This window comes from Panthera leo, chromosome A2, assembly GCF_018350215.1.
Source record: "Panthera leo isolate Ple1 chromosome A2, P.leo_Ple1_pat1.1, whole genome shotgun sequence".
In the NCBI taxonomy this organism is placed as follows: Eukaryota; Metazoa; Chordata; class Mammalia; order Carnivora; family Felidae; genus Panthera; species Panthera leo.
Genome location: NC_056680.1, coordinates 36,760,834 through 36,905,012, shown reverse-complemented (window position 1 = coordinate 36,905,012; position 144,179 = coordinate 36,760,834). Strand labels below are relative to the sequence as shown.

Sequence of the window (144,179 nt, the reverse complement as noted above, 5' to 3'; positions counted from 1 at the left end):
AGACCACAGGACATGGAATAAATGCAAGTGCACCAATTTTCTGTTTTTTTTTTTTTTTTTTAGTATAAAAAAGCTAACAGACATGTTTGAAAATAGAAACATATTATTCAAAGTTCCAAAACTAATCAGTAGAAAAAAAGCTGAAAAAGTACTAAACAAAAATCAGTAGTAACAAGGAGCAAGAAGCAATTAATAACATTAATTGTCTGCATTCAGAATTAATGGCATAAATATATTATTTAAAGTTATAATGTTAACTGCTGGGAGAAAAACCCTCATATACATTATTGGCAAATCTTTCTAAGTAGTAGGAGTAGGAAAGACATAATTTTAAAACTATACCATTATACCCTATTGAATAAAAATTTTCACTGTTTAAATATTATGCTGGTATAGTTTCACATAGAATTACTTTTTTAATTGTGGAAGAATACATACAGACTCTCACATTGGTTGACATAGGAGAAGAGGTTTTATCTTGTCTTTGTTTCACATTATATAGCTTGGGGTTGTTGTAATAGTTACATTGATCATGTGTGACATTTACAAATAAACTCTTTGGGGAGGGAAACTGATATATCAATACACACAATGCCTGGCATGGAGCACACGGTCAGTGACTTCTTGCCCTCATTGAACCAGTCAATCACAGTAGTTATGCATTAAAGGATGTATATATAAAGCACTGAGTACACTGCTTGGCATTTCTCAATGAACACTGATTATTACTATCATTTTGATATTGATGACCTTCAAGTCTCTAGCCTTGAATTCAGTACTCGTATCCCACATGAAACAAGTGGATTTCACACACCAATCTAGAAAGTTTCCTTCTTCCAATCAACTCAGGGTTTAAAGATTTTCCACAGACTTTATGGCAAATCCTGGTTTCCACCTTCACTTGAGTGAGATTCCGAGCATCAGCATCGTCATCTGAGAAATAAGGACAATAACAAGATCTAGCTCAGAGATTATAAATGCAATACATCAAGTGCATGGCACAGAGCAAAGTCCCAATACGTGAAAGCTCTGTTACTGTTGCCCTTGTTACAAACAGCAGTGAACCCAAAGGCAACTAACACCTTGGATAAGAGACGGGAGAAATGCCTCAACAAGCACTCGGGCTTAAGACAGATTCCTTGAGACCCTCTGCAATTGGGAAGCACAAGGCATTCATTGGCCTGGTCATCACTAGGATCTGCTGCCTCCCTGTGGAATTTCACAGACACAGTCATGAGACAGGCAAATCTTCCAGGCCAGAATTTCATTGTGAAGCCAATCTTAGAAAGATATCCAGGGCTTCCTAAATGATTTGCTCATGAATCATTACTATGCAAGTCTTTATGCAATTGTCACCTTCTCAGTGAGTCCTGTGCAGTCTACTCCATTTAACAGAGCAACTCATAGCTCACCCCCTCTGAGTCTCACACTGCTCTGGTGTTTCCCTTTTTTGTTGCGTTTATCACCTTCTAATATACTGTATAACTTATTTATTCTCGTTCTCACTCTCACCATTGATTTTCTATCTTTTCCCTTTACTTCACAAGGACAGAGGTTTTTTGTTTGATTTTGGTTGGTCTCATTTTCTTCCAAGTGCCTAAGACAGTGTCTGATGCATAGAAGGAACACAGTATTTTTGAATGAATGAATGAATGAATGAATGCCTTCTCCTGTAACATGACATGAAATGCTTGGGAAGCTTGAAGGTATTGTGATTTTTGTTGCTCTTGGTGTTTCTGAACTGCGTATATGCATCGACGGCCACAGTCCAGGCTGCCAGATGTTGCTATCCTAATTCAGTTCCGATTCTGTAACAGGAATCACTTCGGCAACATGGTCTTTGATTGCTGTACATAGGATGCAAGCAAATATGCCCAGTACTGGATCAGCAATAGAAATTCAGTGGCACCTACGCGACTTTAATCTGCACTGCCCTCAAAAGACTGTGCTTAGCGTGTGTCTGTGTATGTGTGCATCCACGCACGCATGTAACCCACACAGGATCTTGAACATGCAAAACATGCGAAAGGAAGAACTAATTTCCTTTCTGATGATTAGAGGGTGAAAAGAAGGAAAATGGAATTTGATGAATCTTGAAGACTTTGATCTTACGAGGCGCCTGGGTGGCTCAGTCGTTTAGTCGTCTGACTTTTGATTTAGGCTCAGGTCATGATCCCAGTGTTGTGGGATCAAGCCCTGAATCAGGCTCTGTGCTGAGTGTGGAGCCTGATTGACTCTCTCTCTCTCTCCCCTTCTGCCTCTCTCTCCTGCTTGTGCTCTCTCTCTCTCTCAAATAAATAAATAAAAATTTAAAGACTTTTATCTTATACTTTCAGCCAATGTGAAAAACATTTTAAACCCAAGTTTTCAAAAGCACAGTCCAAAATGGGTTGGGCAAATCTGAGTGAGCTCTAAATCCCTTTCTAGCCTAATATAAGCCAGGTGTACAATGCAAGGCTTCAAAATCAGGGCTGTGTTCAAATACCTGCCCTTGAAACCTCACTTTAACCCCACTGAGCCTCAACATCTTCATCCATCAAATGGGTATCACCATTTGAGAATTAAGCGAGATAGTGAATTTATAGTTCAACTCTTTGGTGTCCCCCAAACCCCCAAATTCAGCTCTTTGAGTCACTTTATAAAAACTTTTAGCTCAAGTCCTTCTTCCCATCTACACCATGAATACAGGAATACCTTGGGTAGTTTTCTGGTGGGCGATTACTTTTCCCTTAGTAGCTTCTTACTCCGATTTCCTCTTTCCTCTGAGTTGTGACTTATCTTTTCCTGATACTTTCTCTGCCCCATGTCAAAGGAAATGTGTAATATTTCATTACCCTCCCACCAAGAGTCTGGTAATACAGGCAATTATGTGGGGCTCATTCCTAATAAAAATTGGGGGCAGCAGAGAAGGCTTATCTCCCAGAACAATACAACAGTCAAGTAAACTTGCCTGTTGTTAAAGTTTTATTAAGCATTCTCTTGCGGACATCTGTCACTGGATGTGTTACGGCAGGACACCTCCCCCTTGCCATACTCCCAGGCCTCACCCACTGTTCCTTTCTCATAGGTGCCTATACTCTCTTCCTACATTTTTGTGTTTTTAGCTCATCAGCCCCCACCCAAAATTAACATTGCAACTACTTCTGCATTTCTAAAAACCCAGGAAGGGACTGTGTCCTAGGAGTAGCCATTGCACAGAGGACTGCCACCCTTCAGCATGGCAAAGCCACAGAATCTATGACATACACCCTTTCTTGAACATGATTTTCAATAATCTCAGGTCTGGCTTATTCTTCCCCTTGCTCTCTGTATGAGGAAGGGGGAGGAAGCAATATTTGTCCCCACGCTGATGTGACTTATGCAAGTACCATTAGGAAAAAGGTTTTTTGCTGTTCTTATATCAGACCTGTTATCCCAATTTTTTTTTCCCTGTGCACACTGTCTGGTACATAGTACATGCTCAGTAAACAGGAGCACTTATTATGGTGCTTTTCTCCAGGTGAGATTTTTGCAGTTCTGAGAGCAGGAGGCAGAAAACAAAGCCATGCAGTGTCTTCACCTGAGACATTAAAAACAGACAGTGTCTTAATTGGGTTTCCTCAAACCAGGACCTTAGATGAGAACTTGGGTGCAGGTAGTTTCTTGGAGAAGCCCAGAAGCTGAGGGAGGGAACAGGAAGAGTGAGATAGAAAAGGGAGAAAAGCTAATAAGGGGTGTGGGGTCCATACCCACAGTATACTACTGAAATCAAAGGGATCCATTATCCTAGGGAACCTCAGAGGAACCGGGACAGGGGTGCTGGGGCCATTTTCCCACTGACTTCTTACCCTCATTGGTTGGGGTTGACTTGTAGGGCATACTAAACCCCCTCCCACCCTGAAGTTCCAGATTTGTCTTGTTGCAAGAGGAGTCATTTCCATGGTGTTGGAGAAAGTCCCAAGGTAGAGAGCAGAGACTTTCCAGCACTTGAATTGTGAGCTGTTGCACACTGGAGACCTTTTATCTCAAGCTGCAGGTGAACACACAGGTGGGCTGCACCGAGGAGGAGCAGGCTGAGAAAAGCATTTTGCTGGAGGGAAACAGAAGCACTGAACCTCAGTCCTGACATGACTACTAAATATTGTTTGACTTCAAGTAAGAACTTAAGTCTTCTGTGCCTTTAACCGTCTCTTCTCTATTACGAGAAAGGGGAAGGAGACTCTTTCATTGTGAGCCCATACTGTGGGCTAGACAAATCCCCTGGGGATTCCCAAGGATGATCTATATCTTCCTAAGGACCAAGAGAAGTCATGTTTTTTAAAATGTTTATTTATTTATTCTGAGAAGGAGATAGAGAGTGAGCAGGGTAGGGGCAGAGAGAGAGAGGGAGACAGAATCCCAAACAGGCTCCACACCGTCAGTGCAGAGCCTGATGTGGGGCTCGAACCCACGAACCACGAGATCATGACCTGAGCCAATATCAAGAGTCAGACACTTAACCAACTGAGCCACCCAGGTGCCCCAAGGGAAGTTGTATTTTTTTTCTCTATCTACAGACAGGAAAGCAAAGACCAAGAAAGCAAAAGGTATATGGCCAAGTTCACTCAGCTACCAGTGAAAACATTGAGCTTTGAGTCCAGGCCTTTAAAATTCCCAAATCTTGACTCCTCCATCACCCAAGATGAAACAGGATTCATCTTGTGAATCCCACCCCAAGGATAAAGGGCAGCACTGCTTGCAGAACCCTCGTGAGCAAAAGTCCTCCCAAATGGTTAAAGGCTTGTTGCTGTGCTGAGAAATCCTGCCCGCCCTTCCTGGGAAATGGGAGTCAACGAAGCTGGGAGTTGAGTAACTCATGTGCTAAGCTTTGGGCAGCTCCACATTGATCTTGCTTGGCTCTACACATGAGTTCACGCGCGCGCGCGCGCACACACACACACACACACACACACACACACCAGCCATCTGCCTCACCTTTCTAATCCAATGGCGTGAGCTGCACTAGAAGCAGACTTTGCAATTTGGTCCTGTGTCTGTGACTTGATAGACCACCAGACACCTCCTGCTGGACCAGACCCCGAACTGGTAGAATTCATTTTATTTGGATGTTTCTTTGTTTTTCTGTTAACTTTTCTTTTAAGGGACATTTTTATGAGTCATGTGCTGGCTTCTCTTCTCCTAAGTCATCTGATTTCCATTTAGCTTCTGCACGAGCTTCAAGATGTGTTCTCTTTTTTAACAGTCATTTTAGTGGGACTTAATCGGTCTGGTACAGGCTCTCTCTGAAATTTTATGTTTCTGCTCGTTTTAGGGGTGGTGGATTTTTAAAATTCATTTGGCTTGGCCAGCTCCATATTTTCTTACATACTTTTTTACTTTTTACTCCTTTCCCTGCTATTGTTTTGCAATCAACTAACTTGAAACCTTCATGGATATTTCACTTGGCTTAGTTCTTCCTAGCTGAGTTTTACTGTTTTCTAAGTGTTTATTTCTCACAAGTTTCTCAATATACTTTGGTTGCTCCTCTCCTACTTTTGGATGCTGCTGAAGAGCGATAGCTTTTAAGCATCCTGGTAAAAGTCCTACAAGTTAAGTGACGCTGTGTCCTCATTTGTCTTGGGCAGCCCCACTTTGTCCTGCTGTTCTGGCACCCAGTCCAAGTATCCTGAAAACGTCCTGCTTCCAGTAGGATGATGAATTTAATGGCCATCCTATCTAAAAGTGTGTTTGCAGGGAGCCTGGGTGGCTCAGCTGGTTAAGCATCTGACTCTTGGTTTTGGCTCAGGTAATGATTTCACAATTTGTAAGATCAAACCCTGTGTCAGGCTCTGTGCTGACAGCACAGAGCCTGCTTGGAATTCTCTTTCTCCCTCTCTCTCTGCCCCACCCCACTCTTTCCCTCCCTCCCTCCCTCCCTCCCCCACCTCTCTCTCTCCCTTCTCCTTCTCTGCTCATGCTCTCTTTCCCTCTCAAAATAAATATATAAATAAACTAAAAAAAAGTATATTTGCCCCACTTCCCTCAACTGACGAGGGTTGAGGATACTTGTGTCCTATGGGTCCAAAGGCAGAAGACACATCCTACCCTATGTTATTCTCTGTGGGATTACCTACAGCTTGGGAAAGCTCCCTTTCTTTTCTATCGGGGAAAAGTTGTTAATTTACCTTGTGTTTAAATTTAAGCCTGTGATTGGACATCTATGCAGAGCATGTCCTTAGGAAAGGATGATAACTGATTGGAGGTGTGAAGGAGGAAAAGGTAGAGGTACAGCATTATACTGATTGATTGATTGATTTAGACTAATGTTATAACATAAAGGCTGCAATGTCCTAAGATCTGTTTCAATATTTTTTCATGAAAATAGGAAATCCTAGGGTCTCTCCTTCTACTCATGTATTGGAAAGGGCTTTGGATGGTTGACATGGTTTTGCAGCCCAGCTTCATTCCGGACCAATGGTCCAGTCTTGGACAGATTACTAAATTGATCTAGGCTTCCTTCTGCCACTGGCACAGATTATGAACATTTGACCTTTCAGAATGTTGCGAGGATTAAATAAGAAAAGGTATACATGGAACTAGATAGACGAGTCAGTTGTACCAAATGTACAATGTACCAAATGCAAATATACTAAGTGCCACTGAATTGTAGACTTTCAAATGGTTAATTTTATGTTAACCATAAATGGTTAATTTATGTCCATTCCAACTGAATAAAAAAAAAATTCAAAACAATGTATGCAAAAAGTTCTCATGCACAGCAAGTGCTCATGGCCCTTTCTCTGTCATTAGCAAAGGGTCAAGGAGCATCTCTGAGAGTTTTCAGTGGGACCCAATTGTTACAGGGCCAGTTTACCTTCCCATGCTGAGCACTGCTCAGCTCCAGCTGCTGCCATTTGCATTGTCGAATAAGTGAATGGGGCCCCCTGTTGTTGTGCTGTGCCCTGGCCCAATTTTGACGGTTTGCATCAGATTCCCTGGGTGGACTCAAGAAAATGACAAATGCACGGGTTCCACTTTTGGAGAAAAATTCAATCATTCTGGAGTGGGGCTGCAGATTTTCACTTTTTCCCTGGGTGAATCTGATACATATGAAAATCATCAACTTAGACTCTCATCACCCTGTAATCTCTTCCTTTGAACCATACGTCAGTGATCACAGAAACACCTGCTGGCTGGTTCTTTGACCAGCCTGCCATATTATTTTATATTTGTATAATTAATCCAAGAGCTTTATACTTGCTTGGTCCTCCTAGGCATTCTCTCTACTTGATTGGGCAAGACTGACCGTCCTCATTCTCCTGATGTGGAAACTGAAGCAGAGCACTTCATCTATGGTCACACAGCTCTACAGGGGCGGAAGCAGAACTGGATGCCTTCCTGACATTCATCTACTGGGCCTTTCCTTCCTCTGGAAATAAAATAATTCTTATCATTGTTCCTGGTGCACCTTTTCTTCTTTGTTTCTTCTTCTTGGAGACTTTTTTTTTTCTTATTCATTCTATCCTTTCTTTTTTTTTCTTTCTTTCTTTCTTTCTTTCTTTCTTTCTTTCTTTCTTGTCCTTGAAGTGTTGACTTCTTCCTCAAATATCACCATTATTCCTCTTTACTTATAATAATTTTTTCCCTCATTTTAACAAAGCATTCAGAGTGGATGGTTATATGAGCAACTGCACAACTTTGCAATGAAAGCAGATCCAGTTATTCAAAGAAGCGGGAAGGGGAGGGGCTTCTTAATACATTGATACATGAGAAAAGCAGGTCACAGAGAAATGACATGCCTATGTCTGCGTGAACAAAGTTTTGAAAGCACATTTTATATATTCAGGCAAGATACAAAGTCAACTATTATTTTTTTTAATATGAAATTTATTATCAAATTGGTTTCTGTACAACACCCAGTGCTCATCCCAACAGGTGCCCTCCTCAATGCCCATCACCCACTTTCCCATCCCTTCCACCCCCATCAACCCTCAGTTTATTCTCAGTTTTTAAGAGTCTCTTATGGTTTGCCTCCCTCCCTCTCTAACCTTTTTATCCCCCTTCCCCTCACCCATGGTCTTCTGTTAAGTTTCTTAGGATCCACATACGGGTAAAAACATATGGTATCTGTCTTTCTCTGTATGACTTATTTCACTTAGCACGACAGCCTCCAGTTCCATCCACGTTGCTGCAACTGGAATGATTTTATTCTTCCTCATTGCCAAGTAGTATTCCATTGTATATATAAACCACAGCTTCTTTATCCATGCATCACTTGATGGACATTTAGGCTCTTTCCATAATTTGGCTATTGTTGAAAGTGCTGCTATAAACATTGGGGTACAAGTGCCCCTATGCATCAGCACCCCTATATCCCTAGGGTAAATTCCTAGCAGTGCTGTTGCTGGGTCATAAGGTAGCTCTATTTTTAATTTTTTGAGGAACCTCCACACTGTTTTCCAGAGCAGCTGCACCAGTTTGCATTCCCACCAACAGCGCAAGAGGGTTCCCATTTCTCCACATCCTCGCCAGCAACTATAGTCTCCTGATTTGTTCATTTTAGCCACTCTGACTGGCATGAGGTGCTACCTGAGTGTAGTTTTGATTTGTATTTCCCTGATGAGGAGTGACGTTGAGCATCTTTTCATGTGCCTGTTGGCCAATTGGATGTCTTCTTTAGAGAAGTGTCTACTCATGTCTTCTGCCCATTTCTTCACTGGATTATTTGTTTTTCGGGTGTGGAGTTTGGTGAGCTCTTTATAGATTTTGGATACTAGCCCTTTGTCCGATATGTCATTTGCAAATATCTTTTCCCATTTCGTCTGTTGCCTTTTAGTTTTGTTGATTGTTTCCTTTGCAATGCAGAAGCTTTTTATCTTCATGAGGTCCCAATAGTTCATTTTTGCTTTTAATTCCTTTGCCTTTGGAGATGTGTCAAGTAAGAAATTGCTGTGGCTGAGGCCAGAGAGGTTTTGTCCTGCTTTCTCCTCTAGGGTTTTGATGGTTTCGTGTGTCACATTCAGGTCCTTCATCCATTTTGAGTTTATTTTTGTGAATGGTGTAAGAAAGTGGCCTAGTTTCCTCCTTCTGCATGTTGCTGTCCAGTTCTCCCAGCACCATTTGTTAATGAGACTGTCTTTGTTCCATTTGATATTCTTTCCTGCTTTGTCAAAGATTAGTTGGCCATACTTTTGTGGGTCTAATTCTGGAGTCTCTACTCTATTCCATTGGTCTATGTGTCTGTTTTTGTGCCAGTACCATGTTGTCTTGATGATGACAGCTTTGTAGTAGAGGCTAAGGTCTGGGATTGTGATGCCTCCTGCTTTGCTTCTTCTTCAAGATTACTTTGGCTATTCGGGGTCTTTTGTGGTTCCATATGAATTTTAGGATTGCTCGTTCTAGCTTCGAGAAGAATGCTGGTGCAATTTTGATTGGGATTGCATTGAATGTGTAGATAGCTTTGAGTAGTATTGACATTTTAACAATATTTATTCTTCCAATCTATGAGCATGGAATGTTTTTCCATTTCTTTATATCTTCTTCAATTTCCTTCATAAGCTTTCTATAGTTTTCAGCATACAGATGTTTTACATCTTTGGTTAGGTTTATTCCTAGGTATTTTATGCTTCTTGGTGCAATTGTGAATGGGATCAGTTTCTTTATTTGTCTTTCTGTTGCTTCATTATTAGTGTATAAGAATGCAACTGATTTCTGTACATTGATTTTGTATCCTGCAACTTTTCTGAATTCATGTATCAGTTCTAGCAGACTTTTGGTGGAGTCTATCGGGTTTTCCATGTATAATATGTCATCTGCAAAAAGTGAAAGCTTGACTTCATCTTTGCCAATTTTGATGCCTTTGATTTCCTTTTGTTGTCTGATTGCTGATGCTAGCACTTCCAACACTATGTTAAACAACAGCGGTGAGAGTGGACATCCCTGTTGTGTTCCTGATCTCAGGGGGAAAGCTCTCAGTTTTTCCCCATTGAGGATGATATTAGCTGTGGGCTTTTCATAAATGGCTTTTATGATGTTTAAGTATGTTCCTTCTATCCCGAATTTCTTGAGGGTTTTTATTAAGAAAGAATGCTGAATTTTGTCAAATGCTTTTTCTGTATCGATAGACAGGATCTTATCTTTTCTTTTATTTAATGTGATGTTCACACTGATTGATTTGGGAATACTGAACCAGCCCTGCAGCCCAGGAATGAATGCCATTTGATCATGGTGAATAATTCTTTTTATATGCTGTTGAATTCGATTTGCTAGTATCTTGTTGAGAATTTTTGCATCCATACTCATCTGTAGTTCTCTTTTTTTGCTGGATCTCTGTCTGGTTTGCGAATCAAAGTAATGCTGGCTTCCTAGAATGAGTCTGGAAGTTTTCCTCCCCTTTCTATTTTTTGGAACAGCTTGAGAAGGATAGATATTATCTCTGCTTTAAATGTCTGGTAGAATTCCCCAGGGAAGCCATCTGGTCCTGGACTCTTATTTGTTGGGAGATTTTTCATAACCGATTCAATTTCTTCACTGGTTATGGGTCTGTTTCCTGTTGGAGTTTTGGAAGTGTGTGGGTGCTTAGGAATTTGTCCATTTCTTCCAGGTTGTCCAGTTTGTTGGCATATAATTTTTCATAATATTCTCTGATAATTGCTTGTATTTCTGAGGAATTGGTTGTAATAATTCTATTTTTCATTCATGATTTTATCTATGTGGGTCATCTCCCTTTTCTTTTTGAGAAGCCTGGCTGGAGGGTTAGGAATTTTGTTTATTTTTTCCAAAAACCAACTCTTGGTTTCATTGATCTGCTTTACAGTTTTTTTAGATTCTATATTGTTTATTTCTGCTCTGATCTTTATTATTTCTCTTCTTCTGCTGGGTGTGGGGTGTCTTTGCTGTTCTGATTCTGTTTCCCTTAGGTGTGCTGTTAGATTTTGTATTTGGGATTTTTCTTGTTTCTTGAGATAGGCCTGGATTGCAATGTATTTTCCTCTCAGGACTGCCTTCGCTGCATCCCAAAGCATTTGGATTGTTGTCTTTTCATTTTCATTTGTTTCTATATATTTTTTAATTTCTTCTCTAATTGCCTGGTTGACCCATTCATTCTTTAGTAGGGTGTTCTTTAACCTCCATGCTTTTGGAGGTTTTCTAGACTTTTCCTGTGGTTGATTTCAAGTTTCATAGCATTGTGGTCTGAAAGTGTGTATGGTATGATTGCAATTCTTTTATACTTATGAAGGGATGTTTTGTGACCCAGTATGTGATCTATCTTGGAGAATGTTCCATGTGCACTTGAGAAGAAAGTATATTCTTTTGCTTTGGGATGCAGAGTTCTAAATATATCTGTCAAGTCCATCTGATCTAATGTATCATTGAGGGCCCTTGTTTCTTTATTGATCATGTGTCTAGATGATCTATCTATTGTTGTAAGTGGAGTATTAAAGTCCCCCTGCAATTACCACATTCTTATAAATAAGGTTGCTTATTTTTGTGATGAATTGTTTTATATATTTGGGGGCTTCTGTATTCAGTGCATAGATATTTATTATTGTTAGCTCTTCCTGATGGATAGACCCTGTAATCATTATTTAATGCCCTTCTTCATCTCTTGTTACAGCCTTTACTTTAAAATCTACTTTGTCTGATATTGGTATGGCTACTCTAGCTTTCTTTTGACTTTCAGTAGCATGATAGATAGTTCTCTATCCCCTCACTTTCAATCTGAAGGTGTCCTCAGGTCTAAAATGAGTCTCTTGTAGACAGAAAATAGATGGGTTTTTTTTTTTATCTATTCTGATACCCTATGTCTTTTGGTTGGAGCATTTAGTCCATTTACATTCAGTGGTATTATAGAAAGATATGGGTTTAGAGTCATTGTGATGTCTGTAGGTTTCATGCTTGTAGTGATGTCTCTAGTACTTTGTGGTCCTTGGAACATTTCAGTCACAGAATCCCCCTTAGGATCTCTTGTAGGGCTGGTTTATTGTTGATGAATTCCCTCAGTTTTTTGTTTGTTTGGGAAAACCTTGATCTCTCCTTCTATTATGAATGACAGACTTGCTGGATAAAGGATTCTTGGCTGCATAATTTTTCTGTTCATCACATTGAAGATTTCCTGCCACTCTTTTCTGGCCTGCCAAGTTTTAGTAGATAGGTCTGCTACTACCCTTATGTGCCTACCTTTGTATGTTAGGGCCTGTTTATCCCTAGCTGCTTTCAGAATTCTCTTTTTATCTTTGCATTTTGCCAGTTGTGCTATGATATGTCATGCAGAAGATTGATTCAAGTTACGTCTGAGAGGAGTTCTATGTGCCTCTTGGATTTCAATGCCTGTTTCCTTCCCCCGATCAGGGAAGTTCTCAGCTATGATTTGTTCAAGTACACCTTCAGCCCCTTTCTCTCTCTTCTTCTTTTCTGGAATTCCTATGATTCAGATGTTGCTTCATTTGATTGCATCACTTAGTTCTCTAATTCTCCCCTCATACTGCAGGATGTTTTTTATCTCTCTTTTTCTCAGCTTCCTCTTTTTCCATAATTTTGTCTTCTAATTCACCTATTTTCTCCTCTGCCTCTTCAATCCGAGCTGTGTTCACCTCCATTTTATTTTGCACCTCATTTATAGCATTTTTTAATTCATCATGACTATTTTTGAGTCCCTTGATCTGTGTAGCAATAGATTCTCTGCTGTCCTCTATGCTTTTTTCAAGCCCAGCAATTAATTTTATGACTATTATTCTAAATTTTTGTTCCGTTATATTGTTTAAATCAGTTTTGATCAATTCATTAGCTGTCACTACTTCCTGGAGTTTATTTTGAGGAGAATTCTTCCATTTTGTCATCTTGGTTAGTCCCTGAAGTAGCTCCAAACTGCAGGGAACTTCCCCCGTGCTGTCCAGGAAAACTTGTGTTGGCAGGTAGGGCTGCAGTCAGACCAGATGTCTGCCCCCACCCCACCACTGGGGTCACAGTCAGACTGGTGTGTACCTTACCTTCCCCTCTCCCAGAGGCAGGACTCACTGTGGAGTGGTGTGGCCCCTGTCTGGGCTGCTTGTACGCTGCCAGGCTTGTGGTGCTGTTTCAATGGGATCTGGCCAAAGGCATATTAGCCAGGGTGGATCTGCAAGGTGCACTGGGCAGGAGGGGCAGGCATAACTCGCTTTGCCATCAGTGGTCCCCTGTGGGAGAGGCCCTGCAGCCCGGGGAGGGATGCAGGCCTGTCTGAGGGATGGATCCACAGAAGCACAGCATTGCGCATTTGAATGATGCAAGCAAGTTCGGTGATGGGAACTTGTTCCCTTTGGAATTTTGGCTGGGGGATGGGAAAGGAAAATGGTACTGGCCAGCGCCTTTGTTCCCCCACTGAGCTCTGTTCTGGGGCTCAACAACTCTCCCTCCTGGCATCCTCTCACCTTCCTTGCTCTCCGAGAGCAGAGCTGTTGACTTTTGACATTCCAAATGTTAAGTCCTGCTGGCTGTCAGAACTCACGCAGTCTGGCCCCTCCGCTTTTGCAAGCCAGACCTCGGGGGCTCTGCCTTGCCCGGTGGACTGCCCGTCCACTGCCCTGGCTCCCTCCCACCAGTCTGTGTAGCACACACCACCTCTCCACCCTTCCTACCCTCTTCCATGGGTCTTCTGTCTACAATTGGCTCCGGAGAGTCTGTTCTGCTTGTCTTCCGGTGTTTTTCTGTGTTATTTAGGCAGATGTGCGTGGAATCTAAGTTATCAGCAGGATGAGGTGAGCCCAGCATCCTCCTACATTGCCCTCAACAATTATTTTTCAAGGGCCCTCTGGGTAGGGTGAATAACTATCCCAGTGTACCAGTTCCTGGGAAACAAGACTTTGGTTTAAAATTTTTTTAATCTTTATTTATTTTTGAGAGAGTGAGAGCAGGGGAGGAACAGAGAGAGAGGGAGACACAAAATCCAAAGCAGGCTCCAGGTTCCAAGCTGTCAGCACAGAGCCCGGCACAAGGCTCGAACCCACAAACTGTGAGATCATGCCCTGAGCCGAAGTCAGACACTTAACTGACTGAGCCACCCAGGCACACCAACAAGACTTTGGTTTTAAAGATTGGGAGAGTTCTAGGCAAAAAGAGACAGGTTGGCCACCTTAACTCTGGGCAGTGATGGGATTGGAGGTGGGATGGGTGAGGAATGATGGGTGTAGAACTGCGGCCTTCTACTTTGTTCCTTAAACAATTTCTACCAACTTTGAATCCAACTACTTAGGTTACAGCAGAGCCTAGATGCTGAGTGGTCTTACCCAAAGCAATTCCCAACTCAGGGCATCCATTGCTCCATGTGCTAAATAACCATTTTAGTAGGGGTGCGTGGGTGAATCAATCCATTGAGCCTCAGACTCTTTTTTTAAAAAAATTTTTTTTAACGTTTATTTATTTTTGAGACAGAGACAGAGCATGAACGGGGGAGGGTCAGAGAGAGGGAGACACAGAATCTGAAACAGGCTCCAGGCTCTGATCTGTCAGCACAGAGCCCGACGCAGGGCTCAAACTCACGGACTGCGAGATCATGACCTGAGCCGAAGTCGGCCGCTTAACCGACTGAGCCACCCAGGGGCCCAGAGCCTCAGACTCTTGATTTCAGCTCATGTCATGATCCCAGGGTCATGAGATCGAGCCCCACATTAGGCTCTGTGCTGACAGCAGAGAGCCTGTTTGGGATTCTTTCTCCCTCCCTCTCTGCCCCTCCCCCACTCATGTTCACGTGCACACTCACTTTCTCAAATGTAAATAAATAAATAAATAAATAAATAAAGGGCTAGTAATAACAACCACCCCCAAAGAAATCAGTGAATTGAAAAAATGAGTATTCTTAGTATGGTTTTTGGTGCACAGCAGGTACTCAAGAGTGCTAGGTGTCACATATCGAAGCTATTTGATTTTCTTCCAAGTGACATGCATGAATTGTGTTATTTAAATCACAAAGTTGTGACTTTTTAATTTCAGGGAAATAAGACTGTAGGAAAAAAAAAGAAAAAGAAAAGCATTCTGATATCCTCGCACCCTTCTTGTGTCTATGCTGTAACTCTATCTATGTGTGTGTGATCCTCTATGTATCATCTTCTAAACATTTTCCACAGCTATTCTTTTTTATTCTGTTATTAAATAAATATGTTTGACTTCAGTCTATCTCAATGCTCAAAATATAATGCAGAGCCTCTCTTTTGTCACACACAGGAATGGGTCCAGTCCTCCACGTTCTCCTTATTTGCTTATTTAAACAGTGGTTGCTTCCTTCATTATCCAGTGGTATGGGACATTTGGCCAGAGCAAGCAAATTTCACTGTATTTAATTGTCAGCTGGGACACTTGCTGTGTCCTAAAAACAGGTTCTCCCTTAGAATGCGTTAACCAAGACCCACAATGGAAGACAACTAACCCATTCATACTTCCGGGTTGTGTTTATCTTTCCATTGTAAGGAAAAAGACCTGTTTGCTTGACCAGAGGTCCTTGAATTAAGCCTGTTAGCAAGAGATGCCAACTTGGAGATCACAAATATATGAGAATTGATAGGTTTCTTCAAAGATTCCCACCTCCAAATCTCTCAGTTTTCAGTGAGAGGAGGGATTTAAATTTAGGGAAGTATAGTTATTTATTCAAGCTAACAAACATTTATTCTTCTTAATAGGAGTGTCAACAGAACCTCATTTCATTGGTTTGCTAGTCCTTCATATGTTAAGGTACAACCTCTTATATATACGGGGGCTCTTAAAAACAAGTCTTTTCTTTCCCTTTCTTTTTTTTTTCTTTCTTTCTTTCCAATACCAATGCCACCTGTGAAAATTTTTTTCTTATGTTTTCATTAACTTATTTGTGACTGCTTTTAAGCAGAAGGCACTAGGGCCAAATGGCTGAAAATTCAGACTGCCTCAAATCATACCTTGACCTGACAACATTAGGCAAGTTCTTCCAAGTTTCTATTATGTAGTTGCCTCATTTGTAACAGGAGCAATAGTTGATCTCACAGGAAATTTGTAAGAACAAATGATGTAATAAACATATATAGCTTAAAACTGGGCCAGGCACATAGTGAACCCAAAAGTGCTAACTTCTGCTGTGTATGTGTATATATTTATACCACAGAGATGGGATTTTGGAGCTCTCTGTGGCAGTGGTAGGCAACTGGGTGGCCGTCATTGTTTAGGGCACCAAACTCCCTTACTCCTTTTTTTCTGGTAAGGAACTCATTCTTTGTGGGGACTGCTTCTGGTGGACCTGCACACTCCAGAATCCTAAGAACAAGGGAGTTCATTGGCCTGTATCTGGCCAATCAAGTCCTTCCCCTGGATTTGGCAAATAGAGGCTTTGATAGTGATGATGAAAGTGATGATCACAAGAGCCAGTCCTAATGAACACTTGTTATGTGCCAGACCTAGTTCTAAGTATTTCACACATATTAACTCATTCGACCCTCATGACAACCCAACGAGGTGGGTACTATAGTTATTCCGATTTTTCAGGTGAGGAATTGAAGTTCAAAGAGATTGAGTAGCTTGCTCAAGATCACACAGCTGATAATGTAGGAGTGCTAGGAGATCTTTCTTTTTACCACTGTCCGAGACTGGCCAGTTTAAGAGATTCCCTCTTTCACCTGAGGTCCCTCACCTGGTGATGGACACCTGGATCTCTGTGAGGCCATGTGCTGCTTTCTCCTCTTTCCACACTGTGGAAAAGCACATGTGTAGCAGGCCAACATTCAGGAGACAGCAAAGGTGAAAGAGAGAGGGAGGGAGGGAAACAGAGAAAGGAGAAGAGAGAAGAGAATATTATTTTTTATTTGTAATTTGTTAATGTTTGTTTATTTTTGAGAGAGAGAGACATACAATGAGTTCTAATGGGAGAGGGGCAGAGAGAGAGGGAGACGCAGAATCTGAAGCAGGCTCCAGCCTGTCAGCCCAGAGCCCAATGGGGGGCTCAAACTCACAAACTGTAAGATCATGACCTGAGCCAAAGTCGGACACATAACTGACTGAGGCAACCAGGTGTCACAAGAGAGAATGTTATCTGGATGACAATGTCTGAGTTCTCTACCTTGGGCTTCTCAGTTTTGTAATATAATGAATTTTCTTCCCCATAATTCCTCTTTTTTTTTTTTTTTTTTTTTTTTTTTTAAATTTTTTTTTTCAACATTTTTTATTTTTTTTTATTTTTTTTGGGACAGAGAGAGACAGAGCATGAACGGGGGAGGGGCAGAGAGAGATGGAGACACAGAATTGGAAACAGGCTCCAGGCTCCGAGCCATCAGCTCAGAGCCTGACGCGGGGCTCGAACTCACAGACCGCGAGATCGTGACCTGGCTGAAGTCGGACGCTTAACCGACTGCGCCACCCAGGCGCCCCCATAATTCCTCTTTTTAAAACCAATTTGATTTGATCCAGTCCCTTTCAAACAAAAGGATCCTGACTTATTAAGGTAACAAAAATGGGTGTTGCTTCATTTTCTATTGTGAAAAAATACACGTAGCATACACTTTTCCATTAGTGACATTTAGTACACTCACAATGTTGTAGAACTATCACATTATCTAGTTCCAGAACATTTCTTAAAATGTTTATTTATTTTTGAAAGGGAGAGCACAAGCACGGGAAGGGCAGAGAGAGAAAGGGAGGCAGAGAATCCAAAGCAGGCTCCAGGTTCTGAGCTGTCAGCAAAAAGCCCAATACAGGGCTTGAACCCATGAATCCCGAGATCATGACCCGAGCTGAAGTCAGAAGCTCAACTGACTGAGCCACCAAGGCACCCCTCCAGAACATTTTTATATAAGGGGCTGAAAAGAAACTCTGTATCTATTAAACAATCCATTTCCATTCCTCCCTCCCTCCAGTTTCTGACAACCACTAATCTACTTTGTGTCTCTAGGGATTTGCCTATTCTGGTTATTTCTTGTAAGTGGAATCATAGAATATGTGGTCTTCTTTCACTTAGCATAGTGTTTTCACTTAGCTTGTACCATTACATCATTCCTTTTTATGCCTGAATAATATTCCATTGTATGGATATACCACATTTTGTTTATCTATGCATCAATTCATACACAACTGGGTTGTTTCCATCTTTTGGCTATCAGGTATAGTGCTATGAACATTTGTGTACAAGTATTTGTCTGAACACCTGCTTTCAATTCTCTTGGGTATGTACCCAGAGGGGGAATGGCTGGGTTATATGGAAATTGTATGTTTAACTTATTGGAGAACTGTCAAACTATTTTCCACACTGGTTGAACCATTTACCTTCCCACAAGCAATGCAGAAACATTGTTACTATTTAAACGTAAAGGAAAATAATAAATATTTTCATATTTATTGGTCTCATGTAAAGGTTTTGGGAGACCTCACAGTGCACACATATATGCACAATGCAGTGTTCAATGTTTAAGCATCTTCTTTCTACAAAGCTCTCACCCGGCTTTGCAGGTGGTACAAACGAGGAATGATACTCACTTTCAGCGCTCAAAAGGCTCATAAGAGAAGTTGTAATTAAATTTCCACCGTTTGGGTCACAATTAGTATAGATAGCCCATTTCATACGATACAACCTAATACATAAGCAGTTACAAAAGGTAACTTGTGATTTCAAGCCTTTAGTGGAATGTTATTTTCATATAGTCTTACAGTCTAATACGTATACTTAATTAAGGACCCAGTCAATCAGCCAGCAAGTATCTCTGGGTAGAGGTGTTCCAGTTATGTGCTAAGTATGTTGCAAAGTGCTGAGAATACAGACCCTAATGAACTTAACCAGTCTAGCCCAGCCCCCAATAATAGTCATTTAGTGACTAAAGGAAAAGAAATATGCTGAAATGTTAAGCACCTCTCTCTAGTTATTGGATTGTGGGTCATTTTTGTCATTCTCTTCTTTTGACTCTCATACGTTTTCTTAATTTTCCTAAAATGAACATGCATTGCTCTACCAGTTAGAACAACACACACACACACACACACACACACACACACACGTCTGTGTGTGTGCATATATATATATGTGTGTGTGTGTGTGTGTGTGTGTGTGTGTATATTCCCTTAGTCAAGCTATAGACAGCAAAAATCCAATTAATTTGTGGTATAGCTAAATAAGAAATTTTAAATATTACGAACATGATATTTCATAAGTAAGGGTGAATGTTTTAAGATATTTTGGTTTCTTTTGGCCAGCCTAAATTGAATTGCTATGGTATTTTTTGTAACATTTAAAGGTCCTTGAAAGTGTCTCCTAGCTATGGCATTAATATGTCTTAGTTTCAAACATTTGTTTTTATTGTCCCCATATATTCATATTTTGGCCTCTTCTGATTCTTGTGAGATTATTGCTCTGAAGAATGTGGTGACTCTAATTAAAACTCTTAGAATAAGTTAAATAGTGTAGACCAAGGTTTTGTTAAAATAAACACCATTAATGAAAAATTTGCTTTGGGAAATGGGTGATTTATGTAGTTTCTCCGATTTCTATTCCTTGAGGGGGGAAAGCAGTTAAAAAGTTGAAGAAGTGCTTTTTGGGCATTGATTGTAGCATCAGTGCATTCGAATATACATGCTTTCTTCACAGAGCCAGCGCTATTTATTGAGGGATTCCTGTGTGCCAGGCAGCATACATTGGTTAATTCATGCAACCCTCATAATAATGTAACAAACCAGGATTTAATTCGCCCACTTCATAGATGAGAAAATGATGTCTTCAGCAATGTGTTAATTCCCTAAGGTTAAATGGCTGGTGCAATAAAGTGAAATTTAAAGTTTGATCTTTTAGATTCCGAAGCTGATGCTTTTTCCACTGTATTATACTTTTTTTCATAGAGTAATGAATAAAAAAAACATAGTTGAGGGGCACGTGGGTGTGTCAGTCAGTTTAGTGTGTGACTCTCGATTTCAGCTTACGTCATGATCTCATAGTTCGTGAGATCAAGCCCCATGTCGGGCTCTGTGCTGACAGCATGGAGCCTGCTTGGGATTCTCTCTCTCTCCCTCTCTCTGCCCCTCTCCCCACCTCTCTCTAAAAATAAATAAATAAATAAATAAATATTCAAGAAAAGAACATTTTATCCTTAAATATATATATATATTATATATATTTATATATATATATATAATATATATATATATACACGTTTAAACTAGATAAGGATTTCTTGATGGGTAGTGTTGACATTTGGGGCCAGATAATTCATTTTTGTGAGGGCTTTCCTGTGCATTTAGGTAACTAGCAGTGTCTCTAGGCTCTACCTACTAGGTGCTGGTACCAGATATTGCTAAACCCACCTGAAGGAGAGAAATCATCCCTGGTGAAGAACCATATACTAGGGGCACCTGGGGGCTCAGTCCGTTTAGTGTTCGACTCTTGGCTTGGGCTTAGGTCACAACCTCACAGTTCATGGGTCTGAACCCTGTGTAGGGCTTCACGCTGACAGCACAGAACCTGCTTGCGATTCTCTCTCTTCCTCTCCCTCTGCCCCTCCCCTGCTTGCATTTTCTATTCCTCTCTCTCTCTCTCTTTCTCTCAAAATAAATAAATAAGCTTAAAAAAAAAAGAATAACCATGTATTAAATCCTGTTCTCATTATTCAGAGGAAACACGATCAGTTTTGAGTTTTCAAAAAGACAGACTGAAAAGGAATTTCCTAAAACAAACTTGCTTGAAGGAGTCCGTAGTTACGTTGACATGAAACAAGTGGAAGCAGATATTGGAGATTTGACAATAATTGGTCTCGTGCAGACCACTCAGCGAGGTAATTTAGGCTCCAGAGCAGCCTCCTGCGAATTTAGCTCTTCACTCACTGCCCTGCCTCTGGGATATCAGCACTAATGGATAAGGGCTATGACATATTTATACAAGGAGAGAAGACTTTTCATTATAACATAAAGGATAGCCCGCTCCTTCAGAAACATTAAATCAAATGAGATAAAAACCCAGAAAGGCAGTCAGGCAGTTAACAACTCTTCAGAAACGCCAACTCCATGATGGTCATTGTTCTAAACCCTGGGGATACCACAGGGAGAAAACACACAACAGCTTCCTTTACAAAGTTTGAAGTCCAGTAGGGAAGACAGACATAGCAAAAAATTACACACGTGATTCATTAAGCGATTATACATATGCATGGGGCTGCGAAGGATAAATCCTTACTATGCTTCTTGATGCCGGGTCAAAAAGCACACGATCACTGTTTATGCTATGAACAAGTTCTTATCTCTGAGCTCCAAATCCATCTGGCTCTAGTATGTCTTCTGGTTCTGCACAAACTACATTTCCCATATGCCTTTAGCCTGGTGGCTTCCTGTGAGATTCTGTTACCAGAAAGCAGAGAGGGAACTTAGTAGCCAGGAGGAAGTAAGGAGAAAGTAGGAGGTCCTGGAGAAAGGACTTCCTTCTCCCCTGTTTGCTCAATGTCTCTGGCAAAGTTGCCCCAGCAGTGCCCTTCAGCCCAGAGCAGCAGCTGGTTGCAGCCTCCAGTTCCTTCTGGCATTGCCAGGACCAGCCCCATGCCCTCTGGAACCGCCAATGGTAGCCCGTCCTGCCCCTCCTCAGAGCCTTGCAGTGCTCCTTCTCCACTTTTGTTCCCGAAACCCTCCAACACCTGTGCGCTAATAACCTATACTAAGTCTCCTCCATTAGAACACTTCGTGTCCTGTTTTCTTGACTAAACCCTGCCTGCCTCATGATTTTGAGTCAAGCTTCATCCACCAAGCAGAAGCACAGGTATTCTTCGGGTCAACGGAGGCGAGGAGAAGATGGTGACTTGGAGTCTTCCCTGTTTAGGAGGGTGACTTCAAAAGACAGAATCACTGGAAAGCAGCAACACATGTCTGAGGACAGAGAAATGAACAAGACAAAGTCCCTGCCCCCATGGAGCTCAGGATCTAGTGGGAAGAGTGAGGCTGCAAATGGGTAAGTCACAAACAAGTTACACAGTTTGGCAGGACACATTAGTTTTCCTAGGGCTATGGCAAAGTACCACAAGCTGGGTGGCTTACAACAGCAGAAATGTATTCTCTCACGATTTTTGGAGGCCAGAAGTCCAAAATCAAGGAATCCAAAATCTACTCATGGGCATGGCCATGCTCCTTATGAAGTCTTTGTGGGAGGACCTTTCCTTGCCTATTCCAGCTTCTGCTGATGCCAGGCATTCTTTGGCTTATGGTCGTGGATTCCAATCTCTGCCCCCATCTTCACCTGGCCTTATCCCCTCTGTGTATGTTTGCAAGAACAGTTGTCATTGGACTTAGAACCCCACCTGGATAATCTAGGATGATTGCATCTCAAATCCTTACCTTAATTATATTTGCAAAACTGCTTTCTCCATAATAAGTCGCATTCACAGATTCCAGGGATTAGAACGCAGACATCTTTTAGGGGGCCACCAGTCCATCGACTATACAAGGTAAGGAAGTAGAGAGGTGGGCAGTTTTAGGTAACACACTCAGGACAAGACCCCGGTGAGCAGAAGGAGCAGCCATGGACAGGTGAGAGAAGAGCTTTCCAGAAAGATGGAAGAACAGGTCTGAAGTGCCAGGTCTACCCCTCCCCTCCTTTCCCTCTGCTCCCTAAACATTTATTTCTGGGTGTCATGATCTTTCAATATTCTCTCTGCTTTGGACTCTTTCCTGACGTTCTCACATGGTGGTCTTTGATCATCATCTTTAAATTTTTCCTCCTGCAGGTGATGACCTCTGACCACTCTCTCTAAAATACCCCTGTTCCCATGTCACAGAAACCTACCATGCTCTGCTTTCCATCCCCCGACCCACATCTGCCTTCAGCCTCAGCTGCAGAGGACCTGTCTGTGAACTCAGATTCTTCTTGTTCTTGGAACATGTTGCCCCAAGCTCCCCGTCTCTCCTTCTTCTGTCTGCATCAGGGCCACCTCTGACTGTGTGGGAGTCCCCTCTGCCAGTGTCTAAGCCCAGACCCAAAGTGTGAGGAGTCCACACCCCTGGAGTCTGGAGCCAACTAATGAATGTTCCATATCTCTCAAGTGGACATTTTGGCAGGTATTTTATACACGTCTGTCCCTTCCCACAGGAGTGTAAGCACTAAGAGAGAAACCCTTTTCTGACTTCACATACCCAATTATCATCCATTGACTGACTCCTGTGTGCATTGGTTATTTCAGTGACTCTTCACCACTCAGGGGTTCAAATCTCCATTTTATGAGAAACCACCTCAATTCAGTTTAACCTTTGCTGTTCTTGAATATATGAAAAGTGCTATCTACTACAGTTCATTCTAGAAAAATAAATAAGAATTTCAAGGTAAGTTGCTAGTAATTATATCTCATCCTAATCTTTAGCAACACAATACAGAGAAAAGTAGAAGACTAATGCTATTTCTACTAAACTGATTTCCTTTAAAAATAAAATCCTAAGATTAATGTAAAAATTTTTCATTTTACAGATGAAAAGTTGGAGTCCTGGGCAGTTTGTTAACTCCTCAACATCATAGCCCAAGATCATCTCCAAGAAGTGAAATTTAAAATCAATTCTTTCAGATTCCCAAATCAATGCCCTTTTCATACTATTACACTTGCTTTCACTGAGTAATGAAACGGAACTTCAGACAACACTGGCCATCCAGTGAAACCACTGATTAATTCAATGGAGGATGAATTCCTTTCATTAAACTCTGTTTGTCCTAGATTATATAGTGAGTGGAAACCAATGTGTATTAAGATTCTACCTCAGCATTATTTGATTTCCTCACTAATCACATAATGGGAGATGTTCTCTATAAACCCTTAGAGAGGAATCTGGAAACCCTTGATTTGACATAGAAGCACTTTTTTTCTCCTGATAATCTAGGAGTGCTGGTAAACAAAAATTAACCTCATCAAAGGTCCCAACTCAGTTGCGTTTGGCCAAACCAGACCTAGTTGTGATAATGGTAATAACATCATCAGGCCAATTACAGGAGGTACACTGTGGCCAGATAAGGAGAATGCCAGTAGTAATTTAGTGATTGAAAATGAGTTCACTAATCCAAATTACATTTCCTCTTTTTTTTTTCTTTTTTAGTAATGGTCTTGATCCCTATTCTGATCTCCTCATCCAAAGTAACATTTACATGCACGAGACGCTCTGCCCGGGATTTTAACCTTTCCTAATCTATCCCCACAACAACCTGGTGAGTAGTATAATTAAAATCACAAATTAATGGCAGGATCATAGAAAGTCTTCACTGTTCAGAGGTGGAGAGAAGTTATAGGCTACTCTGAAAATCTGATGAAAACTTAGGGATGCTTTGGGAACAAAAATACATATAATCACAAGATACACACACACACACACACACACACACACAAACACAAAAACACATATACTTTCCAGGGGTGTTCATATAAGTCCAAATATGAAGTTATATATGAACTTGGGTTAAGAAATTCTGAGTAGGAAACTCAGGCTTAGAAAGCTACCAGCAGCAGTAAGTTGCCTAAAGTACCCTAACAGTTAAGGGGCTAAAGTATGATGGGACTCACAACTGTTTAACCCCAGAGACTGCTTCAAAGCCAACACCATGTAGTTTCCTGAGAAATGGCAGTAAATTCAAACCCAAGCACATTTTGATTAAACTAGAAAGCACACTAGTGTCACGACTGCAGAATATTAACTTCAAGGAAGATCATCATGACCGTTAATAGAACTCCATTAACCTTGGGAAAGTGCACTTGTCTTCCAACTCAGGAAAGATCAGGCACTGGGAGCCCATTTGCCTCGGGCACATCCCAAGGCAGGACAGTCCACTTGGCCATTGAGCACATCCTGGCTTTGCCTGGTGAGACTGTGGACCCCGGCCTGGAACAGCCAACTCCCATTGCCCAGAGTCACTCAATTCCCCATGGCCTGAGCATCAGCTGAGCGCTGAGCTGCTGAAGTAGATGCAGAATAGGACACACTCAAGATGGTAATTACCAATGGACTTTGGATTAGGCTGAGCAAAGATGAGTCTCCTGTGTTAGACGTGTCAGTTTTCATTACCTGCACATGAAATGAAGGAGGCATGCTGTGATGGGCACTTGATTAAGAAAATTAAACTAATTTAGCTGTAATCCTGTAAACACAGAGAGGCAAAGGCCCTGAGCTCTTTAATTTGCTGATTTGGCCCCATGAAAAAGCTTAAATGGTAATGAGGATCTTTTTTTAATGAGAAATGTTTTTTAACATCTGAGATTGGCATTTCTTCGCCATTATGAGGGAAACATTCACTCAGTCGTTTTGATACTTGAAATTGTATTTATATCACATGAAAAATCCCATATAAGTCTAACTTGAATCTCAGGTTTTAAGTGATTTTGATTAACAGAGGAATTTGGAACACAGAATTTAATTTTTGAAGAGAAATATTTCTAAGGTTGCATTTTGTAAATTTACCAGGAGATGGCAGTGTCTGACAAAGGGTTTTGATATTCCCTTCCACATCCCACCTCCACCCGCTCTCTCTGTAAAAGTTTTTTTTTTCTTTTTCAAAAGCCATGGCAAATAATTGCAGAAATATAGGCGATACTCAAACATTACAGCTGCGCACTGCAACTGAAACCAGTTGTTTCAATCCTTTGGAAAAGTAAAATATTTATTTTTAATCCTTCTCTATCCTAAGTAATGGGTTCAATTTATCTCAATAAATCAAACCATATTATGAGATTAATTTATGGTAATGCAAATAAATTTAAATCAATGAGAATTATTTTTGTAAATACTGACTCAATGGGACTGTTCCGTAATTTCTTTTTTACGTTATGACTTTCTAATAACTATATCATCAGATTTTGCTGTTTTTTTCCAATTCAATTTACCATTAATGTGTGCTGGGCACTAAACTACAATCACTCTGTCAGACATATTACCTTCCTGTAGGCGTCAAGAAATAATAAACAGAAAGATAATAGTCAAGGGTCAGGAGGAAGGAATTTGGAATTCAGAGTCTGCCAGTTCTGGTTCAAACCCTTGTTTTAATTACCCTGAAAATGGCATTTTATGATTACTCCTTTTTTTCATACTACTTTCTGTTTGTGTGTATGTCCACTTTCCACTGTATCTCAGGAACTGTGCTCTGAGTTTATATCTTCACACACACACACACACACACACACACACACACACACACACAATATTTTATTCAATAAGTAACCCAAGTACTGTGCTAAGAACTGAGGCTGCAGTGGTAAATAAACTAGACAGTTCTTTCCTCTATGAAGCCTGCTTTCTGGGGAGCAGAGGCAAACAATAAAAATAAATATACAAATAATAGATGAGTTTCAGAAGGGATCATTGGTACAAAGTAAAATTAAGCCAGAAATAAAAAGTCTGCAGGTGTGGTGGAAGAGGACACCAGACGGGTCCTGGACATAGATGCCTGCCTCTCTGGAATGTGCTCCTTTATTAGACTGGCATTACTGCCATCAATCTTCTAGAATAGGATGCCTTGGCTTTCTGCATTTATAAACATGGGCAGTCATGTGTGGCGACCGTAGTCTCTCCTTGTGGCATCTGGTACCTCCAGGCTGTAGGTGGGACTTTGTGGGAGGGTAGAGATTTCCGGCACTGATGCTCTTTTCTCCTAGAACCTGTGAATGAACAAGGGGCCAGGTGCTGACACCTGCATCATTGGGTTTCCGCTCCTGTGGGCATTCTGCTTCTGTCTGTCATACCAACATACCTGTCACTTCTGTTCTGTAGGTCCCTATGGATGCAAGAGGACCTCCTCCTTTACCAAGTCCACCCTGCAGGCCCTTCCCCACAGCTCCCCTTTTATCCCTGTTCATGTGCTCTCTGAGCTGCCTCCAGCTCCTGAGTGTCCTCAGGGACAGGGCCTACCACCTCCTCCTCGATTATTTGTAAGATGATCTGAACAGTATGAGTGGATGTGTTCAGCACGTTCAGCTTCTGTCTTGTTGAGTCTTTGAGAAGACGTAGAGATCGCCTCACAGGCTTTGCAATGCAAGGGTGCTGCTGGCTGAGGACACTGTTAAGCTTCCTCAGGTTTCTCCAAACATACATATGTTGGGCTGTGTCATTTTCCCTTACTGAGCTGGGCTGCAGGTGTCTCTTGTGGAGAAGAAAAGAGTCTTTTTGTAGAAAAGCAGGCACATCATTTCTGCAGATGTGCCTCGTACAGAGCCCATGTTCCTGGCTCTGTGAGAGATGAGGCACACCCCTACCATCAGGGGCTTCAGGTGTCCAAATGGAGAGAGAGTCACATGCATTAAATGACACGGAGCTTCTGCTCTACAATAGTGGAAGCACCAGTAATGGGTCCTCGAGTACAAGAGCGAGAGACATGAATCTCATGGGAATGAATTGGAGGCTGTGGACGAGAAGGAAGAGAGGAGATGGTGCAGAGGGGAGGGTGTTGGACTCCGTGAGACGGAGTTGGAGGCTCTTTCTGGCAGGGCCCACGACCTGGGCAGGGAGAGTGGGCGCAGCGTGAGGTCCACACAGAGCTACGGCATGGGTTCAAGCCCGGTTCACGCAGTTATCATCTCTGAAATGTCACGGTGGCCAAAGTGCACCTAGTTCATTATCTAAATAAAGACTGTTGTTTCCCTTGGTTTTCTGAAGGTTCTGGATCTGTGTGAAAGAATGCCCTGGAGATTGGTAGTTCAACTTGGTTCTTATGGGATGCTTGTCTGCCTAAGTTTGTGTGCCCTGTGAGACTAAATGCAATGAAAGGTTGTAGATCAGCTGTTTGGCTTCCTTGGCCTTCAGCCTGAGTCAGACTGTTAGGGGGAAATTCAGGGTTGACCAAGGAACTGCCCCTGCTGGACTCCTGTCACCACACCCCTGCACTACTGTCACCACCCTGGCTGAAGGTTTGCATCTCTGAAATTTCCCTCATGATTGCTTGAGGCTTTGCCTGTGTTCCTGCCATCTCAGCCCTAATACCACGTCTCAGTGGGGCCATCTCAGGGCCTCAGCTTTGTAATCTGAGAAGCAGGGATAATGTTGGTCTCTGAGGTCAGTGCGATGAAGAGGTGGTTAAGCACATAAGAATCTGTAAAATGCATGGCATGAATGGACACTCACCCTTCTCAGGGTGGAAATGAATGTATCTGCACACAGATCATCAACAGATGTTCACTCAGTTTCCTGAAACTAAGGGTATAATGCCTGAGGCTGGAGATTGGCAATTCCTGTTTCAAAAGATGCAATAAAGATGCCTGTGTGTTTTCTATTAAAATTCAGGTCCTACTTTACAAAGAAGGAAAAGATAACTGTGAGGATGTGTACATTCAGGGATCTACCTCTAAGATCTGAAGATAATCTTCTTCCATTGCAGGTAGACGCACAAATGCAGCCACACAATTAAGTGCTCATCCCAGGCCGCACATATATCATAGAAGACAAAATGCATAGAGGAGAACACAAGATCCCATTGCAATAACCCCAAATCTCTTTGTCTTACAGGACAATTTGAAGTTTGAAGAGGACCCTGAACTGTGACCAATAGGCTGTGGCGATGTGATATATTTAGAAAAGTTGTCTGATATGCATATTTGAATGAATTCTTCCCCTGAACATTCCTATCCCCTCTATTTTGTCTTCCTCATTTCCCCTGACAAACCCATCACCGTTCTGTCTCTGTGTCAGTATCTGCTTCCAGGAGGACCTACGGTCATTCTATGTTGATGTACATAGTGTGACTCCTGTATACACGGTCACAAACAGGTAGAATCTACAGTAATAGGGGCAGAAGATAAGTGACTGTTTGAATTGTATTGACTGCACATGTCCCCCTGGTTCCTTCTGGGCTGGTGGCCACAACCTTCCTCTAGATCTGGTGACGGTGGTGTTCACTCCTCAATAGATCCTCGCAAGCACACGGCACCTGCTAATCACCGTGGTGTGTGGTGATCAGCAGGGCAGCTATCAGTCCCCAGGAAGTGGCTGATTCGTGATTGCAAGACATGGATGAGGGGTCAGCAGTGTCTCTGGTAGAACAGTAAGGAAACCCTGCATTAATGCACATGTTGTGGACTTTTCCCACCTACTCGCTATCTCACAGCACCAATCCAGGTGGGCACTGAAGAAGACTAATGGTGGTAGTTTTGGAGTGAGTCTTATGAGGTCCCATATTCCTCCCAGTGTATTGAGACAGAGCACAAGTGAGGGAGGGGGAGACAGAGAGGGAGACACAGAATCCAAAGCAGGCTTCAGGCTCTGATCTGTCAGCACAGAACCGAATGAGAGGCTCAGACTCACAACCCATGAGATCGTGACCTGAGCCGAAGTCAGACGCTTAACCGACTGAGCCACCTGGGTGCCCCTCCTCCCACTGTTTCCTTAGTGACAGATGGGTAGGACAGAGGTCAGTGACATGATACTGTTCCTCCCTCACCACCATGGAGGATTTGGTTGTAAGCATCTGGCTCTTTCCGGGTCCTCAAAGTCCATGTATTCTGCCACAGAGCCCCTGACGCCTGCAGGGCCCTTCTTCCTCCCAGGTTGCAGAGACAACCATCCCTCCAGCAAAATTAGGGTCATGGCTGGGCCACCAAGGGCTCAAAATCTGGCTGTCCACATGGTTCCCTGCAGTGGCTAGGAACAGTAGTGCTCCAGTAAAGGTCAGCATGAGCAGCTTCTCTAAACAGGATTCTCATCCACTGTGATCAGGGCCTGAGCTAAAACATGACAGGGGAGAGGGGGACACAGGAGATGTGGTGCTGTTTCCTGGACAGGGCTGCACAGAGCAGAAGGCCAAGGGCTGCTAATCTCTGGATTCTGGATGGTAGGTGAGCAGTTTAAAACACCACAACCTTCTCTTACATCAAAAGAGAAACCTATATTTTTACCCAGCCTTCCTCTGATATGAAGAGATGACAATTATTATTTGAAGGCACAATTATCTACCTATGAGTCTGATGGAAATGATTTCATCCATCTTCGTCCATGAAGCACTTTTCATTGAAATTACCCATATAGAGGCAGGAAATTTATACCAGATGTGTAGCTCCCTCTAGATGCGCATTCTGACCTTGTCACATTTGTGTCCTCAAAGACATTATTGACAAGAAAAATAAGCTCTCAACATCAAGATGTTGACGTTAGAGAATGTGGTATAAATGGAATTTCATATGTTCTCAATTAGAAATAATTTTTAATGGTGAAGGAGAAATTAAAAATATTGTCATTTTTAATTGAAATAGTAGACTCACCATGTTGTATTAGTTTCAGGCATATATCATGGTGATTCCGTGTGTATACATTACGCTCTCCAGGTACCTCTACAAGGGTAGCTATATTGCGAAAGCATGCAACGCTTTCTTACAGGATTGACGCTATTCTATGGGCTGTACCTTGGATCCCAATGGCTTATTCATTCCATAGCTGGAAGCCTGTATCTCTTTCTCAGAGGTGTCAACTTTTTTATTTACCCAAGTATTTCGGTGCTAAACACCATGACCTGTAGGTCAGCAGGTGTCAATTTGCAGTCTGTATTTCTGCGAATGCTGCTTAAAGCATTACACATGATATCACTAGGTCAATCAATTCGGTTTCATTCTGCACTCAGTAAAAAGGAGAAGGAAAAGGTTTCTTTGTGTCCCAAGCAAGCCCTTCGCTAAGACCCTTCCGGATCAGGAGAACAGGCTTCACTTGACCAGCTGCACTGTCAGTACTTCCAGCTGAGCAGCCATGGCCTTGAGCATTGCAGGAATTCGCACGGCGGCCGGCAGAGGGCGCGCACGCACCACGCCCAGGGAGGGGCCGGGCCGCTGCGTGGCCAGTGATGGCCCGAGAAGGCGCCCACTAGGCTTTTCTGATCCAGGGCGCCCCGGAGCTGGAAAGGCTTCCTTGCTTCTGAGGACCCAGTGCTTCTGAGTGTGGGCAAAGAGCCAGAGCTGCGTTTCCAGCAGGTTCCGCCCCCGGGCTTTGGGGAGACCTTGGAGGCTTCGCAGCCCCTTGGCGTCTCCTAGGTGATGGGGCTGAGTCCTGAGGCGGGGGAGGCAGGGCCTGGGCGGCTTCCCTGGAAGCGCGGGTGGTCGGTTGGCGGCACAGTCCCTCGCTTTTTCTGGGCTGTTCCGTGGTTTGTTCCTCATTTCCCCTGCCGGTATTTCCCTGGAGGATCCGTGGATTCAGGGGGTCCCGTAACGCCACGTCAGAGAGGCTGGGCTTGGTTTGTTCCAGGTTCAGGCTTGTTTTGGGGGAGAAATCCTGACACAAATTGGGAGGAACAGGAGCCGCATTCAGTTGGGAAGTGAAGCCGCCAAATGTTGACTCTCAGGACCTTCTAGAAGAATGGGCTGGGACCCAGCTCATTTTCATAATTTGAAACTATTAGCCAAGGTGCTTACAGTAAAGTCAAACAGATGTGTAGCTCCCTGGAAGTTGCATGCGACCTTGTCACATATGTGTCCATCAAAGATATTATTAGTGACGTTTCAGAGAAGCTCTCAACATCAAGATGGTGATGTTAGAGAATGTGGGATAAATGGAATTTCACAGAGTCTAAATTAGGCATGATTTTTTTTTAATTTTTAATGTTTACTTTTTTTCTTTTTTTGAGAGACCCCCAACTGGGGAGGGGGGAGAGAGAGGGAGATGCCAAATCTGAGGCAGGCTCCGGGCTGTCAGGCAGAGCCTGACATGGGGCTCAAACTCATGGACTGCAAGATCATGGCCTGAGTCGAGGTCGGACGCTTAACTGACTAAGCCACCCAGGCGCCCCAGGAATGATTTTTTAATGGCAAAGAAGGAGAAATTAAAAATAGTGTAAAGGATGTCGATTATTTATTGAAATATTGTTGACACATTTGTTGTATTAGTTTTAGGCATAAAGTGTAGTCATTCCATATGTCTATAAATTATGTTGTACTTAAACACAAGTGTAGCTATCATGTGAAAGCATGCAACATTATTATTACAGGATTGACTCTATTCTATTGGCTGTACCTTGTAGCCCTAGGACTTATTCATTCCATAGCTGGAAGCTGGTATCTCTCTCTCAAAGGTGTCAGTTCTTTATCTAACCTAAGTATTTTGGTGGTAAACACAATTAGCTCTTGTTCAGCATGTGTAAATAGGTGGGCTATTGTTCTGTGACCCTTGCTGCAAGCGTTACAAATGATGTCATTACATAAATAAATGTGGTTCCATTCTTCACTCACAAGAAAGGAGAAGGAAAAGATTTCTTAGTGTCCCAGGCCCTGTCACTAAGACCCCTCCCAATGTGGAGAACAGGCTTATTTGCCCAGAACACCTTCAGTCCCTCAGCTGAGGGCCATGGCCTTCAACATTGCAGGAATTCCCATGGTGGCCAGCAGAGGGCGTGCGAGCACCACAAACCCTGGGGGCGGGCTCCTCTCTATGCACGGTGATTGCCGGCAGAGGGCGCCCCATCGGCTTTTCTGACCCAGGGCACCTCAGAGCAGGAAGGGCTTCTGTTGCTCCCAGAGCTCTCAGGGCCTCTGCCACTGCCTCAGGACAGAGACCAGACCTGCGTTTGCAGCAGGTTCTGCCGCCCTCCCCAGGGGAGACCTTGGGAGCCTTGCAGCAACTTGGTGTCTCCTGAGTCGCCAGAGAGAAGCTGCCTTGTTGCACTGAGTGTTGAGGAGAGGGCCCTGGGTGGCTTCCCTGGGCACTGGTCAGTCTGTCAGCAGCACAGGCCCTTGCATTTTGTGGGCTGTTCCCGTGTTTCATTCCTCACTTCCCGGACAGTATTTGAACAAGACGTATTTTATTAAAGGACCTGGGATCGCGGGGTCTCACGACATCGCATCATGGATGCCGTGGATGGGTTGTTCCAGATTCAGGCTGGTTTCCAGGGAGAAATCCTGACAGAAATTCAGAAGACCGGGAGCTGCATTCAGTTAGGATGTGAATACATGAAATATTCGTCTCAGGACCTTCTAGAAGAATGAGCTGGGACCCACTTTCCGAGTCCTGCTGGAACCAAAGACCGAGGTAAGGGCACAAACTGTCCCCCACATCATACATGCTTTTAAAATTTTTCATGGTTATTTTTCCAACGTAGTGAAATGATTGAAAACTACAGAAAATCTGGTAGGTAGGTGTCATTAACCTTATGTAATAGTTTAGTTTAAATTCCAGGTGGTAAAAGTAGAGTGTAATATTAGTTTCAGGTGTACATATAGAGCAACACTTCCACACGTCACTGGGTGCTCATCCCAGGTGCACGTCTTAATCCCCATCACCTGTTTCATCCATTCCACGCCCCCCCATCCCACTGTGGAAACCCTCAGTTTGTTTCCTAGTTAAGAGTCTGTCACAGTCTCCTTCCCCCAATCCCCCCATCCCCGCCCCCTTTGTTTTGTTTCATTTCCATGTGTTAGTGAAATCATATGGTATTTGTCTTTGTCTGACAGGCTTATTTCACCCAGCATAACATTCTCTCGCTCCATCCACCTCATGGCAAATGACAAGATATCATGTTTTACAGCTAAATAATATTCCATTCCATATACTACATCTCAATTTCTTCATCAGTTGATGGAAACTTGGGCAGTTTCCTTAATTTGGCTGTTGTAGCAAATGCTGCTGTATCCCTTTGAAGTATTATTTTTGTATTCTCTGTGTAAATATCACATAGTGAAATTGCTGGATTGTAAGGTAGTTCTGTTTTCATTTTTTTGAGGAATCTCCATGATGTTTTGCAGAGTGGCTGCACCAGTTTGCATTCCTACCAACAGTGCAAGAGGTTTCCTCTTTCCCCACATCCTTTGCAACACATGTGGTTTCGTCATTCACTGATTTTAGTCATTCTGAAAGATGTGATGAGTTATCTCATTGTACTTTTGAATTGTATATCCCTGAAGATCAGTATTGTTGAGCATCTTTTCATGTGTCTCTTGGCTATCTGTATGTTATCTTTGGGAAAATACCTATTCGTGTCCTCTGCCCATTTTCAGTTGGATTTCTCATTTTTTGGGTGTGTATAACTTTATATATTTTGGACACTAACCCTTCATCAGATGTCGTTTGCAAATATGATCATGCTGTAGGTTGTGTTTTAGATTTGTTGATTATTTCCTTGGTGACAGAAGCTTTTAATTTTTATGAAGTCCCATTCTTTTTGCTTGTGTTTCCCTTACCTCAGGAGATAAATCAACAAAGGCGTGTGTACAGCCATTGTCAAAGAAGATACTGCCTGTGTTATCCTCTGGGATTTTTATGGTTTCGCGTTTCACACGTAGGTCTTTATCCATGTTGGATTTATTTTTGTGCATGTTGTAAGAAAGTGGTCTGTTGTTTTGTTTTGTTTTGCAAGATGCTGTCTAGTTTTCTAAAAACATATTTTGAGACTTTTATTTAAGTGAATTTATTTATGTTTGAGAGAGAGAGAGAGAGAGAGAGCATGCAGAAGAGGGACAGAGAGAAGTGGAGAGAGAGAATCCCATGCAGGCTCTACACTGTCAGTGCAGAGCCTGACACGCGTTCAAACTGGTGAATGCTGACATCATGACCTGAGCTGAATCCACAATTAGATGCTTCCGTGACTGAGCCACCCCTGTGTCCCAAGACTCTCTTTCGTTCATTGGATATTCTTTCCTGCTTTGTTGAGGATTAATTGACCATATAGATGTGAGTTCATCTCTGGGTTTCCATTCTATTGATCTATGTGTCTGTGTGTGTTTTCTTTTTCTTTCTTTCTTTCTTTCGTTCGTTCGTTTTTTTTTTTGTTTTTTTGTTTTTGTTTTTTTTTTTGTTTGTTTGTTTTGCCAGTACAGTGTTCTCATCACTACAGGTTTGTAATATAACCTAAAGTCTGGAATTGTGAGGTCTCCAGCTTTGCTTTTCTTCTTCAAGTTTGTTTTGGCTGTGTGGGGTCTTTTGTCGTTCCATACAAATTTGGGGATTACTTGTTCTAGTTCTGTGACAAATGTTTCATTAGGGTGATAGGGATTGTATTACATGTGTAGATTGTTTTGAGGAGTGTATACATTTAACAGTGTTTGTTCTTCTCATCCATGAACATGAAATGTATTCTCATTTCTTTGTGTCCTCTTCCATTTCTTTCATCAGTGTTTCATAGCCTTTAGAGTATAGGTCTTTCACCTCTTTGGTTGGGTTTATTCCTGGTATGTTGTGGTACTTGGTGCACCTGTCAATGGGATTGATTCCTTACTTTCTCTTTCTGTTCATCCATGATTCATCTATAGAAACGCAATGGATTTCTGTACATTGATTTCTGTATATTGTGACTTGTGAAACTCATGTATCACTTCCAGCAATTTTTATGGGGGTCTTTCATGTTTTTTATAGAGAGCATCATGTCAGTTACAAATAGCGAGTGTTCCACTTCTTCCTTGCTGATTTGGTGCCTTTTTTGCTTTTTGTTGTCTGATTGCTGTGGCTAGGATTTCCAATACTGTGTGGAGTAACAGTGGTGTGAGGGGTCATCCCTGCCTTGTTGCTGACCTTCGAGGAAAAGCTTTCAGTTTTTCCCCATTGAGGATGAGATTAGCTGTGGGATTTTCACAGGTGGGCTTTACTATGTGCAGGTAGGTTGAGTCTCAATCTACTTTGCTGAGGGTTTTTGTCATGAATGGATGTGACATTTTGTCAACTGCTTTTCCTGCATCTGTGGAAAGCATCATCTTGTTCTTATCCTTTCTACTATTACTGTGGTGCATCATGTTGATTGATCTGTGAATGTGGAACCACCCTTGCAGCCCAGGAGTATATCCTACTTGATTATGGTCAATGATTCTATTAATGTATTGCTGACTTTAGTTTGAATGTATTTTCATGAGAATTTCTGCATACATACTCATCAGGCTATTGGTCTGCAGTTTTATTTAAAACAAATTCTAAATATATTTTTAAATGTTTATTCATTTACTTAGAGTACATAAAAGTGAGGGAGGGCAGAGGGATGGGAGAGAGAGAATCCTGAGCATGCTCCACACTGTCAGCGCAGGGTCCAATGTGGGACTTGAACCCAGGAACTGCAAGATAATGACCTAATCTGAGGTTAAGAGTTGGACAGTCAACCAACCGAGTCACCCAGGGGCCCCTGCAGTTTTCTGCTTTAAGGGAGTCTTTATCTGGCTTTGGTATCAGGGTAATGATGGCCTGATGACATGAATTGGTAAGTTCTCCTTTTTTATTTTTTGTAATAATTCGAGAAGAATAGATATCACCCCTTCTTTAAATGTTTGGTAGAATTCATCAGTGAAGCCAGCTGGCCCTGAACTCTTCTTGTGTTGGGGGAGATATTTTTTTTATTACTGATTCAGTTTCTTTCTGGTTTCAGATTTTATGTATCTTCCTGTTTCAGGTTTGGTAGTTTATGTGTTTCGAGGAATTTATCCATATTTCTCAGAGTGTCCAATTTGTTGCCTATAGTTTTCCCTAATATTATCTTCTAACTGTATTTCTGTGTTGTGGACTGTTATCTCTCCTGTCTTATTTGTGGTTTTATTTATTTGAGTCCTTTCTCTCTTCTTTGTGAAAAGTCTGCCTAGGAGGTTTTCAAGTTGATTCCTGTTTTTAAAGAACCAGCCCCTGGTTTCACTGATTTGGTCTAGTGTTTTTCTAGTTTCTATTATCACTTCTTTCTGCCTTAATCTTTATTATTTCCTTCTTTCTGCCGTCTTTAGGCTTGCATTGTCCTTTTTCTCATTCCTTTGGTTGTTAAGTTTCGATTGTTTGAGATTTTTCTGGCTCTGTCAGGTAGGCTTGTATTGCTATATATACTTCCATCTTAGACTGCTTTTGCCTCATTCCAAAGGTTTTTACCAGTGCATCTTCATTTTCATTTTCATTTGTTTCAGTGTATTTTCTCATTGATTTCCTGGTTGACCCATTCGTTTCATAGCATGTTGTTTAACCACCCTTTATTTGTGGCCTTTATTCACTTTTTCCTTCTTTCTTTCTTTCTTTCTTTCTTTCTTTCTTTCTTTTGTGTGAATGACTTCAAGTTTCCTAGTTTTGTGGTCAGAAAAGATGCTTGGTCTGATCTCTGTCTTTGGGTACCTGTGGAGGCCTGATTTGGGACCTAGAATGTGATCGATTCTGGAGAATGTCCCATGTGCACTTGAAAAAAATGTGCATTCTGCCATTTTAGTATGGGGTGTTCTGAATATATCTGTTAAACCCATCTGGTCCAGTGTGTCATTCAAAGCCATTGTTTCCTTATTGATTTTCTGCTCAGAGGTTCTGTCTGTTGATGTGAGTGATATGTTAAAGTCCTCTACTCTCCTTGCATTATTACAAATGAGTTTCTTTACATTTGTTGTTAATTGTTTTATATATTCAGTGATTGTATGTTGGGTGCATAAAAATTTACAATCGTTGGATCTTCTTGTTTGGTTGTCCCCTTTATTATGAGACAGTGTCCATCTTCATCTCTTGTTACAGCTTTATTTTTTTAAATTTAAGCTTTAGTTGACGTACAGTGCATGATTGGTTTCGGGAGTAGAAATTAGTGATTCATCAGTTACATACAACGCCCAGTGCTCATCACAACAAGTGCCCTCCTTAAAACCCATCCCCCACCCATCTCCCTCCATCAACCCTCAGTTTTTGCTCTATCAGTAAGAGACTCATATGGTTTGTTACCACTCTTCTCTTTTACTGCCCTCTTCCCATGTTGTCATCTGTTTTGTTTCTTAAATTCCACACGAGTGAAATCACATTTTTGTCTTTCTCTGATTGACATATTTCATAGCACAATACATTCTGGCTCTATTCACATCATTGCAATTGGCAACATTTCATTCTTTTTGATGGCTGAGTAATATTCCATTTTATGTATGTCTGCATTATATATACGTGTGTATATACATATATATGTACGTATGTGTATACATATATACACACACACACACACCTACCCCACACCTCCTTTATACCTTCATCGGTTGATGGACATTTGGGCTTTCTCCATAGTTTGGCTATTGTTGGTAATGCTGGTATAAATATTTCGCTATTTCACTATTAGGTATTTACCCAATTTCACTATTAGGTATTTACCCAAAGGGTATGAAAATACAGCTTTGGTTTTAGAGTTTATTTTGCCTGATATAAGTATTGCTACTGGCTTTCTTTTGACATTATTGGCATGAAAAATATTTGTTCATTCCCTCCCTTTCAGTCTGCAGGTGAGTTTAGGTCCAAATAAGGCTTTGTAGGCATCATCTAGATAGGTCTTGTGTCGCGACCGGCGCGACAAACCCCGAGGTCAGGGTCCTGAGGGTAGGGGAATGCAAGAAAAAAAGAGAGAAGAGAAAGTTTGGGAACAGGAGGGTCCCCTGGGCTGATGGCCCAAGTGACGGCTTTATTGTTGCTGTACACAATCTTTTATAATATAAGGCTCTCGTGGATCAGGTCATTCTAAGAATAAACAGGTTTCACATGATCACTGCCAGCCAAGATATTTAGTTCTGTGTACCTTGTGAACTTTCTGAACGGGTCACAAGACCTTGTTGATAGATTGCTAGCAAAACACAGTTCCCATGTTTGTTTCTATCTGACTCGGGGTAGAAAAAGGGAGGTAGCATTACTGCTGACACCTGCAGACCACAGGCTTCAGGAATTAACTTTCTCAGCCTTGACCAGGCTTTCGTATGCCCTTGAAAGTGGGGGAATGGGAAGGGGAACCACCGGGTTGGCTAAGTCAACAGGGAACGTTGCTCGACCTGGTCTCAGCCTGGCGCCGGGGCCTGGCCTCCCACATGAATGGGAGGGGGAACCACCGGGTTGGCTTGAGTCAACAGGGAACATTGCTCGACCCGGTCTCAGCCTGGCACCGGGGCCCGGCCCCCCACAGTCTTGTTGTGTGTTTATTTGTTCACTTGCTTTTTTCCTTTTGTCTTTTCTAACACCCTACCCAATGTCTTTTGATTGGAGCATTTAGTCCATTTACATTCAGAGGAATTATTGATAGATCTATATTTAGTGCCATTTTATTAGTTGTTTTGCCATTGTTTCTTGATGTTTTCTCTGATCCTTTGTTGTCTGTATCACTTTTGGTCTTTCATTTCCACTGAAAGAGTCTGATTTAAATATTCTTTTCTTTTGACTGGTATTACATTTATTTATTTATTTTTAATATTTATTTATTTAGTTTTAAGTTCAAGCCCAAGTTAGTTATCGTATAGTGGAATACAGTTTCAGGAGTAGAATTTAGTGATCCATCAAGTACAAAAAATACCCAGTCCTCATCCCAAGTGCCCCCCCTCATGCCCATCACGCATTTAGCCCATTCCCCAATTCACTAACCCTCCAGGAACCCTGCGTTTGTTCTCTATATTTAAGAGTCTCTTATCGTTTGACTCCCTCTCTGTGTGTATCTTATATCTGCTTTCCTCTCACTATGTTTATCAGTTTTATTTCTTAAATTCCACAGACGACAGAAATCATATGATGTGTGTCTTTCTCTGACATATTATGCTTAGCATAATAGAGTCCGGTTCCATCCATGTTGTTGTGAATAGCAGTTTTCATTCTTTTTGATCGCCGAGTAATATTCCTTTATATCAATATACCACATCTTCTTCATCCATTCATCAGTCAATGGTCATTTGGGCTCTTTGCATGATTTAGCTAATTTTGATAACGCTTCTGTAAACATTGGAATGCATGTGCCACTCCGAGTCAGCGTTTGTGTATCCCTTGGATAAATACCTAGTAGTGCAATTGCTGGGTCATTGTGTAGTTCTATTTTTAGTTTTTGTGATAAATCTCCAAACTGTTGTCCAGAGTAGCTACACCAGTTTGCATTCCCACCAGCATTGCAAAAGGCTTCCCTTTCCCTGCATCCTTGCCAGCACGTGTCGTTTCCTGAGGTGTTAATTTTAGCCATTCTGATAGGTGTGAGGGGATATCTCCTTGTGGTTTTGATTTGTATTTCAGTGATGATGAGTGAGGTTGAGCAACTTTTCGTGTGTGACCAGTCTGGATGTCTTCTTTGTTAAAGTGTCTCTTCATGTCTTTTGCCCATGTCTTCATTGGATTATTTGTTTTTTGGGTGTTGAGTTTGATAATTCTTTATAGATTTTGGATATTAACCCCTTCTGTGACATGTCACTTGTAAATATCTCCTCCCATTCCATTCAGCTGCCTTTTAGATTTGCTGATTGTGTCCTCTGCTGTGCAGAAGCTTTTTATCTTGAGGTCCCAATAGTTCATTTTTGTTTTTGTTTCCCTTGCTTCTGGAGACACAACAAGCAAGAAGTTGCTGTGGCCAGGATCAAAGAGGTAGGTTGCCTGTTTTCTCGTCTAGGATTTGGATGGTTTCCTGTCTTACATTTAGATCTTTCATCCATTTTGAGGTTGTGTGTGTGTATGGTTTCAGAACGTGGTCCAGGTTCATTCTTCTCACTCTCCACTTTTCCCAGTACCATTTGCTGAAGAGACTCTTTTTGTCCATTGGATATTCTTCCCTGCTTTGTCAAAGATGAGTCGGCCATATGTTTGAGGGTCCACTTCTGGGTTCCCTGTTCTGTTCCATTGATCTATGTGTCTGTTTTTGTGCCCATACCATACTGTCTTGATGATTATAGCTTTGTAATACACGATAAAGTCCAGAATTGTGACGTCTCCCGCTTTGGTCTTCTTCTTCAAGATTACTTTGGCTATTCGGGGTCTTTTGTGGTTCCATACAAATTTTAGGATTGCTTGTTCTAGCTTCGAGAAGAATGCTGGTGCAATTTTGATTGGGATTGCATTGAATGTGTAGATACTTTGGGTAGTATTGACATTTTATCAATATTTGTTCTTCTAATCCATGAGCATGGAATGTTTTTCCATTTCTTTCCATTTTCTTTTTCTGTCTTCAATTTCTTTCATAGACGTTCTGTTGTTTTTTCTTTTAATTTTGTTAATGTTTATTTATTTTTGAGAGAGAGAGCAAGGGGGAGAGAGAGAGAGAGCGCGTCCATGAGCAGGGAATGGGCAGAGAGAAGAGGGAGACACAGAATCTGAAACAGGCTCCAGGCTCCAAGCTGCCAGCACAGAGCCCTATGTGGGGCTCGAACCCACAAACTGGGGAATCATGACCTGAGCTGAAGTCGGTGCTTAACCAACTGAGCCACCCAGGCACCCCTCTATTGTTTTCAGTGTACTGGTCTTTTACCTCTTTGGTTAGGTTGATCCCTAGGTATTTTATGGTTTTCAGTGCAATTGTACATGAGATCAATTCCTTGATTTGTCTTTCTGCTGCTTCATTATTGGCGTATAGAGATACAATCAAACTCTGTATATTGATTTTATATCATGAGGCTTTCCTGCATTCCTGTACGAGTCCTAACAATTTTTTGGTGGAGTCTTTGGGATTTTCTACGGAGAATATCATGTCTGCGAAGAGGGAAAGTTTGACTCCTCCTTGCCAGTTTGGACACCTTTATTTATTTTTGTTGTGTGATTGCTGAGGCTAGGACTTCCAACAGTATGTCGAATAACAGTGGCCAGAGTGGACATCCCTGTCATGTTCCTAACCTTAGGAGAAAAACTCTCAGTTTTTCCCCATTGAAGGTGATATTGGTTGTGGGACTTGCGTATCTGGACATTATGATGTTGAGGCACGATCCTTCTATCCCTCCTTTCATGAGGGATTTTTGTTTCCCCATCAAGAGAGGATTCTGGATTTTGTCAAATGCTTTTTCTCCATCTGTTGAGAGGATCATGTGATTCTTATCCTTTCTTTTATCAATGTGATGTACCCATCAGTTGATTAGCAGACATTGAATCCGTTGTGCATCCCAGGAATAAATCCCACCTCATTGTGGGGATTAATTCTTTTTATGTATTGTTGGATCCAGTATGCTAATTTTTGTTGAGAATTTTTGCATCCAGGTTCATCAGGGAAATTGGTCTGTAGTTTTCCTTTTTAGTGGGTTCTGTGTGCAGTTTGGACTCAAGGCCATGCTGGCCTCATAGAATGAGTTTGGAAGTGTTCCTTCCATTTCTCTGGCCATAAGCTTATCTTGTTCCTTCATTTGGGATGCATTCCTCTTGTCTTGGCATTTTGGCTGAGTATTTGCCTTCTCTGTGTTCCAAAAGCTCCTTATGTTACCTGCCTGTGAGATGAATGGCTTTATGAAGAGGATGTCATCTAGTGTCCAGGGCCGGGCACATCAGGGAGTGTCTGTGTTGTGTGTTGCATGCACTGTTTTGTGTTCTGGCTGCACTATCCTTCAGGCCAGTTGTATGGGCAATGTATGGTCCTTGGCCAGAATGTGGTGACTTTTATCTAGGTCTGCTCTGATCTGCTTGTTAAATGAGACTTGGAACGACTGCCACGAGAAGTGAAGCCCTGCACAACTGTCTGGTCAAGAGAGGTGGTGTGGTCAGGGGCTTCTGCTGGTCTTCAGCTCCACTGGGACTGAGGCAAGCTTGACCTAGAAGGCCAGTCTCACCAGAGCACAGGAAGGTGGGGCTTGGTGTAAGCAGGTTAGGCAGTCAGTGTGGGAATTGCCTTGTTTCCAGTAGGTGGCTCTATGTTTATGCTGGGGGGCAGAGGAGGGAAATGGCGCCACCCAGCTCCTCTGTCCCAGCTCCTTTGTCCCCTCTTTGTGACCACTGTGAAAAGAGAAAGGCTCTTTTCCTAGAGGATTTATGGAGTGAATACTAAATTAATAAAATAGCATACTCCCCATAGGAAGACATCTAAGTCCACGGTCACCCTCCACCCTTCATCGCCCTCCGCCACAAAGGCTGCTTATTGTGTTGTGAAGAACTACAGAATGAGAAGGAATGACAGTCCCAGTTTCCACCCATGGAATCATAGCCCTTGTGGCTCAAAGCTCTGCCTCTAAGCCCCGCCTGTGCCCGATCTGCTGCTCTCCTGACAGTAGGGTCTCCTCCTCTCTGGAAGTGCTATCCAGTGGCACAGAGACACATGGGGCGATAGGGATCCTGAGGTCCTGGAGAGAATCTGGAAAGAAAGCATGTTCTTAGAGAAACACTTTGCCTATACATGTTAATTGGGCTCAGCTAATTTATTTTAATTCAGAGGTGCTTCTCAGCTTAAGTAGAGTAAAATTTGCAGGGGACTTGTATCCTCTAAAAAAATGAGCTAAAATTCTAATTAACAAAATTAACACAAATGCACTTTGATTTCTGGTGTAAATTTCCGTGTTTTACCCGTACCTGTGACACAGGACACAAGAGAACCTGCTCATGTGAACCCAAGTGAAGGCCATGGTGGGGACTTGCCACACAGGTAATTTTGGAATTTTTTCTTTTCACAACTTAACTTTCAGTGCATGTTTTCTACAACAAGTATGTCACCTCTTACAGTTCAGAATGTTCATACCCAGGGCACACCTGAAGGGATTCTGGACAGCATGTTTACCACAAAAAGATCGAATGCTGATGGATATGAAAGTTATGCTGTCTAAGACCACTCTAAATGACACATACAAAAATATAAGTTGCAGTGAAGGCAGTTCGCATTTTCAAATTGTAGAGATATCCACAGATTTTCTGAACACATTAAAACCCTTGACAGAAACAGGAGAGGAAGAAACAGCAAGAGCAGTGAAGCCACATTGAGGAGATCCAGAAAGAATGAGGCAAGCCAGGAGACTTCCAAGTGGAGTGTGGGATCATCCACCTTGGCTTATTTCCAGGAACACACTGGAAAAGCCCTAAGGTCCTCACCCCTAAGCACACTTAACTTGTAAACTTAGCACAAAGAGATGCCAGGTGGACAGTAGAGAAGCCCATAGACTATTCGGTAAAGGTTGTGCATTTGGAAAATAAAAACACAAGCAGACATATCATACGACCCAGAAACCAGAGACATTGGCAGGAGAGTGTGCTGTACAGAAAGATGTGGGTGTCAGGAGAGACTTAGAACTGAAAATGGCCAGAGCATTTCCCTCGTACTTCTTGCACTTTTGGTAGAGTCAGTATTGGTATCACGATCACGGGAGTGACACCAGCTTCTGGATCTGCCAAAGGCCCTGGATGGGATGGACATTTATTCTGATTTGAGTAGACTGTTGGGGGATTCAAAACAAAACAAAACAAAACAAAAAAACCCTCCCCACATTCCTCAAACAACTTAAACTCTTTGCTCCAGTCAGATCACAAATCACATGCAGAGGGTGTACCTCATCCCTCAGGTAATCCCCAAGAAGTGGAAGACCCATCCTGTAAACCCTGACAAAGACCTGTAAAAGCCTTGATTCAGATGTTTTCATCACTCATCAAACAATGATGGATGGCTGGGGCTCGAGTAGATGGATATACATGAGGCTGTGCCTCATGCCTCACAGAGCCCAGCACACGGGCAGGGCATTTCTGCTGAACCGCTATGTCTGCTTTTCTGCATACAGCCCCATTCCTTCTCCACGAGAGACACCTGTACCAACACAGAGTGGAGGAAATGACAGAAAGATATGTCGATCATGAAACACGAGGAATGTGGTAATGGCGGCAGACACATTCCTCTTGCATCATAATGGTCTGTGGTACCACCTCTGCACCTTGGCCAAAGACCTAACACCAACAAAAATGAGTGTGCTTTACAAGTCAATTCATACCGCTCAGATCATCTTACCAAGTGTTGCTGGTGGAGGGGTCGGGGTCGCCGAATCTGCAGAATCTTGTCTGCAGAATCTTCCAGTTAATGGAGGAGGTCCCCATGGATCCACACTGTCCTGCAGAACAGAAGTGACAGCTATGTGCATATGCCAGACAAGAGAACCAATACCAAAAGCAGCTGTAACCCAGAGGAGAATGTGTCAGCACCTGCCACCTTCTCTGCCACCAGGATCCAAGAGAGTAGCATCAGTACCTGAAAACTCTGTCCCTGCCACTGGATACCACCTGTAGCTTGGGGTAGTAGATGCAAGAGGTGGAACTGCTGTCACCACACATCACTGCCCATGTCTGCGGAAGTAAAATGGCAAGGGTCCTGTCCTAGAGGGTTAACAGAAGTAATTACATAGTAATGAAGTAGCATTCTCCAGACAGGCAGGCATCTATGTCCCAGTTCACCCTGCATCCCTCCTCTGCAGTGACTCCTGATGCTCTGTTTTTGGTATATTAAGAACACAACAAATTGAGTGCAGATAAATGGCTCATATTCTGCTCGTGGAATCACAGCCTCTCCTGGCGAAAAGTTCTGCAGCCAGACCCTCGCTTTGTCTCCTCTGCTCCTCTCCCTGAAAAGAGTCTTCCCTCTTGAAGTGTTGCCAAAGGCCTCTGAGACCTCTGGGGAGTGGAGGATGCCTGGGATCTTGCAGGGGAATGAGAGTCTTCTGTGAGGAACAAGTGACTGTGGTGAATGTCTCCAAAGCTCAGATGTGTTCATCTTAATTCATAGGGAATTTTGTTTTTAAGCATACTACAGGACACAGAGTAATTAAGTCCTACAGAAAACAAGAGGTCAAAATTCACATGACAGAATTAATTCAAGTGTGCTTTGATTTCTGGTATAAAACTCCTGGGATGTGTCACGAGACTGTATCAGCTCTAACAGGGACTGGGGACACAACCAGAAACTGCTCATATGAACACAATTGAAGGACACAATGTTCAGATTATTTTTACCTAAGGTATAGCTGGAAGGATTCCAGACAACTCATTTACCAACAAAGACGGGAAGGTGATGAGTGATGATAATGACTTTGTCTAAGACCACTCTAACTTGCACAGGGCACAGGGACGCCTGGGTGGCTCAGTCGGTTGATTGACCGACTTCAGCTCAGGTCATGATCTCACGGTTTGTGAGTTCAAGCCCCGTGTCGGGCTCTGTGGTGATAGGTTAGAGCCTGGAGCCTGCTTCTGATTCTGTGTCTCCCAATCTCTCTGCACCTTGCCCACTCGTGCTCTGTCTCTCTCTGTCTCAGACATAAATAAACATTAAAAAAAGTTTTAAATTGCACAGGGCACAAAATAAAAAGTTGGAGTAGTGGTGGGGTTTTGCATTTTTCAATTTTAAACAATATGGTAGACTTTCTAGCAGGTTAATCTCCTAGCCAGAGTCAAGAAAGGAAGACACAGCAGCCACACTGTTCCCACAGAGTTGAGGTCTGGAAGGGGTGACCCAGGCCAGGCGACGTCTGTTTGGAATATGGGGTCATCCTCCTCTCGTTATTTCCAGAAACACATGGTAAAGTCTTAAGGTACTCAGCCTCTAAGCCCTTTGGGCTTCTAAACTTACCACAAAAAGATGACAGGCTGAAGCTTGTAGAGAAGCTTGTAGGCTCCTAGGTTAAGAGTGTGCATTTGGAACACAAATAACAAGCAGGCATATCACACAACACACAAAATGAGACTAGGCCAGGGGAGCGTGCTGTAGAGACAGATGAGGGTTTCCCGAAAGTGTTACGACTGAGAATGGTCCCAGGATTTACCTTGTCCTTGTCTGCATTCTTTGTACAGTCAGAGCGGCTGTAACTCACAGAGGTTGCATCAGTTTCTGGATCTGCTAAGGACCCCAGAAGGGATAGAGGTTTATTCTATTTTAGTGAACCGTGTGAAATTAAAAGAAGCCCTCACCTCATTCCTCCAATATCTTAAACTGTTCCCTACACAGGTCCTTGGCCAGAGGCAGAGGGTATCCCACATGCCTCAGGTAACCCCCAAGGATAAGGGGGACAATCCTATCACCTTGATAAAGACCTCACCGTGCCCTAGTTCATGTTTTTCGCAATTAATCAAATAACTGTGGACAGGTCAGGCTCAACTAGCAATCTCGAAGTCATCACTTAAACAGAGCTTTCTCAGTATACATTATGGGAAATCACCATTTCATTACAGATTCAGAATAAAAATGAGGATGCCTGGGTGGCTCAGTCAGTTAATCATCTGACTCTTGATTTTGGCTCAGGTCATGAATCACAGCTTGTGAGTTCAAGCCCTGCATCAGGCTCCACCCTGACAGTGTTGGGATTCTCTCTCCCCACCTCTCTCTGGTCCTCCCAGATGCGCGCGTGCACACACACACACACACACTCTCTCTCTCTCTCTCTCTCTCTCTCTTTCTCTGTCTCTGTCTCTGTCTCTGTCTCTGTCTCTTTCTCTGTCTCTCAAAATAAATGAGCTTAAAAAAAGGGTAAATGGAGAATACTGATTGGGGTATATCATCAGGGAATGCTTAACCTGGGTATGTTTCTTCAGGCTCCAGGTGGATTGTTCAGTCTTTTTGCTTATCTATAAGCTGCCTTCTACATGGAAAGTTATTATATAACTATACCTGAATGGAAATGTACTTACACTAATATACAAACGAGAAAAGGAATACGATGGGTATTTAGCAGTGAAGCCACAGACTTGCCCTGATAACATCAGAGGACGAAGCTATATGGAGCCTGAATTATGAACGCAGGGCTATGGTTCAAGGAAAAATAAAATAAAAATGACAACATTAAAAATAGTAATGAAATGAACTCCTGAAATAAAATTAAAATCAAGTCTTCACATTGTGTCAAGGTGGGAAGAAAGCTAAGGCCCATGTCCCGTCATCCCCTCCAGGATCCTCTCTTTAGCTAGGGGATGCTGGAGGAGGTGGGAGGGTCCACAGTCAGGGGAGGGGCCTGAGCTCCACCAGTCACAGGGACAGGTGCTCCGCTGCCTGGGGCACCAGAGGAGAATGCCCTCCTGTCACCCCTTCAGACCACCTGCTGTCCTTAGGTAGTAATTGTGGTTCTGTCCAGGACACACGATGATCACCCACAGAAAAAGGCTTTGCCGCAGAAATTAGGCTGCTGCACATCACCACGTGCCCCTTACCTCTCCTCGCAGGGTTCTGCGTCTCTGGACTTCCAGGCATTGGTCTCTGCCTCCTGTATCCCTCAAGCAGCCTCTTTCCTTCCATCCCATCCAGTCTTGGATACAGAAAAAGAATGGACTTCTGTAAGAGTTGCAATGCCACGTCCTCTGACTAGACACTAAACAGCACAGCTGTCATCCCTCAAAACACCCATAAAAACTCATGTCACGTTCCCTGCCACACCTGTGTTTCAAGCGGGCGACCTCCCGGCTCTGCTCTGCCATTTCCCTCTCCCAGATCCGAGGCTTGATCTGGGAGAGAAAAACACATCCACCTTCAGTCGTGCCAGACTGTGCACCAAAGAGGGAAGGGAGGAGAAAGGAAACACTTACCCAGTTGTCCTGAGCATTATTCTCATGAACTGCGACCTGAAAAAGCAACAATGAAAAGTCCGTGTTTAGGAATTCCAAGGACCACTACACTCACCCAAATGAGGTACTAAGGGTTCAATATGTCAGGCAGAGCTCGGGGTCCCTGGTATCTGAAGGTGAGTTCTGTCTGCTGCAGCTGTTCTTGTCTTTGTCCATTTTGTTGCCTGTGAGTTATAGTTGCTTTTGTCAGATAAGGCCCAATATTGGGTATGATTTTCAATAATCTGCCCATGTTGTCATCATCCTCCTATCTGTCCCCTAATACAATTTTACACATGAAACCCTTTCCACATGATTGTAAATGTACAATAGGATCAGAACTATTATTCCATCCTTTCCCAACTCATTCCATGACCGTAGGGTTCAGAGTTCACATAATTCCTTCCCACTGTCAATTGTGCCCTAATTCATCATGTGACAAGTGTCTTTCATCATAAAGCTCTTTCCTCCTTTCACTTAGATCTTCACCACGTTTCCTAGGGTTGCAAAGACCAGGGCCATGAAATGGCACTATCATGTTGATGGTATGATTCATTCTAAGACAGGCTGTTTCCTACAGATTATGATACTTGACACCACCCCCCAGGAACGTTGGCACGGATGAAGTTTCCACACAGTCTGGCCATTGCTTGAAATCTGGAAATGTTGATGAAGTTAATTGTTTTGTTCTTTCTAAATCTTACCTTTTTATCTGTTAATACTCTATGCATATGTCCTCTGAATTTTTGTTTACATTACTATGTTGAGTCTAAACATAGACTTTTAACCTTGTAAAAAGGTTAAAAACGAAAAGATGAAGAGAGGTTTCATGAGCTGCTGGTAATTAGTAGCTGAACTCACTTGTACTTGTTTATTTCTTTCATAGCTATTTTCACATTTTCCCTGCAGCTGCCAGCTGATTCTTCTTTGCCGCCAGTTCATACTGTGTCATTTTCAGCTTCCTAAGATGGGAAAGACATATACACAGTCCAGGAGCCAAGGTCCACAAAGTCTGCCTTTTTACCTCCCAGCACTCTTGAAGGCCTAGATGCAAATATCCCTTCCCCCACCTTGCCCATAAATGCACAGACTGACAACACAGTCAGAGATATGAACTGAACACCCCATTTAAGTTAAAGGAAATTCAACCTCTGTCTGCTGCCATGTCTCTGCTCTCAGACCTGTTTCCTCTCCTTCATCATAAAGTCATCAAATAACATTGCACTTTGTGCCTTCCCAGAGCTGGACTTTGGTTTGAGATGGTGAAGGCGCATTTCAGTTCAGTGTCAAAAACCTTGTGTGACCACCCATACCCATTAGGATGAAGCAAGGGATCATCACTAGTCTCACACCTCCGTGCGGAGCCCTGATTCTCAGTCCAGAAGTTGTACCCTGACACAGACAATCACCCTGAAAGACGACCTTCCAGGATATGGCTTCCCCACCATTGCAGCTCACTCCCAGACATCTCTAGCATCAGGAGTACAACCCCTGCGTCCACCTTCACATATCCTGGTGGAGGAAAAGGCCAATCTTAGAGCAACAACATCACCTGAGGTAGAACCTGATATGAACTGTCACACAGTCTGGGTTTATCTCCAGGAAACAGATTTCAGATGGAAAACTATCAACTTCATGGAGCCAATCTACTTGAACAAGACTCAGTTCATTGACAGTGAAGGCAGCAAAGGGAAATGCTTAGAAAGGCTGGTTTCTGTGTTGCCCTCAGACTATTTTGTTCATGGTGTTGCTTTAAAGGGTTTCAACTTGGCACTGGGTGTATTCAAGAGTCACATGCAAAATTGAAAGACTCCTAGAAACTGACACAAAACCTCTAGACCGAGAAAGGCACATGCATTGCCTTCCGGCATCTCAGGCAGTCCTTCAACAAATGCTTTCTGGAGTGGCTGGAATGTAGTGGTTCTGTTGTAAGGGATTGAAAATAGAAAGGTGGCCAGGGTGCTGTACGTGCTCCCCAAAAGAGCTTAGAAATGATAAAAACAAGATGCCAGTGAGACAGAGCAGGCTCCACCCCAGGTGTGGGAAGGACTAACAGAAGCTGAGTCTCCAGGGAAGAGAAGGAAGTATTTCCTTTTCAATGTGAATGAGGGACTCTAAAGGCCCGATCTCCTCGTGAGAACAAAAGCAAATACTGTACAAAGGAGGAAACATGTGAGCGAATGCACCAAATTTCTAATGACCCCATGAAGACACATGTGACCAAGATGGAGAAGAAGGAAGCCCAGGACAAAGCCAGCCTGGCAGTGGGAACCAATCTCCCCAGGACTCATCAATGAACTTGGGGACAGACAACTGAACTGCAAAATAGCTGAACAACTTTATGGGCACAGACTTAGAAGGAAACGTGTTTAGTTCAGAGGCGGCCAGCAAAGATGAGCCCTAGTGAAGCTGCGGGCTTTGGTCAAGACTCAGAGGAGTTGCACTTAAAAAATCGGGGGACAGGAAATAGCTTCCTTAGGGATTGGCCTGCTGTGAACAATCTCACTAGCAGAACTGATGCAGGGATCCAGTACTACTGGCGCCCCTACCCACTTTCCAGAAATAAATTTCTGTGGTTTCTGCAGCAAGATCATTGATTTTTTCCCTACACATTCTTGACCCATGTGTGGTCCTGAACAAAAATGACCTAATTCGTGGATGAAAGGACAACGTGATGGGACTGAAACCCATGCGCCAATGTAAATGGATCCCAAGCAGATCCAGACATCACTGTTATTATTGCTGATACCTTCCCTCTTCCACCCCAAATACATGACACAATGTGTGACAAGCACTTAGGACAGAAAGGAAAAGGTGGGTGACAGAAAGCAAGGTAAGAAGGACAGGCACAATTCTGAATGCATTTGGCAAAAAATTCGCAAAGAATTTTAATTATCTCTACTGGCCGTCACATTCATTCATACAACAGTACTTGTGATAGTTCTCACATGAACATTTTACTCTTCTATAGCCACTTTTCTTTCTTCATAGAATTCTTCAAGGATGCCTGCTTTGTCCTTCAGCTGTTTGACTTTTGCTTCTTTGGTTGCTTTCACAGACCTCAATGCATTACACTTGTCTTCCAGGGCCTTTTTATTTTCTGTACAAACATGGATTTGCTTTCTAAGTGTGCACATGACCTGAGACTTGTTTTTGGTGAGATAGGAAAAGGGCAAGAACCGTGAAGGCAGGAAGGCACTCTTTCCCTTTCCAATGCAAAGTCCTTGTCGCCAATACGGGGATTTCTCCCCAACAGACAGCATACTTTCCAGTTGACAGTTATTGGACCTCAAGACTCTCAACTCTACATGCTCGAATTCACCATTTTCATCTTGCGTTTTTAAGTAAGACAGATATGAGAAAAACACTTTCCATAAGTAATGATCGCACACAAATTTGAGTGCACCTAACACAACAGGATTGTGCATTGCAATAAACAAAGACCTTGAGGCATAAATATAACTAGGAGAAGATAAAGATGGTGGGAAATAGTTCATGTCACATAGCTTATAAATGGTTTTCTTGTTGGAATATATATATATTTATATACATCTATATATGTGTGTGTGTGCATACACACACACAAACACATACTTTTTCCCCATTCATGTTGAAAATTCAATGTTCAGCATTACAAGAGGAAGAGATTATGAGGCACCTGAGTGGTTCAGTCAGTTGAGTGTCAGACTCTTGATTTCGGGTCAGGTCATGATTCCAGGATCATGGGATCTAGCCCTGTGTTGGGCTCCACACTGAGTGTGGATCCATCTTAAGATTCTCTGTCTTTCCCTCTGCCTCTCTCCCCCACTTGCATGTCCTCTCTCACTAAAATAATAATAATAATAATAATAATAATAATAATAATAATAATAATAAAGAATAATTTAAAAATAACTTTTTTTAAAAAGGAAGGGACTATACACTTTAGATTTTCCCCATTATCTGTCAACTGTCTTTGAGAATTTTCTATATATCTTGGAGGGCAGAGCTGAATGATGTGATAATTAGTTGTGAACATAAAAGATAAACTCTAGTCCTGGAAATGGCAAAAGTCATCATAGTGGTCGTAGTGAAATTCCAGGTCCCTGGGCAGGAGGTTGGACTCCCAGAGGCCCGCTCTCTACTGTGGTAAATGGCAAGCTAATATGTTGTGCTTACCTCACCCAATGCCAATGAACAAAAACTCTCCAAAGCCCAATTACAGTAAAACTCAGCAGCCAAGTCTTAGCACTTCCTGATTCTTCACATTCCTCTCTCTCTCTCAGATAGCAAGGCAGCATGTGCACTTTGAAGGGTGTCTTTTAAAATTTCATTAAAGTGCTCAACTTTCTTGATGTTCTCCTTTAACAAACCATGTTGAATGAGTAATACTAATTCATTATTTTACCTGTGTTTTTAGAATGCAATCTAGGCAAAGAAGGGATTCTTACCTTCCATTTAAGAGCTCCATCAGAGAGAAACTTCCGTTCTCCCTTAGTTTCCTGAAGACGTTTAATTCATTGTTTTATAAAACATGAAAAAGGAATCAGAATTCAAAAAAAAAAAAAAGCATAATGCTAGATAAACCTGTCTTCTAATGTGTGACTCCTTTCACAAATAGAGAGGTAGCTCTTTACACTTGTGAAGCTTGTCTTCATTTGGGACTGTTTATAGAACACATGAAATAAGTCAGTAGGATGCTCTCCCAGAGTGGAAGTAACCAAAATGAAATCACACAAAATATTTGAAAGGGCAATGCTACCTTCTGTTCCCAAGTGGATATTTCTTCATCAAGTTCTTTGTTTTCTTTCTTAAAATTATTGATCTTCGTGGTTGTTTGCTGTAAACTAACTAAAAGGAGATAAAAACAATTTCTGAGGTTGTTACCAAACCAGTTATATCGAATAATCCCAGTGTTTTAGCGGCACAGACACATGATCTGACAGGTGGGTGTACCTAACAGTTTAGCTTTCCCGTGTGTCTGAAGAAATCAAGTTTCAGCAGCATTTTAAACCGAAGAAAGCCTATTTCAATGAGATTCCTATTTAAAATATTGTCCGAAATGGAGAAATGCAATAAAATATCTCCTGCTAATTTCTCTCTCATCTGGAAGCACCCTTCTTGGAAAATTCAGTCCCTTTAAATAGTCCCCACCAGAGATGAAACAGAAAAATCAAATCCTATCAACTTACATTTCTCTCCTCCAATTATTAAGGTACATAGATAGGTCCCAGCAAATAAAGGAACAAACAAAAACAAAAAAACATCATTTAGTCTCGATTTGAGCCTCTCATACCCCCAGGTGCTGGTTGGAATTCCACACAAAGAAAGCTCAAACTGCTGCTGACTGATTGACTGCTCAAAGGCCTTGGATGACTTCCTGCTGCTCACAGATTGCCTTTCGTGAACCCTAGGCCAGGGGCCCTGGAGGACAAGGTCTTTGGAATCAAACATACGGGTACCATCTCAGCTTTACACTTAGTGGCTGGAGGATCTGGATTAATGGCAATTCCTAGAAGACAAACTTTTTTCATCCCGACATGCGAATATTACCCTCCAACCTTAAAGGAATATTATTCAACACACACGAAGCACCCAATAATTACAGGTGGATAGCACACGTAAGCTCTAGAACAGACTCCTCTAACAGGGATTAATTCTCTCATCTGACCACAGAGTGCAAACTTCTATTGGCCGGCCCACTGTGAGAGCTCTCATGCCCTGGGATCACTCTTCTCCCCACCACCACCACTGCATTCAAAGGGATGAACACCAGCCTTTGCGGGCTCGTTAAGTGTCAGGCAGCCACCCTGGCTCTCAACAGACAGCGCCACAGCATCACCACAGTCTATGGAGCCCATGCAGAGTACATTTCCCCCATTTGTGTCACATTCACTTCTCATTCTCCCCTGGCATGGACGGCTCCCTGCACCTCAGACTCAAAACCTTGGTTTAAACCTCTCTTGTGACACACACCCTGCCTGGCAACATCTGGCTTCTTCTCTAAGCTCAGGCTTCTTGATAGACTCAAAAAGGGTTTTCTTATCTTCACATTTCAGCAAGAGCCGGCTCATGGCAAAGTGCTCACTCCACACCTCAGGCTCATGTCATCACTTGTTTCCTAACCATTTCTATGTAAAATTACACTCATTTCATTCCCTCTACTTTGGTGATGTGTTCCTCCTCGTGATCTCGTATCTTAAGGGATGGCAACTCCCCTCCACATTGTCACTTAGGCCCAAACAGGGAAGAGAAAGATTTTCAAGAGTTAACATGCCAATTAGACATCAGAAACCACCATATGTATCCCTAGTTGAATTAAAATGCACATCAAGGAGTGCCTGGGTGGCTCAGTTGGTTGAGTGTCCAGCTCTGGGTCAGGCCATGATCCCATGTTTTGTGGGTTCTACCCTCACATCGGGCTCTGTGGTGACAGCTGGGAGCCTGGAGCCCACCTCGGAGTCTGTGTCTCCCTCTTTCTGTCCCTCCCCCACTCGCACTTTGTCTCTCTTGCTCAAAAAGAAACAAACATTAAAAAAACCCACATCAAACACCAGTACTGAGAAAATATTCCAAAGAAAACTAAAGCTTAAATTCTTACCTTGATATTCTCGAGGTTCTAAGAGAGGAAGAAACAAAATTAAGTTTGCTGTCAAAACATATTGTTAGTAAAAAACCCAGTGTTTAAAAACCCAGTGTTTAAAAAACCCAGTGTTTAAATACTAAAATAATAATCCAATGAAATTACAATAATCATTTAATTTTGCATAAGGAATTCACAGGATTAAAAAATAGGAAAAAATTAGAATTTCCTATTTAAGTCATGATACTTCACAAACATTTCCGTTAAAACGCACAATGTGTATAGCTTATTTTTGACCCCCAAATCGATTTACATATTCCTAAATGAACATTCAACCTATGCAATTTTGAAAATTGATAATGCAGACATTTTTTTTAAATGCACTAAATCGTCATTTCCCTGACTTTTTCATTTTAAACCCAGGTTCCACATTGAAGTTTAGAACTGGGATTATTTTTAAATCCTGAAATAAAGAAAAAAGGAAGGAGGAAGGAAGGAAGGAAGGTAGGAAGGTAGGCAGGCAGGCACATTCTAATATTTTTCAAGTAGTTAACATAACTTAAGAATTTATAAACCAGGTTAAAATAGAAAAATCAATAATATTAGGCATAAGAAGTCAATGACTTCTGTTGTACATTCGTAAAGTATCTAAAGAAACTCCTTTGGAATATCTCCAAAAATATGCCCAAAATTTATGGAAGAATGGGAGAAAGTAACAATAAAAAATGTACTAGAGATACAACTGATAATGTTATATGGATAGATGTTTACAGATAGGGACTTAGAGAGAGGAGTAGTTACTATCATAAACATGGGATTGTTATTCCCCCCAAAATATACTTCTAGTTCACTTTCTAAAAACATTGGGGTTTTCTTTCAAGGTTTACTTTGATTCTGAATCACAGCTCAAAGTGTCAGATTTCTGAAGTAAATAAATATTTGCCTAATCAGGTGTCTTCTCTATGCTGATGACATCTAAGAGATTTTAAGTTCCTTGAATACACAGCTCCAAGTAGCCAATGAAAGGAATTCACATTCCTATTTCACAGTATTGCACCTAAATCAATCAATAAGAACTATGAAAATTATTTCTAAAAGAATGCTAAAGTCCTGGATATGGTCCCCAAAAGAACACATGTCATTTTACAAAAACTAGACTAACCAGCACTGTAGGAGCCAATACACCCACAGTGCAATTCACACGAATTCACATAGGAAGCTTTAATTTTGTGCAAATGAACCTCTCTAGAGAGTAGCCTCCAAAATGTGTAACATTTGTTTCTTCAGCTCTCAGAAGCGAGGTCACTAAAATGCATGCTGGTGGGAAATGTACATGTCTTTGAGTGGCCACTGTCTGAAAGAGAGCAGGGTCTGTCAGCACAATGATCATGGGTATCGGACACACAAAAGACAAGCCATACTGGCATGAGTGTAAACATCCTCCCTCGTGGGTATTCTTGAAACATCTGGCAACTGTCTGGCTGCTGATATTCATAGTTGACTCTTTTTTTTTTTTTTGAAATTATTGTCAAGTTAGCGAACATACAGTGTATATAGTGTGCTCTTTGTTTGGGGGCAGATTCCGTGATTCATCGTTTATATACAACACCCAGTGCTCATCCCAACAAGTGCCCTCCTCGATGCCCATCACTCATTTCCCCCCACCCCTGCATCAACCCTCAGTTCTCTGCATTCAAGAGTCTCTTATACTTTGCCTTCCCTTCTGTTCGAAACTACTTTTTCCCCTTCCCTCCCCCCATGGTCCTCCATTAAGTTTCTCAAGTTGCACATATGAGTGAAAACGTTTGATATCTGTCTTTTTCTGACTGACTTATTTCACTTGGCATAATACACTCCAGTTCCATCCACATTGTGACACATGGCAGGATTTTATTCTTTGTCATTGCCAACTAGTATTCCATTGTATATATATACCACATCTTCTTTATTCATCAGTTGATGGACATTTAGGCTCTTTCCATAATTTGTTGAAATTATTATTGAAAGTGCTGCTCTACAGGTGCCCCTATGAATCAGCACAGGGCGGAGAGCATTTCAAGAGAAATAGTTCATTAGCTTCTCTCCCGGGAGCCCTGGGACAACACCCAGATGGTTGACGGCCCCAGGTGTTCTGGGCAGGGAGGGCCTAGCAGGTGGCCAGGGTCACCCCAGTTATAAGTGGAGCAGAGAGCAGGGAAAGACGCAGCCTTGAACAGAGTTGGGGGCCTTGAAAAGGTGAGATGATTCATGGAGGCGAGGTAGTGTCCCCAAAGCCAGTGTCAGCTTCCCATGTGGGGAGCCCTTTGTGGCTCCTAGGGGCAGGACCAGGAGCCTAGAGTTTGAGATCCAGCTGTGCTGCTTACCAGCTGTGTGACCTAGACTGGTTTGCTTCAGTAAAATGGTGTCCTTCCATGTACATGCCTGTGTCCATAACTGTGGTGAGGACAAGAGAAAGCCATGTACTGAGTACCTGTGGGCATTAACATCACCAACTACGGGGGATGCAGGATCATCAAGCCCAATGGTCAAGAATGAATTCTTGTTACGTTTTATGGTGCGAAGAGGTGTTTTCATTTCAGCATGGGGACAGGACCGGTTGGAAGGAAGAGCTGCACTGGGAAAGTGAGGAGCAATTAACTGTATACTTTTCAGTTTGGGGGTGGAGAGGCTAGAGGTAACCTATCTCTAAAGGGATTTGTGCATGTTAAAGAAGACTCGTGGGATCCTGGAGGTCTGGCTGTTGTGAAGACAGGGTTGCTTTCAGTCTCTAGCAAATCATCAATATTTAGTGCCATTAGTGCCTTGAGCAGGGTCTCACTCCGCATGTCTCAGGGATTTTTCAGTGGGCTGCAGATTGTGAGAGAATTTAATCTTGACTATGATTCTCTTGCCTTTGTGCTCCTCCTCATTTCCCCCATGAATATTTTTTTAAGTTTCTTTACTTTGAGAGAAATATAGAGTGAGCAGGGGAGGGGCAGAGAGGGAGGGAGAGAGAGAATCCCAAGCAGCATCCACTCTCATATTGCTGAGCCCGATGTGGGGTTGAACTCACAAGCCATGAGATCATGACCTCAGCTGAGATCAAGTGTCAGAGTCTTAACTGACTGAGAGACCCAGGCACCTTGCCCCCTGCCGCCCCCTGAACAATTCTGAACCTTAAATCTTTAAGGTTGTTGAAGGCAGGGGGAAGGCCTCATCTTCTGTAACTTCTTCTTGCCGAATAGAGATGTAGAGATGTCCCTACGTCATGGGTCAACATTGATTAGTCAGGAATGTATAGGGGATTTAGGAAAAGTGGAGGCAGCTGAGTCCAATGTGGATCCCAAAGAAGTATGTGTGTGGTGGTAAGGACCATTTGTCAACCTGAAGTTATTATAGTGATGGAGTCTTGGCACCAAGCAGAGAAACTTTGGAAAAGGCAACGTATGAGTATTAATATGGCTATAAGAATGAGAAGTCCAACAAAGAGACCCTTTATAGTTGACCACAGTCGTCCTGAGCAGCAGGGCTTACCCAGTCTTTTAAAGAGAGGGAAGTATTTTTGTATAGCCTTAATTTGAGTACACATGTCAGTTGGTAACCCTGCCATAATCTGGAGTAATATTTCCAGATAACCTGGCGTGCATACATAGCACTCTGCTTTAATGAAACATAGGTGCCTCCTTGGGCTGCAGTTAAGATATCAAGGGCCATTCGGTTTTGGAGGGCCACTTTTTAAACTGAGCTGGGTCTGTTTAAAGATGACTAGTTTATGCTTGGCTAAAGCCTCTATTTGTAATTTTATATCAATAGAGCTGGCCCCTGGGGGAAATATGGCTAAGGGATCAAACCATCAAGAAGTCCTCTTTGTTTGATGTCTAACTTCAACAATATCCTAATTATGAGGAATCACGGGCAAGTGGGAGAAAACTTGTGCGAGCCAGGCCAGAAGCCAAGCCAAATACTTGCCATCAGACATGCCTCCAATACCTGTAGGTGTGGGTGAATTCCTCTTCTCAAGGTTCCCCAAATATCCTGAGGTCCCTGTACCTTCCGGGAAGTGATATTCCTGACTCTCTGGTTAAGGCTGCTGGGAAACCTGTAAGCAAGGTATCAGGCCAACTGTTCCAAAGGGCTTTCCTGGCTTACTTTTCATTTCTTTAAATGTGTGTTTATTTTGGAGAGAGAAAGAGAGAGGGGGATGAGTGGGGGAGGGTCAGAGAGAGGGTGACAAAGGATCTTAGCAGGCTTTGTGCTATCAGTGCAGAGTCTGATATGGGGCTCGAACTCACGAACTATGAGGTCAGGACCTGAGCTGAAGTCAGATGCTTAACTGACTGTGCCTTCCAGGCGTCCCCTGGCTTTATGTTTCATAAAAGAAACCTCAGTTCCTTAAAGCTGTATGGTCATATCTGAGTCTATGTATGTCCCTCTGAAATATGACATTCCAGTCAAAGCTTTGGTAAAATAACCAATACTTTCAATAGTGTCCTGTTACAAGGAGAACAGATTCTTAGTGAACTTAGGAAAACAACTGTAATTACCTTGTAAGAAAGAACTTTTGAATTTCAGAGGGTTGAGGTAGGAAAGTTAGATGCATCAATTTGTACACAAATGAATGTTTTACCATGTTTCTGTAAGTCATAGAGAGTCATGTTAAGAGAGTTTCCTTAATCTGGCAGAGCAAACATCAGAGAACAAGTATCATTTCAAACAAGAGTCATGAAAATTATAATCATTTTCTTTAGTTCATTTACTTCCATGTTACTAATTCTTGCTCAGTTTGAATGTAGCTTTCGTTCTGGAAATGCTTACCCATTGCAGCTTTATGAATTTTTAAGGTTTATTTATTTGTTTGAGAGAGACAGAGGCAGCATGAGTGGGGAAGGGACAAGGAGAAGGAGACTCCCAAGCAGGCTCCACACTGTCAGTGTAGAGCCCGACAAGGGGCTCAGTCTCATAAACCATGAGATGGTGACCTGAGCCAAAATCAAGAGTCTGATGCTTAACTGACTGAGTCACTCAGGTACCCCAGTTTTATGATTTTAAAGATATCAAAAACCTGCATTTGTTTAAAAAGAAGTCCTTTGTATGAATTTGCTTGAAGATGAAACACATTTTGCAAATGACAAAAGACCATAATACAGCTGACAAGAAAATTCAGTTATTTCTGTGACACAGAACACTTCGATAATCAGAATATCAAGGGATATTAAAACTTCAGGGATTTCATATCTATATCTGTCTCTATCTATCTTTCTCCCTATATGAACCGTTATAGCATTGATCCAAGCAATACAAGCTTAAGTTTATCATTATTTGTTTGTGCATTCCAAGCATCTTAACATACCAAATAAACAACCTAGTTGGTCAAAAAAGACTTCATTTACTATTTAAATCTTGGGAAAGTTTTAAAGTTCATGCCTAAATGGGATTATGGATCATAATAAAACTTAAAACTTATTTATTTAACTAAGGTGACAAGAGATTCCAAAGGCCAATAGATAGGGTACTATCCTTGTTAGTAAAACTTAGCTCCTTTAACATTGTGAAGTTTTAACTTTCTTAACATACCAAAGACCTGCTAAAGGCAAAACAGGGAACCTTTGGTTTTCTGGGCAAGCAAAACAAAAGAGAAAACAAGATTTATGTTTTCTTACCAAGTGCAAACTAACAATCCAAGAAAACGTTGTTTTTTTTTAGCAGAGAGAAAGCAGAATTGTAATCTTCTAACAGTGTACCTCTAGAATCCGTTCATTTTGGGGTGCCTGTGGAGTGCAGTTGCTTGAGCATCCCACTCTTGATTTTGGCTCAGGTCATGGGATCAAACCCCGAGTCAGGCTATGCACTAAGTGTGGAGCCTGCTTGAGATTCTCTCTCTCTGCCCCTCCCCCATGTGTGCACATACTGTCTCTCTCAAATACGAAATAAAGAAAGTCCATTCATTTCAATGTTAGTCTGTGCTGATGACATATAAAATTATTGTCCAAAGACTACCCTTCACAAACTTTCTACAACTTTCTTTCGCACTCAGATTTTGTCCCAAGCCATTTCTTTCCAAACAACCAATCTCATTTTAGGAGAAAATTACTTTCTTTTACCTCAACAAAAATGTATTCCCATTCATCACGTCTTCCTTACACATCTCTTCATTTTTTTACATGCAGAGTTACTTTCCTTATTTCCATCAGTCTTATTTACATTTAGCAGAAGAATTTTAACTCTTAGAAACCTTAGTCTCCAGTGAAAACTAAGAAGTAACCAATTGTGAACTCTTATACCAGAATTCTTCTAGATCTAAAATTCATAAAACTACATTTTATAATTAAAAAACATGTTTTTCCATAGTACAGTCTTTTAATACAGCACAAAGCATATTTGCAACAGACCCAAATATCCTCAGCTACTCTGTAATGAGAAGCCAAAAGTACAAATCTACATTCCATAATCAGTGCTACAGCACTCAGTCCTATTTGGAAAAGGCCTAGATGGCCAGTGGATTCAGTTCTATTTATCATTTAACCAAAACTTTCAAGTTAAAGACTTTGAAAGCTATCTTAACAATTATCCAAGAAAACTTTGAGACGGACAAAATTCAGAATCATTTTAAGTCCTCTTTTTGCTAACAAATTGCCACAGAAATAACACAAGCTTATTTGACTTTCTGCACACCTTGGTAGAATAAAAGTTTTATATTTGATGCTGACAACTCCAAAGACACGTCCATTTTCATTAAGCCAACAAATGTAGTTTAAATACCATGTATATTTCACCTGGGGCCACTAAAGTGTCAATCACTTTGTTCCCCATTGTCAATTTTTACCTGGGGCTGTGGCTGGAACTCTGAAGTGGGAGGTGTTAAGTCCAAGGGGGTACTCTTTGCTCCTTGACAGCAAGGGTAGGAGAAGGCGTCAGAGGTACTGAGGATGTATAGGAGTCTTTAGGGGTCTATCGAGTACCACCGCACCCCAGGTGGTACAGAAACAGGTGGAAGGGTCCTGGGGAGGCTCACCTGTCTCCCTCACTTGACCTGACCCCATGTAGCACCCCCACACTAAGTGTATCCTGTCCGTACTCTGTGCTCCTGTCCCCATGGCCACACTACCCTGGCCACTCCCTGGAATCCAGGCCTGGACACAGCCTTCCATAAGCCACTGACGCAGGGTGCCCAGCACCAGGTTGGAACTAGGAAAACACCCCCTTCCATGACAACTTAGATGGGATAGGTCATGCCAGGGTCTGTGTATTCTGTCTGCCTGTGCTGGCCTCCAGTGGAGTGCCAGAGTTATGTGGAGTGTGCTTGTGTGTGCGTGTGTGTGTCTAAATTTACGTTCTGCACCTGTTCGTGTGAGTTCTGTTTCTGTGTCTATTGACTGTGGACATGAGTTTCTTGTTATTTGGTTGTTTTCACGTTTTTCACTTGGGTTTATTTGTATGTATGTGTATCTGTGTCTGTCTCTGAATGAGTATGTATCTGCTGTGCAGACCTCTGTGTCTGTGACTGTATCATCTTTATCTTCCAGGGACACGGGTCCCTGTGGTGGGAGTGTCTGTGTGTATCTGTGTTTCATGTCTGTGCATGTATTGGTTGTGCATGTGATTCTGAGGCCCCTTTGGGTGTTCTTGATCATACGTGTGTGTGTGTGTTTTCTGTGTGTGTGTGTGTTTTCTGTGTGTGTGTGTGTTTGGCGTGTGTAGAATTTGCTTTATGGGGCTGTTACACATGGCCCTGCATGTGTGTGTCTGTGTGGGTGAGTGTGCTCCCCTCAGGGTGTCACTGACTATGTCTGCAGCGTGGGTCTGTGTGTGAGCCTGTCCATGAGTCCCATACCCGAGTACCCAGATGAGGCTGCGGGTGATTCCATGCCTGTGTGTCTTTGCTTATGGTGTCTGTTTCTTTCTGTGAGTGTGTATTGGTGTACCCCTAGGAATGAGCGGCTGCAGAGGAGACCTTCAAGGATGAGTCCTGGGGTGGGTGAGCAGGAGACAATCTGTGCTGCCCTCAACCTCAGGCTCAGCTCCCTCTGTCCATTTTTCTCCTGTCCTCCAGTGTCCCCGCCTTGTGTTGCCATCTCACTCCCCAAGGATGCATGGAGTGAAAGGTCAACTCACAGGACCACAGGCCAGCGGCTGGGAGGGCTCCAGGTGGAAGGAGGGCTTATTAAGTATGGGGAGGGCTCCTAGACCCTGGTGAGGATAAGGGCTTCCTGGGCCCTGGGAGAGGTGAGTGAGCAGGGGGCCCCTAGGGAGGCCTGGGGAAACAGAGCTCTTGGGCCCCATGGAAGGAATGCAGGATTGGGCACCCCAGGAAAGAGCTGGAGGAGTCCTACAGGACTCGTGAGTCCCCAAAGGGCAGATCCCTCACTCACCTGTGCTGGTACAGGCTGGGGCCGGGAAGCAGCAGCAGCAGCATCCAGAGGCAGCAGGGGCAGCAGATTCCTGGGATGGTGGATGGAGCAGTGAGCCATGGTTTTGCAAGCAAGGAGAATCACCACGCTGGGCTGCCCTCGGCCCTTACCCCTGCCCCAGCCACCTCACTGTCTCTTGCCCTGGCATCACCCTCCAGCAGGGCATGGGCAAGCCAGGCAGGGATGGGTACCTGGGGCCACAGGAGTGTCTCCCATGACCTCTGTGTCCTAGCTGTTGAATGGGCATAAGGAGTCACCCTGGGCCCCTGGAACCAGGAGGGAGAACCCAGCCCTGGAATCTTCTCTGATGGGACTTGGGGAGAATTATGGAGGGACAGCATTTAGGGCCAGTTCATTCACAGGATAAAAGCATAACACGAGTTCACCTTGGAGGCCGATGTCAGTGTTTTCTTATGCAGGCCACATTCACAGCGCTCACCCAGGGATTTTGAGGAAGGAGAATAACTGATATTAATTTAAAAGAACAAAAATGCTGGACCGTGGGCACTCCTGTAAGTGGGCTCTTACAACACAAAGCCCAACCTCCGTCCTCATCCTCTCCATAGTGGGGAAACTGAGGCAGTCAGGGATTTGGTCAAGATCACAGAGTGTTTTCTGGGTGTTTGGCTGATTACATGTGACCAAACTCCTTTTTCCAAAGTTCACTACTTTAATCTTGCCAGTGATGTGTTTGGGCAACTCTGGGACAAATTTCACCTGGTTGAGGAAGAACCAAACCCATCCTGAATGAGTCCTGTTGTCATTTCCTACCAGTGACCCGTGCGTCGCCTTTGTCCCTGGCCAGTCCCCCAGACAGGTTGGTAGCATGTGGTGGCCTCACTAGGCTCCACAAAGAATGTCACATTGTCCTGTGACCCGGTAAGCTGGATGCAGCCCTGTGATGTGCTCTGACCAGTGAAACGTGAGCGGGAGCGAAGACTGCCACCTCGAACACAACAGTTGGGAACAACTGTGTCTGGCCACCTCTCTGTCCATCTCTTATGGCACCTGGTAGTTACCTATGGTGGGTGCTCTTTTATCCTGGTCCCAGGAGGACCATGGTGGACATGTGGCTTGAGCAAGGAAGAGACTTCCGTTATTATAAGCCATTATGACTTCGGGGCCATTTGTTACCCACAATAACATCTAGCCCATCCTAACTGGTATGCATCCTCCGTTCTCCTCTCTATGAGGCAGGCAGCACAGCCTAACATTGGAAGCATGATGTCTGTTGTCAGATACACGTGAATTTGAGTTCCAGCTCCATCCTTTTATTAACCCGTACCGCAGGCAATTGCTTGGAGTCTCGGAGCCTCCATTTCTGCTCCGTAAGATGGATGGTTACATGATCTGAGGTTTGAAGGGGATTAAATGAAATAATAAAACATGTAAATCTTTGAGTCCAGGGCCTGGCAATCACAGTGAATGCTCAGATCTTCTTTATCCATTCATCAGTCAGTGGATATTTGGGATCTTTTCATTCTTTGCCTATTGTTGGTAATGCTGCTATGAACATTGAGGTGCTGGTGACCCTTCGAATCACAGTCCTGTAGCCTTTGGATAAATACCTAGGAGTACAATTGCTGTGTCGTAGGGTGGTTCTGTTTTTAATTTATTTATTTTTTTAGGATCCTTCATACTGTTTTCCAGAGTGGGTGTACCAGTTTGCATCTCCACCAGCAATGCAAAAGGGTTCCTTTTCTATGCATGCTCACCAACATCATGTGTTGCCTGAGTTGTTAATTTTAGCCATTCTGACAGGTGTGAGGTGGTATCTCCTTGTGGTTTGGATTTGTATTTCTCTGATGATGAGTAATGTTGAGCATCTTTTTTTCTTTCTGTTAGCCATCTGGATATCTTTTTTACAAAAGCATCTATTCCTGTCTTTTGCCTATTTCTTCATTGCATTGTTTGTTTGTTAGGTGTTGCCCTTTATAAGTTTTTTATAGGTGTTGGATACTCACCTTTTTATCTGATATGTCTTTTGTAAGTATCTTTTACCATTCTGTCAGTTGCCTTTTAGTTTCGCTGATTGTTTCCCTCATAGCTCTTATCTGATACCAAGAGATTGGTCTTCAAGGGGGCATAGTTGGACACAACAAGGTCCACAAGTGGGGCCATAGCCTCCCTGACTACCATGCACTGGGACTTAGATGTGTATGATTGATAGAAAATGTCCTTGACAGTCAGCTGAAGGGTTCCAGGCATAAAGGTGATTCCTGAAAATGGCAAACGAGAAGGCTTCAATCATATCTTTAAAGGAGATACCATTACCGGAACCATCCTGGCAGGCACATGAGATCTCTTTCAATACTAGCCTTCTAGGCTATCACCTCTCCGTTGGGCCAGCAACCAAATAGCAGCTTTGGTGGAAATGGACTCTGAGCCCTCTGAGCATTGTTGCCATTACCTTTTCCTCTCAAGCAGTCAATAATTTACATGGGTAGGTGTCAGATTAATTGCTCTTTGAAAGACAGCCTGATTTTGAAACTGTGTGATGCAAGGGGGTTGTGGAAACTTCTTCTATGTTGGTGCCTCTTGTGTGAAAATAGCCACTGCTGTGGATTCCTGGATTTTCACTGGACACAAACATTCCTTCCTCTTTTCTTCTGGTTGTTCGATAGTGTTTCTTCCATCCATTTATCACATATTTGGGGACTATTATGTGACCGGCACATGCAGGGTACATCTGTCTGCCGCAGGCTGTTCTATGGTTATGTCAAGCAGAGGCTTCCCTTGATTTCACAAGCTTGGAGAATTAGAATATTTCTGGGAGCAACTGATGATGACAATGTCTGTCTTGTACTAAAGCTGACATACCCTATTACAGGCCTATCGGTTTTGGAAAAGCATCTGGTGTACCAGTGTGGGCCTTGGCCACACCTCCCACCTTTGTCTTTTGTGTCTCAGATGGAAATATCTTAAAGACAATAAAAAGAGTCCCTGTTCAAAACTGATGGTTGCCAGAGTACAAGAAACAACGAGTGTTGGCAAGGGTGTAGAAAAAGAAGAACCTCTTGCACTGTTGGTGGAAATGCAAACTGCTGCAGCCATTCTTGAAAACAGTATGGAAGGTCCTCAAAGAGTTAAAATAGGAGCGCCTGGGTGGCTCATTCAGTTAAGCATTCAGCTCTTGATTTCAGCTAAGGTCTTTATCTCATGGTTCATGAGATTGAGCCCTGCCTCAGGTTCCACGCTGACAGCATTGATCCTGCTTGGGATTCTCTTTCCCCCGCCCCTCTCTGCCCCTGCCCCCAATCATACTCACACTCATTCTCAAATGAACATTTTTAAAAAGTTAAAAATAGAACTGCCCTACCATTCAGCAATTGCTGTACTAGGTATTTACCCAAAGAATACAAAAATACCAATTCAAAAGGATACATGCACCCCGATGTTTATAGCAGCATTGCCTCAACAGCCAAAGTATGGAAGGAGCCCAAATGGCCATTGAACAATGAATGGATAATGAAGAATCGGTGTATATGTATATAATGGAATATTACTCAGACTACAGAAAGAATGAAATCTTGCCATTTGCACAGACATGGATGGACCTAGTTTATGAACTAGTTCATAAGTGAAATAAGTAAAATAAGTCAGTCAGAGAAAGGCAAATATATGATTTCACTCACATGTGGAATATAAGAAATGAAACAGATGAACGTAGGGGAAGGGAAGGAAAACTAAGATAAAAACAGCGAGGGAGGCAAACCCTGAGAAACTTCTAACTATAGAGAACAAACTGAGTATTGGTGGATGGGAAGTGGTTGGGGGGATGGGCTAAATGGCTGATGGGCATTAAGGAGCCCACTTGTGATGACCGCTGGGTGTTATGTGTAAGTGATGAATCACTAAATTCTACTCCGGCAACCAGTAGTACACTACATGTTAACTAAGTTGGATTTAAATAAAATCTTGGAAGGAGGGGCGCCTGGTGGCTCAATCGGTTGAGCGTCCGACTTTGGCTCAGGTCACGAACTCGCGGTCTGTGAGTTCGAGCCCTGCGTCAGGCTCTGTGCTGACAGCTCAGAGCCTGGAGCCTGCTTGGGATTCTGTGTCTCCCTCTCTCTCTGCCCCTCCCCCGCTCATGCTCTGTCTCTCTCTTTCTCTCTCTCTCTCTCTCTCTCTCTCTCTCTGTATCAAAAATAAATAAACATTAAACGAATTTTAAATAAAATCTTGGAAGGAAAAAAATCAACGTTGGCAAAGATGTAGAGAAATCAGAACTTTCAAACACTGCTTGTGGAAATGTGAAATGGTACAGCTACTCTGGAAAACAGTTTGGCAATTTCGTAATAAGTTAAAAATGGAGTTGCCATATGGCACAGCAATTTCATTCCAAGGTATAAACCCAAGAGAATTGAAGACATATATTCCCACAAAAACCTGTACATAAATGTTCATAGGAGCACTATTCACAATTCCTGAAATGTGGAAACAACCCAGTTGTTCATCAACTGGTGACCAGATACATCAAAGGTGGTAAAACTGTACAAGGGGATATTGTCTAGTCATCAAAAGGCATGCAGTACTGTCACATGTGTAGATGAACTTCAAGAACATTGTGCTAAGTGAAAGAAGCAAAAGTCCATGTCTTGTATAATTGCATTTATATGAAATCTCCAGAACAGGCAGAACCAAGAGACATAAGTAGACTAGTGGTTGCCAGGGAATTGGCGTGGCAGGAATTGAGATATGGGATTTCTTCTCAGAATGATAATAATATTTTAGACTTAGTGGTAATAGTTGTGCAACATCAGGACTATAGTAAAAGCCACTGGATTGTCCATTTTCAAATGGTCAGAATGACGGCTTTTAAGTGTTGTCAATTTCACCTTTTTTAAATATTTTTTTCATTTTTTAGTATGTTTTAAATATGAAATTTATTGTCAAATTGGTTTCCCTACAACACCCAGTGCTCATCTCAACAGGTGCCCTCCTCAATGCCCACCACCCTCTTTCCCCTCCCTCCCACCCCCCATCGACCCTCAGTTTTTTCTCAGTTTTTAAGAGTCTCTTACGGTTTGGCTCCCTCCTTCTCTAACATTTTTTTAAAAAAATAAAAAATTGAAAGCTTCAAAAAATAAAAATAAAAATAACCAAAAAGGAGCATTTCAAACATAAAGAACAAGAAAAACATGTCCCTGGTTTCCATAAGATTAAAGTCATACAGTCTTGCAGATCCTAAAACATGAGATAAAGTCTATAACTTTCTGGAATGTCATTGGCCATGATGATTTATGATGCTTCGTGTGAAAAAAACATATGTAATCCTGCACTGACTGTTCCTTCCTCAGAGAAGTCTCTTCTTTGTGAAGATTTTGTATCCTGGGTGGCTATCTTAACTTGGGCTTAAATGAAAGTCTTCTCCCTTCTGTCTAAAATTAAAACAAACAAACAAACAAACAACTTTTATTCACTTTGAATCAACATAGTTGTTTTGCAGTGTTGTTCAACTCTCCTATTTCCTTGTTGATCTTTTGTGTAGTTGTTCTATCCATGATTCAAAGTGGAATATTGAAATCTCATTCTGGGAAGTATACTTTTGAATATAAAAGGAAAGTTTAGAGTAATGACGCTGCTTTCCTTGGTGACCCTTTCCCAAAGTATAGTCCTAAACTGTTTTTAAGCAGAAGCAATACAATGAAAACAAAGGTATAGTCCCCCAGAGTGGCTTCTTTGCAGTGGGAATATGCATGTTGTGCTACCTCCTTGCAGCATCCTTTCCTGATTTTCTAGCTGAAGGGAGTTTCTTTTCCTTCTGAACTCCTTGTCAACTTACCTAGGACCTTCCTGATTGCATTAAATTGCTCCTTCATCGATCTCATCTCCCCTAGGAGTGTTTCAGCCCTCTGAGGGTAGAACTTTGTCTCATTTGTCTTTAGCTCCAGCTTCTAGCTCAGTGATTTTCATTCTATAGACTTTTGATAGCATTTCAGAATACACGTTAAGAAGAAACGTCTCATTGCTCTTTGCCCAAAGAGTGGTTTTAAAAATGTATTATTTCACATGTGGGTTAGCGTATGGACTGTGGAGCTGGGGTCAAGATGGCAGCATGGGAGGATCCTGAACTCACCTCCTCCCATGAACACAAGAATTCAACAGCTGCTTATGGAACAATTCCCTCTGAAAAGGATCTGAAAGATAGCTTAACAGTGTCTGTAAAATAACGGATAAAAGGACAAAATATATGGAAACAGGAGAGGCAGAGACACAGTCTCACAAGAAACCCCACTCCAGGTGTGGTGACCCACAGTCAGGAGGATCTCGTAATACAGAAGTTGTCCCAGAGGACTGAGGGGTTTGTGAGCTACCTCAGGCACCCCAACTCTTGGGAACTACATGGCAAAGATGAGCCTCCAAGCGTAGGGCCTTCAAAAAATAGGACTTACTTCCTGAAGTACTCAAGGGCTTCTTTTCAGCCATGGTGTGGCTCACTCCTGTCTTGTCTTCTTTGTGCCTCTCACACCTGGCATTCTCTAGGATATCTGCTCTTTGAATGCTCTTTTGGGTTTTTTGTTTTTTAACTACAAGCCTATTATCAGGCAAAAGCGATAGGCTGAGCCATTTGTGGTAACTTATAATGGCAAACACTTCATGGGAGATCTCCAGGGAACATGTCCTTTGAGTTTCCTAGGAACCTCCTAATTCCAAAAAATATTTATATTTTGGAGCCTCTCAGAGGCTAAGATTTCCTTGAGGTGATAAATGGCCTACAAGGTAGTTAAGTACTCTCTATGGATAATTTGTGTTTCATTCTCACAAAAACACATACGTCTGACTCTATTACTGTGCCCATTTCACAAATAAGGAAACTGAGGCTCAGAGAGGGATGATATTACAAAAGTGGCAGTTCGTGGAGCTGAGATGAAACCTTAGGCCTGTTTATAGACCCCCCACACAATGGGAAGAATTCAGGCATCAGATGGACATCCTTTTACCATCTCTCCATTCTGTGAATGACTCAGACTGGAATCCCATAGGAGCCTCTGTCCCAGGGGCCCCTCTCCCATGTCTTCCCCAATCACACCCAGGCCAGGCAGTTCCAGTAGGTTTCTGGTGCTGGGGGCAGGAATATCATCAGTTGGTCCCCATGGCTGAGGGCCCATGTATCAGAGAGGATGCTAGCCACTTTCTGGGAGAGATTAATCATTCTTCCAGAGCTCCATTTGTCTTCTTCTCCTTTGGCGTCATTGATTATCTCATTTAATCGCTGCAACAACACTAAGAAACGGGTACCATTAACATCTCCATTTGACTGATAAATAACCAAGGTTTTAGCTAAGCAGTTTCCTCAAGGACATTTGGTTTTAGTGACAAGGCCAGGATTTAAACACAAACCTGTTTGGCTGCCAAGCCCGTGTTTTTAGTCACTTGCTAGAACACCTCTCCTGGGAATTTGTACTTTCTAGGGCCAGGCATGGATGGGGTTTGAATCTCATGATCTTTGGTTATGAAACAGACACCTTACCAGGGGGTCTTTGCCAACATTTCAAAGTTGAAAAACTTTTTTGGTTTTACCTTCTCAAGTTGGGACCTTTGGTTTAGCACATCCTTTATCAAATTAAAGTGTGGAGAATTGTTTTGCCTCGGGTCTTGGAGTCAGAAAATTTGAAGGTCCAAGTAGCAGTTTTTCTCCTTGTTCCTCATCAGGCACACCAAGTCACAGAGAAGATTTGAAACCAGCTCCACATTTGTCTCAGGGAACCACCTAGGCAAGTTGGAGAAAAGGCAGTGTGTCGGTACGTGTCTCAGAGAGATCTTTGAGGTCATAGTGCTGCGAATGAATCCATAAGGTCAACAATTTCTTCATGAATACAAACAAGAGTCAGACTACTGGCGAGAAAGAAAATGAACACAAATATCTACCAACTTCAACAACAGACTCTATTAAGGGACTTGAGATATTGGGAGGATGGGGGAGCTGTTGTCTCTGTCTCCTCTGAGAACTGCTTACCTTTTGCAATTTCAATGCCTCTGAGAACTGCTTACCTTTTGCAATTTCGATGCCAGCTCTGGGGCAGGAGGAACTTTCCCAGACTTGGAACAAACCAAGTACTGGATCACTTTCATTGGCTCCTAGGCCTAAAAGGCCATCTCCTTTGCCTGTGGAAGGTGGGGCTTGGGGGCCGTGAGGGAAAATGAAACAATGAATATATCTTGACTTTTAATAGTATGTCAAGAGAAATAGGTCACAGACTATAGTGCCGGGTGTAGTAGATTTTAAGATAACAGACACAGAAGTCGAGTAAGATTTTATCACAAAGTCTTGCACTGATGAAAGGAAAGAGGTTGCCCATCAGTCACAAGTACTCTGAGCCCTGAACACTGAACCCACAAAAATGTCAGGGTTTCTTTTAAAAACTGTCACATTTAAACTCCTCTAGATATTGTCCCATAAGATTGTCTCATAACAAAGTTTGTAGCATTTAGATCGGGAGAGAGGAGACCTTGTGATACTCAGCAGAAGAGGGAAAGGTAGACCTTAGAGTCTCGAGTTCGCAAAATCTAAGAAGGTTATTTAAAAGGAGGTATTTATAGTATACATTTCAAAGCAGTCCCAGTATTTCACAAAATATTGAACATGTATCCTTTGTTGGAATTTTACCTTCATTTTTCTAACTGTGTGATGTGTAAATTTATCTGTTTCAGGTGGTTGGCCTTCTTCCCAATTCCCATCCACGTTTGCAAACATAGAAAAGAGGAAACAATGACTGCTTTGGGTTATTGATAGATTTATTCAAGTTCTAGAAACTCAGGATTAGTGATTTTTATTTGGTGATACTGGCATATCATCAATTTACTCAACATTAGAACAAAAATACTTGTAACAAATCATGAGAGTTCAAATGCTGTTATTAGCTTCCTACTGTCTACAATATGAACCAATCCTTTAGAGTAATGTCTGGTTAGATATAGGTTCGGTTGCTTCAACAAGCACACAGTAATTTATTCCTTCCTTCCTGAATAGTCTGGGCATATGCAGTCCATAGCTGGCTTAGCAGCCCCACCCTCTCAGGGACTCAGGTTCCTTCTGTGAAGGTGCTCCACCACCTCTAGGGTAGAACTGAGACGACTCAGCATCATGTCCACATTCAGGGGAAGTGAACTTGGGAAAGGGGAGGACATGCCGCTAGCCTCAGAGAATAACCAGAAAGTTTTCCATATCACTTCTGCTCACATTTAATTGGTCTGAACTTAGTCGCCTGGCTGTACATAGCTTTGTGAGAGGCTGGGAAATGTGGTCTTTCTTTTTGAGTGGTTATATGTTCAGCCAGAAATAGGGCATTCCATGTCTATGAGAGAACTGAGGGCATGACTATTGAGTGACCACTAACAGTTTCTGTCAGGGTCTACCCCTTTGATTAAACAACTGTCCGCAAATACACACAGAGCATCATCCCCACGCATAGAACATTGTCATATTCAAGAAATAGAACCTCCAGGTCTCATAGAATGACTACATCTGGGTCAAAATTTAGTATCTCTTGTTACTCCTTGGTTCTCTCCATTCAGGAGGGATAGAGTTCCTATCTGACAAACTATAAAGCATGAGTTATGTCTAGTCTCCAAACCAACCAATATATATCCCTGGAGTAGGTATTGCTCTAAAAACTCCAATACTGGAAAGAGAAGAGTGAATAATGAGGTAACATAGGTGCCTAGCAATGATCCAACTCCCCTGGGCATGAATTATGGCAGAACCCTGTCCTGGCACTCTTTGGGGTCTCAGTTCATTCAGTAGGTCCTGATTCTGCTGTCTGGGAGGCGTTGCTTCCTCTACTGTCATCTTTAGCTTTTGTCTTTCCCTCTGGAACATTCTTTCATGTTCATCATCCTCTGTGGACAAATCTGAAGTGGATGTTTGGAAGAATATACCCTTCTTGAGGATAGGATGGCTTTTGCAACCCACTTCCTGTGGCGCAGAAAGGGGATCGTAAGGATTGTATTAGAGGTCAAACTAGTCTATGCCTTGTTGTCAATGGCGTTAAAAGAAAGGATATGCTCTCTCCTCCCCATTTTCCTAGGCTATGGTTTCTTTTGCAAGAAAATTCCCTCAAAAATTTAGGCTTCTGGTCTACTTTTATGTCTGTCAAATTCCATATGTAAATAATCATACTGAAATATTTTGTTCAGGCATAGTTTTGGGGCCTGAAAACTCTGGTCTTCTGTGTAGCTTGTTCTGGGATTTACCAAGTCTCCCTACTAAATCAATGACAGCTATTTTACACTTAGCCAATTTATCTTGAGTCAGCCATATTGGGGAGGTGACTGAGAAAGGCTTGGGTGTCCTGTCCTGCTTAGGCTACCTATTGAAAGCCACTTGTAATTCCTTGAGTTTGGGGTGCAGAAGTTTTTGCCTCTCTCAGGCTTTGGAGGCACTAGTAGTCACTCTCGTTGCCGCCAAGTTGGATTGTCATCTACAGGCAGGAAGAGCTTCCTTAGAAGAGCTGTATACCCTTGAATCAGTGCTGGCAGACTGGCTGACCCTAGCCTGAGATCTGCTTGTGGCAGGTTCCTGGTGAAAGTGGCAAAATGCATCCCACAGACACCAACATTCCAAATATTTCTATTAATTTCTTCTTGAGTTTCAGGTTCTGATGGCATGTGATCCGCCATGAGAATGATCATAGACAACAGCTTAGTGTTTTGTCACAACATAAAAACTGTCACCAGACCTGCAGCCTGTAATACCTGTGCTTTCCCACCTACTGCCTGCCCACCAAACATATGCCACTTATGTTGGGTTCTAAACTATCAGCCACTCTCTTCTTGTATCAAATTCTGTAATAGTTTGGATATAGATCGGGTTGCTCTAACAGGAGCTATAAATAACCATGGCTTCAACAAAATATGTATTTCTCTTTCATGTAACAGTCTAGGTATATGTTCAAACCCAGAATGGTTACCCTATCGTGTCAGATACCCAGGATTCTGTATTGTTGCTCTCTGGTTCCTTACTGACAAGGTCAAAGATGACTCAGCACATCAGATCTGCTTGCAGCCAGCAGGCAAGGAAAATGGGGAGGGGAGAGCATATCCTTTCTTTTAACGCCATTGCCCATAGCACACCTCACTTCCATTTGCATTCTGTTGCCCATAACTTACCACTTCATGGTAATGTAAAGTCTTAGTCTACAAAGCCATGTACCCAACTAAATATCAGGAATTCTCTCAATATGAGAGAAGGTGGGAATGGATGTTAGGTGGCAACAAGCAGTACTGTTGACAAGTCAATAATCTTGACTCCACTCTTCACTTCCCCGCCTCTCCTCAACATATGGTCATCTGGGTTCTGGCCTTCACCTCCCAGTTGTATCATTGCCACCAAGGTCATCCTGTCGTAGCTCAATGCAAGTTGTCTCTTGCCCTTCTCGATCCCACTGTAGCAACTGACCCATTAGACCTCTCCCTCTCTCCCAACCCCAATAGCTAATCATCAAGACCTCTCACTTGTATATCTTGAAACAATTGCCTCATCTTCCCACTACTTCCAGTCTTGCGCAACTAACATAGGCCAGGCCACCATCATCTCATGTGCAGCCTTAAAATTGGCCTGTGTACTTTTCCTGCCACCCACTTCCATTTCACGTCAACCCATTCTCCATCTCCAATCAGAATGACCTTTTAACAATGAAAGCTCAGCAATCAGTCAGTGAACGATTGAAAGTCTTCAATGGCTTCTCAGTACTTTCTGGAAAAGGCACAAAATTCTTTACTGGTTTGCAAGGTCCTGCAGAAAAAGGCTTTGGTTACTTCTCCAGCTTCATCTCTTAAAAGAAGCCTGTATTCTCTCCTCACCTTTTTGCTCCAGGTATACTGAAGTACCGCGTATGTATCTATTTCCCAGGTCCTCTTGTATCTCTGGTGGCTGTTACTGTGTTTCAGGCATTATCCAAAGTCATTTTCACACATTGGAATTTTGTTCATTTATCTCTTTATTTTGGTCTTTATTTACTTACTTATTTATTATTTTTGGTGAATAAAAATTTTATGTATTTGAGACTTACAATGGGATATGTTGATATATGCATACACTGTGAAGTGATAACCACAATGAAACTAGTTAACATATCCATCACCACCCATAGCTACTTTGTTTTTGTGGTGTGGTTATAACGCTTGAGATCTGCTCTCTTAGTAAATTTCAAGTATACGATATGGTATTGTTAACTGTAGTCACCGTACTGTACGTTAGGTCGCTAGAACTTGTGCATCTTACCATGGAAAGTTTGTACGTTTTGATCAGTATCTCCCCCTTTGCCCACCCTCCAGCCTCTGGTAACTACCCTTCAACTCTCTGTCTCTACAAGTTTAACTTTTCTTTAGACGAAGATTTCACATGTGCATGAGATTGTACGATATCTGTCTGTTTGCATCTGACTAATTTCACTTAGAATCACGTCCTCTGGGTTCACCCACGTTGTCAGAAATGGTAGAACTTCCTTCTTTCTTCTGGCCAGATAATATTCCACTGAATGCACAGGCCATTTTTCTTTATTTTGATGGGCACTTAAAGTTGTTTCCATATCTTGGCTACTGAATAATATGGCAATGAACATGGGAGTACAGATGTCTCATTGAGATAGTGATCTACACCCAGAAGTGGGATTGCTGGATCATATGGTATTTCTATTTTTAACTTTTTGAGAACCTCCAAACTGTTTCCCACAATGGCTGTACCAATTTACATTCCTGGAAATAGTGCTTAAGGGTTCACTTTTTGTCCACATCCTTGCCCACGGTTGTTATCTTTTAACTTTTGGAGAATAGCCATCCTAACCAACAGGTGTGAAGTAATAGCTCATTGTGGTTTTGGTTTGCATTTCCCTGACAATTAGTGATGTTGAGCATCTTTTCTTATACCGGTTAGCCTTTTGTATGTCTTCTTTGGAAAAAGTCTATTTGGGTCCTTGCCCACTTTTTCACCCTGTTATATGGTTTCTTTGCTGTTGACTTTGGGAAAATTGTAAGAGGAAACTTTATTTAAAATGGAAGTGTTGAATTACTCTATTGTATACCTGAAACGAATGCAACACTGTATGCTGATGACCTGGAAAGAAAATAAAACCTTAAAGAAAAGGGAGTCAGGGGGCCAGAAGGGGGAAGCTCACAGGCTCTACCACGTGTCATTTCCTGCAGACCCACTGGAAGGAGACATATCTTGTAAGCTGATACCTCTTCAGCTATGCTATACTATCTCAGCAAGAGAAAGAAAGGTCTTTCTTCTTCCCTCATGATGGCACAGCTGATGACGGTCACAACTGAAGCAATGAAAAGCCACTATACTTGGATCTCCCAGTTTACTCTAATGGACTTTTACTATATCATAGCCCTCCCAATTTCTTCCTTTCCTCTATAAAAGTGTTCCTCTCCTTTGTTCTCCAGACTTGCTATAGCTTCCTTCTCCCAAGTGGCAGTTCTCTGCTATTCCGAAATAAGCCATTTTCTTTTTCCTGGTAACATAACTGGTAGTTTTATTTTGAAGGTTAACTATTCATATGAACTCCTTATTTGTTTTGTATATTAACTCTTTCTTGGAGATGGTCTGCAAACGTATTCTCCAATTCTGTAGGTTGCTTTTCCATTTTGTTGATGGTTTCCTTCCCTTTCCTTCCCTGTGCTTTTTAGTTTGATGTGGGCCCAATTGTTTATTTTTACTTTTACTTCGTATGCTTTTGGTGCCAATCCCAAAATCTCATTGCCTAGAACATAGTCAAGGAGCTTTCCTCTTTGATTTTTTCTACAAGTATGATGGTTTCAGGTGTTACATTTAAGTCTTTAAGCCATTTTAAGTAGATGTTTGTGTATCATGTAAGGGAAGGGTTCACTTTCATTCTTTTGCATGTGGATATACACTTTTCCCAACAGAATCTAATGAAGAGATGGATTGTCTCATATTCACCCATCGCTGGGGGTCACCTTTGGGGAGTCCGCTTTGTGGCAGCTCATTTCTGAGGTTCACAGACACCCATACTCACAGAGAAATAAACAGACACCACAAGCACAGAATCACACCCAGCCTCACCTGGGAACACAGGTATGGGGCTTATGGACAGATTCACACACAGACCCACACTGCAGACACGGCCACTGACACCCCGAGGAGAACACACACACACACACAAAGACACACACACACACACAAACACACACACACACCACACACACACACACACACCACACACGGTAAGACCCAAAGGGGCAGCAAATTCACACACATAACCAATATATACACGTACAAAACCCAGACATACATAGACACTCCCATAAGGACACACATGCCCCCAGATATGTACATAATGCAAGGGGCTTTTGAAAAGCCATGGTCACGCGGGGTGTCCTTTGTGAGCTATCAGGGGCGAAGGCAGCTGATTGGTGGAGAGAGAGCATAAAGCGTCTGAACTGCTACGGCATTGCTCAAACAGGTGAAGACTTGGATGAAGAGAGATCTTCGTCTGCTCCGCCTGCTACTGACAGTCTGCTTAACTGGCTACTTGTGGCCTACTCATCTAGTGATTTACTGACCTGCTGAGCTACTAACTTGTCTGAGCCCTCCTCCCTCCCTTCTTGTACTTGATCTGATCCGGGTATTCTCCCTGACCCCCTTCTTCTCCTGCCACACCCCCTCCCCAATCCCATCCCTATTTAAACCCCGCCCCCACACCTCACCCCCTTTCCCACCCCGTCCCTTCCCCTCCCACCCCCACCACTTCCTCACCCCCATCTGCACCTCCTCTCTGGTGCCCAGGCGCCCCCTGAAAGACCAGAATATGAAGGTTCAGAAGCTACTTTTCTATATCCTCTTACTCGGGTATCCCGGTTACCCCAACACAAATGTGAGTACACATCCGACATCAGTGATTTCTTCCTTTTGTATTTATTTATCTTTTTCAGACTGTGGTTAAAAAACAGCTTTTTCATGGAGTCCTTGATGAGAACTCAGTTCTTTTTGAAAACCCATTAACTCAGGGCAAGGTTTCTCAACCAGCATGTAGGGCTTCTGGCCACACCTGTCCACATGAAGTTGTGGATCCTGTCTGGGCCACTTGGTCCAGAAGGAGTAGTGTTGACAGGATGGAAACCTGAGCTTCATAATGTCAAGAAAGAAGGACATGGGAAGATACTAAAAGCCACTGAGATCTTTGTCTTAAATAAGCGGCTTGTATGATGTTTGAATTATACTTCCTTAGGATCATTTTTAAAAATGTCAGAACCTCTATTGAATAAGAGCCATTTAATAGTATTAATAGTATTTTATACTATTAGATGGCTCCTGGAAGGCCTGTCAAGATTCTTCTTCAAGCTTTGCAAGTTTAGAGTCCCTCTTATACGTAGTTAGTTTTCCTATCAGCACGTTGTTCATATTTGTGAAGTTTGGTAGCCCTGGGAACCGTGGTGTCCGAAGTGTTGGTGTTGGAAAGTGAAATGTCGTTTGTGTTCTGTGTTCCTGGTTTGTTCGCTTTTAGGAACTTGTGCATCAGCCCTCTCCCTCTGGTCTTAGAGGCTGCCCCCAAGGACTCTGTGTCCAACCAGCTAGATGACAAGCTCAGCATACATGAAGTGGCCTCAGCCTGCTTGGACATTTATAATAAGAAAATCACTAGGAGTGATGTGATGAGGAAGTGAATGCATTCTTGTCCTTTCTTTAGCCAACTATGTACAGAGTGTTGATTTACCCAAAGCAAAAAGGGTCTTGAATGTCCTTAGGATTGTCCAACTATAAAGAAATACCTGGTTGCCAGTGTGAATGTTTCATTCTATCATTAAAAATCAAAACCTGTACTCCCAAGAGCCTGAGACAGAGACACAGGGGACACCCATAGAGAAAAGTAGATTTCTTGAGATTGGCATGCACCAGATTCTTAGAGAGGGATCTGCAACGTCCCAAGGCAGGAACAACCTAAATTGAGGCAGAATCCTCCCACATGATACCTCCAGGCACAACAGAATCTATTTGTTTCTTTTGAGTCTACGAAGGAGGAAATTTCTTGGTTCTGTTTATTGCAATTTCCGCCTTCTACCTAGGCTGCATCTCATAGATCAGTTCAGCTCTCTCTCCCTCCCTCATTTCTGAATTCTTGCACAAACTAACTTGTCTTGCATTTCCTACCTCCACCTGGTCATGACCATTGTCTGTGGGAACCAAGTGTTACTGGCTCCCTTGGATCTAAACTAGTTAACGGTAACTAATGGTATCAGCATACAGATAGCTGGCAGAGGTATCAAGAGTGCCCAGGACTTAGGATGTTTGCCATTCATGTCAAGATGGCCTCTGTCTTTGCCGCATTTGATCCCCATGATCACTGTGCTGACAGCCCCTGCTCTCTTGCAGACAGTGGCCACTCAAAGACAGTGTACATTTCCCAGCAGGACGCAATTTAGTGACCTCAGTTCTAAGAGCTGAAGATACAAATGGTACACATTTTGGAGGCTAGTGTATTGGCACAAAATTAAAGTTTGGTATGTGAATTAGTATGAATTGCATTGTGAGTGTATTTTCTCCTAAAGGACTGGTAAGTCTAGTTTTAGTAAAATGATATGTGTTCTGTTGTTTTGGTGACCATACCCAGGACTTTTGTGTTATTTAGAAAGTAATTTCCATAGTTGTTATTGATTGATTTAGGTGCAACACTATGAAATAGGAACTTGAATTTATTGTATTGGCTATTTGGAGATGTGTGTTCAAGTAACTTAAAACCTCATAGATTTCATCAAAATACACAAGATCACCTGATTATGCAAACCTGTATTTACTTCAGAAATCTGACAATTTGGGCTGTGATTCATATTCAAAGTAAACCTTGAACGTAAAACCTTCTGGGGAGCCTGGGTGGTTCAGTCAGTTAAGCATCTGACTCTCGATTTTGGCTCAGGTTTGTGAGTTTGAGCCCAGCATCAGGCTGTGTGCTAACAGCGTGGAGCCTGCTTTGGATTCTCTGTCTCCCTCTCTCTCATTCCTCCCCGCTCTCTCTACTTTCAAAAATAAATCAACATTAGAAAAAAGAAAACCTCAGTGTTTTTAGAAACTAAACAATAATGTAGAATTTATTTTTGCTGGAATAAACCCATATTATTATAAGAGCAGCTGCACATCTCTCAGTTATATCCATATCTGTAAACATCTGTCTCTATAACAATCTCATTTGAATCGCTAGTACATTTTTATTGTTCCTTTCTCCCATCCTTCTGTAAATTTTGGTGTATTTTTGGAAATGTTCCAAAGGATTTTATCCAGGTACTTCATGAATGTACAACAGAAGTCATTTACTTCTTGTCTACTGAAAGGGTAAGGAACAATGAAGCCATCACCACAGTAAGATCGTAAACACAGTCATCACTCCTACAGGTTTGCCCCTGCTCCTTTGTAAGCATTGTGTCCTCCCTCTCCTTCAGGAGGAGGCATTTGAGAGGTGTGCTTATAACCTCCTGGAGGCTGGTTGAAGGTTTATAAAAATGATTCTTTGTGACAGATATTATAAATGTCTTTGCTATTCCTCATTATCTCAAATATTATTTCAGCTTGTGCCTATTTTGGCTGACCATTTCCCTCGTGGCTCTCGTGTCTTCGGAACTCTGTGGAAGCTTGCCGTTATTCCTGCCACCGTTGCAATTTGTGCATGTCTTATTTACCTCTGGAGAGTTGTCCTTGCTGTGAGTATACTACAATAACTTACAGATAGGCTTTTAAGCATAAGTAAGCAGAAGTTTTTTGGTAAGCACACATTTTTTACTAGACCATTTGTATGCACTCAGTACTTCAAATATCCCTTTAAGCACGGCATTCATTGCATCCCACAAATGGTAGTAATTCCAACATTCATTATCATTTTGATGGAACTATTTTTGTAATTCTGTGAAATGTCTCTTTGACCCTCTTCTTTTCGAATTTCTCTATTCTATCTCTATTCTCTATCTTCTATTAGAATATCTCTCATATATTTTGTAGTTTTTCAGTTGTCTTTCTATTATTGATGTCTAGCTTACATATGTGTTCTGAGAACGTATTTTCTATGATTTTGTTGACTTCAAGTTAAGGTGTATTTTATGACCCCGAACATGGTCTGTGTCAGTGAATGTTCTATATGAGCTTGAGAAGAATGTGTATTTTTCTATTGTAGAAAGTGTTCTACAGATGGTCATGGATCTAGGTGATTGGTGATGCAGTTCAGTCCAACTGTGTTCTTAAATTTGAATACCTTTATGCTCAATCTGTCAATGACTGATAGAGGGTGTTGAATTCTTTCAGCTATAAAAATTTATATGTCTATTTCTCCTATCAGTTGTATCAGTTTTTGCCTCATGTATTTTGGCACTCTGTTGTTAATGCATGTACATTAAGGATTATGTTTTCTTGGAGAATTAAGCGTTTATTATTGACCTCAGTATCTCCAATAATTTCCCTTACTTTGTACATGTTTTGAAGGACAATTTATGTGCACAGAATTCTAGGTGGATGGGTTCTTTTCTTTTAACAGTATAAACATTTCATTCTTCTTGATTGCATGGTTTCTGAATTCTGAGTATTTTTTGTCCTGGTTCCTCTTGGGTAAGGTGTTATTTCTTCCATCTCCCTGCAACTCCAGCCCCCAACACTACCCCTTAGCTTCTTCCAAAATTGTTTGTTTTCAAGTTTCTCTTGATTGAATAGTATATGTCTAGGGATAGTCTTGTGTTTTTTGTGTTTTTTTGTTTTGTTTTGTTTTGATTTGTTTTTGGTTTGGTTTGGTTTTTTTGGAGGGGGGTATTTATCCTGCTTGAAATTCTTTGAGTTTCCTGAATCTGTGGTTTATGACTATCATTAATTTTGGAAAATTCTCAGTCATATTCACTTCAAACGTATAAGTAGGTATTCCCACTTTGTGTATGTTACACCTTTTGTCATTGTCACACTGGTCTTGGATTTTCTCCGTTGTATTTTTAATTTTTGTGTGTTTCTGTTTTGGGTGTTTCTACTTGACATTTCCTTCTGCTTGTTGAGTCTTTCCTCAGCTGTGTTGTGTGTGTTAGTAAGTCCAACAAAGGCATTCCTTATTTCTGTTATGATGTTTTGGATTTCTAGAAGTCCTTTTGGATCCTAGAGTTATCGTTTCTGTGCTCACATTCACCACCTCTTCTTGCATACTGACTACTTCTTCCATTAGAGTCATTATCCTATTAATCAGAGCGGTTTTACATTGCCAGCCTGATTATCCCACCATCTCTGCCATAGGAAGTGTGATTCTAATGCTTGCATTCTGTGTTCAAAATATGTGGTTTTTCCTTTTAGGGTACCTTGTTAAGTTTTTTGGGAAGCTTGGGGTCACGTCCTTGTTTAGAAAAACTGAGGTGAAGGCTTTTAGTGTAAAGTTTTGTCTTTACCTGGCTAGGTTTTAGGCTGAGTTTACTCCCCTATGAGACAGGAAGGAGGAAGAGCATTGTCGTTGAGTATTACCCTTCATCTGTATTGCTTATCTTCAGGAAAACCCCATTAGGCTTTGGAGAAATAGTTTCTGTGGAGGGCAGGCCTTCTAAACAAGAACAGAACAGCATGAGTTTATTTATAAGTGGCTGTTTTTTCCTCTTTTCCTGCCAATTTAGAAATCTTTCTCTTCAAAAAGAAAATATGCATATTAAGTATTTGTAAGGCCATCTCTCTTTCCATTTCCCCTGCTTAGGAAAGGAAACATGTGACATTAAAGGACTATCCATGGTTTCCTGTTTGCCCTCCGTAGATACACTTTCCTATAACAACATTTTTATGACTCACTTTTTGATACCATGATGATATTCCAATATCCTGGCAAGATGTTGGGGCTCGCTTCAGCATCACATCATCATTTAAAACTTTCAAATAGGGATATACGTCCTACGGATCACGAAAATGTGTCTTCACCTTTTGTTAAAGGAGAGTCTTGCCTAGATTTTATTGAGCTATAATTCATCAGGGGATGACCTGGGTGTGGGTGTTACTGGACCACCAAGACCAGGTTCTCCAGTCTCAGTGTCTTAGTAATGAACACTGATCGAAAGGGAAACAAAGCAGGTGGCGTTTATTAGAGATAGGTTGTATACAGTGGAGCCACCAGGAAAGAGGAATATCGCTCCCCCAAAAGGGTGGTGTGCCAGGCTTATAAAGGCACTTTTCCAAAGGGTGAGGGGCTGGGAGTGGGGAAGCATCCTTCAGTCCCACAGTCATTATCTTATGGTTGTTACTTTTCAGTGGACACAAGACAATCACAGGATGTCTTTTTCCATGGTTGACGTCCTTTTAGAAATACTAGTGCAGTCAGGCTTTAATTGTTATTTCTACTTTTGCCCAGACAACCATTACTCCTTAATAGCTGTTCTCTCTTTTGTTCACTTTTCCAGAAGTTTCCAGTATGGAAACTGTTAACCCTTGCCTTAGACCAGTGCCTTTACAGGAATTAAGTTCCTCTTGCTTTTCTTATACGTTCTCAACGGGAGCCCTTTCTGCTTTGTTTTTGAAATGTTAGTCATCATTTCTTTTGGTGCCTGTGCTTTTTCTCTAGCCATGTTCCACTCTCTTTCTCATTTGATGATATGTTTTTGGAAGACCCTTTGTTTTTAGTGATCTAGGAAAATCATAGCACCTGACATGTTGTAATTGTTTATTGATTCGGAAAGCAGCCAACCCTGTGTAACATTTCAGAAAGCTTTCTAGAGAATGAAAGAAGCGTATCTTAGTACAAAGGTTTTCCTTTTCTTTCCTTGCCACTTCCTTCCTCCTTCCCATCCCTTCCCTTTCCTTCTCGCCCCCCTACCGTCCCCCTCCATCTCTCTCTCTGTCTCTGTCTATCTCTTTCTTCCTCTCTCCCTTTCTCTCTCTCTCTTTTTTTCTTTTTTTGGCATTTCAAATGATCCTGGGTTCTGGACTTCAGTGTGGATGTTGGGTTTGACTACAAGAGGAAAACAATCAGACAAATATTTTATTTATGTATTTTTAAAACTGTCTGCATTATGCACTGACAGAATTGAATATTTTGATATTTATTTAATATAATGTAAATCTATCTTTTGGTCAAAATAAGCTGTGAATCTTTATGCTTTTATCAGAAACGGTTTATAAAGAATCATGAACTAAATATGAAATTCTACTTTTTTCTTATATTAATGTTGTGAATTCATTATGCTGAAGAAAATGATCATTGTAATTTCATTGGATGACATGTCAGTATTTTATCAGGAAGGAAAAGTTTTTACTATTAACATGTTTTGACCTCAAACTTAATTTTGTTTCTTCCTCTCTCAGACACAGCCTCCAGTACATCAAGGTAAGATTTTAGGTTTTAGTAGTCTTTGTAATTTTTTTTCATTACTCGTGTTTGGTGTGGGTTTAAATTTTTTAACTAGGGATAAATATGGTGACTTCTGATGTCTAATTGACTTGTGAACTCTTGAAAACCTTTCTCTTCCCTGTTAGAGGCTAAGTGACAATGTGGAGGGATTTTCCTCTCTTAAGACAAGAGACCAGGGGAGGAAAACATCACAGGAGGAAGGAGAACAGAATGAGTGTGATTTTGCATAGAAATGATTAGGAAAGAAGTGATGATATGAGCCTGAGGTGTGGAGTGAGTACTTTGCCATGACCTGGCTTTTGGTGAAATGTGAAGATGAGAAAACCCTCTTTGAGTCTGTCAAGAAGCCTAAGCATAGAGAAGAAACCAGGTATTGCCAGGCAGGGTGTGTGTCACAGGAGAGGGTTAAACCAAGGTTTTGAGTCTGAGGTGGAGGGAGCCATTCATGCCAGGGGAAAAGTGAACTTGTTGCAAATGGCGGGTAATCTATTCTGCACGGACCCCATGGACTGTGGTGATTCTGTGGTGCTGTCTGTTAAGAGGCAAGGTGGCTACCTGACGCTTAACAAGCCCTCAAAGACCGGTTGGTGTTGATCACTGTAAATGCAGCGGTGGTGGTGATGAGAAGAGTGACCTCAGGGCATGAGAGCTCTCGCATTGGGCCAATGTAAGAGGAGTTTGCAGTTTGTGTCTGTTAGAGGAGTCAGTGTTCTAGAGCTTACACGTATAGGAATGTCAGTGAAATGAGGTTTCTTGGGTTTAAAATGCTGCTGAAACTTGCTTTCTTCAGGCACAATGAGAAAGCTAAAAAGTTAGTTACACCCATGTGTCAGATCATGTGTCTGTGCTGCTAATACAGTGGGATTATTCGATGTCACTGGTTTGGTAACAACCTTAAAAATTGTTTTATCTCCTTTTAGTTAATTTACAGCAAAAAACTGCAAAGATCAACCCGTTGGAGAAAGAAAACCCAGAGCTGGCTGAAGCAATATCCATGTGGGAAGAGAAGGTAGCATTGCCCTTTCAAATATTTCTTGTGACTTCATTTTGATTAATTTTATCTCTTGGAGTTCATCCTACTGACCTATTTCATGTGTTCTATAAATACTTCCCATTCAAGACAAGCTTCACAAATGGAATAAAAAACTACCTTTTTATTTGTGAAAGGAGTCACACATTAGACATAGGCTTATCTACCACGATGCTATTTTTGAATTCTGATTCCTTTTTCATATGTTTTGTATCTACATCAATGAATTAAAGATACATCTTCAAGAAGCTAAGAGAGAAAGTAACATTCACTCTGCTGAAGCTCTTAAGTTGAAAGTAAGAATTCTTTCTTTGCCTGGATTGCGTTCTAAAAACACAAGTAAAATTAATGAATTGTTACGACTCATTCAACATGTTTTGTTGAAGGAGAACATCAGAAAAGTTGAGCACTTCGATAAAATTTTAAATGACACCCTTCAAAGTGCACATGTTACTTTGCAATCAGAGAGAGAGAGAGAGAGAGAGAGAGAGAGAGAGAGAGAGGAATGTCAAGAATCAGGAAGTGCTAAGAGTTGGCTGCTTTTACTGTAATTTGACTTTGGAGACTTTTTGTTCATTGGGTGAGGTGAGCATAGCATATTCGCTTGCTGTTTACCACAGTAGAGAGTGGGCCTCTGGGAGACAAACCTCCATCTGCACAGCTGGAATTTCACTAGGACCACCATGAGGAGTTTGCTGTTTCAAGGACTAGGAAGTATGTTTTATTTTCACAACTAGGTCATTACCACATCATTCAGACCTGCCCTCCAAGATATGGAGAAAATCCCCCAAGATAGTTGAGAGATGAAGGGCAATAGCAAGTTGTATACTGCCTTCTTCTCTTAATGCTCAACAATGTTCAGTGTGAATAGAGGAATATTCTCCTAAGAAAGCCATTTGTGAGCCCTTTGACTTGAACTATTTTCCATGTTCTTTGCCTTCTCCTTGTTGTATTTATGCCCCAGGATCTTTCTTTGTTGCCATGCACAGTCCTGTTGCACTCACATTGTTGTGCGATCATTATTTCTTGAATGTATTTTCTCATATCTGTCCTAAAGTCAGAAGATGCAAACGGTCAATTTGAGGATCCAGAACTGAGAGCCTTGAAGTCCAATAAATGTGAACTGGAAGGTATGTTGTCTGTTGGGGAGAAATCCCCATATGGTGGCAATGACTTTGCATTGGGAAGGGAAAGAATGCCTTCTTGCCTTCACACTAGTTGCCCTTTCCTGTCACCCCCAAACCAAGTCTCAGGTCATATGCACATGCACAAAATAATCCATTTTTTTTTTTTTTTTTACAGAAAGGAAAAAGGCCCTGGAAGACGTTTATAATTCTTTGAGTTCTCTTACAGCAATCAGGGAAGAAAAAGCCAAAAGGCTGAAGGAGAGAGCAGACATCCTTGATAAATCCTCTGAAGAAAGAAAAATGGCTACAGCAAAGTAAGACGTTCATGTGATAATGGTCCAGAGTACTGTTGTATGAATGAATGTGGTGGCCGCTATAGATAAATATATTTCTTCTAGAATTGGATCCAAGAGTATTTTTGCCAAATGCATTCAGGAGAATTGTGCCTGCCCTTCCTACCTGGCTTCCTATAACCTGCATTTTCCTTTCTGTCCTTAGTGCTTGTCACACATTCTTGTGTCATGTACTTGGGGTAGAAGAGGGAAGATACTGGCATTAAGCACACTGATAACAGGATCCCCTCCGGATCCATTTACATTGTCCTATAGGTTTCAATCCCATCCCATGGTCTTATCAGCCAGGAATTAGGTCATCTTTGTTCAGCACCAGACTTGGGTCAAAAATATTTAGGGAAAACATTGAATTATCTTGCTGCAGAAACCATGGGAGTTTCTTTCTAGACTGTGGGTTGGGATGCCATCAGTACTGCATCTCTTCATCCAGTCTGCAAGTGAGACTCGTACGAAGTGTGTCTTCATGGGTTCATTAGAAATTTGGTGCCCCAGGCGCATGTTTCTTCTTTTGTCCAGTATTTCCTTTTGTTCTCAGGAGGGGGGCCTTTAGAGACCTTATTCACATTGAAAAGGAAATGCTTCCTTGTCTTCCCTGGAGACTCAGCTTCTGTTAGTCCTTTCCACACCCGGGGTGGAGCCTGCTCTGTCTCACTGGCATCTTGTTTTTGTTAATGTGTAAGCTCTTTGTGGGAGCAGGTAGAGCACCCTGACCACCTTCTATCTTCACCCCCTTACAACAGAGCCTCTACATTACAGCCACCCCAGAAAACACTTGCTGAAGGACTACCTGAGAGGCCAGAAGGAAATGCATGTACCTTTCTCTGTCTAGTGCTTTTGTGTCCACTACTAACAGTCTTTCAGTTTTGCATGTGATTCTTGACTACATCCAGTGCCAAGGTGAAACCCTTTAAAGCAACACCATGCACAAAATAGTCTGAGGGCAACACAGCAAACCAGCCTTTCTAAGCATTTCCCTTTGCTGCCTTCACTGTCAATGAACTGAGTCTTGTTCAAGTAGACTGACTCCATGAAGTTGATAGTTTTCCATCTGAAATCTGTTTCCTGAAGATAAGAGCCTGACTGTGGGACAGTTCACATCATGTTATATTTCAGCATATATTGCCACTCTAAGATTGGCCTTTCCCTCCACCAGGATCTTTGAAAGAGGGGGCAGGGGTTGCACTCCTGAACCTTAGTGATGTGTGGGAGTGATTTGCAATGCTGGTGAAGCCATATCCTGGAAGGCTGTCTTTCATACTCAGTGTCTGTGTCAGGGTACAACTTTTGGACTGAGATTCAGTGCACTGCCCCGTGGAGGTGCAAGGCAATGATGATCCCCTGCCTCATCCTAATGGGTACAGTTGGTCAGGCACAGGTTTTCACACTGACCTGGAATAGGCCTTCTCCATCTCAAACAAAAGACCAACTCTGGGAAGGTACAAGGTGCAATGTTATTTGATGACTTGACGATGAAGGAGTAGAAGCAGAGAACTAGACAGGCGGCTCTGATTGTAGGCGACTTTGCAGCAGACGGAGGTTGAATGTTCTTTAACATTAAATGGGGTCTTCATTTCTCTGACTGTGTTGTCAGTCTGTGCATCGTTGGGGGAGGGGATAGGGATATTGGAATCTAGGCTTTAAGAGAGCTGAGAAGGAAAAAGGCAGAATTTCTGGACCTTGGCTACTGGACTATGTATATATCTTTCCCATCTTAGGAATCTGGATATGACAAACTGTGAACTAGTGGCAATGAAGAATCAGATGGCAACTGCAGAGGAAGATCTGAAAATAGCTACAAGGGACATACACAAGTGCAAGTGAGTTCAGATACTAATTAGCAGTGGCTCATGAAACCCCTGTTCGTTTCTTAGTTCTAACCTTTGTACAATGGGTAGACTCCATGAATATAGTAATATAAACACAAATTCAGAGGACATATCCGTAGAGAATTAACAGACAGGAAAAGATAAGTATTAGAAAGAATAAAACAATTAAGTTACTAAACATTTCTGGGTCTCCAGCATTGACCTGCCCATGTAGAAACTTCATCCATGCCAACGTTCCTGAGGGGTGGTGTCAGTTGTCATAATCTATAGGAAAGCAGTGTGTCATAGGATGAAATCCTATCCATCAAGAAGGTAGTACCACCTGATGGTCCTGGTCTTTGCAACCCTAGGAAACCTGGTGAGTACACAAGTTAAAGGAGAATAGAGCTTTATGTTGGCTTTATGATGAAAGTCACTTGTCACCTGATGAATTAGGGCAAGATTGAAAATGGAAAAGAATTCTATGACCTCTGAACCCTACGGGCTTGGAATGATGAGTAAGGAGAGGATGGAACAATAGCTTTGGTTCTGTACATTTATAATTGTGTGAAAAGTGTTTCATGTGAAAGGATAAATTGTATTGGGGGAAGATATGAGGATGATGGGAACATGAGCAGATTATTTATAATCCTACCTAATATTAGACCTTATTTGATGAAACCAATTGTATCTCACAGACAGCAAATTGAACAAACACGAGAACAGCTGCAGAAGGCAGAACTCACCTTCACACACCAGGTAACGTGAGTTCTGCCTGACATATTGAACCCTTAGTACCTCATGTGGTTGAGTGTAGTGGCCCTTGGAATTCCTAAACACGGACTTTTCATTGTTGCTTTTTCAGGTCGCAGTTTATGAGCATAATACTCAGGACACCTGGGTAAGTGTTTTCTTTTTTCCTCCTCTCTCTCTTTGGTGCACAGTCTGGCATGACTGAAGGTGGATGTGTTTTTCTCCCCTAGATCAAGGCTCGGATCTGGGAGAGGAAAATGGCGGAACAGAGCCGAGAGGTTGCCCGCTTGAAACACAGGTGTGCGAGCGTGACGTGAGTTTTTATGGGTGTTTTGAGGGATGACAGCTGTGCTGTTTAGTGTCTAGTCAGAGGACGTGGCGTTGCAACTCTTACAGAAGTCCATTCTTTTTCTGTATCTAAGACTGGATGTGATGGAAGGAAAGAGGCTGCTTGAGAGATACAGGAGACAGAGACCAATGCCTGGAAGTCCAGAGACGCAGAACTCTGCGAGGAGAGGTAAGGGGCACGTGGTGATGTGCAGGAGCCTCATTTCTGCGGCAAAGCCTTTTCCTGTGGGTGATCATCGTGTGTCCTGGACAGAACTGCAAACACTAAGGACAGCAGGTGGTCTGAAGGGGTGACAGAAGGGTCTTCTCCGCTGGTACTGCAAGCAGTGAGGCACTTCTCCCTGTGAATGGTGGAGCTCATGCCCCTCCTCTGACTGTGACCCTCCCACCTCCTCTAGCATCCCCCTGTCTGAAGAGCCTGGAAAGGATGACAGGACAGGGGTCTCATCCTTCTTCCCACCCGGACTCAATGTGAAGACTTTAGTTTATTTGAGGAGAAACTCATTTATTTACTATTTTCATTGCTCCTTTATTTTTATTTTTGTGAACTATAGACCTACATTCCTGAATCCAAGCTCCAAATAGCTTCGTCCTCTGATGTTATCAGTGCAACTCTGCAGCTTCACGGCTAAACACCCATAGTTTTCCTTTTCTCATTAATATAATATCAGTCAAGTTCAGTTCCATTCAGAAATAGTTACATAATAACGGCTCCCATGTGGAAGGCAGCTTATAGATGAGCTGAAAGAATGAACAATTTGCCTGGAGTCAGAAGAAACACACCCATGCTCTTCTGTGGAGGGTTTTTTGATGTTATCCACCAACTGACGCTCTCATTTTAATTTTTATCTGAAATGAGATGCTGAGTGATTACCCCTCAAGTGTATTGAGAAATGGCTGTTTTGGTGGCGATTTCCTGATTTCTCTTTGAGCTGCCCTGTTGAAAGTTATTTGACTAATTATGAAGAACATGAGCCAGGACCCTATGGTTTCTTCATTAAGATATGATGGGATGGATCTCCCCCTTATCACTGGGGTCAACTGAGGCTTGTGGGTTACTCTCTGCCTCTCCTCCTTGTCCTGAGTGTGGGCAAGAGTTTAACACGTCACAAAATGTGGTGTTTGTGTGAATTCTGCAGAGTCTACTAAAATCAGAGTAAACCTCTATCCCTTTTAGAGCCTTCAGCCGAAGCTGGTGTCACTCCCATGAGTCACAACAACAAGCAGTCTACCAACAATGCCGAGAAGGACAAGGTAAATGCTGGGGCCATTTTCAGTTGTAAGTCTGTCAGGAAACCCTCCTTTGCGGAACAGCATGCTCTGCGGCCTTATCCCTGTTTTGTGTGTTGTATGATATGTCTGCCTATTTATATTTTCCAAATTCACAGCCTGAACCTAAGACTCTACAGGCTTCTGTCTTTTCAGCCTGTCATCTTTTTTCTGGTCAGTTTAGTAGCCAAAGGAACTTAGAAGTTGAGCACCTTATGGCTTTTCCCTTGTGTTCAAAATAACAACAACAGGAAGATACACTGCACTCTATAGCAAAGTCTCTAAGCTTGTTGACTCCTAACACACTACCTCTCTGTGGGATCAGTGTTGTTGTTATTTTCCTCTTTCTGGTCACACTATTCATGTGTGAAGACTATCTGTTAATTGTAAACGTGAAAAGACTTCCCTCCATCTTTATATTGTGTGCCTTGTACAATTTATGATGGTTTTAGACAAAGTCATTGTCATAACTCACCACCTTCACGTCTTCATGGGTAAATGAACTGTTTGGAATCCTTTCAAGCAGTATCTTAGGTAAAAGTATTCTGAACACAAGGTCCTTCAGTTTTATTCATATGAGCAGGTTCTCTTGTGTCTCCAGTCAGTGTTAGAGCTGATACCATCGCTCATGACACATCCCTGGAAATGTATACCAAAGTCAAAACACATTTACATTAACTGTTTCATGAATGTCTGCCTCTTTTTTCCCATAGGATGTATTACTCTGTGTCTTGTAGTGTACACAAAATCAGAATTCCTTATGAATTCAGGTAAACACTTGTAGGCCTAGTACTCATTGATATGTAATATGTTCCTCACAGCAAACATTTCCTCAGGTCCCCTACAAGACTCCCGGCATCCCCAACTCCCGAGTGGTTTCTTGGCCTTTGACAGCACTTGCAGAAAGTAGGAAGACCTCTTTCTCAGCGAGGGAAGCAGAGGGGGCCAAGTGTGGGGCCGGCAGGCAGAACTTTTTCCCAAGAGTAGCTGTCATTTCATGTGCAAAGAATGAGCTGTGTATTTGCACCCAATGTTTTTATGTTCGGAATAAGCCAAAAACAGAGCTTCTGCCATCACTGTAGTGGAAGGATGCAAGGTGATCCTGGACGTGGATGTCTGCCTGTCTGGAATATGCTGCTTCATTAGTTTGGAATTACTTATTTAATCCTGTAAGAGGGGATCATTTTGTTCTAAATTCTCAGACATGGGCAGGGACATGTGGTGACAGTAGTTTAACCACCTGCGTTTAGTTGCCTAAGCTGTAGGTGGTACCCAGTGGCAGGGACAGAGTTTTCAGGTACTGATGCTACTCTCTTGGATCCTGGTGGCAGAGAAGGGGGCAGGTGCTGACCCGTACTTCTATGGGTTTCAGCTGCTTTGGGGATTGGTTCTCTTGTGTGGCATCTGCACATAGCTGTCACTTCCGTTCTGCAGGGCAGTGTGGATCCGTGGCAACCTCCTCCATTAACTGGAAGATTCTGCACACCCTACTCTAGAGGTCACCCTTTGATCTGGGCACATCCACCTCCTGTACCAGGTTCGGGACCACCCCGAACCCCTCCACCTGCACCACTTGGTAAGATGATCTGGGCAGTATGAGTTGGCTTGCTAAGAACCTTCATCTAATTTTTGTTGTTGTTGAGTCTTTTTTAAAGAAATTTGTTAATGTTTATTTATTTTTGAGACAGACAGAGACAGAGCATGAATGAGGGAGGGTCAGAGAGAGGGAGACACAGAATCTGAAGCAGGTTCCAGGCTCTGAGCTGTCAACACAGAGCCCGATGTGGGGCTTGAACTCACGCACTGTGAGATCATGACCTGAGCCGGGGTGGGATGCTTGACCGACTGAGCCACCCAGGCGCCCCGTTGTTGAGTCTTGTACAAGGTGCAGAGGTGGTACCACAGATCATTGCAATGCAAGGAAAATGCCTGCCATCATCACCACATTCCTTGAGTTTCTCATGATTGACTTATCATCCTTGTGTCATTTCCCCCACCTTGTGTTGGTACAGGTGTCTCTTGTGGAGATGGAATGGGGCTGTATGCAGAAAAGCAGGCCTAGCGCTTCAGCAGATGTGTGCCATACACAGTCCATGTGCTGGGCGGTGGGAGGCATGAGGCTCCGCCTAACGTATATCCATCCAGTTGAGCCCCCAGTCATGCACAGTTGTTTGAGGAGTTATGAAAACACCTGAACCAGGGCTTTTATGGGTCTTCATCAGAGTTTAAAGAATGGTTCTCCCTTTACCTTGGGATCACCTGAAGCATGCGGGATACCCTGTGCATGTGATTTGGGATCTGACTGGGCCAAAGAGTTTCAGTTGCTTGAGGAATGAGGAGAGTGGTTTTGGTTTTGTGGGGTTTTTTTTTTGTTTGTTTTTGTGTTTTTGTTTTGTTTTTGTTTTTTTAATCTCTGCACAATCTACTCAAATCAGAATAAACCTCCATCCCTTCTAGGGCCTATTGCAGATCCAGATGTTGCTCCTGTGAGTAACAACAACACTGACTCTACCAACGGGACCACGAAGGACAAGGTAAATGCTGTGGACATTTTCAGTTGTAACTCTTTGGCAAAACCCTCCTTTTTCTGTTCAGCGCTCTCTCCTGGCTTTGTGTCTGTTTTGTGTGTTGTATGATATGTCTGCTTGTTTTTCTCATTTTCCAAATGCACAGCCTTAACCCAAGAGTCTACAGGCTTCTGTCTTTTCAGCCTGTCATCTTTTTTCTGGTCAGTTTAGTAGCCAAAGGAACTTTGAAGTTGAGCACCTTATGGCTTTTCCCTTGTTGTCTTCAAAATAACAACAACAGGAAGATACACTGCACTCTATAGCAAAGTCTCTAAGCTTGTTGACTCCTAACACACTACCTCTCTGTGGGATCAGTGTTGTTGTTATTTTCCTCTTTCTGGTCACACTATTCATGTGTGAAGACTATCTGTTAATTGTAAACGTGAAAAGACTTCCCTCCATCTTTATATTGTGTGCCTTGTACAATTTATGATGGTTTTAGACAAAGTCATTGTCATAACTCACCACCTTCACGTCTTCATGGGTAAATGAACTGTTTGGAATCCTTTCAAGCAGTATCTTGGGTAAAAGTATTCTGAACACAAGGTCCTTCAGTTTTATTCATATGAGCAGGTTCTCTTGTGTCTCCAGTCAGTGTTAGAGCTGATACCATCGCTCATGACACATCCCTGGAAATGTATACCAAAGTCAAAACACATTTACATTAACTGTTTCACGAATGTCTGCCTCTTTTTTCCCATAGGATGTATTACTCTGTGTCTTGTAGTGTACACAAAATCAGAATTCCTTATGAATTCAGGTAAACACTTGTGGGCCTAGTACTCATTGATGTGTAGTATGTTCCTCACAGCAAACATTTCCTCAGGTCCCCTACAAGACTCCCGGCATCCCCAACTCCCGAGTGGTTTCTTGGCCTTTGACAGCACTTGCAGAAAGTAGGAAGACCTCTTTCTCAGCGAGGGAAGCAGAGGGGGCCAAGTGTGGGGCCGGCAGGCAGAACTTTTTCCCAAGAGTAGCTGTCATTTCATGTGCAAAGAATGAGCTGTGTATTTGCACCCAATGTTTTTATGTTCGGAATAAGCCAAAAACAGAGCTTCTGCCATCACTGTAGTGGAAGGATGCAAGGTGATCCTGGACGTGGATGTCTGCCTGTCTGGAATATGCTGCTTCATTAGTTTGGAATTACTTATTTAATCCTGTAAGAGGGGATCATTTTGTTCTAAATTCTCAGACATGGGCAGGGACATGTGGTGACAGTAGTTTAACCACCTGCGTTTAGTTGCCTAAGCTGTAGGTGGTACCCAGTGGCAGGGACAGAGTTTTCAGGTACTGATGCTACTCTCTTGGATCCTGGTGGCAGAGAAGGGGGCAGGTGCTGACCCGTACTTCTATGGGTTTCAGCTGCTTTGGGGATTGGTTCTCTTGTGTGGCATCTGCACATAGCTGTCACTTCCGTTCTGCAGGGCAGTGTGGATCCGTGGCAACCTCCTCCATTAACTGGAAGATTCTGCACACCCTACTCTAGAGGTCACCCTTTGATCTGGGCACATCCACCTCCTGTACCAGGTTCGGGACCACCCCGAACCCCTCCACCTGCACCACTTGGTAAGATGATCTGGGCAGTATGAGTTGGCTTGCTAAGAACCTTCATCTAATTTTTGTTGTTGTTGAGTCTTTTTTAAAGAAATTTGTTAATGTTTATTTATTTTTGAGACAGACAGAGACAGAGCATGAATGAGGGAGGGTCAGAGAGAGGGAGACACAGAATCTGAAGCAGGTTCCAGGCTCTGAGCTGTCAACACAGAGCCCGATGTGGGGCTTGAACTCACGCACTGTGAGATCATGACCTGAGCCGGGGTGGGATGCTTGACCGACTGAGCCACCCAGGCGCCCCATTGTTGAGTCTTGTACAAGGTGCAGAGGTGGTACCACAGATCATTGCAATGCAAGGAAAATGCCTGCCATCATCACCACATTCCTTGAGTTTCTCATGATTGACTTATCATCCTTGTGTCATTTCCCCCACCTTGTGTTGGTACAGGTGTCTCTTGTGGAGATGGAATGGGGCTGTATGCAGAAAAGCAGGCCTAGCGCTTCAGCAGATGTGTGCCATACACAGTCCATGTGCTGGGCGGTGGGAGGCATGAGGCTCCGCCTAACGTATATCCATCCAGTTGAGCCCCCAGTCATGCACAGTTGTTTGAGGAGTTATGAAAACACCTGAACCAGGGCTTTTATGGGTCTTCATCAGAGTTTAAAGAATGGTTCTCCCTTTACCTTGGGATCACCTGAAGCATGCGGGATACCCTGTGCATGTGATTTGGGATCTGACTGGGCCAAAGAGTTTCAGTTGCTTGAGGAATGAGGAGAGTGGTTTTGGTTTTGTGGGGTTTTTTTTTTGTTTGTTTTTGTGTTTTTGTTTTGTTTTTGTTTTTTTAATCTCTGCACAATCTACTCAAATCAGAATAAACCTCCATCCCTTCTAGGGCCTATTGCAGATCCAGATGTTGCTCCTGTGAGTAACAACAACACTGACTCTACCAACGGGACCACGAAGGACAAGGTAAATGCTGTGGACATTTTCAGTTGTAACTCTTTGGCAAAACCCTCCTTTTTCTGTTCAGCGCTCTCTCCTGGCTTTGTGTCTGTTTTGTGTGTTGTATGATATGTCTGCTTGTTTTTCTCATTTTCCAAATGCACAGCCTTAACCCAAGAGTCTACAGGCTTCTGTCTTTTCAGCCTGTCATCTTTTTTCTGGTCAGTTTAGTAGCCAAAGGAACTTTGAAGTTGAGCACCTTATGGCTTTTCCCTTGTTGTCTTCAAAATAACAACAACAGGAAGATACACTGCACTCTATAGCAAAGTCTCTAAGCTTGTTGACTCCTAACACACTACCTCTCTGTGGGATCAGTGTTGTTGTTATTTTCCTCTTTCTGGTCACACTATTCATGTGTGAAGACTATCTGTTAATTGTAAACGTGAAAAGACTTCCCTCCATCTTTATATTGTGTGCCTTGTACAATTTATGATGGTTTTAGACAAAGTCATTGTCATAACTCACCACCTTCACGTCTTCATGGGTAAATGAACTGTTTGGAATCCTTTCAAGCAGTATCTTGGGTAAAAGTATTCTGAACACAAGGTCCTTCAGTTTTATTCATATGAGCAGGTTCTCTTGTGTCTCCAGTCAGTGTTAGAGCTGATACCATCGCTCATGACACATCCCTGGAAATGTATACCAAAGTCAAAACACATTTACATTAACTGTTTCACGAATGTCTGCCTCTTTTTTCCCATAGGATGTATTACTCTGTGTCTTGTAGTGTACACAAAATCAGAATTCCTTATGAATTCAGGTAAACACTTGTGGGCCTAGTACTCATTGATGTGTAGTATGTTCCTCACAGCAAACATTTCCTCAGGTCCCCTACAAGACTCCCGGCATCCCCAACTCCCGAGTGGTTTCTTGGCCTTTGACAGCACTTGCAGAAAGTAGGAAGACCTCTTTCTCAGCGAGGGAAGCAGAGGGGGCCAAGTGTGGGGCCGGCAGGCAGAACTTTTTCCCAAGAGTAGCTGTCATTTCATGTGCAAAGAATGAGCTGTGTATTTGCACCCAATGTTTTTATGTTCGGAATAAGCCAAAAACAGAGCTTCTGCCATCACTGTAGTGGAAGGATGCAAGGTGATCCTGGACGTGGATGTCTGCCTGTCTGGAATATGCTGCTTCATTAGTTTGGAATTACTTATTTAATCCTGTAAGAGGGGATCATTTTGTTCTAAATTCTCAGACATGGGCAGGGACATGTGGTGACAGTAGTTTAACCACCTGCGTTTAGTTGCCTAAGCTGTAGGTGGTACCCAGTGGCAGGGACAGAGTTTTCAGGTACTGATGCTACTCTCTTGGATCCTGGTGGCAGAGAAGGGGGCAGGTGCTGACCCGTACTTCTATGGGTTTCAGCTGCTTTGGGGATTGGTTCTCTTGTGTGGCATCTGCACATAGCTGTCACTTCCGTTCTGCAGGGCAGTGTGGATCCGTGGCAACCTCCTCCATTAACTGGAAGATTCTGCACACCCTACTCTAGAGGTCACCCTTTGATCTGGGCACATCCACCTCCTGTACCAGGTTCGGGACCACCCCGAACCCCTCCACCTGCACCACTTGGTAAGATGATCTGGGCAGTATGAGTTGGCTTGCTAAGAACCTTCATCTAATTTTTGTTGTTGTTGAGTCTTTTTTAAAGAAATTTGTTAATGTTTATTTATTTTTGAGACAGACAGAGACAGAGCATGAATGAGGGAGGGTCAGAGAGAGGGAGACACAGAATCTGAAGCAGGTTCCAGGCTCTGAGCTGTCAACACAGAGCCCGATGTGGGGCTTGAACTCACGCACTGTGAGATCATGACCTGAGCCGGGGTGGGATGCTTGACCGACTGAGCCACCCAGGCGCCCCATTGTTGAGTCTTGTACAAGGTGCAGAGGTGGTACCACAGATCATTGCAATGCAAGGAAAATGCCTGCCATCATCACCACATTCCTTGAGTTTCTCATGATTGACTTATCATCCTTGTGTCATTTCCCCCACCTTGTGTTGGTACAGGTGTCTCTTGTGGAGATGGAATGGGGCTGTATGCAGAAAAGCAGGCCTAGCGCTTCAGCAGATGTGTGCCATACACAGTCCATGTGCTGGGCGGTGGGAGGCATGAGGCTCCGCCTAACGTATATCCATCCAGTTGAGCCCCCAGTCATGCACAGTTGTTTGAGGAGTTATGAAAACACCTGAACCAGGGCTTTTATGGGTCTTCATCAGAGTTTAAAGAATGGTTCTCCCTTTACCTTGGGATCACCTGAAGCATGCGGGATACCCTGTGCATGTGATTTGGGATCTGACTGGGCCAAAGAGTTTCAGTTGCTTGAGGAATGAGGAGAGTGGTTTTGGTTTTGTGGGGTTTTTTTTTTGTTTGTTTTTGTGTTTTTGTTTTGTTTTTGTTTTTTTAATCTCTGCACAATCTACTCAAATCAGAATAAACCTCCATCCCTTCTAGGGCCTATTGCAGATCCAGATGTTGCTCCTGTGAGTAACAACAACACTGACTCTACCAACGGGACCACGAAGGACAAGGTAAATGCTGTGGACATTTTCAGTTGTAACTCTTTGGCAAAACCCTCCTTTTTCTGTTCAGCGCTCTCTCCTGGCTTTGTGTCTGTTTTGTGTGTTGTATGATATGTCTGCTTGTTTTTCTCATTTTCCAAATGCACAGCCTTAACCCAAGAGTCTACAGGCTTCTGTCTTTTCAGCCTGTCATCTTTTTTCTGGTCAGTTTAGTAGCCAAAGGAACTTTGAAGTTGAGCACCTTATGGCTTTTCCCTTGTTGTCTTCAAAATAACAACAACAGGAAGATACACTGCACTCTATAGCAAAGTCTCTAAGCTTGTTGACTCCTAACACACTACCTCTCTGTGGGATCAGTGTTGTTGTTATTTTCCTCTTTCTGGTCACACTATTCATGTGTGAAGACTATCTGTTAATTGTAAACGTGAAAAGACTTCCCTCCATCTTTATATTGTGTGCCTTGTACAATTTATGATGGTTTTAGACAAAGTCATTGTCATAACTCACCACCTTCACGTCTTCATGGGTAAATGAACTGTTTGGAATCCTTTCAAGCAGTATCTTGGGTAAAAGTATTCTGAACACAAGGTCCTTCAGTTTTATTCATATGAGCAGGTTCTCTTGTGTCTCCAGTCAGTGTTAGAGCTGATACCATCGCTCATGACACATCCCTGGAAATGTATACCAAAGTCAAAACACATTTACATTAACTGTTTCACGAATGTCTGCCTCTTTTTTCCCATAGGATGTATTACTCTGTGTCTTGTAGTGTACACAAAATCAGAATTCCTTATGAATTCAGGTAAACACTTGTGGGCCTAGTACTCATTGATGTGTAGTATGTTCCTCACAGCAAACATTTCCTCAGGTCCCCTACAAGACTCCCGGCATCCCCAACTCCCGAGTGGTTTCTTGGCCTTTGACAGCACTTGCAGAAAGTAGGAAGACCTCTTTCTCAGCGAGGGAAGCAGAGGGGGCCAAGTGTGGGGCCGGCAGGCAGAACTTTTTCCCAAGAGTAGCTGTCATTTCATGTGCAAAGAATGAGCTGTGTATTTGCACCCAATGTTTTTATGTTCGGAATAAGCCAAAAACAGAGCTTCTGCCATCACTGTAGTGGAAGGATGCAAGGTGATCCTGGACGTGGATGTCTGCCTGTCTGGAATATGCTGCTTCATTAGTTTGGAATTACTTATTTAATCCTGTAAGAGGGGATCATTTTGTTCTAAATTCTCAGACATGGGCAGGGACATGTGGTGACAGTAGTTTAACCACCTGCGTTTAGTTGCCTAAGCTGTAGGTGGTACCCAGTGGCAGGGACAGAGTTTTCAGGTACTGATGCTACTCTCTTGGATCCTGGTGGCAGAGAAGGGGGCAGGTGCTGACCCGTACTTCTATGGGTTTCAGCTGCTTTGGGGATTGGTTCTCTTGTGTGGCATCTGCACATAGCTGTCACTTCCGTTCTGCAGGGCAGTGTGGATCCGTGGCAACCTCCTCCATTAACTGGAAGATTCTGCACACCCTACTCTAGAGGTCACCCTTTGATCTGGGCACATCCACCTCCTGTACCAGGTTCGGGACCACCCCGAACCCCTCCACCTGCACCACTTGGTAAGATGATCTGGGCAGTATGAGTTGGCTTGCTAAGAACCTTCATCTAATTTTTGTTGTTGTTGAGTCTTTTTTAAAGAAATTTGTTAATGTTTATTTATTTTTGAGACAGACAGAGACAGAGCATGAATGAGGGAGGGTCAGAGAGAGGGAGACACAGAATCTGAAGCAGGTTCCAGGCTCTGAGCTGTCAACACAGAGCCCGATGTGGGGCTTGAACTCACGCACTGTGAGATCATGACCTGAGCCGGGGTGGGATGCTTGACCGACTGAGCCACCCAGGCGCCCCATTGTTGAGTCTTGTACAAGGTGCAGAGGTGGTACCACAGATCATTGCAATGCAAGGAAAATGCCTGCCATCATCACCACATTCCTTGAGTTTCTCATGATTGACTTATCATCCTTGTGTCATTTCCCCCACCTTGTGTTGGTACAGGTGTCTCTTGTGGAGATGGAATGGGGCTGTATGCAGAAAAGCAGGCCTAGCGCTTCAGCAGATGTGTGCCATACACAGTCCATGTGCTGGGCGGTGGGAGGCATGAGGCTCCGCCTAACGTATATCCATCCAGTTGAGCCCCCAGTCATGCACAGTTGTTTGAGGAGTTATGAAAACACCTGAACCAGGGCTTTTATGGGTCTTCATCAGAGTTTAAAGAATGGTTCTCCCTTTACCTTGGGATCACCTGAAGCATGCGGGATACCCTGTGCATGTGATTTGGGATCTGACTGGGCCAAAGAGTTTCAGTTGCTTGAGGAATGAGGAGAGTGGTTTTGGTTTTGTGGGGTTTTTTTTTTGTTTGTTTTTGTGTTTTTGTTTTGTTTTTGTTTTTTTAATCTCTGCACAATCTACTCAAATCAGAATAAACCTCCATCCCTTCTAGGGCCTATTGCAGATCCAGATGTTGCTCCTGTGAGTAACAACAACACTGACTCTACCAACGGGACCACGAAGGACAAGGTAAATGCTGTGGACATTTTCAGTTGTAACTCTTTGGCAAAACCCTCCTTTTTCTGTTCAGCGCTCTCTCCTGGCTTTGTGTCTGTTTTGTGTGTTGTATGATATGTCTGCTTGTTTTTCTCATTTTCCAAATGCACAGCCTTAACCCAAGAGTCTACAGGCTTCTGTCTTTTCAGCCTGTCATCTTTTTTCTGGTCAGTTTAGTAGCCAAAGGAACTTTGAAGTTGAGCACCTTATGGCTTTTCCCTTGTTGTCTTCAAAATAACAACAACAGGAAGATACACTGCACTCTATAGCAAAGTCTCTAAGCTTGTTGACTCCTAACACACTACCTCTCTGTGGGATCAGTGTTGTTGTTATTTTCCTCTTTCTGGTCACACTATTCATGTGTGAAGACTATCTGTTAATTGTAAACGTGAAAAGACTTCCCTCCATCTTTATATTGTGTGCCTTGTACAATTTATGATGGTTTTAGACAAAGTCATTGTCATAACTCACCACCTTCACGTCTTCATGGGTAAATGAACTGTTTGGAATCCTTTCAAGCAGTATCTTGGGTAAAAGTATTCTGAACACAAGGTCCTTCAGTTTTATTCATATGAGCAGGTTCTCTTGTGTCTCCAGTCAGTGTTAGAGCTGATACCATCGCTCATGACACATCCCTGGAAATGTATACCAAAGTCAAAACACATTTACATTAACTGTTTCACGAATGTCTGCCTCTTTTTTCCCATAGGATGTATTACTCTGTGTCTTGTAGTGTACACAAAATCAGAATTCCTTATGAATTCAGGTAAACACTTGTGGGCCTAGTACTCATTGATGTGTAGTATGTTCCTCACAGCAAACATTTCCTCAGGTCCCCTACAAGACTCCCGGCATCCCCAACTCCCGAGTGGTTTCTTGGCCTTTGACAGCACTTGCAGAAAGTAGGAAGACCTCTTTCTCAGCGAGGGAAGCAGAGGGGGCCAAGTGTGGGGCCGGCAGGCAGAACTTTTTCCCAAGAGTAGCTGTCATTTCATGTGCAAAGAATGAGCTGTGTATTTGCACCCAATGTTTTTATGTTCGGAATAAGCCAAAAACAGAGCTTCTGCCATCACTGTAGTGGAAGGATGCAAGGTGATCCTGGACGTGGATGTCTGCCTGTCTGGAATATGCTGCTTCATTAGTTTGGAATTACTTATTTAATCCTGTAAGAGGGGATCATTTTGTTCTAAATTCTCAGACATGGGCAGGGACATGTGGTGACAGTAGTTTAACCACCTGCGTTTAGTTGCCTAAGCTGTAGGTGGTACCCAGTGGCAGGGACAGAGTTTTCAGGTACTGATGCTACTCTCTTGGATCCTGGTGGCAGAGAAGGGGGCAGGTGCTGACCCGTACTTCTATGGGTTTCAGCTGCTTTGGGGATTGGTTCTCTTGTGTGGCATCTGCACATAGCTGTCACTTCCGTTCTGCAGGGCAGTGTGGATCCGTGGCAACCTCCTCCATTAACTGGAAGATTCTGCACACCCTACTCTAGAGGTCACCCTTTGATCTGGGCACATCCACCTCCTGTACCAGGTTCGGGACCACCCCGAACCCCTCCACCTGCACCACTTGGTAAGATGATCTGGGCAGTATGAGTTGGCTTGCTAAGAACCTTCATCTAATTTTTGTTGTTGTTGAGTCTTTTTTAAAGAAATTTGTTAATGTTTATTTATTTTTGAGACAGACAGAGACAGAGCATGAATGAGGGAGGGTCAGAGAGAGGGAGACACAGAATCTGAAGCAGGTTCCAGGCTCTGAGCTGTCAACACAGAGCCCGATGTGGGGCTTGAACTCACGCACTGTGAGATCATGACCTGAGCCGGGGTGGGATGCTTGACCGACTGAGCCACCCAGGCGCCCCATTGTTGAGTCTTGTACAAGGTGCAGAGGTGGTACCACAGATCATTGCAATGCAAGGAAAATGCCTGCCATCATCACCACATTCCTTGAGTTTCTCATGATTGACTTATCATCCTTGTGTCATTTCCCCCACCTTGTGTTGGTACAGGTGTCTCTTGTGGAGATGGAATGGGGCTGTATGCAGAAAAGCAGGCCTAGCGCTTCAGCAGATGTGTGCCATACACAGTCCATGTGCTGGGCGGTGGGAGGCATGAGGCTCCGCCTAACGTATATCCATCCAGTTGAGCCCCCAGTCATCCACAGTTGTTTGAGGAGTTATGAAAACACCTGAACCAGGGCTTTTATGGGTCTTCATCAGAGTTTAAAGAATGGTTCTCCCTTTACCTTGGGATCACCTGAAGCATACGGGATACCTTGTGCATGTGATTTGGGATCTGACTGGGCCATAGAGTTTCAGTTGCTTGAGGAATGAGGGGAGTGGTTTTGGTTTTTTGGGGTTTTTTTTGTTTGTTTTTGTGTTTTTGTTTTGTTTTGTTTTTTTAATCTCTGCACAATCTACTCAAATCAGAATAAACCTCCATCCCTTCTAGGGCCTATTGCAGATCCAGATGTTGCTCCTGTGAGTAACATCAACACTGACTCTACCAACAGGACCACGAAGGACAAGGTAAATGCTGTGGACATTTTCAGTTGTAACTCTTTGGCAAAACCCTCCTTTTTCTGTTCAGCGCTCTCTCCTGGCTTTGTGTCTGTTTTGTGTGTTGTATATGTCTGCTTGTTTTTCTCATTTTCCAAATGCACAAGCTTAACCCAAGTGTCTATGGGGTTCTCTACTTTCTGCCTGTCAACTCCTTGTGGAAGGTTTAGAACCAATCGTGCCTAGGGCTGAGCACCCAAGGGCTTTTCTGGTGTATACCTGGAAATAACCCAGGGATGAAGAGACCACACTCCACCTAGAAGTCTTTTGGCATGCCTTATTTTTTCTGGACCTCCTCAGTGTGGAATCATTGCTCTTGCTGTTTCTTCCTGTTCTGTTTCTGTCTAGGGGATTAATGTGTTCAGAAAATCGGCAGTTATCCTTGTTTTGAAAATGCAAACTGCCTTCACTCCAAATTATATTTTTGTATGTGTCATTAGAGTGGTCTTAGACAAAGTAAATTTAATACCTGTCAACATTCAGCCTTTCTTTTTTTTTTTTTTTTTTTTTTTTTTTTTGTAAACGTGCTGTCTGGAATCCCTTTAGGTGTGCCCTGGGTATACATATTCTGAACTACAAGAGATGACATATTTGTTGTAGAAAGCACGAATTGCAACATGTGTGGTGAAGAGAGACAATCTGTAATTACCTGCATTGTAATTCTCCACTGTGTCCTTTGTGTTCACATGAGCACGTTCTCTTGTGTCCTGTGTCCTGTGACAGGTGAAACATGGAGATGTACAGCAGAAATGAAAGTGTATTTGTGTTAATTCTGTTATTTAGAATTTCAGCTCATCTTTTAGAGAACAAAAGTACCCTGCGAGTTGTACTGTATTTAACTGAGAAGTACCACTGAATGAAAATAAATTAGCTAAGCCTACCTAACATGTATAGGTAACATGTTTCTCTAAGAACATGCTTTTCGAGGTTCTCTGCATGACCTCACGATCCCCATCCCCCAACATGCCTCTGTGCCCATGGATAGCACTTGCAGAGAGGAGAAGACCTCATTGTTGGGAGAGAAGCAGATCGGGCACAGGCGGGGGCTTAGAGGCAGAGCTTTGAGCCACGATTGCTGTGATTCCATGTGTGGAGCCTGGGATTGTCATTCCTTCTCAATCTGTAGTTCTTCACATACAAATAAGCAGCCTCTGTGGTGGAGGCGGATGCGGGGTGGAAGGTGATTCTGGACTTAAATGCCTTCCTATCAGGAATATGCTATTTTATTAATTTGGTACTCATTCCATAAATCTTTTAGGACAAGAGCTTGCTGTTCTACATTTGCACACATGTGGGAACACTGGTTTGTCCCCATAGCATCCGTTCCCTACCCCCAAAGCATAAGTGGAACCCAAAGTATGGGTAGAGATTTTGGCGCTGATGCTGCCCTCTTGGAACCTGGTGGTGGGGAAGCTGGCAGGAGATGAGCACTGCTTCTTTGGTTTGCCACTTTTTGCTGGTGTTGGTGCTTTGCTCTGTCCTATGAACATAGCTTTCATTTCTGTTCCACAGGCCATTATGAATGCAAGAGGGCCTGGTCCTTCCCCAGGATCGCCTTGCAGGCTGTCCCCCATGGACCGCCCTTCACCACCAGTCACGGGCTATGGGCCACCTCCGTCTCCTCCACCAGCTCCTCCACGTACTAAATTTGGTAAGATGACCTGAACTGGATGAGTGACTGATAAAGCGTATTCGTCTTCTTCGTGAAAGACTTGGTGGGAATGATGTAGGGATGCTTGTGAGGGCTTGGCCATTCAACTGCAAACCTGCCTGAGGACAGTGTCACATATCTCAAGTTTCTCAGGACATAGTTTACAATGGGCTGTGTCATTTCCCTGTAATGAGGTCAGCTGTAGGTGTCTCTTGTCAAAAAGAAAGACGATTTTTACACAAAGGCTGATGTATCAGGAGTACTGGTGCCTGTCTGACAGACACAATGCTTTGAGTTCCGTGAAGGATGAGATGCACCCCTAAGTGCAGGTGCCTCAGGTGTCCCGTCTGAAAGGGGGCACATGCATTATATGACACAGACCTTGTGGTCACCATAGTGGAAGTACTAGTGAAGGATCCAGTGCAAAATAGGGGAAACTGGAATCATGCAGGAATAGAAGGGAAGTTGAGCACAGTAAGCAGAGTTTGAGGAAGTGTAGAGGGGAGGGCATTGGGGTCAGTAGGATGGACTTGGAGGCCATTTCTGGCAGACCCCACAAACTGGGAAGGGAGCATGAGGACAGTGTGAAGTCTGCAAAGGACTGCTGCACGGGTTCAACCACAATGTAGAATGTAGTCATCATCTCTGAAATGTCAATGTTACCACAGTGCACCTACTTCATAATCTAAATAAATTTTGTTGTTTCCCTTGGTTTTCTGAAGGGTCTGGACATGTTTGAAGAATGTTTTGGGAGACTTGGGAAATTAAACTTAGTCTTAGGAAACGCTTGTCTGCCTAAGTTTGTGTGTCTCAGTGAGACTAAATGTGAAGGCAGGTTGTAGATCAGCTGTGCCGCTTCCTTGGCCTTCAGCCTGAGTCAGACTCTTGGTGGGGAATTCAGGGGTGAGGAGGAGCCACCCCTGCTGAACTCTGGTCACCACACCTCTGCGTCTGCTGTCACCACCCTGCCTGCAGGTTTGCGTCTCCGAAACGTCCCTCACAGTCTCCTGAGGCTTTGCCTGTGTTCCTGCTGTTTCAGCTCTAACACCAGCTCTCGGCGGTCATCTCAGAGTCTCAGGTTTGTAATCTGAGAAACAGGGACAATGTTGGTTTCTGAGGTCAGTACGATGAAGAGGTGAGAAGCACTTAAGGAATTTGTAAAATGTATGGGAGGAGTGGACACTCACCCTTCTCAGGGTGGAAATGAATGTATCTCCACACAGAAGGTCATCAACAGATGTTCATCCAATTTCATGAAACTAAGAGTGTAATGCCTGAGGGTGAGAGGTTGGCAATCCCTGTTTCAAAACATACGGCAAAGACCCCTGTGTTTTTTCTTTTAAAATTCAGGTCCTACTTTACGAAAAAGAAAAAGATAACTGTGATACTGTGTACATTCAGGGATCTATACCTAAGATTTGAAGACAGTCATAATCCCTTAGAGGTAGACACACAGATGCAGCCACACAATTAAGTGTTCATCCAAGGCCACAGATATATTGTTGAAGACAAAATACATAGAGGAGAACACAAGATCCCATTGCAATAAGCCTAAATCTCTTTGCCTTACAGGAGAATGTGAAGTTTGAAGAGGACCCTGAACTGTGACCAATAGGCTGTGGTGATGTGATATATTCAGAAAAGTTGTCTGATATGCGTATTTGACTGAATTCTTTCCCTGACCATTCCTGTCCCCTCTATTTTGTTTTTCCTCGTTTCCCCTAATAAACCCATCACAGTTCTGTATCTCTGTCATTATCTGCTTCCAGGAGGATCTATGGTCATTCTGTGTTGATGTACACAGTGTGACCCCTGTATACACGGTCACAAACAGGTAGAATCTACAGTTATAGGGGAAGAAGATAAGTGTTTGAATTGTATTGACTGCCCATGTCCCGCTGGTTCCTTCGGGGTGGTGGCCACAACCTTCCTCCAGATCTGGTGACAGTTGTGTTTACTCGTCAATAGATCCTCGCAGGCACGTGGCACTTCCTACTCACCGTGGTGTGTGGTGATCAGCAGGGCAGCTATCAGCCCCCAGGACATGGCTGATTCGTGATTGCAAGAAATGGATGAGGGGTCAGCAGTGTCTCGGGTAGAACAGTGAGGAAACCCTGCATGAATCCACATGTTGTGGATTTGCCCATGTACCAGCTACCTCACGGTAGCACCAATCCAGGTGGGAGCTGAGGTAGACTCATGGTAGTAGTTGTGGGTGTGAGTCTTATAATGGCCCATAGTCCTCTCGGTGTTTTCTGTTTTTATCTTTTATTTTGATGCAATGTTTATTTTTGAGTGAGAGAGAGACAGAGCACAATTGAGAGAGGGGCAGAGAGAGAGGGAGACACAGAATCCAAAGCAGGCTCCAGGCTCTGAGCTATCAGCACAGAGCCCAATGCGGGGCTCAAACTCACAAATCCTGAGATCATGACCTGAGCCAAAGGTGGACACTTAAGTGACTGAGCCACCAAGTCGCCCCGCCCCCCCCAGTTTCCTTTTCGAGGGCCGGGCAGGGCAGATGTCAATGACATGATACCCATTCCGCACCACCAAGAGGAGTTGGGTGTAAGCATGTGACTCTTTCCGGGTCCTCAAAGCCCATGCATTCTGCCCCAGAGCCCCCGACTCCTGCTGGGCCCTCCTTCCTCCCAGGTTATGGAGGCAACCAGCCTTCCATCCACGTTGGGGTCATGGCTGGGCCACCAAGGGCTCAAAATCTGGCTGTCCACATGCTTCCCTGCGGTGGCTGAGAACAGCAGTGCTCCAGTAAAGGTCAGCATGAGCAGCTTCTCTAAACAGGATTCTCATCCACTGTGATCAGGGCCTGAGCTAAAACATGACAGGGGAGAGGGGGACACAGGAGATGTGGTGCTGTTTCCTGGACAGGGCTGCACAGAGCAGAAGGCCAAGGGCTGCTAATCTCTGGATTCTGGATGGTAGGTGAGCAGTTTAAAACACCACAACCTTCTCTTACATCAAAAGAGAAACCTATATCTTCACCCAGCCTTCCTCTGATATGAAGAGATGACAATTATTTTTTGAAGGCACAATTGTCTACCTATGAGTCTGATGGAAATGATTTCATCCATCTTCGTCCATGAAGCACTTTTCATTGAAATTACCCATATAGAGGCAGGAAATTTATACCAGATGTGTAGCTCCCTCTAGATGCGCATTCTGACCTTGTCACATTTGTGTCCTCAAAGACATTATTGACAACTTGAAAAATAAGCTCTCCACATCAAGGTGGTGACATTAGAGAATGTGGTATAAATGGAATTTCATATGTTCTCAATTAGAAATAATTTTTAATGGTGAAGGAGAAATTAAAAATATTGTCATTTTTAATTGAAATAGTAGACTCACCATGTTGTATTAGTTTCAGGCATATATCATGGTGATTCCGTGTGTATACATTACGCTCTCCAGGTACCTATACAAGGGTAGCTATATTGCGAAAGCTTTCTTACAGGATTGACGCTATTCTATGGGCTGTACCTTGGATCCCAATGGCTTATTCATTCCATAGCTGGGAGCCTGTATCTCTTTCTCAGAGGTGTCAACTTTTTTTATTTAACCCAAGTATTATGGTGCTAAACACCATGACCTGTGGGTCAGCAGGTGTCAATTTGCAGTCTGTATTTCTGCGAATGCTGCTTAAAGCATTACACATGATATCATTACGTCAATAAATTCGGTTTCATTCTGCACTCAGTAAAAGGGAGAAGGAAAAGGTTTCTTTGTGTCCCAAGTCCTTCGCTAAGACCCTTCCTGACCAGAACAGCCTTCACTGGACCAGCTGCACTGTCAGTACTTCCAGCTGAGCAGCCATGGCCTTGAGCATTGCAGGAATTCGCACGGTGGCCGGCAGAGGGCGCGCACGCACCACGCCCAGGGAGGGGCCGGGCCTCTGAGTGGCCAGTGATGGCTTGAGAAGGCGCCCACCGGGCTTTTCTGATCCAGGGCGCCCCCGGGCTGTTAAGGCTTCCTTGCTTCTGAGGACCCAGTGCTTCTGAGTGTGGGCAAAGAGCCAGAGCTGCGTTTCCAGCAGGTTCCCCCCCCATCCCCGGGCCTGGGGGAGTCCCTGGAGGCTTCGCAGCCCCTTGGCGTCTCCTAGGTGATGGGGCTGAGTCCTGAGGCGGGGGAGGCAGGGCCTGGGCGGCTTCCCTGGAAGCGCGGGTGGTCGGTTGGCGGCACAGTCCCTCGCTTTTTCTGGGCTGTTCCGTGGTTTGTTCCTCATTTCTCCTGCTGGTATTTCCCTGGAGGATCCCTGGATTCAGGGGGTCCCGTGACGCCACGTCAGAGAGGCTGGTCTTGGTTTGTTCCAGGTTCAGGCTTGTTTCGGGGGAGAAATCGTGACACAAATTGGGAGGAACAGGAGCCGCATTCAGTTGGGAAGTGAAGCCGCCAAACGTTGACTCTCAGGACCTTCTAGAAGAAGGAGCTGGGACCCACTCTCTGAGTCCTGCCGAAACCAGAGCCAGAGGTGAAAACACAATGTGCCCTCCACATCGCACATGCTTTTATGAACTTTCAGTGGGGATTTTTTCCCAACAATGTTGTAGTCGTTGGAAACAACTGGAAACCTGACAGTATGTTGTGTAGGGAACCGCCCGTTTCTTGAATGTTCAATATTATTCCTGCAACAGAATTTGTTACAGTTATCCTCTCTTGTCTTCATTGGAAGGAATCTCATCAATAAGATCTTAAAAACATCCTCGTTACCTTATCCCCTTTTCAGTTGAGATTTGGCATGTTTTCTGATTTCTCATGAACTCGTGAACATCTGAAATTCTTTTAAATTGATTGCAGGTTTTACTAAAAGCTGATTCACGGCGTCCCTCCCAGACTGCTGATGGTCAAAGAACATACCAAGGCCACTTCTCAGTATGGGTAAGACTGTACGAAACAAACATCGTGAATCAATTTTAGAAGAAAAAGCCTGATGGTATTTTTTCTTTATGAAAATTGATGCTTAGATCCCCTGTTCGATACATTCCCCCCCTTTTTTTTCTTTCTTTCTCATTTTCTCAGTCAGAGATTCACAGACCTGCCTGAGTTTTACATTCACCACACATACTTTCAAGGCTCCTTTCTGTCCCTGTAAGAAAGAAGACAGACCTTCTGATGCGCAGGCAAGTTGCTGTAACTTCACGATTTGTGGTGTAGGTGTCTGTTAACTTCCCCCCCCCCAGTTGAAAATATCACCCCACCTTGAGTAGTGCCATTAAAAATGTAATCTATGTTCACCAGTATGATTTCATTTCGTTATAGTGGATTTCTTCATTTGATATTTTGTGTATATGCATACATTAGATGTTTTAGTCCTGAGAAAACCCCACATGTAGTTGAAAGAAAAATGTATATCCTATATGGAATATTAGGAGATTGCACATTAAATTCATAAATGTAGAATTTTTTAATGCTTTTATTTATTTATTTTTTAAATATGCAATTCATTGTCAAATTGGTTTCCATACAACACCCAGTGCTCATCCCAACAGGTGCCCTCCTCAATACCCATCACCCACCCTCCCCTTGCTCCAACCTCCATCAACCCTCAGTTTGTTCTCAGTTTTTAAGAGTCTCTTATGTTTTGTCTCCCTCCCTCTCTAAGCTCTTTTTTTTTTCTGTTTCCTCCCCCATGGGTTTCTGTTACATTTCTCAGGATCCACATAAGAGTGAAAACATATGGTATCTGTTTTTCACTGTATGCATTATTTCACTTAGCATAGCACTCTCCAGTTCCATCCACGTTGCAACAAAAGGCCATATTTCATTCTTTCTCATTGCCACGTAGTATTCCATTGTGTATATAAACCACAATTTCTTTATCCATTCATCAGTTGATGGACATTTAGGCTCTTTCCATAATTTGGCTCTTGTTGAAAGTGCTGCTATAAACATTGGGGTACAAGTGCCACTATGCATCAGCACTCCTGTATCCCTTGGGTAAATTCCTAGCAGTGCTATTGCTGGGTCATAGGGTAGGTCTATTTTTAATTTTTTGAGGAACCTCCAAACTGTTTTCCAGAGCGGCTACACCAGTTTGCATTCCCACCAACAGTACAAGAGTGTTCTGTTTCTCCACATCCTCGCCAGCATCTATAATCTCCTGATTTATTCATTTTGGCCACTCTGACTGGCGTGAGTTGATATCTGAGTATGGTTTTGATTTGTATTTCCCTGATGAGGAGCGACGTTGAGCATCTTCTCATGTGCCTGTGGGCCATCTGGATGTCTTCTTTAGAAGTGTCTATTCATGTTTCCTGCCTTTCTTCACTGGATTATTTGTTTTTTGGGTGTGGAGCTTGGTGAGCTCTTTATAGATTTTGGATACCAGCCCTTTGTCCGATATGTCATTTGCAAATATCTTTTCCCATTCCGTTGGTTGCCTTTTAGTTTGGTTGATTGATTCCTTTGCAGTGCATAAGCTTTTGATCTTGATGAGGTCCCAATAGTTCATTTTTGCTTTTAATTCCCTTGCCTTTGGGCATGTGTCCAGTAAGAAATTGCTGCAGCTGAGGTCAGAGAGGTTATTTCCTGCTTTCTCCTCTAGGGTTTTGATGGTTTCCTGTCTCACATTCGGGTCCTTCATCCATTTTGAGTTTATTTTTGTGAATGGTGTAAGAAAGTGGTCTAGTTTCAACCTTCTGCATGTTGCTGTCCAGTTCTCCCAGCACCATTTGTTAAAGAGACTGTCTTTTTTCCACTGGATATTCTTTCCTACTTTGTCAAAGATTAGTTTTCCATACTTTTCTGGGTCTAGTTCTGGGGTTTCTAGTCTATTCCATTGGTCTATGTGTCTGTTTTTGTGCCAATACCATGCTGTCTTGATGATGACAGCTTTGTAGTAGAGGCTAAAGTCTGGGATTGTGATGCCTCCTGCTTTGGTCTTCTTCTTCAAAATTACTTTGGCTATTCGGGGTCTTTTGTGGTTCCATATGAATTCTAGGATTGCTCGTTCTAGCTTTGAGAAGAATGCTGGTGCAATTTTGATTGGGATTGCATTGAATGAGTAGATAGCTTTGGGTAGTATTGACATTTTAACAATATTCATTCTTCCAATCCATGAGCACAGAATGTTTTTCCATTTCTTTATGTCTTCTTCAATTTCCTTCATAAGCTTTCTATAGTTTTCAGCATACAGATCTTTTACATCTTTGGTTAGGTTTATCCCTAGGTATTTTATGCTTCTTGGTGCAACTGTGAATGGGATCAGTTTCTTATTTATCTTTCTGTTGCTTCATTATTAGTGTATAGAATGCAACTGATTTCTGTACATTGATTTTGTATCGTGCAACTTTGCTGAATTCATGTATCAGTTCTAGCAGACTTTTGGTGGAGTCCATTGGGTTTTCCAAGTATAGTATCATGTCATCTGCAAACAGTGAAACCTTGACTTCATCTTTGCCAATTTTGGTGCCTTTTATTTCCTTTTGTTGTCTGATTGCTGATGCCAGAACTTCCAACACTATGTTAAACAACAGCGGTGAGAGTGGACATCCCTGTCATGTTCCTGATCTCAGAGAGAAAGCTATCAGTTTTTCCCCATTGAGGATGCTATTAGGTGTGGGCTTTTCATAAATGGCTTTTATGATGTTTAAGTATGTTCCTTCTATCCCGACTTTCTCAAGGGTTTTTATTAAGAAAGGATGTTGAATTTTGTCAAACGCTTTTTTGCATTGATTGACAGGATCATATGGTTCATATCTTTTCTTTTATTAATGTGATGTATCACATTGATTGATTTGCGAATGCTGAACCAGCCCTGCATCCCAGGAATGAATCCCGCTTGATCATGGTGAATAAATCTTTTTATATGCTGTTGAATCTTATTTCTAGTATCTTAATGAGAATTTTTGCATCCATATTCATCAGGGATATTGGCCTGTAGTTGTCTTTTATTCCTGGGTCTCTGTCTGGTTTAGGAATCAAAGTTCTTGGCTTCATAGAATGAGTCTGGAAATTTTCCTTCCCTTTCTATTTTTAGGAATAGCTTGAGAAAGATAGGTATTATCTCTGCTTTAAATGTCTGGTAGAATTCCCCTGGGAAGCCATCTGGTCCTGGACTCTTATTTGTTGGGAGATTTTTGATAACTGATTCAATTTCTTCGCTGGTATGGGTCTGTTCAAGTTTTCTATTTATTCCTGTTTGAGTTTTGGGAGTGTGTGGGTGCTTAGGAATTTGTCCATTTCTTCCGGGTTTTCCAGCTTGCTGGCATATAATTTTTTTTCCAATATATGAAATTTATTGTCAAATAGGTTTCCATACAACACCCAGTGTTCATCCCAAAAGGTGCCCTCCTCAATACCCATCACCCACCCTCCCCTCCCTCCCACCCCCATCAACCCTCAGTTTGTTCTAAGTTTTTAAGAGTCTCTTATGCTTTGGCTCTCTCCCACTCTAATCTCTTTTTTTTTTTTTCCTTCCCCTCCTCCATGGGTTTCTTTTAAGTTTCTCAGGATCCACATAAGAGTGAAAACATATGGTACCTGTCTTTCTCTCTATGGCTTATTTCATTTAGCATCACACTCTCCAGTTCCATCCACGTTGCTACAAAGGGCCATATTTTGTTCTTTCTCATTGCCCTGTAGTACTCCATTGTGTATATGAACCACAATTTCTTTATCCATTCATCAGTTGATGGACATTTAGGCTCTTTCCATAATTTGGAAATTGTTGAGAGTGCTGCTATAAACATTGGGGTACAAGTGCCCCTATGCATCAGTACTCCTGTATCCCTTGGGTAAATTCCTAGCAGTGCTATTGCTGGGTCATAGGGTAGGTCTATTTTTAATTTTTTGAGGAACCTCCACACTGCTTTCCAGAGTGGCTGCACCAATTTGCATTCCCACCAACAGTGCAAGAGGGTTCCCGTTTCTCCACATCCTCTCCAGCATCTATAGTCTCCTGATTGGTTCTTTTTGGCCACTCTGACTGGCGTGAGGTGATATCTGAGTATGGTTTTGATTTGTATTTCCCTAATGAGGAGCGACGCTGAGAATCTTTTCGTGTGCCTGTTGGCCATCCGGATGTCTTCTTTAGAGAAGTGTCTATTCATGTTTTCTGCCCATTTCTTCACTGGGTTATTTGTTTTTCAGGTGTGGAGTTTGGTGAGCTCTTAATAGATTTTGGATACTAGCCCTTTGTCCGATATGTCATTTGTAAATATCTTTTCCCATTCCGTTGGTTGCCTTTTAGTTTTGTTGGTTGTTTCCTTTGCTGTGCAGAAGCTTTTTATCTTCATAAGGTCCCAGTAATTGATTTTTGATTTTAATTCCCTTGCCTTTGGGGATGTGCCGAGTAAGAGATTGCTAGGGCTGAGGTCAGAGAGGTTATTTCCTGCATTCTCCTCTAGGGTTTGGATGGTTTCCTGTCTCACATTCAGGTCCTTTATCCATTTTGAGTTTATTTTTGTGAATGGTGTGAGAAAGTGGTCTAGTTTCATCCTTCTGCATGTTGCTGTCCAGTTCTCCCAGCACCATTTGTTAAAGAGACTGTCTTTTTTCCATTGGATGTTCTTTCCTGCTTTGTCAAAGATTAGTTGGCCATACGTTTGTGGGTCTAGTTCTGGAGTTTCTATTCTATTCCATTGGTCTATGTGTCTGTTTTTGTGCCAATACCATGCTGTCTTGATGATGACAGCTTTGTAGTAGAGGCTAAAGTCTGGGATTGTGATGCCTCCTGCTTTGGTCTTCTTCTTCAAAATTACTTTAGCTATTGGGGGCCTTTGGTGGTTCCATATGAATTTTAGAATTGCTTGTTCTAGTTTCAAGAAGAATGCTGGTGCAATTTTGATTGGGATTGCATTGAATGTGTAGATAACTTTGGGTAGTATTGACATTTTGACAATATTTATTCTTCCAATCCATGAGCACTGAATGTTTTCCCATTGCTTTATATCTTCTTCAATTACCTTCATAAGCTTTCTATAGTTTTCAGCATACAGATCTTTTACATCTCTGGTTAGATTTATTCCTAGGTATTTTATGCTTCTTGGTGCAATTGTGAATGGGATCAGTTTATTTGTCTTTCTGTTGCTTCATTGTTAGTGTATAAGAATGCAACTGATTTCTGTACATTGATTTTGTATCCTGCAACTTTGCTGAATTCATGAGTCAGTTCTAGCAGACTTTTGGTGGAGTCTATCGGATTTTCCATGTATAATATCATGTCATCTGCAAAAAGCGAAAGCTTGACTTCATCTTTGCCAATTTTGATGCCTTTGAGTTCCTTTTGTTGTCTGATTGCTGATGCCAGAACTTCCAGCACTATGTTAAACAACAGCGGTGAGAGTGGACATCCCTGTCGTGTTCCTGATCTCAGGGGGAAAGTTCTCAGTTTTTCCCCATTGAGGATGATGTTAGCTGTGGGCTTTTCATAAATGGCTTTTATGATGTTTAAGTATGTTCCTTCTATCCTTTCTCAAGGGTTTTTATTAAGAAAGGGTGCTGGATTTTGTCAAAGGCCTTTTCTGCATCGATTGACAGGATCATATGGTTCTTCTCTTTTCTTTTATTAATGTGATGTATCACATTGATTGATTTGCGAATGTTGAACCAGCCCTGCATCCCAGGAATGAATCCCACTTGATCATGGTGAATAATTCTTTTTATATGCTGTTGAATTCGATTTGCTAGTATCTTATTGAGAATTTTTGCATCCATATTCATCAGGGATATTGGCCTGTGGTTGTCTTTTTTTGCTGGGCCTCTGTCTGGCTTAGGAATCAAAGTAATACTGGCTTCATAGAATGAGTCTGGAAGTTTTCCTTCCCTTTCTATTTCTTGGAATAGCTTGAGAAGGATAGGTATTATCTCTGCTTTAAACGTCTGGTAGAACTCCCCTGGGAAGCCACCTGGCCCTGGACTCTTATTTGTTGGGAGATTTTTGATAACCGATTCAATTTCTTCGCTGGTTATGGGTCTGTTCAAGCTTTCTGTTTCCTCCTGATTGAGTTTTGGAAGCGTGTGGGTGTTTAGGAATTTGTCCATTTCTTCCAGGTTTTCCAGCTTGTTGGCATATAATTTTTCATAGTATTCCCTGATAATTGCTTGTCTTTCTGAGGGATTGCTCGTAACAATTCCATTTTCATTCATGATTTCATCTATTTGGGTCATCTCCCTTTTCTTTTTGAGAAGCATGGCTAGAGGTTTATCAATTTTGTTTATTTTTTCAAAAAAACAACTCTTGGTTTCATTGATCTGCTCTACAGTTGTTTTAGATTCTGTATTGTTTATTTCTGGTCTGATCTTTATTATTTCTCTTCTTCTGCTGGGTTTGGGGTGTCTTTGCTGCTCTGCTTCTATTTCCTTTAGGTGTGCTGTTAGATTTTGTATTTGGGATTTTTCTTGTTTCTTGAGATAGGCCTGGATTGCAATGTATTTTCCTCTCAGGACTGCCTTCGCTGCATCTCAAATCACTTTAAAATCTTAGAGGTTCAACTGTCTGCTTACATTCACCATCTCTTCTTGCATGTTGTCCACTTTTTTCATTATCTGCATTATCATAGGAATGGAAGTGGTTTTAAGTTCCCAGGATGATAATTCCTACATCTCTGCCATAGGAAGTGTAATTCTAATGCTTGCTATCTGTGTTCAAACTGTGTGGTTTTTACTTTACTATGCCTTGTAAGTTGTGTTGAAAGGCAAACGTTATGTGCTGGTAAAGGAACTGAGGTAAATAGGACATGAGTGTGAGGTTTTTCTATTTATCTGGCTAGGGGTTAGTCTGAATTTACTCCCAGGTGAGACAGGAAGGCGAGAGCCCTGGAGTTGAGTATTTTCCCTCACCTGTATTGCTTACTCTTTGGGAAATCCCCAGTTAGGCTCTTCGTTCCTCTTGAGGGCAGATCTTTTCTGGAAGAACAGAATACTTTGGAATTTATTTCTAAATGAGTATTTGCCCCTCTCCCTGCCACTGTAGAAAACTTGCCTTCACACAGAAACACAAATATTAAGTATTTGGTGTGTTCATATTCCTTTTCACTTCCCCGCCTGTGGGGCTGGGTGACAAGGGACAGGGAAGCTCAGAGGTTCCTAAGTGGCTTTTTGATAGCATGATGATATTCTAATATCCTGGCAAGAGTTTAGGGCTGGCCTCAGCCTCTCATCATCCTTTAAAACTTTAGAATGGGGAAATATGTTAATGGTGTCAAAACCGGGTCATGCCTAGATTTGATTGAGCTAGAATTTATCAGGAGAACTGAGGTCTGCAGAGCTCTTTTTGCTCTTTTTTTAAACATCAACTGTTATTTCTGTTGTTGCTTGTGCTTTAGCTCTAGCCGTGTTTTATTCTTTTTCTCATTTGGTGGCTTTTATTTTGTTTGTAGTAGTCTGGAAAAAATCATGGCACCTGATGTGCTATAACCCTGTATGAATTCAGCAGACAGACAACTCCATGTAATATTTCAGAAGAGCTTTCTAGAGAATAAAAGAGGCATATCTTAGCTCAAAGGTTTTGCCCACCCTTCCTCTGTCCCTCCCTCCCTCCCTTCCTTCCTGTTTCTTTATTTCAGGATTTCAAAATAATCCTAGTTCTAAACTTCAGTGTGGATACTGGATTTAAAAAAAAATAAGTGAGGGAAATGACAATTTAAAGCATTTTTAAAATGTATTATCAATGGTCAAAATTGAATAGGCTGAATGTTCATTTAACATAAACAAATTTTCTGTTAAAAAAAAAAGCTATTTACGTTGTGCTCTTTAACAGAAATTGTGAAGTAACATGACTTAAATAGGAAATTCTATTTTTTCTTATCTTTTAATCCTGTGAATTAATTATGCATAATAAAATTACTGTAATTTCACTGGATTACTATTTTGCTATTTATCAGGAACTATAGGTTTTTACTAATAGTATGTTTTGACACCAAATTTAATTCTGTTTTTTCCCCTCTTAGATAGAGCCTCGAGAATATCACGGTAAGAATTTAAGCTTTAGTTTTCTTTGTAATATTTTCTCAGTACTGGTGTTTGATGTGGGTTGTTTTTTTTTAATGTTTGAGTGAGAGAGAAAGAGTGCAAGTGGGGGAGGGACAAAGAGAGAGACACACACACACACAGAGTCCAAAGTGGGTGCCAGGCTCTTACCTGTCACCACAGAGCCCCATGGGAGAGTAGAACCCATGAACAGTGAGATCATGCATGACCTGAGCCAAAGTCAGACACTCAACCAACTGAGCCACCTAGGCGCCCCTTGATGTGCGTTTTGATTCACCTAAGGATAAATATGGGGACTTCTGATGTCTAATTGACTTTTTAACTCTTGAAATTCATCTTTCTCTTCCCTGTTTGGAGCCTAAGTGACAATATGGAGGGAGTTGCCGTCTCTTAAGACATCGGGAGGAGGAACACATCACCAGAGTAGAGGGAATGAAATTTGTGTAATTTTACATAGAAATGATTAGGAAACAAGTGATGATATGAGCCTGAGGTTTGGAGTGAGTACTTTGCCATGACCTGGCTCTTCGTGAAATGTGAAGATGAGAAAACTGTCTATCTACAAGCCTATCAAGAAGCCTGAGCTTAGAGACGAAGCCAGATATTGCCAGGCAGGGTGTGTGTCACAAGAGAGGTTTAAACCATGGTTCTGAGTCTGAGGTGGAGGAAGCCGTTCATGCCAGGGAAGAATGAGTGGAAATGAGTTTTTTGCAAATGGGGGTAATGTATTCTGCACAGGCTCCATAGACTGTGGTGATCCTGTGGCGCTGTCTGTTGAGAGCCAGGGTGGCTGCCTGACACTTAACGAGCCCGCAAAGGCTGGTGTTCATCCCTTTGAATGCAGTGGTGGTGGTGGTGGGGAGAAGAGTGATCTCAGGGCATGAGAGCTCTCACACTGGGCCAACAAAAGAGAAGTTTGCACTTTCTGGTCAGATGACAGAATCAGTCCCTGTTGGAGGAGTCTGTTCTAGAGCTTACATGTGTTACCTGTAATTGGGTGCTTCGTGTGTGTTGAATAATATTCCTTTAAGGTTGGAGGGTAATATTCGCATGTCGGGATGAAAAAAGTTTGTCTTCTAGGAATTGCCATTAATCCAGATCCTCCAGCCACTAAGTGTAAAGCTGAGATGGTACCCGTATGTTTGATTCCAAAGACCTTGTCCTCCAGGGCCCCCGGCCTAGGGTTCACGAAAGGCAATCTGTGAGCAGCAGGAAGTCATCCAAGGCCTTCGAGTAGTCAATCAGTCAGCAGCAGTTTGAGCTTTCTTTGTGTGGAATTCCAAATAGCACCTGGGGGTGTGAGTGGCTCAAATTGAGACTAAGTGATGGTTTTGTTTGTTCCATTATTTGCAGGGACCTATTTATGTACCTTAATAATTGGAGGAGAGAAATGTAAGTTGATAGGATTTGATTTTTGTTTCATCTCTGGTAGTGACATAAGTATTTGAAGTGATTGGATTTTCTAAGAAGGGTGCTTCCAGATGGGAGAGAAATGAGAAGATATTTTATTGTGTTTCTCCATTTTGGACAATATTTTAAATAGGAATCTCATTGAAATAAGGTTTTCTTAGGTTTAACATGCTGCTAAAACTTGATTTCTTCAGGCACAACGGGAAAGCTAAAATGTTAGTTACACCCACCTGTCGGATCATGTGTGCTGCTAATACACTGGGATTATTTGATGTCACTGGTTTGGTAACAGCCTTAGAACATGTTTTGTCTCCTTTTAGTTAGTTTACAGCAAATAATTGAGAAGGTCAATACTTTTAAGAAAGAAAACAGAGAACTTCACTGCTGAAAAAAATATCCATTTGGGAACAGAAGGTAGCATTGCCCTTTCGAATATTTTTTTGTGATTTCATTTTGGTTACTGCCACTCTGGTAGAGCATCCTACTGACCTATTTCATGTGTTCTATAAACAGTCCCAATTGAAGACAAGCTTCACAAATGTAAAGAGCTACCTCTCTATTTGTGAAAGGAGTCACACATTAGAAGATAGGTTTATCTAGCACTATGCTTTTTTTAAAAAAAAAAATTCTGATTCCTTTTTCGTGTTTTATACAACAGTGAGTTAAGGAAATGTCTTCAGGAAACTATGAGAGAAAGTAAGTTTCTCTCTGATGAAGCTCTTAAACTGAAGGTGAGAATCCCTTCTTTGCCTGGATTGCATTCTAAAAACACAAATAAAAGGAATGAATTATTATTACTCATTCAACATGTTTTGTTGAAGGAGAACATCAAAATAATGGAGCACTTTAAAGAAATTAAAAAAATAGTGTTTATTAATTTTTTGAGAGACAGGGAGAGACAGAGCACAAGCAGGAGCAGGGGAGGAGTAGAGAGAGAGGGAGACACAGAATCCAAAACAGGTTCCAGGCTCTGAACTGTCAGCACAGAGTCTGACACAGGGCTCAAACTCACAAACCACGAGATGACGACCTGAGCTGAAGTGGGATGCTTAACTGACTGAGCCGCCCAGGCACCCACTTTAATGAAATTTTAAATGACACCCTTCAAAGTGCACTTGTTGCCTTGCAAACTCAGAGAGAGAGGAATGTGAAGAATCAGGAAGTGGTAAGAGTTGGCTGCTGAGTTTTACTGTAATTTGGCTTTGGAGGCTTTTATTCATTGGGTGAAGTGAGCACAGCATATTTGCTTGCCATTTACCACAGTAGAGAGTGGGCCTCTGGGAGCCAAACCTCTTTCTGAACAATGAGCTAGAATTTCACTAGGACCACCAAGATGAGTTTTGCTATTTCAAGGACTAGGAGTTATCTTTTATTTTCACAACTAGGTAATTTATCACATCATTCAACTCTGCCCTCCAAGATATGTAGAAAATTCCCAAATATAGTTGAGAGACAAAGGGTGATAGCCACAGTGTATATAATCCTTTCCTTTAAAAAAATATTTTAAAATTATTCTTTATGGATTTTTTGTTTAAATTTTAGTGAGAGAGGGCATGCGAGAGGGGCAGAGGGAAAGAGAGAGAATCTTAAGCAGGATCCACGCTCAGTGTGGAGCCCAACACAGGTCTGGATCGCACGATCCTAGAATCATGACCTGACCCCAAATCAAGAGTCTGATGCTCAACTGAGCGAGCCACCCAGGTGCTCCATAGTCTCTTTCTCTCTTAATGCTGAACAGTGAATTTTCAACGTGAATGGAGGAGGGGGGATACACACACACACACACACACACTCACACATATGTATATAAATATACATACATATGTATACCACTAAGAAAGCCGTTTATGAGTTGTTAGACGTGAACTGTTTTCCACCATCTTTGTCTTCTAGTTGTAATTATGCCTCAAGTTCTTTGTTTCTTGCAATGCACAATCCTGCTGTGTTAGGTACACTCAAATTTTTGTGTGATGAGTGTTCCGTGAAAGTCTTTTCTCATATCCTTTTTAACCACAAGATGCAAATGTTGAATTCGAGAATGTAGAGCTAAGAGCCTTGAGGTCCAACAACTGCCAACTGGAAGGTCTATTTTCTTTTGGGGAGAAATCCCCATATGATGGTAATGACTTTGCATTGGAAAGGGAAAGAATACCTTCATGCCTTCATGCCTTAATTGCCCTTTTTCTTTGTCACCAAAATCAAGACTCAGGTCATGTGCATGTTTATGAAGAAAACACCTTTTTTTTTTTTTTTTTTTTTTTTTACAGCAAATAAGAAGGCCCTGGAAGACAAATGTAATGCATTGAGGTCTGTGAAAGCAACAAAGGAAGCAAAAGTCAAGCTGAAGGTGAGAGCACATAACCTGGAAGAATTCTATGAACAAAGAAACATGGCTACAGAAAAGTAAGACGTTCATGTGAGAACTGTCGCAAGGACTGCATTGTGTGAAAGAATGTGGTGGCCAGTAGACATAATTATATTTCTTTTGGAACTGGGTCCAGAGTACTTTTGCCAAATGCATTCAGTAGAATTGTGCCTGCCCTTCCTACCTTGCTTTCTGTAACGTAACCCACATTTTCCTTTCTGTCCTAAGTGCTTGTCACACATTGTGTCATGTATTTGGGGTGGAAGAGGGAGGGTACCATCATTGATAACTTTGATACCTGGATCGACTCTGGATCCCCCTACCTTGTCCTACAGGTTTCAGTGCCATCACACTGTTTTGTCGTCCTGCAATTAGGTCATTTTTGTTTAGGACCAGACATGGGTCAAAATGTGTGGGGGAAAAAATTATCTTGCTGAAGAAACAACAGAAATTTCTTTCTGGAAAGTGGGTGGGGGTGCCAGCAGTACTTGATTCCTGCATCTATTCTGCCAGTGAGATTGTTCACTGTAGGCCCCATCCCTAAGAAAGTCGAGTTGTTTCCCCTCCCCTGAGTGTTTAAGTGTAACTCTTCTGAGTCTTGACCAAAGCCTGCAGCTTCACTAGGGCTCATCTTTGCTGGCCGCCCCTGAACTACACTTGTTTACTTCTGAGTCTGTGCCCATAAAGTTGTTCAGCTTCTTTGCTGTTCAGATGAATGCCCCCCAAATCAATGATGAGTCCTTGGGAGACTGGGTCCAACTGCCAGTCTGGCTTTGTCCTGGGCTTCCTTCTTCTCCATCTTGGTCTTGTGTGTCTTCATAGGGTTGTTAGATATTTGGTGCATTCACTCACATGCTTCCTTCCTTGTACAGTATTTCCTTTTGTTCTCAGGAGGAGATCTGGGACTTTAGAGTCCCTCATTCATGTTGGAAAGTGAAGTCTTCCTTCTCTTCCCTGGAGACTCAGCTTTATGTTAGTCCTGCCCACACTTGGGGTTAGGGACTGCTCTGTCTCACTGGCATCTTGTTTTTGTTAATTCATAAGCTCTTTCTGTGAGTGGGTACAGCCCTCTGACCACCTCTCTATCTTCACCCCCTTACAACAGAGCCACTACATTAGAGCCATTCCAGAAAGCATTTGCTGAAGGACTTCCTGAGAGGCCAGAAGGAAATGCATGTGCCTTTCTCTGTCTAGTGCTTTTGTGTCAGTTTCTAAGAGATATTCAATTTTGCATGTGATTCTTGTGTCAAGTAGTAAGTTGAAACCCTCTAAATCAACACCACAAACAAAATAGTCTGAGGGCAATACAGCAAACCAGCCTTGCCAAGCATTGCCTTTTGCTGCCTTCACTATCAATGGAATCAGTCTTGTTAAAGTAGATTTGGCTCCATGAAGTTGAGAATTTTCCATCTGAAATCTGTTTCCTGGAAGTAAACCCAGACTGTGTGACAGTTCATTTCAGATTGTACTTCAGGAGATGTTGCCACTCTAAGATTGGCCTTTTCCTCCACCAGAATAGGTGAAGGTGGAGGCAGGGGTTGCAGTCCTTAACTCTAGCGATGTCTGGGAGTGAGCTGCAATGTTGGTGAAGCCATATCCTGGAAGGTTGTCCTTCAGGGTGATTGTGTAATGGTACAACTTTTGGACTGAGAATCAGGGCTCCCCAAGGAGGTGTAAAACTAGTGATGATCCCCTGCTTCATCCTAATGGGTAAAGTTGGTCAGACACAGTTTTTCACACTGATGAAATGAGTCTTCACCATCTCAAACAAAAGACCAACTCTGGGAAGGCACAAAGTGCAATGTTATTTGATGACTTTATGATAAAGGAGAGGAAACAGAGAACTAGAAAGACAGTTCTGATAGAGACATGGCAGCAGACAGAAGTTGAATTTTCTTTGTGTTGTTAGTCTGTGCATTTATGGGAGAGGTGGGGGAAGGGATATTTGCATCTAGGCCTTCAAGAGTGCTGGGAGGTAAAGAAGGAGAATTTCTGGACATTGGCCCTGACTGTATATATCTTTGCTGTCTTAGGAAGCTGAAAATGACACTGTGAAATGGTGGCAAAGAACAATCAGCTGGCAGCTGCAGGTAAAATTTGAAAATAGCTACAGAAGGGGTGCCTGGGTGGCTCAGTCATTTAAGCATCTCACTTCAGCTCAGGTCATAATTTCAGTCCATGAGTTAGAGCCCCACGTCAGGCTCTGTGCTGACAGCTCAGAGCCAGGAGCCTGCTTTGGATTCTGTTACCTCTCTTTCTGTCCCTCCCCCACTCATGCTCGCTTGCTCTCTCTCTCTCAAAAATAAACATTAAAAAAAAATAGCTACAGAAGAAATAAACAAGGACTATGTGGAAACTTCGTCCATGCCAACACTCCTCGGGGGTGGTGTCAGTTGTCATAATCTATAGGAGAGCAGTGTGTTGTACTATGAATCATGTCCATCAACCCTGGGAAACATGGTGAAGATACAAGTTAAAGAAGAATAGAGCTTTATGATGAAAGACACTTGTCACATGATGAATTAGGGAAAGATTGAAAATGGGAAGGAATTCTATTAACTCTGAACCCTACAGGCATGGAATAATGAGTAAGGAAAGGATGTAACAATAGCTTTCATCCTACTGTACATTTATAATCATGTGAAAAGTGTTTCATGTGTAAGAATAAATTGCATCAGGGAACAGATATGAGGTTGATGGGAACATGGGCAGATTATTTTAAAATCATACCCAATATTGGGCCTTATCTGACAAAAGCAATTGTAACTCACAGGCAACAAACTGAACAAATATGAGAATAGCTGCAGCAGACAGAACTCACCTTCAGACACCAGGTAACCTGAGTTCTGCCTGACATACTGAACCCTTAGCATCTCATGCGGGTGAGTGTAGTGGCCCTTGGGATCCCTAAACACGGGGTTTTCATTGTTGGCTTTTTCAGATCGCAGTTCATGAGAAGAATGCTCAGGACAACTAGGTTAAGTGTTTTCTTGTTTCCTCCTCTTTGGTGCACAGTCTGGCACACTGAAGGTGGATGAGTTTTTTTCTCCCCCAGATAAAGACTCAGATCTAGGACAGAGAGATGGTGGAGCAGAGCAGGGAGGTTGCCTACTTGAAATACAAGTGTGGTCATTTGACTTGAGTTTTTATGGGTGTTTCAAGGTCTGATGCCTGCACTGTTTGTTGTCTAGTAGAGGACGTGGTGTTGCAACTCTTGTAGAAGTCCATTATTTTTCTGTATCCAAGACTGGATGGGATGGAAGGAAAGAGGCTGCTTGAGGGATAGAGGAGGCAGAGACCAATGCCTGGAAGTCCAGAGACGCAGAACCCTCCAAGGAGAGAGGTAAGGAGCACGTGGTGATGTGCAGCAGCCTAATTTCTGCTGTGCAGCCTGTCAGAAAACAGGTGGAAAACAGTTCACGTCTAACAATTCATAAACGGCTTTCTTAGTGGTATACATATGTATGTATATTTATATACATATGTGTGAGTGTGTGTGTGTGTGTGTGTGTGTGTGTGTATCCCCCCTCCTCCATTCACGTTGAAAATTCACTGTTCAGCATTAAGAGAGAAAGAGACTATGGAGCACCTGGGTGGCTCGCTCAGTTGAGCATCAGACTCTTGATTTGGGGTCAGGTCATGATTCTAGGATCGTGCGATCCAGACCTGTGTTGGGCTCCACACTGAGCGTGGATCCTGCTTAAGATTCTCTCTCTTTCCCTCTGCCCCTCTCGCATGCCCTCTCTCACTAAAATTTAAACAAAAAATCCATAAAGAATAATTTTAAAATATTTTTTTAAAGGAAAGGATTATATACACTGTGGCTATCACCCTTTGTCTCTCAACTATATTTGGGAATTTTCTACATATCTTGGAGGGCAGAGTTGAATGATGTGATAAATTACCTAGTTGTGAAAATAAAAGATAACTCCTAGTCCTTGAAATAGCAAAACTCATCTTGGTGGTCCTAGTGAAATTCTAGCTCATTGTTCAGAAAGAGGTTTGGCTCCCAGAGGCCCACTCTCTACTGTGGTAAATGGCAAGCAAATATGCTGTGCTCACTTCACCCAATGAATAAAAGCCTCCAAAGCCAAATTACAGTAAAACTCAGCAGCCAACTCTTACCACTTCCTGATTCTTCACATTCCTCTCTCTCTGAGTTTGCAAGGCAACAAGTGCACTTTGAAGGGTGTCATTTAAAATTTCATTAAAGTGGGTGCCTGGGCGGCTCAGTCAGTTAAGCATCCCACTTCAGCTCAGGTCGTCATCTCGTGGTTTGTGAGTTTGAGCCCTGTGTCAGACTCTGTGCTGACAGTTCAGAGCCTGGAACCTGTTTTGGATTCTGTGTCTCCCTCTCTCTCTACTCCTCCCCTGCTCCTGCTTGTGCTCTGTCTCTCCCTGTCTCTCAAAAAATTAATAAACACTATTTTTTTAATTTCTTTAAAGTGCTCCATTATTTTGATGTTCTCCTTCAACAAAACATGTTGAATGAGTAATAATAATTCATTCCTTTTATTTGTGTTTTTAGAATGCAATCCAGGCAAAGAAGGGATTCTCACCTTCAGTTTAAGAGCTTCATCAGAGAGAAACTTACTTTCTCTCATAGTTTCCTGAAGACATTTCCTTAACTCACTGTTGTATAAAACACGAAAAAGGAATCAGAATTTTTTTTTTTAAAAAAAGCATAGTGCTAGATAAACCTATCTTCTAATGTGTGACTCCTTTCACAAATAGAGAGGTAGCTCTTTACATTTGTGAAGCTTGTCTTCAATTGGGACTGTTTATAGAACACATGAAATAGGTCAGTAGGATGCTCTACCAGAGTGGCAGTAACCAAAATGAAATCACAAAAAAATATTCGAAAGGGCAATGCTACCTTCTGTTCCCAAATGGATATTTTTTTCAGCAGTGAAGTTCTCTGTTTTCTTTCTTAAAAGTATTGACCTTCTCAATTATTTGCTGTAAACTAACTAAAAGGAGACAAAACATGTTCTAAGGCTGTTACCAAACCAGTGACATCAAATAATCCCAGTGTATTAGCAGCACACATGATCCGACAGGTGGGTGTAACTAACATTTTAGCTTTCCCGTTGTGCCTGAAGAAATCAAGTTTTAGCAGCATGTTAAACCTAAGAAAACCTTATTTCAATGAGATTCCTATTTAAAATATTGTCCAAAATGGAGAAACACAATAAAATATCTTCTCATTTCTCTCCCATCTGGAAGCACCCTTCTTAGAAAATCCAATCACTTCAAATACTTATGTCACTACCAGAGATGAAACAAAAATCAAATCCTATCAACTTACATTTCTCTCCTCCAATTATTAAGGTACATAAATAGGTCCCTGCAAATAATGGAACAAACAAAACCATCACTTAGTCTCAATTTGAGCCACTCACACCCCCAGGTGCTATTTGGAATTCCACACAAAGAAAGCTCAAACTGCTGCTGACTGATTGACTACTCGAAGGCCTTGGATGACTTCCTGCTGCTCACAGATTGCCTTTCGTGAACCCTAGGCCGGGGGCCCTGGAGGACAAGGTCTTTGGAATCAAACATACGGGTACCATCTCAGCTTTACACTTAGTGGCTGGAGGATCTGGATTAATGGCAATTCCTAGAAGACAAACTTTTTTCATCCCGACATGCGAATATTACCCTCCAACCTTAAAGGAATATTATTCAACACACACGAAGCACCCAATTACAGGTAACACATGTAAGCTCTAGAACAGACTCCTCCAACAGGGACTGATTCTGTCATCTGACCAGAAAGTGCAAACTTCTCTTTTGTTGGCCCAGTGTGAGAGCTCATGCCCTGAGATCACTCTTCTCCCCACCACCACCACCACTGCATTCAAAGGGATGAACACCAGCCTTTGCGGGCTCGTTAAGTGTCAGGCAGCCACCCTGGCTCTCAACAGACAGCGCCACAGGATCACCACAGTCTATGGAGCCTGTGCAGAATACATTACCCCCATTTGCAAAAAACTCATTTCCACTCATTCTTCCCTGGCATGAACGGCTTCCTCCACCTCAGACTCAGAACCATGGTTTAAACCTCTCTTGTGACACACACCCTGCCTGGCAATATCTGGCTTCGTCTCTAAGCTCAGGCTTCTTGATAGGCTTGTAGATAGACAGTTTTCTCATCTTCACATTTCACGAAGAGCCAGGTCATGGCAAAGTACTCACTCCAAACCTCAGGCTCATATCATCACTTGTTTCCTAATCATTTCTATGTAAAATTACACAAATTTCATTCCCTCTACTCTGGTGATGTGTTCCTCCTCCCGATGTCTTAAGAGACGGCAACTCCCTCCATATTGTCACTTAGGCTCCAAACAGGGAAGAGAAAGATGAATTTCAAGAGTTAAAAAGTCAATTAGACATCAGAAGTCCCCATATTTATCCTTAGGTGAATCAAAACGCACATCAAGGGGCGCCTAGGTGGCTCAGTTGGTTGAGTGTCTGACTTTGGCTCAGGTCATGCATGATCTCACTGTTCATGGGTTCTACTCTCCCATGGGGCTCTGTGGTGACAGGTAAGAGCCTGGCACCCACTTTGGACTCTGTGTGTGTGTGTGTCTCTCTCTTTGTCCCTCCCCCACTTGCACTCTTTCTCTCTCACTCAAACATTAAAAAAAAACAACCCACATCAAACACCAGTACTGAGAAAATATTACAAAGAAAACTAAAGCTTAAATTCTTACCGTGATATTCTCGAGGCTCTATCTAAGAGGGGAAAAAACAGAATTAAATTTGGTGTCAAAACATACTATTAGTAAAAACCTATAGTTCCTGATAAATAGCAAAATAGTAATCCAGTGAAATTACAGTAATTTTATTATGCATAATTAATTCACAGGATTAAAAGATAAGAAAAAATAGAATTTCCTATTTAAGTCATGTTACTTCACAATTTCTGTTAAAGAGCACAACGTAAATAGCTTTTTTTTTTAACAGAAAATTTGTTTATGTTAAATGAACATTCAGCCTATTCAATTTTGACCATTGATAATACATTTTAAAAATGCTTTAAATTGTCATTTCCCTCACTTATTTTTTTTTAAATCCAGTATCCACACTGAAGTTTAGAACTAGGATTATTTTGAAATCCTGAAATAAAGAAACAGGAAGGAAGGGAGGGAGGGAGGGACAGAGGAAGGGTGGGCAAAACCTTTGAGCTAAGATATGCCTCTTTTATTCTCTAGAAAGCTCTTCTGAAATATTACATGGAGTTGTCTGTCTGCTGAATTCATACAGGGTTATAGCACATCAGGTGCCATGATTTTTTCCAGACTACTACAAACAAAATAAAAGCCACCAAATGAGAAAAAGAATAAAACACGGCTAGAGCTAAAGCACAAGCAACAACAGAAATAACAGTTGATGTTTAAAAAAAGAGCAAAAAGAGCTCTGCAGACCTCAGTTCTCCTGATAAATTCTAGCTCAATCAAATCTAGGCATGACCCGGTTTTGACACCATTAACATATTTCCCCATTCTAAAGTTTTAAAGGATGATGAGAGGCTGAGGCCAGCCCTAAACTCTTGCCAGGATATTAGAATATCATCATGCTATCAAAAAGCCACTTAGGAACCTCTGAGCTTCCCTGTCCCTTGTCACCCAGCCCCACAGGCGGGGAAGTGAAAAGGAATATGAACACACCAAATACTTAATATTTGTGTTTCTGTGTGAAGGCAAGTTTTCTACAGTGGCAGGGAGAGGGGCAAATACTCATTTAGAAATAAATTCCAAAGTATTCTGTTCTTCCAGAAAAGATCTGCCCTCAAGAGGAACGAAGAGCCTAACTGGGGATTTCCCAAAGAGTAAGCAATACAGGTGAGGGAAAATACTCAACTCCAGGGCTCTCGCCTTCCTGTCTCACCTGGGAGTAAATTCAGACTAACCCCTAGCCAGATAAATAGAAAAACCTCACACTCATGTCCTATTTACCTCAGTTCCTTTACCAGCACATAACGTTTGCCTTTCAACACAACTTACAAGGCATAGTAAAGTAAAAACCACACAGTTTGAACACAGATAGCAAGCATTAGAATTACACTTCCTATGGCAGAGATGTAGGAATTATCATCCTGGGAACTTAAAACCACTTCCATTCCTATGATAATGCAGATAATGAAAAAAGTGGACAACATGCAAGAAGAGATGGTGAATGTAAGCAGACAGTTGAACCTCTAAGATTTTAAAGTGATTTGAGATGCAGCGAAGGCAGTCCTGAGAGGAAAATACATTGCAATCCAGGCCTATCTCAAGAAACAAGAAAAATCCCAAATACAAAATCTAACAGCACACCTAAAGGAAATAGAAGCAGAGCAGCAAAGACACCCCAAACCCAGCAGAAGAAGAGAAATAATAAAGATCAGACCAGAAATAAACAATACAGAATCTAAAACAACTGTAGAGCAGATCAATGAAACCAAGAGTTGTTTTTTTGAAAAAATAAACAAAATTGATAAACCTCTAGCCATGCTTCTCAAAAAAGAAAAGGGAGATGACCCAAATAGATGAAATCATGAATGAAAATGGAATTGTTACGAGCAATCCCTCAGAAAGACAAGCAATTATCAGGGAATACTATGAAAAATTATATGCCAACAAGCTGGAAAACCTGGAAGAAATGGACAAATTCCTAAACACCCACACGCTTCCAAAACTCAATCAGGAGGAAACAGAAAGCTTGAACAGACCCATAACCAGCGAAGAAATTGAATCGGTTATCAAAAATCTCCCAACAAATAAGAGTCCAGGGCCAGGTGGCTTCCCAGGGGAGTTCTACCAGACGTTTAAAGCAGAGATAATACCTATCCTTCTCAAGCTATTCCAAGAAATAGAAAGGGAAGGAAAACTTCCAGACTCATTCTATGAAGCCAGTATTACTTTGATTCCTAAGCCAGACAGAGGCCCAGCAAAAAAAGACAACCACAGGCCAATATCCCTGATGAATATGGATGCAAAAATTCTCAATAAGATACTAGCAAATCGAATTCAACAGCATATAAAAAGAATTATTCACCATGATCAAGTGGGATTCATTCCTGGGATGCAGGGCTGGTTCAACATTCGCAAATCAATCAATGTGATACATCACATTAATAAAAGAAAAGAGAAGAACCATATGATCCTGTCAATCGATGCAGAAAAGGCCTTTGACAAAATCCAGCACCCTTTCTTAATAAAAACCCTTGAGAAAGGATAGAAGGAACATACTTAAACATCATAAAAGCCATTTATGAAAAGCCCACAGCTAACATCATCCTCAATGGGGAAAAACTGAGAACTTTCCCCCTGAGATCAGGAACACGACAGGGATGTCCACTCTCACCGCTGTTGTTTAACATAGTGCTGGAAGTTCTGGCATCAGCAATCAGACAACAAAAGGAACTCAAAGGCATCAAAATTGGCAAAGATGAAGTCAAGCTTTCGCTTTTTGCAGATGACATGATATTATACATGGAAAATCCGATAGACTCCACCAAAAGTCTGCTAGAACTGACTCATGAATTCAGCAAAGTTGCAGGATACAAAATCAATGTACAGAAATCAGTTGCATTCTTATACACTAACAATGAAGCAACAGAAAGACAAATAAACTGATCCCATTCACAATTGCACCAAGAAGCATAAAATACCTAGGAATAAATCTAACCAGAGATGTAAAAGATCTGTATGCTGAAAACTATAGAAAGCTTATGAAGGTAATTGAAGAAGATATAAAGCAATGGGAAAACATTCAGTGCTCATGGATTGGAAGAATAAATATTGTCAAAATGTCAATACTACCCAAAGTTATCTACACATTCAATGCAATCCCAATCAAAATTGCACCAGCATTCTTCTTGAAACTAGAACAAGCAATTCTAAAATTCATATGGAACCACCAAAGGCCCCCAATAGCTAAAGTAATTTTGAAGAAGAAGACCAAAGCAGGAGGCATCACAATCCCAGACTTTAGCCTCTACTACAAAGCTGTCATCATCAAGACAGCATGGTATTGGCACAAAAACAGACACATAGACCAATGGAATAGAATAGAAACTCCAGAACTAGACCCACAAAAGTATGGCCAACTAATCTTTGACAAAGCAGGAAAGAACATCCAATGGAAAAAAGACAGTCTCTTTAACAAATGGTGCTGGGAGAACTGGACAGCAACATGCAGAAGGTTGAAACTAGACCACTTTCTCACACCATTCACAAAAATAAACTCAAAATGGATAAAGGACCTGAATGTGAGACAGGAAACCATCCAAACCCTAGAGGAGAAAGCAGGAAAAGACCTCTCTGACCTCAGTCGTAGCAATTTCTTACTTGACACATCCCCCAAAGGCAAGGTAAGAATTAAAAGCAAAAATGAACTACTGGGACCTTATGAAGATAAAAAGCTTCTGCACAGCAAAGGAAACAACCAACAAAACTAAAAGGCAACCAACGGAATGGGAAAAGATATTTGCAAATGACATATCGGACAAAGGGCTAGTATCCAAAATCTATTAAGAGCTCACCAAGCTCCACACCCGAAAAACAAATAATCCAGTGAAGAAATGGGCAGGAACCATGAACAGACGCTTCTCTAAAGAAGACATCAGATGGCCAACAGGCACACGAAAAGATGCTCAACGTCGCTCCTCATCAGGGAAATAAAAATCAAAACCACACTCAGATATCACCTCACGCCAGTCAGAGTGGCCAAAATGAACAAATCAGGAGACTATAGATGCTGGCGAGGATGTGGAGAAACAGGAACCCTCTTGCACTGTTGGTGGAATGCAAACTAGTGCAGCCTCTCTGGAAAGCAGTGTGGAGGTTCCTCAAAAAATTGAAAATAGACCTACCCTATGACCCAGCAGTAGCACTGCTAGGAATTTACCCAAGGGATACAGGAGTTACTGATGCATAGGGGATCTTGTACCCCAATGTTTATAGCAGCACTCTCAACAATAGCCAAATTGTGGAAAAAGCCTAAATGTCCATCAACCGTTGAATGGATAAAGAAATTGTGGTTTATATACACAATGGAGTACTACGTGGCAATGAGAAAGGATGAAACATGGCCCTTTGTAGCAACGTGGATGCTACGTGAAATAAGCCATACAGAGAAAGACAGATACCATATGTTTTCACTCTCATGTGGATCCTGAGAAATGTAACAGAAACCCATGGGGGAGGGGAAGGAAAAAAAAAAGAGGTTTGAGTGGGAGAGAGCCAAAGCATAAGAGACCTTAAAAACTGAGAACAAACTGAGGTTTGATGGGGGTGGGAGGGAGGGGAGGGGAGGTGATGGGCACTGAAGAGGGCATCTTTTGGGATGAGCACTGGGTGTTGTGTGGAAACCAATTTGACAATAAGTTATATGTATTTAAAAAATAAATAAAGAGATTTGAGATATCCAGAGCACCGTAACAGAAATAAAAAATGCCTTTGATGGGTTAAGAGACTCAACATAGCTGAGGAAAGAATCCTTGAGCCTAAAGAAATGCCAGTAGTACCTTCCAAAAAGGAAACACAAAGAAAATAATTAAAAATATGGCACAGAAAACCCAAGACCAGTGGGATAATTGCAAAATGTGTAACACACACATTTTAGGAATACCAGGACAATGGAGAAGAGATATTTGAAGCAATAATGACTGAGGATTTTCCAAAATAAATAGTAGTCACCAAATCACAGATCCAGGATGCTCAAAAAATCAAAAGTAGGACAAATACCCAAGACAAACATACAAACCACTAACAACAACAAAAACCCCACCAACTACACTTAATATATAAGATTCAACTACGGATAATTAAAACAGCTTTGGAAATCTAGAGCAGGGGTTGGGGGTGTAAGGAGAGAGGGGAGCAACAACACCTTACCCAAGAGGAACAAGGATAAGAAATACCTGAGACTTCTTTTCATAAACCACATAATCAAGAAGAATGGAATATTTCAAGTGTTAAAAGAAACATCAAACTATCTGTAGCCAGTGAAATTATCCTTCAAACACACTACAGAGTAAGGAAAATTGTCAGGGATAATGACTGGCATTACTTCAATGGTAAAAAAAAGTCAGTTCTCCAAAAAGACGCAACAATTTCTAATGTGCATGCATTAACAACCGATGTGTCAAGATACACAAGGCCAACACTGACAGAACTGCTGGTAGAAAGAGCTGAATCCATTACTACAGCTGGAGAATTCAAATACCCTCTATCAGACACCAACAGATCCAGCATACAGACATTTAGTAAGATCACAGATGACCTGAACAGCATCACCAATCAACTTGATCCATTACCATCTGTAGAATACTTCATCCAACAGAAGATTATACGTTCCTGTCAAGCTCACATAGAACATTCACTGAGGTAGGCCATATTTGCGATCATAAGATACATCTGAACAACCACAATAAAAGAAATCATAGGAAGTATGTTCTCAGACCACGGATGAATCAAATTAGACCTCACAAACAGAAAGATTGCTGGAAAATGACAAAAACATTGTAGATTAAATAAGCTTCTAAAGAACGCATGGGTTAGAGGGGAGGTTGGTGGGGGGATGGGCAAAAGAGGTGAAGGAGATCAAGAGTACACTTATGGTGATGAGCACTGAGAAATGTAAAGAATTGCAGAATCATAATGCACACCTGAATCTAATATTACATTGTATGTACATTATACTTGAACTTAAAAAATATATGGATCAAAGAAGACATTCCTACAGAAATTTTTAACTAGTTCAATCTAAATGATAGTGAAAATTGAACAGATTAGAGGGAAATTTGTAATACTGAGTGCATATAAAGGTACAGTGAGCATAAAATTTTCTGCTTATTTATGATTTTAAAAATATAAGGTACTTTAGTATACTCACAGCAAGTACAGTTCTCCAGAGGCGAATTAGAAATGCACAAATTCCCAGGGAGGCTGTAATAATGTCATGTTTCCACAGAATTCCAAACACATCAGAGCCAAGAGAGAAATGGTAGGCTAAAATATAGAGAAGCTGAAATAATACTGGAAACAACAAGGAATCCATCAAAAACATTTACAATATATCTGTCACAAAGAATCATCTTTACAAACCCTCAACCAATCTCCAGGAGGCTTTCAATTGCTTCCTCAAAGGAGGAGGACAGCTTAGAAAGGAGCAGGAGCAAACTTTTGGGAGTGATGGAGTGTGTTCACTCTTTTACCGTGGTGATAGCTTCATTACTCCTTACATATGTCAAATGTCAACAAATCATTTCCTTTAAAAAGATGTTATTGTACATAAATTACACCACACTAAAGCTATAGGAAAACTATAACAGGCAACATTTAGGGATTTTATTTTGCTGACAAAAACATTCCAAACACTTTCTTTTTTTTTTTTTTTAATTTTTTTTACATTTATTTATTTTTGAGAGACAGAGAGACAGAGCGTGAGCAGGGGAGGGGCAGAGAGAGAGGGAGACACAGACTCTGAAGTAGGCTCCAGGATGTGAGCTGTCAGCACAGAGCCCGATGTGGGGCTTGAACCCACGAACCGTGAGATCATGACCTGAGCCGAAGTTGGATGCTCAACCGACTGAGCCACCCAGGCGCCACCCCCCCCAAATACTTTCTAAATAGTTAACTTAAAAATTTATAAACAAATTTAAAATAGAAAAATACATAATGTTAAATATATGGTAGATAAGAAGTCAATGACTTCTATCGTACATTCATAAAGTACCTAAATAAGCTCCTTTGGAATATCTCCAAAAATATGCCCAAAATTTATGGAAAAATGGGAGAAAGTAAAAATAAAAAATGTACTAGAGATACAAATGAGAATGTTATATAGATAGATGTTTACAGATAGGGACATAACTGAGAGAGATCGGTAGTCACTATTATAAATATGGGATTATTATTCCAAAAAGAATGTACTTCTTTTTCGCTTCCTAAACACATTGACGTTTCTTTTTAATGCTTACTTGGATACCAAATCACAGCCCAAAATGTCAGATTTCTGAAGTAAATAAAGATCTGATGATATCTATGAGATTTTAGATTCAAGATTTCCTTGAATACACTTGTCAAACAGCGAATGAAAGGAATTCACGTTCCTATTTCACAGTATTGCACCTAAATCAATCAATAACAACTATGAAAATTAATTTATAAAAAGAATACAAAAGTCCTGGATATGGTCATCAAAACAAAAGAACACATATCATTTCACAAAAACTAGACTTACCAGTATTTTAGGAGCAAATACATGCACAATGCAATTCACACGAATTCACATACGAAGCTTTAATTTTGTGCAACTGAACCTTTCTATAAAGTAGCCTCCACAATGTATACCATTTGTTTCTTCAGCTCTCAGAACTGAGGTCACTAAAATGCGTGCTGGTGGGAAACATACACCATCTTTGAGTGGCCACTGTCTGCAAGAGAGCAGGGGCTGTCAGCACAATGATCAGATGCACCAAAGATGGGCCATATTGATATGAATATAAACCATCCTCAGTCTTGAAACATCTGGTACACTTGAAACATCTGGCAGCTGTCTAGCTGCTAATATTAGTAACTGATTCCTTTTTTAAAAAAAAATTGTCAAGTTAGATAACATACTTCCGTGATTCATCGCTTACATACAACACCAGTGCTCATCCCAACAAGTGCCCTCCTCAATGCCCATCACTCATTTTCCCCCTCTCCCCACCCCCCACATCAACCCTCAGTTTTTTCTCCATATTCAAGAATCTCTTATGGTTTGCCTCCCTCTCTGAAACTATTTTTTCCCCTTTCCCTTCCCCCATGGTCTTCTGTTAAGTTTCTCAAGTTCCGCATGTGAGTGAAAGCATATGATGTCTTTCTCTGATTATACCCTCCAATTCCATCCATGTTGTTGCAAATGGCAGGATTTCATTCTTTCTTATTGCCAAGTAGTATTCCATTATATATTTAACCCACATCTTTATCCGTTGATCAGTTGATGGACATTTGGGCTCTTTCCATAATTTGGGTATTGTTGAAAGCATTGCTATAAACAGTGGGATACACGTGCCCCTATGAATCAGCTCTCCTGTATCCGTTGGATAAATTCCTAGTAGCGCTACTGCTGGGTCATAGGGTGGTTCTATTTTTAGTTTTTTGAGGAACCTCCACACTATCTTCCAGAGCGACTGCACCAGTTTGCATTCCCACTGACAATGCAAGAGGGTTCCTGTTTCTCCACATTCTCGCCAACATCTCTTGTTTCCTGAGTTGTTAACTTTAGCCACTCTGACTGGTGTGTGGTATCTCAATGTGATTTTGATTTGTATATCCCTGATGATGAGTGATGTTGAACATCTTTTCATGTGTCTGTCGGCCATACGGATGTCTTCTTTGGAAAAGTGTCTATTCATGTCTTCTGCCCATTTCTTCACTAGATTACTTCTTTTTGGGTATTGAGGTTGGTAAGTTCTTTATAGATTTTGGATATTAACCCTTTATCTGTCATTTGCAAATATCTTCTCCCATTCCATCAGTTGCCTTTTAGTTTTGTTGATTGTTTCCTTTGCAGTGCAGAAGGTTTTTATCTTGATGAGGCCCCAATTGTTCATTTTTGCTCTTATTTCCCTTGCCTTCATAGACGTGTGGAGCAAGAAATTGCTGCAGCTGAGGTCAAAGAGGTTGTTGCCTGTTTTCTCCTCTATGGTTTTGATGGTTTCCTGTCTAACATTTAGGTATTTCATTCATTTTTAGTTTATTTTTGTGTATTGTGGAAGAAAGTGGTCCAGTTTCATTCTTCTGCATGTTACTGTCCAGTAACATGTCCGTGTTACTCTTCACTGTGTTCTCATAGACAATGGCCATGACCAGGGGCAGGCGGAAAATGCAAGAAAAGTTAGTTTATGGAAAACTCAGAGATAAGGTAGGGAAAGAGAGCTAAACTCACCTATGAGATGCAGCACAGGTACAGGAGAAAAAATCTAATAAAGACGACCAAGAAATTTCCTCCTTTGTAGTCTCAAAGGAAAAGAATAAATTCTGTTTTGACTAGAGTTATTCTTGGGGGATGATTCTGCCTCAATACAAGGGTTGTTCCAGACTACTGGGGCCTTCCAGATCCAGCTCTGTGAATGTGGTGTTGCCAATCTAAAGAAACCTACCTATTTCTATGGGTGTTCCCGGTCTCTCTCCCCTGGGTGGTACAGATTTTGATATTTTAAAATTGTTTATATAAAGAAAGAGGGACCATTCAAGTGAGGGAGGGGCAGAGACACAGGGAGATATAGAGTCCCGAGCAGGCTCTGAGCTGTGAAAATCCCAACACGGGGCTCAATCTCACAAGCTGTGAGATCATGACCTGAGCCAAAATCAAGAGTCAGATGCTTAACTGACAGTCACCCAAGCGTCCTCATATTTATTCTGAATCTGTAATGAAATGGTGATTTCCCATGATGTATATATACTGAGAAACCTCCGTTTTACTGATGAATTCTAGATTGCTAGTTGAGCCTGACCTGCCCAGAGTTATTTGATTAACTACAAAACAACATGAACTAGGGCACCGTGAGGTCTTTATCAAGGGGAGGGGATGGTTCTCTCCCTTATCCTTGGGGGTCACCTGAGGCATGTGGGATACCCTCTGCCTCTGGTCAGGGACCTGAGTGTAGGGAAAAGTTTAAGATATTTGAGGAATGAGATGAGGGATTGTTTCCATTCCACATGGTCCTCTAAAGCAGAATAAACCTCTGTCCCTTCTAGGGTCTTTAGTAGATCCAGAAACTGCTGAAACCTCTGTGAGTTACAGCAGCTCTGACTGTACCAAGAATGCAGTCAAGGACAAGGTAAATGCTGGGGCCATTCTCGGTTGTAACTCTTTCGGGAAACCCTCATCTTTCTGTACAGCATGCTCTGCTGGCCTTGTCTCGTTTTGCGTGTTGTGTGATACGTCCGTTTGTTCTTTGTTTTCTAAATGTACACTCATAACCCAGGAGCCCACAGGCTTCTCAGCTTTTAGTCTGTCAGCTTTCTGTGGTAAGTTGAGAAGCCAAAAGTGCTTAGAGACTGAGTACCTTAAGGTTTTTCCGTGCGTTTCAGGAAATAACGAGAGGAGGATGACCCCACACTCCAAACGGAAGTCTCCTGGCCTGGGTGACCCCTTCCAGACCTCACCTCTGTGGGAACAGTGTGGCTGCTGTGTCTTCCTTTCTTGATTCTGGCTAGGAGATTAACCTGGTAGAGAGTCTGCCATATTGTTTAAAATTCAAAAGTGCAAAACGACATCATGACTCCAACTTTATATTTTGTGCCCTGTGCCATTTAGAGTGGTCTCAGATAAAATCAATGTCATCACTCATTTGGTAAATGAGCTGTCTGGAATCCTTCCAGCTATACCTTAGGTAAAAATAATCTGAACATTGCGTCCTTCAATTATGTTTATATGAGCAGTTTCTGGTTGTGTCCCCAGTCACTGTTAGAGCTGATACAGTCTCATGACACATCCCAGGAGTTTTATACCAAAACACTTGCATTAAAGCTGTTATGTGAATTTTTACCTCTTTTGTTTCTGTAGGACTTAATTACTCTGTGTCCTGTAGTATGCTTAAAGTCAGAATTCCCTATGAATTAAGATGAACACATCTGAGCTTTGGAGACATTCACCACAAGTCACTTGTTCCTCACAGAAGACTCTCATTCCCCTGCAAGATCCCAGGCATCCTCCACTCCACAGAGGTCTCAGAGGCCTTTGACAACACTTCAAGAGGGAAGACTCTTTTCAGGGAGAGGAGCAGAGGAGACAAAGTGAGGGTCTGGCTGCAGAACTTTTTGCCAGGAGAAGCTGTGATTCCATGAGCAGAATATGAGCCATTTATCTGCACTCAATTTGTTGTGTTCTTAATATACCAAAAACAGAGCATCAGGAGTCACTGCAGAGGAGGGATGCAGGGTGAACTGGGACATAGATGCCTGCCTGTCTGGAGAATGCTGCTTAATTACTATGTAATTACTTCTGTTAACCCTCTAGGACAGGACCCTTGCCATTTTACTTCCACAGACATGGGCAGTGATGTGTGGTGACAGCAGTTCCACCTCTTGCATCTACTACCCCAAGCTGTAGGTGGTATCCAGTGGCAGGGACAGAGTTTTCAGGTACTGATGCTACTCTCTTGGATCCTGGTAGCAGAGAAGGTGGCAGGTGCTGATACGTTCTTCTCTGGGTTACAGCTGCTTTTGGTATTGGTTCTCTTGTCTGGCATAGGCACGTAGCTGTCACTTCTGTTCTGCAGGACAGTGTGGATCCATGGGGACCTCCTCCGTTAACTGGACGAGTCTGCATGCCCTACCCTAGAGGCGCCCCACCCCCATGGACCATTAGGCACGTCCACCTCCTGAACCTTGGTGGCCCTGAACCCCTCCACCTGCAACACTTGGTAAGATGATCTGAGCACTAGAAGTTGACTTGTAAAACACACCCATCTTATTTTTGTTGCTGTTAGCTCTTTGGCCAAGGTGCAGAGGCCGTACCACAGACCATTGTGATGCAAGGGGAATGTGTCTGCTGCCATTACCACATTCCTCAAGTTTCTCATGATCTCATCTTTGTCATTCCCCCCACCATGTGTTGGTACAGGTGTCTCTCGTGGAGAAGGATTGGGGCTGTATGCAGAAAAGCAGGCATAGCGCTTCAGCAGACATGCCCTGTACACATGCCACGTGCTGGGCTCTGTGAGGCATGAGGCACAGCCTAATGTGTGTCCATCTAGTTGCACCCCCAGCCATCCCTCGTTGTTCGGTGAGTGATGAACACATCTGAATCGGGGCTTTTACGCGTCTTCATCAAGTTATAAGGGATGGTTCTTCAAGTTCTTCTTGGGGATCACCTGAGGCATGTGGGATACCCTCTGCACGTGATTTGGGATCTGACTGGGGCAAAGAGTTTAAGTTGTTGGAAGAATGAGGGGAGGGTTTTTTTTGTTTTTGATCTCCAAACAGTCGACTCAAATCAGAATAAACCTCCATCCCTTCTAGGGCTTTTTGCAGATCCAGAAGCAGGTGACACTCCCAAGAGTGACATCAACCCTGGCTCTGCCAAAACTGCCAAGAAGCACAAGGTAAATGCTGTGGCCATTTTCAGTTCTGAGTCCTTACGGACAGCCACATCTTTCTGTACAGCACACTCTCCTGCCATTGTCTCTGGTTTGTGTGTCGTGTGGTATGTCTGCTCTTTTGTTTTTGTTTTTGTTTCCAAATGCAAAACCTTTATCCCGAGTCTACGGGCTTCCCTGTTTTCCACCTGGCATCTCTTTGTGGTAACTTTAGAAGCTAAGCGTGCTTATGGGTGAGGACCTTTTCCAGTGTGTTCCTGGAATACATCAAGGAGGATGACACCACACTCCACTTGGAAGTCTCCTACCTTGCCTCATTCTTTCTGGACCTCCTCAATGTGGAATCATCTCCTCAGACTTCTCTCACAATATCCTGAGGCTTTGCCTGTGTTCCTGCTGGCTCAGCCCTAATACCAGTTCTCAGTGGGACCTACACAGAGCCTCAGCTGTGGTATCGGTGAAAACAGGGGTAATATTTGTTTCCAAGAACATTATAAAAAGAAGACATTAAATACGTAAAGCCTCTGCAAAATCTCTGGGAAGTGTCCATTCACCCTTCTCACAGTTTCAATTAAGATACCTCCACACAATGATCATCAAAAAAAGATGGTCATGGGAGTTTGTTAAACTAAGACTGTTAACACCTCAGCCCAGGGATTGGGAATCGCCGTTTTAAACAATAAGACAAGGTCCCTCATTTTTCTATTAAAATTCGGGCCCTACCAGACAAAGAAAGAAAAAATCATTATGAGAATGTGTACATTCACAGATCTAGATCTGAAGACAATCATTTTCCATTACGTATAGACTCACAGATGCAGCCACACACTAAAGTGTTCATCTGAGGCCACAGATAAACTACAGAAGACAGAATGCATGTAGGAAAACATAAGATAAGACGGAAATAACCCTAAATCTCTTTGCCTTATAGGACAACTATTTTGAAATTTCAAGAGGACTGTGCGCGGTGACAGACGACAGTGATTATGTATCTATTTTAAGAAGGTGTCAGATCTGCCTGAATGCTTTCCCTGCCCATCCTGTCCCCTCCACTTTGTCCTTCCTACTGTCCCCTAATACACCTTTCACCATTCTGTGTCAGCGTCTGCTTCTAGGACCATCCACTCTCACTCCCCATTGAGTGCACACATTGGGGTTCCTGTACACACAGGGAACAAGCTTGCAGAAATGGCGGCGACAGAGGATAGTAGCAACATCACCCTTTGTGCAAGAGAGCCTGAGGGAGTTTTCCAGGGTGGTGGGAACTTCCTGTGTCTAGATTTATGGGGTGTTCATTTATGAACATTTATGTTCATTTATTTTAGAAATATTCACTGACTCCCTGGTGCCTCGGAGTCAGATAGACAGGTATCTGCCCCTAGGAAATGGCTGAGTTCTAATGGTGGGGAAGGATGAGGGACCAGCAGTGATGGTGGGAGAGGAGTGAGGAGGCCACAAATGGAGTCAGACCCTCGCCCAGGATGCCAGGTCTCCCCAGACAGCACCACGTGCAGGAGTGCTCTGAGGAGCAGAGATTTCTTGATCAGACCCATGAACTACATAATCCTCCTGCAGTTTCCTCACTGAGGGATGGCCAGAGCAGAAGCCAGCAGCTGGAGGACGCCCTGATCATGGCTGGATTGGAGCAGTGGACCTGGGGGATTGAGTCAGAGAAAGGGACGGGCAGAAGGTAGTGACAGGGAGTTTGAGAGACAAAGGGAAGAGAAAAGAAGGGACCTTTCTCTGCTGACTTCACCTACATTTCTGTGTGAACAAAAGGAGATTCTTGCCTCAAGGATAGGGAAGAAGGATGGCACAAAGACAGAGTGACATTCTCAGCTCAAGTGCCCAGGATATCAGCCTTGCTCGTGAGTACCTAACACGGGAAGCCCGTGCTTTCTGTCATAATTGGAACGGCAGCTCATACCATTTAGTGAAAATTAATCCAATTATGAATCCCTCAACATTAAAGTACTGCAACAAAATTAAGTGAACAGACTGAAAGATACAACACAGGATAAAGTCCAAAGGTAGACCGACTGCAGTACTTACGAGAATCCAGTCCATCAGAAAAGGAGGTACCCCAGTGCAGGCATTCAGACACCTGGGCAATATCTGCAAATGTTAAAAAAAAATGTAGTCCTTACTTCAAAAACAACATTGGCATTAGACACAAAGGGATCATGACTTAAGGTTTAGAGAGAAACCATATGACTTCATGGTGCTGTACCCATGAGATCAAGTCGCATCAAATTATACCCTTTAACTTGAGGCTATTTGTTATATGTAAATCATACCTCATTAAAGAGAGTTTCAAACATGAAATGCTAGGAGAAAATGTGGGAAAGTTCCTTTCTAATCCTGAAGTGCATGGGTGATAGGAGTCTGTCTGACCATGTCTCAAAAATTCAAAAGATGAAGGCATGTAAAAAAATTAGTAATAGCAGAGTAGGAGGACCCTGAGCTCACCCTGTCCCATGTTTTCAACTACATAACATCCACATCCAAGTCCATAAACCACAAAGGGATCCAGAGAGTGGCAGAACAAACTCCACCACTAAATAGAAGCTGTATCTGAAAGGTTAGGAAGGTCAGAAAGGTGGAGGGTGGCTGCCTGCAGAGAGGGCAGAGAAAGTGAGCCCTCACACCAGGGAGCTCACACAAACAAGACTAACCCCCAAAACAGTTGGCTTTAAAACCCAGAGGGGCTGAATTCCCTTGAGTTTGGATCCTGGAGCTTTGGAGGTCAGCTGACCCAGCACTGGGTGATCCAAGAGGATGAGTGAGAGCCAGGTCCCTGCCTGTGTAGAGAGGCAATGTAAACATGGCATTGTACACAATGCCAAGGCAACAGGAGACAGATCTGCTCATGCTGACTTCTGAGTGGTTGGGGGACTTTTCCAACAATGAGGGAGTTCACAGTCACCATTTTTCTCCCCCCCTCCCCCCAGATTAAGCACAGAGGCACCTACCAGGGAGTGGACCTGCAAGGACACTCG

The 144,179-nt window shown here is 42.4% G+C and overlaps 1 protein-coding gene and 4 long non-coding RNA genes across 7 annotated transcripts; all 5 read left to right on the top strand.

The window, feature by feature from the left end:
• The first annotated feature begins 21,791 nt into the window (after positions 1-21,791).
• LOC122213402 lies at positions 21,792-28,418 on the top strand. The gene is made up of 3 exons (XR_006199495.1): positions 21,792-21,859; positions 23,983-24,091; positions 28,369-28,418. It is a non-coding gene; the product is annotated as an uncharacterized LOC122213402 (long non-coding RNA).
• A 2,411-nt stretch (positions 28,419-30,829) lies between these two features.
• Positions 30,830-50,461, top strand: LOC122213400. 2 transcript variants are annotated; one of them, XR_006199494.1, is made up of 4 exons: positions 30,830-30,875; positions 32,645-32,862; positions 43,026-43,087; positions 48,910-50,461. It is a non-coding gene; the product is annotated as an uncharacterized LOC122213400 (long non-coding RNA). The 2 variants fall into 2 exon arrangements; XR_006199493.1 differs by having other exon boundaries at positions 48,887-50,461.
• Positions 50,462-77,650: 27,189 nt separating this feature from the next.
• On the top strand, positions 77,651-107,122 carry LOC122214564 (transport and Golgi organization protein 1 homolog). The gene is made up of 25 exons (XM_042929958.1): positions 77,651-77,792; positions 80,476-80,607; positions 84,206-84,227; positions 85,172-85,260; positions 86,339-86,411; positions 86,584-86,722; positions 88,477-88,578; positions 89,265-89,325; positions 89,432-89,467; positions 89,550-89,617; positions 89,742-89,836; positions 90,845-90,921; positions 92,371-92,512; positions 93,394-93,470; positions 94,928-95,069; positions 95,951-96,027; positions 97,485-97,626; positions 98,508-98,584; positions 100,042-100,183; positions 101,065-101,141; positions 102,599-102,740; positions 103,619-103,695; positions 105,238-105,376; positions 106,352-106,454; positions 106,949-107,122. Exons 1-25 carry the CDS (start codon positions 77,727-77,729, stop codon positions 106,956-106,958), a joined length of 2,307 nt encoding a protein of 768 aa, XP_042785892.1. The 5' UTR covers positions 77,651-77,726; the 3' UTR covers positions 106,959-107,122.
• Positions 107,123-109,283: 2,161 nt separating this feature from the next.
• On the top strand, positions 109,284-124,177 carry LOC122214560. Of its 2 annotated transcripts, XR_006199957.1 has the most exons (6): positions 109,284-109,493; positions 109,705-109,862; positions 110,189-110,269; positions 118,282-118,303; positions 121,999-122,078; positions 124,130-124,177. It is a non-coding gene; the product is annotated as an uncharacterized LOC122214560 (long non-coding RNA). The 2 variants fall into 2 exon arrangements; XR_006199956.1 differs by lacking the exons at positions 118,282-118,303; positions 121,999-122,078; positions 124,130-124,177 and adding an exon at positions 110,415-110,725.
• Positions 124,178-125,291: 1,114 nt separating this feature from the next.
• Positions 125,292-142,274, top strand: LOC122214563. The gene is made up of 5 exons (XR_006199960.1): positions 125,292-125,439; positions 140,362-140,505; positions 140,706-140,867; positions 141,104-141,186; positions 142,112-142,274. It is a non-coding gene; the product is annotated as an uncharacterized LOC122214563 (long non-coding RNA).
• The last annotated feature ends 1,905 nt before the right edge of the window (positions 142,275-144,179 follow it).

Excerpts from the sequence above, each read along its gene's own strand:
- LOC122214564 (XM_042929958.1), top strand. The coding sequence starts at position 77,727 with ATGAAGGTTCAGAAGCTACTTTTCTATATCCTCTTACTCGGGTATCCC. Across the intron at positions 90,922-92,370 it reads ACAATGCCGAGAAGGACAAG|GGCAGTGTGGATCCGTGGCA; the intron begins GTAAATGCTGGG and ends TCCGTTCTGCAG. Across the intron at positions 93,471-94,927 it reads ACGGGACCACGAAGGACAAG|GGCAGTGTGGATCCGTGGCA; the intron begins GTAAATGCTGTG and ends TCCGTTCTGCAG.